This window comes from Dendrobates tinctorius, unplaced genomic scaffold (assembly GCF_039654945.1).
Source record: "Dendrobates tinctorius isolate UK_male_01 unplaced genomic scaffold, ASM3965494v1 ptg000120l, whole genome shotgun sequence".
In the NCBI taxonomy this organism is placed as follows: domain Eukaryota; kingdom Metazoa; phylum Chordata; class Amphibia; order Anura; family Dendrobatidae; genus Dendrobates; species Dendrobates tinctorius.
The window spans coordinates 33,039,001-33,183,179 of NW_027361788.1; the positions used below are offsets into that span (position 1 = coordinate 33,039,001).

A 144,179-nucleotide genomic window follows, 5' to 3' on the forward strand; every position below is an offset into this window, starting at 1 on the left:
GCATTGGCGTACTACGGCCGTAGTACGCTGACAATCGCAGCATGCTGCGATTGGCACGGACCGTAGACTACAGATGAGAAATATACAGCTGGTGCGAGGGACCCCATAGAGAATCATTGGTCCGTGTGTAATGCGTGCTTTTAGCGCCTCTCACTCGCCCGTATTCCTCGCCAGTGTGACTCCGGCCTAAGAACATGTATTGAGTCAGACAGATGACTGCCCACAGCTGGTGTGGCTGTCATTCTCTCTCCATGCCGGCATGATCAATAAAGAATCATCTTATTCAGGTCTGGATGATTTCTAATTGGAAGACTAACACTCCTCTGACAAAAACGGTCACACATGTGACACAAGTGAACAATACATAGGCTCATAATAAAGCCAGTACCCTCTAGACTCAAATGTGTGCAATCTGTATAATACCCATATAAACAGCATACCATCACAGAGAAAAAATAACATGTCCACTTTTTGTGAACATACCTAGGCAAAAACCGCATATATCCCTAATAAGTGAAAAAATACCTTATTATAATTGAAGGTTTTCAGGTAGCTTGCAAAAGGATAATCAAGATGTAAATAATAAACCTGTGAAAAAGCGCAGCTTACCCTACAATGGAAATCGCAACATCCCATATGAAGGAACAGCAATTGCACAAGGGATAAAAAAAAGTGCTATGCCACAAAAAACCCCATTAAATGATCAGAGATTTAAGGTGAAAAGATCAGGTGTGGACACAGCAAGGGTCACAGCAAATGCTGTGAAAACTGCCTATGAGTGGAATCAAGGCACAGCTGTGATGGTAGTGAATAAAGCACACATAGGGCCTCGTGGGGCAAAGAGCAAGAGATTTTTTCTCTGTGATGGTATGCTGTTTATATGGGTATTATACAGATTGCACACACATTTGAGTCTAGAGGGTACTGGCTTTATTATGAGCCTATATATTATTCACTTGTGTCACATGTGTGACCGTTTTTAATGTTTTTTGCATGTTTCTATATGTCTAATAAAATTCATTTGCTATTTCCATGCCTTGTGGTGATCCCCTCTTTATAGCCTATACTTTTCTTCTGGTTGTGTTTGAATCCCCGTACAGGATTATGGAGAGGTACCCACTACCCACTGTGCTGCTGAAATGGACGGCCACGGCAAGGAAAGAGCTTCTCCTCCATAAAGCATCAGGGTTGTCCAGGAATAAGATGGTGAAGACCTGCCATCAGGCGCCGGTCCGCAGTGTACGGTGCACAGCACTATGCGCTGTGTAGTGGCCCTTATTGGGTATTGCAGCTCACTTCCCATTGAAGTTAATGGGAATATTTGATTTTGAAAACCCCCAAGTGTAGTTTATTTTAATTAAAAAAAAAAAACAATTGAGCTTTACTCACCCTCCCTGGGTCCAGCACTGAGTCTCCACTGCAGCTCCCATCCACAGCGTGGAGCGCTCAGCGGCTCATGCCAGTGACTTGGGCAGAGTCTCAGAGCTCAGTTACTGGCTGCAGTGTTGGAGCGCTGTGGAGACTGAGTGCTGGACCAAGGAGGTGAGTAAAGCTGATTTAACAAAAAAAAGAAGCTGCCATCAGGGAACAGTGGGTTTCTGAAACTAGAAAGGCAAGGTACCTAAGGATAGCTCTTCAATTTCTAAGGGCCCCGTCACACATAGCGACACGCCAGCGATCCCAACAACGATACGATCTTGTCAGGATCGCTGGTGCATCGTTACATGATCGCTGGTGAGCTGTCAAACAGCAGCACCAGCGACACGCGGGTAACAAGCGACGCACGTCGCTTAGTTACCCACAGTGTATATTAGTTACCAGCGTGCTTATGTAGGGAGCTGGTAACTAAGGTACGCATCGGGTTTCTAAGGGGCACGCGGCATTTAGAAACCCGACGTGTACCTTGGTTACCAGATCCCTACATCAGCGCGCTGGTAACTAAGATACGGGTTTCTAGGCGCCGCGCACCCCTTAGAAACCCAACGTTTACCTTGGTTACCAGCTCCTGCTCGCTGGTCTCCCACCTGTCACGCAGCGATGCGTGCTGGCCAGCGGGACACCAGTGACCCCAAAAAAGTCCAGCCATTTCCCCAGCGATACCCGGCAGGGGGGCCGGTCGCTGATCGCTGTCACACACAGCGATCTCGCTGGTGAGATCGCTGTGGCGTCACAAAACTTGTGACTCAGCAGCGATCTCGCTAGCGAGAACGCTATGTGTGACGGGGGCTTAAGTCTTGTACAACCCTATTGGCATCTTTAGGGTAGTAGGTTCGCACAGCAGGGGAAGCTGCAGATTTCACCTGTAGATTTCCGCAGAGGATTATAGTATCGGGCATGAAGACGAGATTTTACTGATACGACGCAGAATTTTCCCACGTGAAAACTCACCTGCGGAGCTGATTTTAGCTCCTTCCCTACGTAGGACGGTACTGGTAAAGAGGGGAAAAAAATCACCACCAAAATTTCCATTTGTTTGGTTGTTGCCGCATCTCTCTCTATAAACATTGTACGGTGCCCAAAATGGTACCAAGAAAATTACCTCCGTCAATGGAAAAGTAAACGAAAATAATGGCAGTACAAAACTATTCTTTTTGAAAAGTTTTGTACCAGCCCTTATTCTGCCATCTTGATGGAAAAATAATAATAAAAAAAATTAAAAATCGCCTGATTGGGAAGAGGTTAAAATCCCATGCAGATTTTACCCTCCTTTTTCCAATGTATGAGGGGGGTGTGAAACTTGCAGTAGAGAAATCTGCACCGTGTAAACCTATCCTTAAAGGGTCACGGTTACATGACAATGGTGCTATAAGGGGACCCCCATCTCATTTACAGAGTGGGACATAAATGTGTAGTAGATATGGGTCCTGGGAATATCCTTTCAATCACACTTTTTTTATCATTTCCCTTTTTTTGGCCACAGGCCTCCTAGGAGGAGATGGAGTCAGAAGCACAGACTGAACTGTTTACAAGACTCGCTGTAGCATTACTGTACATAGACGGATTGTATGTGGGTGCGGGCTGGGGGACATCTTAGCATCTTACTTACAGAACTTTTTAGTTCTGCTTTCAACTCGGGGATCTGATGTGAACATTTTTTATGAATATATTTGGGCAATATTAATTAAAAGAGCTGTTTTTTTATAATTACAGTAGGTCTTATTTTTGGACGACTCCAATATAGACTAAAAGAGCTGCCATAGGGTGTCCTCTGTTCTTCTCCTGATTGGAGAGTGTCAAAGTAAATTTTAAAAAAATATATATATATACAGTGCCTACAAGTAGTATTCAACCCCCTGCAGATTTAGCAGGTTTACACATTGGGAATTAACTTGGCATTGTGACATTTGGACTGTAGATCAGCCTGGAAGTGTGAAATGCACTGCAGCAAAAAAGAATGTTATTTCTTTGTTTAATTTTTTTTTAAATTGTGAAAAGTTTAATCAGAGGGTCATTTATTATTCAACCCCTCAAACCACCAGATTTCTGTTTGGTTCCCCTAAAGTATTAAGAAGTATTTCAGGCACAAAGAACAATGAGCTTCACATGTTTGGATTAATTATCTCTTTTTCCAGCCTTTTCTGACTATTTAAGACCCTCCCCAAACTTGTTAACAGCACTCATACATGGTCAACATGGGAAAGACAAAGGAGCATTCCAAGGCCATCAGAGACAAGATCGTGGAGGGTCACAAGGCTGGCAAGGGGTACAAAACCCTTTCCAAGGAGTTGGGCCTACCTGTCTCAACTGTTGGGAGCATCATCCGGAAGTGGAAGGCTTATGGAACTACTGTTAGCCTTCCACAGCCTGGACAGCCTTTGAAAGTTTCCTCCCGTGCCGAGGCCAGGCTTGTCCGAAGAGTCAAGGCTAACCCAAGGACAACAAGGAAGGAGCTCCGGGAAGATCTCATGGCAGTGGGGACATTGGTTTCAGTCAATACCATAAGTAACGTACTCCACCGCAATGGTCTCCATTCCAGACGAGCCCGTAAGGTACCTTTACTTTCAAAGCGTCATGTCAAGGCTCGTCTACAGTTTGCTCATGATCACTTGGAGGACTCTGAGACAGACTGGTTCAAGGTTCTCTGGTCTGATGAGACCAAGATCGAGATCTTTGGTGCCAACCACACACGTGACGTTTGGAGACTGGATGGCACTGCATACGACCCCAAGAATACCATCCTTACAGTCAAGCATGGTGGTGGCAGCATCATGCTGTGGGGCTGTTTCTCAGCCAAGGGGCCTGGCCGTCTGGTCCGCATCCATGGGAAGATGGATAGCACGGCCTACCTGGAGATTTTGGCCAAGAACCTCCGCTCCTCCATCAAGGATCTTAAGATGGGTCGTCATTTCATCTTCCAACAAGACAACGACCCAAAGCACACAGACAAGAAAACCAAGGCCTGGTTCAAGAGGCAAAAAATCAAGGTGTTGGAGTGGCCTAGTCAGTCTCCTGACCTTAACCCAATTGAAAACTTGTGGAAGGAGCTCAAGATTAAAGTCCACATGAGACACCCAAAGAACCTAGATAACTTGGAGAAGATCTGCATGGAGGAGTGGGCCAAGATAACTCCAGAGACCTGTGCCGGCCTGATCAGGTCTTATAAAAGACGATTATTAGCTGTAATTGCAAACAAGGGTTATTCCACAAAAAATTAAACCTAGGGGTTGAATAATAATTGATCCACACTTTTATGTTTAAAATTTATTAAAATTTAACTGAGCAACATAACTTTTTGGTTTGTAAGATTTATGCATCTGTTAATAAATCCTGCTCTTGTGTGAAGTTTGAAGGCTCTAACTTATTTGCATCTTATCAAACCTGCTAAATCTGCAGGGGGTTGAATACTACTTGTAGGCACTGTATATATACATTTCCAGGAGGAATAACGGAGGAACGATCCAATGTTCTGTTCTAAGAGAAGATGAATCTGTTATTCAGAGGAGTGGGGTCCTGTCCACTTTAGGACACAAGTCAACCCCAGCTTTTCCACAAACAGATGGAAATGGTCTTCTACTCACTGATGTCTTTATTGGGGGTGTTCTATAACACGGAAGGGGGTTCCGAACCGAAAACATAGGATCTCTGAGCTGCTGGGAGTGATTGTTCTTTATCTAGGATTGCTACAATATTGCCCATATTAACCCCTTAAGCCCCGAGGGTGGTTTGCACGTTAATGACCGGGCCATTTTTTACAATTCTGACCACTGTCCCTTTATCAGGTAATAACTCTGAAACGCTTCCATGGATCCCGGTGATTCTGACATTGTTTTCTCGTGACATATTGTACTTCATGTTAGTGGTAAAATTTCATTCATATAGCGTGCGTTTATTTGTGAAAAAAACGGAAATTTGGCCAAAATGTTGAAAATTTCGCAATTTTCCAACTTTGAATTTTTATGCCCTTACATCACAGAGATACGGCACACAAAAAACTTGATAAGTAACATTTCCCACATGTTTACTTTACATCAGCACAATTTTGGAACCAACATTTTTTTTTGTTAGGAAGTTATAAGGGTTAAAAATTGACCAGCGATTTCTCATTTTTGCAACACCATTTTATTTTTACAGACCACATCAGATTTGAAGCCACTTTGAGGGGTCTATATGATAGATAATACCCAAAAGTGACACCATTCTAAAAACTACACCCCTTAAGGTCCTCAAAACCACATTCAAAAAGTTTATTAACCCTTTAGGTGCGTCACAGGAATTGTTTGAATATTTAAAAAAAAAATGAACATTTAACTTTTTTTCACAAAAAAAATACTTCAGGTTCAATTTTTTTTATTTTACCAAGGGTAACAGGAGAAATTGGACTGGAAAAGTTATTGTGCAATTTGTCCTGAGTACGCTGATACCTGATATGTGGGGGGAACCACTGTTTCGGCGCATGGCTGAGCTCAGAAGGGAAGGAGCGCCGTTTGACTTTTCCAATGCAAAATTGGCTGGAATTCTGATCGGACGCCATGTCACGTTTGGAGAGCCCCTGATCTACCTAAACAGTGGAAACCCCCCACAAGTGACCCCATTTTGGAAACTAGACCCCCCAAGGAACTTATCTAGATGTGTGGTGAGAACTTTGAACCCCCAAGGGCTTCACAGACGTTTATAACGTACAGCGGTACAATTAAAAAATCATTTTTTCCACAAAAATGATCTTTTCACCCCCAATTTTTATTTTCCCAAGGGTAACAGGACCCTAAAAGTTTTTGTGCAATATGTCCTGAGTACGCTGATACCCCATATGGGGGGGTAGACCACTATTTGGACGCATGGCAGAGCTCGGAAGGGAAGCAACGCCATTTGACGTTTTTGGCTGGAATTGAGATCGGACACCATGTCGCGTTTGGAAAGCCCCTGATGTACCTAAACAGTGGAAACCCCCCACAAATGACACCATTTTGGAAACTAGACCCCCCCAAGGAACTTATCTAGATGTGTGGTGAGCACTTTGAACCTCCCAAGGGCTTCACAGAAGTTTATAATGCCCGGGCATGAAAATAAAAAAATCGTATTTTTTCCACAAACATGATCAATTAGTCCCCAATTTTTTTATTTTCCCAAGGGTACCAGGAGAAATTGGACCCCAAAAGTTGTTGTCCAATTTGTCCTGATTGCACTGATACCCCATATGTGGGAGAAAACTACTGCATGGGCACACGTTGGGGCTCGGAAGGGAAGTAGTTACGTTTTGGAATGCAGACTTTGATGGAATGGTCTGCGGGTGTCATGTGCGTTTGGAGAGCCCCTGATGTACCTAAACTATTGAAACTCCCCACAAGTGACCCCATTTTGGAAACTAGACCCCCTAAGGAACTTATCTAGATGTGTGGTGAGCACTTTGAACCCCCAAGTGCTTCACAGAAGTTTATAACGCCCGGGCGTGAAAATAAAAAGATCATTTTCTTTTAGTTTTATTATTTTTCCCTAACTAAGGGGGTGATAACGGGGGGTTTGATTTACTATTTATGGCGGTTTTTATGTTTGGCAGCTGTCGCACGCTAAAAGACTCTTTTTATTGTAAAAATAGTTTTTGCATCACTACATATTGAGAGCTATAATTTTTCCGTATTTTGACCCACCGAGTCATGTGAGGTCTTATTTTTTGCGGGACGAGTTGACGTTTTTATTGGTACCATTTTCGGGCACGTCACATTTTTTGATCACTTTTTATTCCGATTTTTGGGACGCAGAATGAACAAAAACCAGCGTTTCATGAATTTCTTTTGGGGGGGTGCGTTTACACCGTTCCGCGTGCGGTAAAATTGATAAAGCGGTTTTATTCTTCGGGTCAGTACGGTTACAGCGATACCTCATTTAGGTCTTTTTTTTATATTTTGTCGGTTTTATGCAATGAAAACTATTTTATATAAAAAATAATTATTTTTGCATCGCTTTATTCTGCGAGCTATAACTTTTTTATTTTTTCACTGATGATGCTGTATGGCGGCTCGTTTTTGTGGGACAATAGGACATTTTCAGCGGTAAAATGGATATTTATATGCGTCTTTTTGATCGCGCGTTATGATAATAAATCATTATTTTTTGCTTCGTTTTTTATTTTTATTTTTCAAGGGGTTCGCTAAAGGAGTTAACTAATGGGACGGTTTTATAGGGCAGGTCGTTATGGACGCGGCGATACTAAATATGTGTACTTTTATTGTTTTGTTTTTTTTTATTTCCAAAAAATTAATTTATTGGGCGAATATTTTTTTTTTCTAATTTATTTGGCGATTTTTTAAAATTATTTTAACACTTTTTGTTTTTTTTAACTTTATTACATTGTCCCAGGTGGGATCACTGTGACAGATCAGCGATCTTTCACAGGCAGTGCAGCAGGCTTCCTCGTGCCTGTGCTTTGCAGGCACTGAGGAAGCCGGCTCCCTGCAGGCCCCCGAAGGTCCCCGTCGCCATCTTGGATTCTGGGGCCTGCAGGGAAGGAGCCCCCCGCAGCAGCGCTGCACATTTCGGTGTGCAAGGGGTTAACGTGTCGGGGGCGGTCCGTGACTGCCCCTGACACATTGTGCCTGGTGTCAGCTGTGATAATCAGCTGACACCCGGCCGCGATCAGCGGCGCTCACCACGACGTACTATCCCGTCCATGGGAATTAAGTCCCAGGGCACATGGACGGGATAGTACGTCACATGGCAGTAAGGGGTTAATATAAAGGAACAACCAATTATTACTTATATTAGTGATCTGCAACCTGGGGCCGACCAGCCATTTCAGAACTACCACTCCCAGCATGCCCTGGGACAGCTGGAGGGCCACAGGTGGCAGAACACGGACTTAAAAGGATCATTTCTCTGTAAATGCTGAACTGTAAGGTGATCATGTTACGGTCAGATTTATACCTTTCTGTAGGAAGTTGCTGGTTACCTGTAACGTCTCACGTGTGTGATATAAAGTTTATGGTGCAGAATCCCGGTTTCTGTCTTAGTTGGAACGTGTTGGCTTATTGGGGAGCTGGAGGGCTGTGATTGGAGGGCAAAGTCCAAAATCAAACATTAAAGAGGTTTCTGGGACGCTTGATCACTTCTCCTTAGGTAAGGCCATCAATTTCAGATCAATGAGGGTCCGACTCCCAGCACCCCCAACAATCACCTGATTTAAAGGAGTTTTTCCCGTCATCATAAATGGATTTTGCCGGACAAGCACATTTGCAATTTACTGCTTATTTACATTTTCAGCCGTTCTTCAGATATCAACACTTTTTTTATTTACAGATCGTTGCCTTGGAGACCGACCACTGCTGCTGGATAGCAGAACATGCACAATGCTTACAAGCATTGCTTTCCTGCTGGCTGGGATCACTGGAGTGGGTCGTTACCTCCTTATCCCGCCACAGCTTCAGGTCAGTGCTTACAAGCTACATAGCAGTGGTGTGGTGGTCGGAGGGAACCGTACGCTCCAGTGTTGCTGGCCAGCTTCAAAATAACTCAGTAGAAACAAGCTTACAAACACAGTGCATGTTTTGTTGTCCAGCAGCAGCGGTCGGTCTCCTAGGAAAACTAATCAATATTAGTCCCGGAAAGCCGAAAATCACAAATAGTGCAATGAGGGGTGTATGGAGCGGGCACAGGGGGGCTCAGGAAGTAGAATGGCTCCATACATGGTGGGTATCAGCTGTGTTATACAGCCAGCACCTGCTTCCAACAGCAGCGACCAGTGCTAGCTCCGATTGCAGCTGTTATTGACTAACAGTGGCACCTAAACTGGTACAGTGGTTTCAGCGCCCACCGCGCAATGCAGGACTACAGTTTTTTCCTTCAATGACCATCTCCCAAAAAATGTACTAAAACAGCTATCAAACCATCTAATGCTCCCCAAAATGTTACAATAAAAACTATAGCTCACTTCGCAATAAACTCTTGCACAGCTCCATCAATGTGAAAATTGAAAAAAAGTTGAGTCTGGCACCAAAAAAATAAAAAAAATATATATTTTTTTACAAAAGTCAGAATTTTTTTAAGCACTTCAATACAAAAAAATTAGAAAACCCTTAGGTTTGGTATTGCTATGATCTTACCGACCTGGAGAATCATAGTCCCAGATGTTTTTTAATGTACAATGAACAGTGTAAAAAAAAATGGCAGCACTTTTTTCCCACTTTTCATCCCGCATTGTATGGTAAGATGAATGGCGTCATTCATAACTACAACTCGACGCCCAATAAATAAGCCCTCATACAGCAATGTCAGGTATATGTGAAGGGGAGGAAGAAACAAAACAAAACTGGCTGCGTCTCCGAGGGGTTGTGGTTATAGCTGCAGTACCAGTCACAGCCTATAGACAAGGGTGGCGCTGATTCTGGGGAAAGAAAAACTATCTGCCTCTATTTTTATTTTCGTAAAAGTAAAAATGTTCTGAAGATAAAAAAAAATGCTGAAGCAGCGTGTTTCTGGCTGCAAATGGAGCCGCTGTGCCAACCGTTCATTATGGTTTACATTAATTATGTGCCAATTAAAGCAGATCATAAATCTGGCCCGATTCCATTCCTCCAGAGTCACACTTGGCTACAGACACAGTGTGCTGTTCCGTCTAAGTTATGATTATATCGTTTCATAGACTGTGTTATTTTCCATGCTGTGTAGTCCTGCATTTGCTCTGCTGCCACCTGCTGTCCTTTTTCTGCTGCTAATTAATTCTTGCCCATGCCTTTCACATCAGGGTCAGGTCATGCCTTCTTCTTCCTGCTAGCAGCCATTCTTAGTTTAACTCTCACCCGGGAGAGACACACTTGTACCGAGATGTGAAAGGCATCAGTTTTTCGACCACATTTGCTGCACGATTTGCTCCACCTTGCTTCACAATTTGCTGTATCACCATTGTTGTTAACATTCTGCACGTCTGGAGAACCTACTGCATTACCAATCATACTCTGTATGTCCAGATTTCCAAATAAACATGTCTGGACTTCACAGTCCCTGGTGTGTATCATCTCTCTGGACGCTGAACAGCAACAATGGTCCTGTCTGCTCTGCATTGAGGAAACGGAAGATAGGAATCTCTCCCAGCCCCACTCAAATACACCTCCATTCGCCTCATGTGGCGACAGAACAGTCGAAAAACTGCCTTGAGCCCGGCCAGAATTACCCTTACTTCCCTATCCACATGCCTGCGCTCTGCCTGCTCACATACTGCAGCCCTGCCCTGCTAAGAAATTGTCTGCATCGTCACCCCAGATCGCATTGTGCATAGAGACTCTCTGTATATAATTCCACATTGCTGCAGATTGTCGGACTGCAAAACCCCACAATTCTCCAAAATCAGCTTGGGAATCTCGTCAGGACGTCTTAACTAAGCTGCTCTGCGATTTCCAGCCCCCAATTCAAAAGTTCAGTTTCTTAAAGAGACAGTGCACCTTAAATCAAAATGGCCAAAAAAGACCCTGCAGTCTCCCACTGCTGAAACAGAGCAAATACAACCCGATACTGTCCATTATGAAGAGGGGGAAACAGAGCCAGCTTCAGAAACAGGCCAAGACTCACAACCAGTACGCTCCCTTAAGCCGTTAAAGGTCCTCGAGAACTACCATTCCACGAAGGATGAGTTCAATGACAACCTGGACAACCTATGGGAACGAGTCACCTTCTTCATGTCAGGCATTCAGCACCACAAAAATGATGCAGCGAGTCTACAGGACACTATAAAACGGCTAGACACGGCCCACGGAAGATACACGAGACTGTCCGCAAGGTACGTTGCCTACCTAAAAGACTCTAATATTGATGAAGCCTCATCAGAGTTAAGCAAAGCAGATTCCACCGACAGAGAAAAGGAATGCCGCTGTGCAAGACGTCATAGATAAAGCGGAGCTCCGTATTGCTCATCTTCAAGAATCAATATCTCACAGGTCAGGTTCATCCAAGCACTCTACTCGGTCATACAAGTCATCCTGCTCAAAAACTTCAACTCTCAGTGATAGAATCCTAGAGGCCCGTTTAAACGCAGAGCGATCCAAACTTAGACGTTCCTACACAGAAAAGAAAGCAGAGGCCGAAGCCAAGAAAGTAGAAGCGGAGGCCGAAGCCAAGAAAGTAGAAGCGGAGGCCGAAGCCAAGAAAGTAGAAGCGGAGGCCGAAGCCAAGAAAGCTGAAGCACAGGCAGAATCCAGGAAAGCTGAAGCACAGGCAGAATCCAGGAAAGCTGAAGCACAGGCAGAATCCAAGAAAGCTGAAGCACAGGCAGAATCCAAGAAAGCTGAAGCACAGGCAGAATCCAAGAAAGCTGAAGCACAGGCAGAAGCCAACAAAGCTGAAACACAGGCAGAATCCAAGAAAGCTGAAGCACAGGCAGAATCCAAGAAAGCAGAGGCTCAAGCAAGGATTCTTCCAACACAAATGGAGCAAGAAATCGCGCTAGCCGAAGTTAAAATACTCGAGCAGGCATTGAATCAAAACCTCGACCCGATTTGCCTACCACCACTGGAAGAAAAGGACCAAGCTGTCCGTACCAGTGATTACGTGCAGAAACAGATATCTGCAGCACACACCTTCTCCAGCAACGTTCAACTGAACAATGTGGAAATGTCCAAGTCAGCCCAACTTACGGTGCCAGTGTTACGCCATAATGCATCCCCTAAGGATCAACAATCATCACAAGACGCACTCCAGTCCATCTCCACAGTTCTGTTAGGAGTCAGATTTCTGCCCCTACTATGCAGGAATCTAGACCCTCACATTCTGCAGTCTCCTGCTCATTGTCTACTGCAGGAGATATTGCAGAGGAGATTGCCTTGCAGCAACTCTCTCCGGAGGCTAAGTCCTTCTTTCCATCTTCTGAGCATGCTCGTGGAACGAGTCCCCATTGGTGTTCGGGAGTCAGGTGCTCAGGTCCTGCTCTTATTCCCATTGGTTCAGCTCAGAGTTTTGGAGACTTCCAGAAGGTCCTGTTTGCTATAAGGGTATGTGCACACGTAGTGAAATCTGCTGCGTTTCCGGCTCTGCGGAAACGCAGCAGATTCTGCTGCGTTGTACAGTACCTTTATTTTCAATGGAAAAAAAACCGCAGTGCACATGCTGTGGATTTTTTCCGCGGTTTACAATCCACAGCATGTCAATTGTTTGGTGCAGAAACGCTGCAGTTTTACACCTCATCCATTATGAGGTGTAAAACCGCAGGGCAAAACCGCAGATAAACCGCAGGACTTTTGTCCTGCGGATGTACCTGCGGTTTTCTCTCCAAAATCCGCACACCCTAAAAAGTGCGCATGGCTGTTCCGCCATGCGCTAGTATAGTCATACTTGCTGCTGTGTGTATGTTGATGGATGTATGATCTGGTGAATGACTCATTTGAAACCCCATTCCTATGATATTACGTCTGTGTGAAGGAATGAGTTATAGCCAGTATTAGCGCCAGCACGCCATTGCTCCACAAGCACACCTGCTAGCGTCTACATCGCGCCTGCGTTACTGCGGTGTTACTCTGCGGCATTCTCCACGCCGCGCTGCTGTAGCAGCTTCAGTGTGCGTTCGCAGTTGCAACGCTGTTCACACAAGTAATTACGGTAGGTCTAGATGGATGTAGTGCCGTCATTTATAACTACTCCGGTGACCACTTACCGCTTGTGTGCCGCTGAGTCCCTGTGTCTCTAACAGGTTCAGCGTTGTTACATTTATCATTTGTAATAGCAGCTCTGTGAATTCAACAGAGATTGCTTAAGTGCACCTGGGTGATATCTAACCCTGTGCACACTACCGCCAGATTGCTCTTCCCTCACCTAGCAGCGGCTTTAACATCTACTGCACGGTGGACCCCGAGTGGCGAACGCACTTTATTTATATTTTTTATTTAGTGCCTTCCGCCACTCCTGACATTATACTAGCGCCAGGGTCTGGCTAGTGATGGCAGAACAGCAGCAACTCTTACAGTGCATTCGCCAGCTAGAGGGTCACTTGGCCACTCTTGAGAGGGCTCTCTCTGCTGCGCAGTCCACTGAAGCTGCTGTAAATGCACTCACAGATGCGGTTGGTCGCATGTCCATGTCCTCCCTCGCACCGACAGTTACCCGCCTCCCGTTGCCCGATAAATTTTCCGGTGATGATGCCTCCTGTAGAGGTTTCATCAGCCAGTGCTCAATCCAGCTGGAGCTGCTGGCTGAGCAGTTCCCTATGTAACGGGCCAAAGTGGCATTTATTCTTTCCCTACTGTCGGGCAAGGCGTTGGAATGGGCTACACCTTTATAGGAGCGTGGTGACCCCGAGATTCGGACCGCAGCTCACCTGCTAACAGCCATCAAGCAGGTCTTCCTCGGTCCACGGGTCACACACGACACCTCTCTGCAGCTGATTGCTCTAACCCAGGGATCCCTCTCGGTTAGCTAGTACGCCGTCCGTTTTCGGACACTGGTGTCCGAGCTGGAGTGGTCCGATAAGGACCTTATCCCTGTTTTTTGGAGCGGTTTAGCCGAGCACGTAAAGGATGCTCTCTCTACTAGAGAGATTCCTGCCAGTTTGGAGGAGTTAATTTCCATTTCTACCCGTATTGACCTCCGTTTTTCGGAGCGCGGTATGGAGAGTGCTCACTCCAAACGGAGAGTTACTCCGGCTCCCAATTTTTTTGAGCCTCTAGAGCTGCCCGAGCCAGAGGTTCTATCCCCAGAGCCCATGGAGGTGTCTCGCGCCATTTTTGAGACACGCCCGGCTCAAGATCCCATTTGCGGTTGTCACCGTCTACACGCTGCTTCTCAGGATGACAGCGTTCCGCAATGGTCAGAGTCTGTGTCGGTCGGCGAGACCTTTGTTCTTTCTCGCCTTAGGCCTAAGATTCTCGCCTGGGCGCACGCGTCCAGTGCGGATGGCCATAGTGGCTATATGCAGACCACGAAACTTCTGGCTGGGTCGTATTGGTGGCCGCACAGGGCTCAGGATGTAAAAAAATTTATTCGGGCATGCACCTCATGTGCTCGGGATAGCCTTCCCAGATGGAGTGTGGCGACGATCGCCGACACACGACAGTGTTCCACTGTAACTCCGGCTCCCATCGTCTCCCGGTTGTCCCTTTTGAAATCTGGTGATCTTGCTTCCCCTAACGCCTTCCGTGTGTCCCGGTTGTCTGTGTCACCTACCAGGACACCAGGCTCATCTTCGGACGAGTGTGAGACCTATGCCACAGTTGGGCACAGGTTGGTGGGTCGGAAGGCTCAGGGAGGAGGGGCCCTAGGAGGAGGGTAATGTTAGGAGTCAGATTTCTGCCCGTACTATGCAGGAATCTAGACCCTCACATTCTGCAGTCTCCTGCTCATTGTCTACTGCAGAAGATATTGCAGAGGAGATTGCCTTGCAGCAACTCTCTTTGGAGGCTAAGTCCTTCTTTCCATCTTCTGAGCATGCTCGTGGAACGGGTCCCCATTGGTGTTCGGGAGTCAGGTGCTCAGGTCCTGCTCCTATTCCCATTAGTTCAGCTCAGAGTTCTGGAGACTTCCGGAAGGTCCCATTTGCTATAAAAAGTGCGCATGGCTATTCCGCCATGCGCTAGTATAGTCATACTTGCTGCTGTGTGTATGTTGATGGAAGTATGATCTGGTGAATGACTCATTTGAAACCCCATTCCTATGATATTACGTCTGTGTGAGGGAATGAGTTATAGCCAGTATTAGCGCCAGCACGCCACTGCTCCACAAGCACACCTGCTAGCGTCTACATCGCGCCTGCGTTACTGCGGTGTTACCCTGCGGCATTCTCCACGCCGCGCTGCTGTAGCAGCTTCAGTGTGCGTTCGCGGTTGCAACGCTGTTCACACAAGTAATTACGGTAGGTCTAGACGGATGTAGTGCCGTCATTTATAACTACTCCGGTGACCACTTACCGCTTGTGTGCCGCTGAGTCCCTGTGTCTCTAACAGGCTCAGCGTTGTTACATTTATCATTTGTAATAGCAGCTCTGTGAATTCAACAGAGATTGCTTAAGTGCACCTGGGTGATATCTAACCCTGTGCACACTACCGCCAGATTGCTCTGCCTTCACCTAGCAGCGGTTTTAACATCTACTGCACGGTGGACCCCGAGTGGCGAACGCACTTTATTTATATTTAGTGCCTTCTGCCACTCCTAACAAGTTCAAGCCTAGTCATCGAAATCTCCAGAGGTTAAACCACAGCTCAACCCTGCAGCAACATCATTCTACCCGGGAACAATTCACCCGTCCACGCCACACAGCTTATACGCCCGAGGGGCACACAAGCTAACACGGTAACAAGGAGTGAAGGATCAGACATGTCCGAGTTTGCCTGGTGTATGGTGAGCAAAGATCTAATCAGCACCAGCCTCTCAAGGTTTGACGACTGTGCAGAGAACTACAGAGCCTGGAAAGCAACCTTCAAGGCCACCATTGCTGACCTCAACCTATCCGCAGAACAGGAGCTCGACCTCATGGTAAAATGGTTGGGTCCTAACTCCACAAACCGTATCAAGAGTCTTCAGACCATCTACGTGGGGCAAGCTGAAGCAGGTCTCGCTGCTGCCTGGCTGAGACTCGAAAGAACCTATGGCAGCGCTGATGCCATAGAAGAGTCCCTATTCAAGAGACTGCAGAACGTTCCAAGGATTAACCTTAAGGAAGCCCACAAGCTTCTGGACGTAAGCGATCTGCTTATGGAGCTGGAACTCGCAAAAAGAGACCCTCGTCTGTCTGGATTATGCTACCTAGACACCGCCCATGGGGTGAACCCAATCATCTCAAAGCTGCCACATAGTCTGCAAGAGAAGTGGGCAGTATGCGTTTCCAGGTACAAAAGGTCACATGATGTCACCTTTCCTCCGTTCAATCAGTTCTCCAAGTTTGTCAACGAACAGGCCCAAATAAGGAACGACCCTAGCCTAGACTTCCTGGAGTCTAACACTACAGCTCCAGCAACACCGTCATCAAGGTATGAAAGCGTCTCACATGGACGCAAGGACTTGAGAAATAGTGTAAGTGTCAGAAAGACTAACCTGCCACCACCTGCGGTACCCTCCGATAACCAGTACACTATTCCGTCGAGAGATACGTCTTTCAATCGTGAGTGTCCCATTCACAAGAAACCACACTCGTTGAACAAATGTAGAGGCTTCAGGTCCAAAACCATGCAGGAGCGCAAGAAAATCCTCAGCGAACTTGGGGTATGTTTCAAGTGCTGCACCTCATTAGAACACATGGCCAAGGACTGTAAATCTGCCATTAAGTGTGAAGAGTGTCATGGTGACAAACACCCATCAGCTTTGCATCCAACCTCAGCAACCAGCGATCCAGCAGTCGCAGTTACCTCTAGTCCGGCTACAAGCCATGACGGGGAGCCACAGAATAACGCCAATTCTACCACGGCTGTCTCCTGCTCATGCTCAGAGGTATGTGGGGAGAGCCAAAGTGATAAATGCTGTGCCAGGATATGCCTAATCAGAGTTTATCCAGAAGGGCAACCAGAGAAGGCAGTAAAAATGTATGCCATCATTGATGATCAGAGCAATCGATCCCTAGCTGGACCTAAGTTCTTTGAAGCCTTTAGAATCAAGGGACCAGCAACGCCATATACTCTGAACACTTGCTCAGGCCGCATAGAGACCAGTGGCAGGAGGGCACAAGGTTTCATTGCTTCTCCTGTCAAGTATGGACTTCACAATCCCTTGTGTGTATCATCTCTCCGGACACTGAACAGCATATGGTCCTGTCTGCTCTGCATTGAGGAAACGGAAGGGAGGAATCTCTCCCAGCCCCAATCAGCTACACCTCCATTCGCCTCATGTGGGGACAGAACACACGGCATGTGCAGAAGGGATAAGGCTTACTAATTGGGGACACCATGCAGGGCGGTCATGCTGCTCTGTATAACAAGAGGCCTGTCATTCACCGAGAATCCCAGAAACCAGAGCTGGAGGTAGTTCTGCTCAATATTGCAGTAATCAGACAGTATAAAAATGCATGCATGAAAAAAAAACCTCATAGTTGCTTTAGACCAGAAACAGCGCCATCTCTGACCACAGGTCATGTCCGGTATTGCAGCTCAGCACCATTGCCGTAAATAGAGATCAGCTGCAATACCAGACACGACCTGTGAACAGCAGGGGCATTGTTTTTGGAAGAATAAAAATAACCATCTGTTTTTCAAGTTGCATAATATCACGGTCCTGCTGCAATTTCACTTAAACGGATGCAGGTTTTCGTGGTCAATGGCTAAATAAATCCTTTTGGTACAAGATATTAAAAAGAATGACATTTTTCCATCTGTTCCTCTGCTTGTTGTCATTGAATAGGAACCATCATGGTTTATTGGTCACAGATATAATCGTGACAGATGAGTGACGTCACCACTGAGCAGGTATAACGTGACAGATGAGTGACGTCACCACTGAGCAGGTATAACGTGACAGATGGGGTGACGTCACCACTGAGCAGACATAACAGGTGACAGATGGGTGACGTGACCACTGAGTAGACATAACGGGTGACAGATGGGTGATGTCACCACCGAGCAAATAAAATGGTGACAGATGGGTGACGTCACCACTGAGCAGATATAGCGGGTGACATGACCACTGAGCAGACATAACAGGAAACAGATGGGGTGATGTCACCGCCGAGCAGATATAGCGGTGACGGATGGGTGATGTCACCACTGAGCAGATATAACGGTTGACAGATGGGTGACGTGACCACTGAGCAGACATAACGGGTGACAGATGGGTGATGTCACCACTGAGCAGATATAACGGTGACAGATGGGGTGAAGTCGCCACTGAGCAGATGTAACGGTGACAGATGGGTTGATGTCACCACTGAGCAGATGTAACGGTGACAGATGGGTGACGTGACCACTGAGCAGACATAACGGGTGACAGATGGGGTGACGTCACCACTAAGCAGATATAACGGGTGACATCTCCAGTGAGCAGATACAACGGGTGACAGATGGGTGACGTCACCACTGAACACATATAACGGGTGACAGATGGGGTGACATCAGCACTGAGCAGATATAATGGGTGTCAGATGGGTGATGTCACCACTGAACAGATATAACGGCGACAGATGAGTGACGTCACCACTGAGCAGGTATAACGTGACAGATGGGGTGACGTCACCACTGAGCAGACATAACAAGTGACAGATGGGTGACGTGACCACTGAGTAGACATAACGGGTGACAGATGGGTGATGTCACCACCGAGCAAATAAAATGGTGACAGATGGGTGACGTCACCACTGAGCTGATATAATGGGTGACATGACCACTGAGCAGACATAACAGGTAACAGATGGGGTGATGTCACCTCCGAGCATATGTAACGGTGACAGATGGGTGACGTCACCACTGAGCAGATATAACGGTGACAGATGGGGTGATGTCACCACTGAGCAGATATAACAGGTGACAGATCGGTGACTTCACCACTGAGCAGACATAATGGGTGACAGATGGGGTGACATCAGCACTGAGCAGATATAACGGGTGTCAGATGGGTGATGTCACCACTGAGCAGACATAACGGGTGACAGATGGGGTGACGTCACCACTGAGCAGACATAATGGGTGACAGATGGGGTGACGTCACCACTGAGCAGACATAATGGGTGACAGATGGGGTGACATCAGCACTGAGCAGATATAATGGTGACAGATGGGTGATGTCACCACTGAGCAGATATAACGGTGACAGATGGGAACATCACCACTGAGCAGATATAATGGGTGACAGATGGGAACGTCACCAATGAGCAGATATAACGGTGACTGATGGGGACGTCAACACTGAGCAGATATAACGGTGACAGATGGGGTCGTCACCACTGAGCAGATATAACAGACAGATGGGGTGATGTCACCACTGAGCATATATAACAGTAACAGATGGATGATGTCACCACCGAGCAGATATAACGGTGACAGATGGGGTGATGTCACCACTGAGTAGATAGAACGGGTGACAGATGGGTGACATCACCACTGAGCAGATATAACGGGTGACAGATGGGTGACATAACCACTGAGCAGATATAACGGGTGACAGATGGGGTGACGTCACCACTGAGCAGATATAAGGGTGACAGCTGGGGTGACGCTAGCACTGAGCAGATATAACGGGTGACAGATGGGGTGAAGTCACCAACGCAAAGATATAGCGGTGACAGATGGGGTGACGTCACCACTGAGCAGATATAACGGTGACAGATGGGGTGACGTCACCACCGCAAAGATATAGCGGTGACAGATAGGGTGACGTCACCACTGAGCAGATATAACGGTGACAGATGGGGTGACGTCACCACTGAGCAGATATAAGGGTGACAGATGGGGTGACGCTAGCACTGAGCAGATATAACGGGTGACAGATGGGGTGACGTCACCAACGCAAAGATATAGCGGTGACAGATGGGGTGACGTCACCACTGAGCAGATATAACGGTGACAGATGGGGTGACGTCACCACCGCAAAGATATAGCGGTGACAGGGTGACGTCACCACTGAGCAGATATAACGGTGACAGATGGGGTGACGCTAGCACTGAGCAGATATAACGGGGGTGACAGATGGGTGACGTCACCACTGAGCAGATATAACGGTGACAGATGGGGTGACGCTAGCACTGAGCAGATATAACGGGTGACAAATGGGGTGACGTCACCACTGAGCAGATATAACGGTGACAGATGGGTGACGTCACCACTGAGCAGATATAATGGGTGACGTCACCACTGAGCAGATATAACGGTGACAGATGGGGTGATGTCACCACTGAGCAGATATAACGGTGACAGATGGGTGACGTCACCACTGAGCAGATATAATGGGTGACGTCACCACTGAGCAGATATAACGGTGACAGATGGGGTGATGTCACCACTGAGCAGACATAACGGGTGACGTGACCAGTGAGCAGACATAACGGGTGACGTCACCACTGAGCAGATATAACGGTGACAGATGGGTGACGTCACCACTGAGCAGATATAACGGTGACAGATGGGGTGACGCTAGCACTGAGCAGATATAATGGTGACAAATGGGGTCACTGCTGGGGGTTTGTTACAACAGCACCTGGTCCCACACTGCAGGGGCCCCTCCAGCCCCAGACCCCGAGTTCTCCAACTTGAGGCTGAGGGTGTCCTCGATGATGCGGTTGTTCACCTCCAGCAGCATCATTGTGGCTCTGAAATGATTCACCTCACGGAAGGATGAAGCTGCTTCTCGACGTCCGTCAGTGACAGGCAGCCGCTCCCCGCCCAGACTCTCTGCTTTCCGTGCTACAAGACAGGCAATATGGCGCCTCCCGCTCACTCTTCCGCCGTACAACAATATGGCGTCAGTACGAAGAAAAAAAGCAAACCTGCATCCATCATGGCAGAAAAATACTGTATCATCAATACTTCCACCATGGTGGACACAAATGACAGTTTATAATTATATTGTTATTAAAAGATAAACTTTATTTCCGCCATAGAACAAAATGGCCCCCGGCGGAGAAGAAAGGCCCCACGGTCAGGCAGTAGGGCTGTCTGTGAGCTGCCTGTCCAGGGTGGTCTCGTCCCATTGATGGAAATATCAGGAATTCTGAGGCTGCAGTATGAGTGGTACACGTGAGAACATGGCCAGGATTCTGGACCAACACAGAGAACATATTTAGAACAATGAGATACTCTCTATATTCAGTCATCAGAACACCAGACAGAGCTTCTATCCCCATAAAATTATAGTACCAAGGTAAAAAATTCCCTAATCTCAATTATGCAAATAACTTCATTGTATAAACAGGGCAAGAAAAGTGCATCTAGTAATCACCATGGAAACATTAGTTAATAAAAACCAGTGGACAATGATGCAGCATGTGGGCAGCTTACACAACCATCACTAATATGTGTCACCTCAGGGAACCAGCACAAGTGTTACACAACATGCATGGGATTGCCTACAGTTCCACTGAGACACTGCATTTTGTGTAACACTTGTGCTGGTTCCCTGAGGTGACACATATTAGTGATGGTTGTGTAAGGCTACTTTCACACATCAGGTTTTCGGCGTCAGGCGCGATCCGGCGTCGTGCCGGAACGCCGGATCCGGCAAATGTTTAGTAAAACCGGATGTGACGGATCCGGTTTTCTGCCGGATCCGTCTTTTTCTTGACAGACAAAACCGGATCCGTCTCATCCGGTTCATCCGTTTTTCTATCCGTTTTTCGACGGATTACGCCGGATCCGGTTTTTAAAATTGACCCTTGTGGCCTTCCGAACGGGATTGGCTACTGGAAAACTAGATATAGCATGTTCCTACAGCCCTACTTTGACAGGTTGTAGTGGGCAGAGCTACTGAGCATGCTCAGACCAAAAAACCGGATCCGGCCGCCGGATCAGGCTTTCGCCGGATCCGGCGCATTGCGGCGCTCATAGGCTTTCATTGTGTGAAAAAGCCGGACGCGCCGGATCCGGCGTGTCCGGCTTTTTCGCCGGAGACAAAAAACGTTACAGTAGACGTTTTTTCCAGACGCCGGATCGCGACACATTGCCGGATCCGGCGAAAACCGGATGAAACGCATGGCCATCCGGCGCGATCCGGCGCAAATGCAAGTCAATGGGGGGGAAACCGGATCCGGCATTGCATTTCGCCGGATCCGGTTTCTGTCAAAAGCGCCGGATCGCGCCTGACGGCGAAAACCTGATGTGTGAAAGAGGCCTAAGCCACACACACGTTGCATCTTTTACCATGGTACTATATTGCATTTTATGGGGATAGAAGCTCTCTCTGGTGTGCTGATGACTGAGTGGTACACGTGGATTGGAGGCATCAGGAGGCACCGCTGCCCCTCTGCGGCGGCTCCTGCAGCAGGTCACAGCTCCTCATGGACCCATACTGCTGGTGTGAGGAGAGGGGACCCCCGATACATCATCCACTGACCCCCTGACTGATCACTGCAGCCATCAGCCCGCAGAACAACGCAGCATGCTACAAGGGAACAGGACCTTCCCTGCTGTCAGCGGCATGTGATCAGTCACATGACTGGGAGGAGCCAGGCAGTCGGTATAGGCGTTCTGCAGTACTAGGTAATTACGGAGCTCTGCACGGTGCACGTGTGAGATGCAGCGGAGCTGTGTGCCGGCTGCTGCAGTTGCCCCTGTGTGTGTCACGGCTGCTCAGTGGCGGATTATAATGGGGCAATGTACCCTGGGCTGGTGCCCCCCCCCACACCACTGGGCCCTGGGCTACCGCCCAGCTTGACCTCGTGATAATCCGCCACTGGGTAAGCACGCCTGTGTTCGCTGCCAGCCTGGCAATGCAGTGCCTGAAACCCCGCCCAGCTGAGTGGACACGCCCACTCGCGTGAGTCATAGTAGGCGTGGTTTTGCTGGCTCTCCGGCGGACAGGTCTTTGGTTGCTAGGTAACAGGACGCTACACTCTGTGACATCAGGAGAAGCAAGATGCCGCCCAAGAAGAAAAAGGGAACGGAAAGCTCCGCCGGTAAGAAGAAGACTCTGCCGGAGACGAGCAAACCGGAGCCGGTGTCTGAGGGGAGCAAGGAGTACTACCAGCTGCAGATCCAGGACCTGGAGGGCCGAGTGGACCGGTAACTGTGGCTTCTTGTAGTACTACAACTCCCAGCACTGCAGACTGTTAATGCAACTAGTCAAGAGGTTCTGCATCAGCAGTGACCCGATTCAATCTGTCAGTACCTAGGACTCTTTATAAATAAAGTTACTGCACTTCTCTCATATAACCTTATTTATAAAAGACCAAAGAAAGCATTAACCCCTTCCTTTTCTGGTCTTCCCAGAGCCATAGCGTTCTTTATTTTCCCATCCCCATAGCCGTCTAGGACGTGATTTTTGCAGGACACCATTTATTTCACCGCATGATGTATGGGACAAAAGAGAAAAAATCCCAAGTGCGGTAAATGGGTGAACAATCCCTCCTCGGTTCCCCATTGGTTTTTTCTTGGTAAGGTTCTTTTCGCCATTCATTGTACTGTAATAATTCCCCGGTAACGCGATTCTCTGGGACGGGGCGATTACGGCCACACTGAACTTGTACAGGGTTTCTTTTTCTATATCTTAGTGGTTAAAAAAATTCTAAACTTTGCAAAAAAAAAGATTTGTTATTTTCCCAGACCGGTAACTTTTTAGTAGTCAGTAAATGGGGTCCTGTGAGGGATTGTTTTTTGCGTGGCGATCTGCTGTCATTATTGATACCAATTTGAGGAACACAATAATCACTTTTTATTGGATCGATGGGTGACAGAAGCGGCACATCAATGACAATGAGACGTCTTTTTTATATATATATTGCTAGATGCGACCCTTATGAACGCGGCAGCACCACATTTTATTTTATTTATTTTTTTAAGGGAGAAAAAGTGGGATAATCCGAGCTTTTTATTGTTAATATTTTTTATATTTTGCAATCCTTTTTTACATTTTTCCTTTTTAATTTTTAGTCCATCTACGAACCTGTGATCATCTGATCGCTTCTGCTGTACACACCTCTGCAATACTGCAGTATACAGCACCAATCACAGTCTGGATTTCACAGGAGGACCAAGGTGGCACCCCATGATTGCATCGAGGGCTAGGGGGCAGATGGGGGGCCTGGATCGGCACGCACCACCAGGATCGCACCACTTAAATAAGGAAATTAACAGCAACAATTCAGTAGTTAAAAATCAGATCAGCGTTTGGAGCGTGCTCTGGTCGCTGCAGAGAGGCGGGTGCTGGCTGTAGAAGACAGCTGGCTCCCGCCATGTACGGAGCTCCTGATCCCGCTACATACATGTATGGAAAGAGTTAGGGGCCAGGGCTCATACTCACTTGCGAGAGACTCGCATTATTCTCGTGCGAGTCTCTCGCATGAAAACCTGGCACAGCCGCCGGCACTAGGACCGGAGCGTGCGGCTACATGTATTTCTATGCAACCGCACGCTCCGGGCCCAGTGCTGGCGGCTGTGCCAGGTTTTCATGCGAGAGACTCGCACGAGAATAATGCGAGTCTCTCGCAAGTGAGTATGAGCCCTTAAAGGGGCCTTCAAGCCAAAAATATCACCTAGCCACTAGATCGGTGATGTTGAATCGCTGGGGGACTCCAATAATTTCTAGACTGGGGACCCCCATCCTCTGAAGCCACATGGCTGTGATTGGAAACTCTGAGGCTGAGGGAAAACCCGAGCAACGAGTATACTCGCTCATCACTACTGGCCACACATCTACATCGCTGCGGTGACCACGTTACTTACTTTCTCCATGCTCCCCCCATTAGATATCAAAAGAAATGGGATGAAATTTCCGCCAAGGAGACCTTCTACCAGGCGCAGTTTGAGCAGCTAACGAGCGATAAGAAGGAGATTGTGTCATTTCTGAAACGCATGCTGAACCAGCGTGTGGATGAAGTTGCTGACCTCAACGACCAGTTGTCCGGGCTGCAGCAGGCCAAGGAATCCGAGAAGGCCGCCTACGAGACGCAGCTGGGGCAGATGAGGCACGAGTTCCAGGAGACCAAGGAAAAGCTCATGTCAGAGAACATGCTGCTAGGTAAATGCTCCAGGAATCTCTTACCAGGGTTTTACTGCCAAAAAATAACATTAGTACCAAACGGTTCTGATTTGTAGTCCAGGGAGACGCTGCATTGTGATTAAAAAAAACAAACTCTATTGCCCGTGCGTCCAGGAGGCTAATGAGGACTATGGAGGCAAGGAAATGGAGACCATTGCAAGGAGTCAAGATCGCTGCATCCTAATTTCTAATTCTGGCAGATTGACATTTTGAATAAAGGGAACACCAATGCGGTGAAGATGGCTGCATGCCGTGCGTGCGCTAGAGGCTGGGTGCAGAGCGCGCATGCGCTAGAAAACGGGGGCAGACCTTGCATGCGCTAGAATATCAGCTAGAAAACGGGCAGACCGCGCATGCACTAGAAAATGACACGGCCTGCATGACTATCATCCTGCAGTCTGTTTCACAACACAACCTCCCCATGGCTGGTTTTCCCTACATCTGCCATGGACACCAACCTGTCCAAGACTAGCACTCACTTTTATTATTTTAGTCTGCAGTGCACTCGCAGCTACACCTGTGACTGCCATGCACTCCTATGGCCTCCATACACCTCCTGGGGAGAACAAACAGCGACCCCTACTTGTGACATCGGTCACTGCTTTCCAATTGAAATCACAGCTACACCTGTGACTGCAATGGTCCCCCATGGCCTCAATACGCCTCCGTGTGCATCCTGGGGAGATCACACTGCAACCGCTACCTGTAACACAGGTCACTGCCTCACAATATACATTGTATTTGGGCTATAAAGGACACCTTTGGAAAAAAAAGAGGAGCAGACTAGTTAGTGGTGGCGGTTTGGAGGGGTGTCTTTTTTTTAGGGTTTTTTGTTTTTTTTTGAGATGTCAGGACTGCAGAACATGGCTCTGATAAATGTCTTCAAGTCTTCTTTTATACTTACCGGATTTTTTGCGGGCCGTATCGCCACAAAAAAGGCGGTCTGCCGCAATAACGGACCGTAAAAAACTTACGGATCGCCGTTTTTCAGTTTTCCAATACTAAGGAAGAAGTATTAGAAAAAAAAAAACTTCTGTTTGTTTTTGCGGCCCCATTGATTTTAAATGGGGGCTGTGTCCGTACGCCGTGAAAAAGATCGAGAAGGCTCTATTTTTTTTCACTGCTGCAAATACAGCCCTCATGGGCGTACGGCACACCGTGGAATTTTGGCGGGCCGATTTTGCGGCCCCATACAAATCTATTGAGGCCGCAAAAACACGATATATGTAAAAGAAGCCTAAAAGTGACCACACAGAGTGAGGGTTTGTTGGGCTAGTTATATTGTAACCCACAGGTTGGCACAGGGTGAGGGTGATTTTAGGACTCAATTACATCTCTATTACAGCTTTGATTTTAAAGGGATTGTCTTATGAAGACGACCACAGCCCATGTGCTAAGGTGGGATCCTCTCCTGGGACCTTCCTTGAGGCGCCTTGAAGATCTTAAAGGGAACCTGTCATGTAAAATAATGCCATTATCCTGCAGATATAGGGTGCATCTGCAAGTTAATACCATTGTGACACCGTTCGGCGCTGGCACCGGGATGAAATTAACTTTATATTCCATGGCAGAGTTTAGTTTTCAGTCATAGGGGCGGCGCTGGCACGGCTTCAGTCTCTGCTGTGTGTATAGAGAGCGGCGACTGTAACTGCACCCCTGACACTGACTGACAGCCGGCTCTAATGCTGATCGTGCTGTCAGTCAGTGCGGGGTCACGGTTACAGCCGCTGTTCTCTACACACAGCGGTGACTGAACTGCGCCAGCGCCGCCCCTATGACTGGAAGCTGAACGCTGCCGAGGGTAATAAAGTTTGTTTCCTCCCGGCCGCGGGGGTCTGCAGATTAATAGCGTTATTTTACATGACAAGCTCCCTATAAACTATCCTTGAACTCCACTGATGACTGCTGAGCTGTGCGGATGCCATGTTATAGAATCATAGATTCATAGAATGGTAGAGTTGGAAGGGACCTCCTGGGCCATCTAGTCCAACCCCCTGCTCAAAGCAGGATTCGCTAAATCATCCCAGACAGATGTCTGTCCAACCTCTGTTTGAAGACTTCCATTGGAGGAGAACTCACCACTTCTCGTGGCAGCCTGTTCCACTCTGTCAAAAAGTTTTTTCTAATATCTAATCTGTGTCTCCTCCCATTCAGTTTCATCCCATTGCTTCTAGTCTTTCCTTGTGCAAATGAGAATAAAGATGATCCTTCTACAATGTGACAGCCCTTGAGATATTTGTAGACAGCTATTAAGTCTCCTCTCCGCCTTCTCTTCTACAAGCTAAACATTCCCAGATCCTGCAACCTTTCCTCATAAGACAGGGATGGCAGACCGGTCACCATTCTGGTCGCTCTTTTCTGATCTTGCTCCAGTTTGTTGATGGCTTTTTTTTTTTTTTGAACAATAAATTTTTATTGAAAGTTTACATTTTACAAATAAGGTGATAGCAAATCTCAATACAGAGCTGTATTTGCAATATGCATAAGAGAGCATATAAACGGTTGACAAACAGACAAACTAACAACAGGGTAGGAGGCAAGGGAAGGGAGGAGGGGGGAAGCCCGAGGAGGGGGGTATGTTGTGTCCAATTATCGTTAATGATTCAATCAGAATCAGGGGGATCTGGGTTGGTTAGATGAAATACAGGTGTGGCGAAGGGGGTGTGATTGGCGTACTCCGCCCAGGGAAGCCATATTTTCTCAAACTTACCGACATTATCTGTAAGTATGGCAGATAACTTTTCGTTGATCATATACCAAGAAAGGCGTGTTTTAACCGCAGATAAATCTAAATTTGTTTTTTTCCATGCCAAAGCTATGGTTTGTTTGGCTGCCAGGAATATGAATGCAATGAGGGTTTTAGTGTGTTTAGGGATGTTGGGGATGCGTTTGTTGAGTAAGGCTTCCCAAGGTTTTTTTTTAAGGTTTATATTTGTTATAGAGGAAACCAAATGGTAGATTCTGATCCAAAATCTACGCACGGTCGGGCATAGCCACCGTGTTTGGAACATATCTCCTGTGGAGTTGCACCTTCTAAAGCAATTTGGAGAGTAGTTGATGACTGCCTTAGCCACTCTGGCTGGGGTCAGGTACCATCGGGTTAACACCTTATAGTTAGCTTCCAGCATAAGGGTATTTAATATTCCTCCAGTAGAAGAGGACCAAATTTGGGACCACTCCGAATCTGTCAAGGTGGAACCAATGTCGGACTCCCAGCGAGAAGTGTATTTTAAGCAGCGCCTATGAGAGGAGGAGTTGATATGTGAGTAGACGAGAGATATAGTACCTGGAGCATGTGGATTTTGATGGCATTTTTGTTCGAAGGGAGTAAAGGAGTAGGGAGGAGTAGAATTTTTTAGTAATGAGTTGACAAAGTTTTTAAGATGTAGATAGCGAAATACCTCTCCAGGGCGGAAATTATATTTTTCACTCAGGACCGAGAATGGAATAATCCCGTCAACGTTAAAAAGATGGTGGACTCTGGTTATCCCTGCAGCTACCCATAAACGAAAGTTCCTAAGGGATTCCATACCTGGGGGAAACTGGAGATTGCCCCAAAGGGGGGGCGAGGGGTAAAAATGGTGAGATTAGCTGAGAGGAATATTTCAACGAGTCCCAAATCCTGTTGATGTCTTTTTTAAAATGTGGCACCCAAAACTGGACACAGTATTCCAGGTGAGGTCTGACCAAAGAGGAGTAGAGGGCAATAATGACTTCACGTGATCTAGACTGTATGCTTCTGTTAATACATCCTAGAATTGCATTTGCCTTTTTTGCTGCTGCTGCATCACACTGTTGACTCATATTCAGGGTGTGATCTATTAGAATACCCAAGTCTTTTTCACATGTGCTGTTGCTTAGCCCTATTCCTCCCATTCTGTATATGCTTTTTTCATTTTTATTGCCCAGATCTAGTACTTTGCATTTTTCCCTGTTAAAATCCATTCTGTTAGTTGCTGCCCACTGCTCCAGTTTATTTATATCTTTTTGAATCCTCTCTCTCTCTTCTCTAGTATTAGCTATCCCTTCAAGCTTTGTGTCATCAGCAAATTTAATCAGTTTACCCTCAATTCCTTCATCTAAATCGTTGATAAAGATGTTGAACAATACAGGGCCCAGGACAGAGCCCTGTGGTACCCCACTTGAGACATTCTTCCAACTGGATGTGCAGCCATTTACGACAACTCTTTGGGTCCGATCACTAAGCCAGTTATGAATCCACCTAACAGTTGCCTTGTCCATTCCATACTTAGCCATTTTTTCAATAAGGATTGTGTGAGATACTTTGTCAAATGCTTTGCTGAAGTCAAGATATACTATATCTACAGCATTTCCCTGATCCACCCTTCAGTGATTCTGTCATAGAAGGAAATTAAGTTAGTCTGACATGACTTATTAGTTACAAACCCATGCTGACTCTGTTTAATCTCTTCATTCGTATCCAGGTACTTACATACATGTTGTTTAATAATTTGTTCAAAGATCTTTCCTGGTGTAGAAGTCAGACTCACCAGCCTATAGTTGCCTGGGTCCACCTTCTTCTCCTTTTTGAAGATAGGAACAACATTTGCTCTTCTCCAGTCTTCTGGGACTTCTCTTGTTCTCCAAGAATTTTCAAAGATTATGGAGAGGGGTTCAAAAATTTCTTCTGCTACCTCCTTCAGTACTCTGGGGTGTAATTCATCTGGACCTGGAGACTTGAATTCATTTAGGTTAGCTAAGTGATTCCTCACTATATTTCTGTTTATAGATATCCTGGATTCTTCTATTCCCTTAATAGGACAGTGAAGAACAGTTGATGTTACATTTCCCTTCTGAGAGAAAACAGATGCAAAATAGGAATTTAAAAGTTCGGCCTTCTCAACATCCTGTCTTACCATTTCATCATTTTCATCATGTAAAAATCCTATAGCATCTTTGACTTTTCTTTTACTTTTGACATATCCCCAAAATCCTTTATTAGTGCTTTTGACGTCTCTTGCAAGCCTCAATTCATTGTCAGCTTTACTTATATGATTTGTGCCCTGCAGGTTCTGCAGACAGCATTATATTCTTCTTTAGACATGCCTCCCTCTTTCCATTTTATAAACATTTCTTTTTCCCTTTTTAGCATGTGCTTAAGTTCTGTGTTCATCCATCCTTGTTTCCTTAAATGCTTCTTATTCTTCCCGGAATTTTTAACAATTGTGCTTTGAGAATTTCATTTTTCAAGATTTCCCATCCTTCCTGGACATTTTTGTCCTTAAGGATATCCAGCCATTGGATCCCTCCAATTCTCTTTCTGAATCTCTCAAAATCTGCCTTTCTTACTCTAACCTTGACGTCTGAGTCTTCACAGGTCCTCCTCCTCAAGTTATCCAAAATTCTAAAATAGTATGGTCGCTACCTCCTAGGGTCCCAGCCACTTTTACCTCCTCAACCATTTCATCCCTGTTTATAATCATTAGATCCAAGGTAGCGGATCCCCTTGTTTTCTCCCCTACCTTTTGGAAGATAAAGTTGTCAGCAGGAGAGGATAAGAATTTCCTTGACCTGTTAGTTTTGCCTGAGAGAGATTCCCAACAAATGTCAGGATAGTTGAAATCTACCATGACAACTATGTCATATTTTTTGGAGAACTTGGCCATTTGATTCACATGGCTCTGAGGCTCCTGCAGCAAAATAAAATGTTTGAGCAGGACCCCGGGACATAAGAGCATTACGTCCCTGTACTTCTGGGCATGTCCTCAATGACCAATTACTTTGCTTTGTTGCCAGCGGGCAAGTTGGCCTCCTTGGAAGAGTTCAGGGTGCAGAAAGAAAATCTGATGGCCAAGTTTGCCGCATTGGAGGAGAGGTTAAGAAACCAGGAGGAAGAACACAAGGAAACGATGTACAAGCTGGAGAAGAAGGCAGTGCTGGACAAGGACAGGTCAGTGCTCTGCCATAAGGGACAGGACCAGAGCGGTGCACAAATATTTGCAGGACTGTGATCCAGTGGCCACGTCAGTAGACTATGGCTGCCATACCACAGCCCTTCCATCCCCCCCCGTTCCTGATGGCATTTTCAGCTCCTTTTTTGATTATTAGGCCCCTCTCAAAGTCAGAACCTACCAGCCATCTAATGTGTTGTTGCCTGAATATGGACAATCCCTTTAAGACTCGACATTAGGCGCACTGGTAGTCAGTACTTTAACGTCTCCTCTTCCTCAGGTTGAAAAAGGAAATGGTGCAGAAGGTTAACACTGTGGCAGCCGAATTCCGCCGAGTATCCAACGATCAGATGGCAGAGACCACAAAGCGCGCAATCCGTGAGAACGTGGCCGTCAGCTCCCAGCTGGCCAAAATGTCCGAAAAGAGTTTAGTGTTGATCCAAGAGAACGACCTGCTGAAAGAACATGAGGCTGAGCTTAGAAAACACGTGGAGATGCTGGAGGAGAACGAGAAAGGGCTGGCGAAGAACAACGTCAGCAACCAAAAGGTGATATGCCCCTCAAGAGATGGAATGGGTCAGTGATCAGGTCATGGTGGACACTGGATTTATTGGAGTAAACAATGGGCTCTAGTAATGAGGGGAACCTGGGGCTTGTGTCTTGGCATATGAGTGTGTGATTACTTGCTATTAATGGGGTTTTGAAATGTTAAAAGGGTTGTCCCCTTTCAGAAAATAAAGGTCACCCAGACAGTTTATTTTCATGGGTCCAGTGCTGAGTCTCGCCCGCTGCTCCCTATATCTGGTATTGGCTGTGGTGTGGACATCATATAAACAGTGATAGAACGGCCCCCTCAGAGCTCACTGATTGGCTGCTGTGCTGATACATCCTAAAAATGGAGGGGCTGCGGGCTGACGTAGCATATTGGTCCCTGAGCTGCAGCGCCAGGCCACCTGACGAGGGGGTCACCAGTGAGTGAGCCTAATAATGTCCTTGTGATGGAGCCACATAAAGGGGTTGTCAATCACCCGCTCACTTCTGCGGCAGGAGGTGAACAGCGCTGATGACAGTGCACCGACCGTCTGGGACACATTCTCCACGCTCCACCTGCCGATGCAGAAGGAAGCAATGGCGGACAACCCCTATAAACAGATTTTCTGTTCTATCCCTGTGGCAGGTGATCTGTATGTTGACCGAGCAATGTCAGCAACAGCAAGAAATGCTGGACGAGGCTCTGCAGAAGGAGCAGGAGCTGAACCATCTGCACATGGAGCATCAGTCTCTGCTACAGGAGGCGCAGGCACTCAGGTGAGCACCGTGAACATGCAAAGAGAGGGGAGTGCTTTATATTTCTTGATCAAAACATTTTTGACCATTTTGTGCATGCAGCTCATATGTCAACCTATAACGTCGCCATTCCACACCACAAGTAAGGGGGCGGTCACATCCAAATGATGTGAAAACCGCTCATCCACACCTCACCGTGTGTGGAAAAAGTGACTGGGAAGTATGTGACAATCAACCATGACGTCATTAGTAGCCAAATTAGACATCCAAAGTGGATGAAAATACTCACCATTTTTCTCAATCTTAAGAGATACCTAATAAATCACATATAGAAATTTAATATACATTAATTGTTATTTATTTTTCATTGGGAGAAAAAGAGCATTGCTGCTAATTTATGCTATTTGAATATTTGTGATTGCTATATCATCTATACCTTGCATGTACATGTATGCTCATATCCACTTGCCCACATTGTTTTCATTGGTGTTTTTTTAACTGTTTTTATTATGCACTTGGTTTTCTTGGCATTGTATGAACAACTAGCTGAAGAGCCCGGCGTTGCCCGGGCATAGTAACCAACTGTGATTAGTTATAACAAATTATAATGATTATATTGCACATAAAAACATTTCACATCATATATTCAACACTACAGATTTGCAACACAAATTAACTAAACGATTACCCAAGTATCCTCTCCTGTGTGATACTGTCTGCTGAGCCGTGTATCTAATAGAGGATAACACCATAGAAATGATAAGAATAATAGGCCTCAGTTCCCACAACTGTCTACAAAGAAAACTGTTGCTGATAGCAACCAATCACAGCTCATTTTCCATCTTTTAAACAGCTCTGGGACAGCGTGGCGAGTTTTGAGTGGCGACTTTTGTGTTTGGACTTTTATGTGGCGAGGTTGGTGTATGTGTGGTGAAATGTGGGCTGAGGGTGGTATATGTGTTGAAGCACGTGGTAGTGTTTGGCGCATTTTGTGTGTGTGTTCATATCCCCGTGTGTGGTGAGTATCCCATGTCAGGGCCCCACCTTAGCAACTGTACGGTATATACTGTTTGGCACCATCGCTCTCATTCTTTCAGTCCCCCTTGTTCACATCTGGCAGCTGTCAATTTGCCTCCATCACTTTTCCTTTCACTTTTTCCCCATTATGTAGATAGGGGCAAAATTGTTTGGAGAATTGGAACGCGTGGGGTTAAAACTTCGCCTCACAACATAGCCTATGACGCTCTCAGGGTACAGACTGTAGCTGCGACGGTGCGGATGCCAATCCCGGACATATATACATACACCCACATTGAGCTTTATACAGTGGGGCAAAAAAGTATTTAGTCAGTCAGCAATAGTGCAAGTTCCACCACTTAAAAAGATGAGAGGCGTCTGTAATTTACATCATAGGTAGACCTCAACTATGGGAGACAAACTGAGAAAAAAAAATCCAGAAAATCACATTGTCTGTTTTTTTTTCATTTTATTTGCATATTATGGTGGAAAATAAGTATTTGGTCAGAAACAAAATTTCATCTCAATACTTTGTGATATATCCTTTGTTGGCAATGACAGAGGTCAAACGATTTCTGTAAGTCTTCACAAGGTTGCCACACACTGTTGTTGGTATGTTGGCCCATTCCTCCATGCAGATCTCCTCTAGAGCAGTGATGTTTTTGGCTTTTCGCTTGGCAACACAGACTTTCAACTCCCTCCAAAGGTTTTCTATAGGGTTGAGATCTGGAGACTGGCTAGGCCACTCCAGGACCTTGAAATGCTTCTTACGAAGCCACTCCTTCGTTGCCCTGGCGGTGTGCTTTGGATCATTGTCATGTTGAAAGACCCAGCCACGTTTCATCTTCAATGCCCTTGCTGATGGAAGGAGGTTTGCACTCAAAATCACACGAAACATGGCCCCATTCATTCTTTCATGTACCCGGATCAGTCGTCCTGGCCCCTTTGCAGAGAAACAGCCCCAAAGCATGATGTTTCCACCACCATGCTTTACAGTAGGTATGGTGTTTGATGGATGCAACTCAGTATTCTTTTTCCTCCAAACACGACAAGTTGTGTTTCTACCAAACAGTTCCAGTTAGGTTTCATCAGACCATAGGACATTCTCCCAAAACTCCTCTGGATCATCCAAATGCTCTCTAGCAAACTTCAGACGGGCCCGGACATGTACAGGCTTAAGCAGTGGGACACGTCTGGCACTGCAGGATCTGAGTCCATGGTGGCGTAGTGTGTTACTTATGGTAGGCCTTTTTACATTGGTCCCAGCTCTCTGCAGTTCATTCACTAGGTCCCCCCGCGTGGTTCTGGGATTTTTGCTCACCGTTCTTGTGATCATTCTGACCCCACGGGGTGGGATTTTGCGTGGAGCACCAGATCGAGGGAGATTATCAGTGGTCTTGTATGTCTTCCATTTTCTAATTATTGCTCCCACAGTTGATTTCTTCACTCCAAGCTGGTTGGCTATTGCAGATTCAGTCTTCCCAGCCTGGTGCAGGGCTACAATTTTGTTTCTGGTGTCCTTTGACAGCTCTTTGGTCTTCACCATAGTGGAGTTTGGAGTCAGACTGTTTGAGGGTGTGCACAGGTGTCTTTTTATACTGATAACAAGTTTAAACAGGTGCCATTACTACAGGTAATGAGTGGAGGAAAGAGGAGACTCTTAAAGAAGTTACAGGTCTGTGAGAGCCAGAAATCTTGATTGCTTGTTTCTGACCAAATACTTATTTTCCACCATAATATGCAAATAAAATGAAAAAAAAACAGACAATGTGATTTTCTGGATTTTTTTTTCTCAGTTTGTCTCCCATAGTTGAGGTCTACCAATGATGTAAATTACAGACGCCTCTCATCTTTTTAAGTGGTGGAACTTGCACTATTGCTGACTGACTAAATACTTTTTTTCCCCCACTGTATATTAGATAAGTCTTTTTGCATAGTGATATTCAGCTGTGCGTGCGCTCCATTCTGTGCTTCTTTTTCTCGGTACTTCCGGCACTGTGCTGCACCCAGCTCTCATTTATGTGTTACATGTCGTGGTGCCCACCCACACATACATACCTTGTTTGTTACACTACAAATAAACCCTATTTGTAGACTGATTGTGAGGTCAAGTGCTGCTACACAAAGCAGGGAATCATCATGGAGCCATATCATCCCCTACTTGTAGCCACAGGCTGTGCAGCACTGGTCACATAGACCTCAGTGAGGCATCCTATACCAAGTAGTAATTCTACATGACCAATGGTAACAGCGTCTGCTTCTCCCCCACAGGCAGAGGATGACGTCCCTGGAGGAAGAGGTGCAAAGACTTATGGAAGGGATGAACACAGCAAGCAGGCAGGCAGATGACGAGGTGAAGAAGAGGCAATCGGTGGAGAAAGTCCTAAGTCAGGCAGCGTCTTCTCTGAAGGACATGCTCGTGGTATGACACCACCACACATTATGCCTGAAATATCAGTATATGGACATGGTCACACAGTGCGATTGTGGCGACCCATCTGATGTTATGGAGGTCACACACCCATGCTTTGCCAGTGCTCACTCCGACCATTTAATGCACAGCATGAAGCCCCACACCGCTCCCGGAGAGGCCCATCTCTAGCCCATTCACAGCATTCTCGTGTCTTTACAGGAGAAGTCTGCGGACGAGGAAGGTGAAAGACACGATGAATCCCTGGAAAGACGGAGCAACGTGCTGCACAGTCTCCTGCTGCTGCTGACCAGTGCGGCCGCTCTGGGGCTGGGGCCAGGGCTACATGACTTCCAAAGAATAGACCCGGACCATTACGTGGCACCCAAGGGCAACAGGTACATGAAGGTCATCACCGAGTTCAGTATATGCTTTGTTACGGGTCCGTGCTTCCACTAGAGTCCATGCATTACACAGACAATGTATAACTACAGTATTAACCCCTTCACTCCCTGAGCTTTTTTTGATTTTTCGTTTTTCACTCCCCTTCGTTTCAGAACCATAACTTTTTTATTTTTCCGTCAATATGGCCATGTGAGGGCTTATTTTTTGCAGGACGAGTTGTACTTTTAAACGACACCATTGGTTATACCATGTTGTGTACTTTAAAACGGGAAAAAAATTCCAAGTGCGGTGAAATTTAAAAAAAAAGTGCAATTGCACACTTGTTTTTAGTTTGGCTTTTTTACTAGGTTCACTAGATGCTAAATCTAACCTGCCATTATGATTCTCCAGGTCATTACGAGTTCATAGACACAAAACATGTCTAGGTTCTCTTTTATCTAAGTGGTCAAAAAAAATTCCAAAGTTTGCTAAAAAAAAATTGCGCAATTTTCTGAGACCCGTAGCGCCTCCATTTTTCATGATCCAGGGTCGGGTGAGGGCTTATTTTTTTGCATGCCGGGCTGACGTTTTTAATGATACCACTTATGTGCAAATACGTTCTTTTGATCGCCCGTTATTGCATTTTAATGCATTATTGCGGCGACCGAAAAAAGTAATTCTGGCGTTTTGAATTTTTTTCCTCGCTACGCCGTTTAGCGATCGGGTTAATGCTTTTTTTTTTTTTTTGATAGATCGGGCGATTCTGAACCCGGCGATACCTAATATGTGTATGTGGGGCTTTTTTGTTTTAAACTTTTTAATTTTGATTGGGGCGAAAGGGGGGTAATTTGAACTTAGGTTTGTTTTTTTTTTACATATATATTTTTAAACTTTTTTTTTACTTTTGGCATGCTTCAATAGCCTGCATGCACAACCCGATCGGCTGTGCTACATATGGGCAATGAGCAGATCGCCCATATGTAGCAGATTTACTGCTGTGCTTTGAGCGCCATCCACCGGGCGGCGCTCAAAGCCATCTGCCTGGAACAACCAAAGAGGTCTCTGAGACCTGTGGTTATCCAGGCAACGCGTCGCCGACCACCGATCACGTGACAAGGGTCGGCGATGAGGTCACTTCCGGCCCGGCGGCCGGAAGTGCTATTTAAATGCCCGCTGTCAGATTTGACAGTGGGATTTAACTAGTTAATGGGTGCAGGCGGACGTCGATTCCGCTCGCGCCTATTGCAGGCACATGTCAGCTGTTCATAACAGCTGACATGTCGCAGCTTTGCGGTGGACTCGCCACCGGAGCCCACCGCAAAGCAGTGGATCCTTACCGATGACGTACTATTCCGTCATCGGTAAGGAAGGGGTTAATATTGCAATGCCTCATGTCTCCTGTGGAGGCGCTGCAGTGAAATCCAATAATTGCTTTCTGGTTACAGGCAATCACTGGTCTGCCAGAGAAACACCCTGTGATCAGCTAATCATTAGTGGATGGAGGTTATTCCCAGAATAAACATTATCTTCTTTCACTGATCTCTAATGTGTCCAACCCTTGGGACCCCCAGTGATCTTGTAAAGGGGGTTCCAGATCCATTATCACAGGCCCATCTTGAATGCAGTGAAGGTGCCCATGCTCCACCTTGGCTTCATTCGTTGTCTATGGGATTACCAGAGAAAGCGGAGAGCAGCGACCCCTATTTCTGGCAGTCCTATAGACCATGAATGGAGCAGAGGTGAAGCATGTTCTCTTTGTGCCTCTGCAGAGCCCCATTCTCAGGATCGTTGGGGGGCTTCAGCGATCAGCAAGTCTCTCCTATCAATTGGCGATTAAAAAGTTATTTCCCAAATAGCAAGTTAACAAAAAAAGGATTGTCCAAAGCAGGCAACCCATTTCCCTTCATGGCAGGCTGGATATGCCATCAACAGGGGTCTGACCTCGGGGGCTCTAATCAAAGGGAGGCAATATGGTGCAGGTTAAAGCAAAGTGGTCCGTCAGGACTTTGTCCCACATAGCGCAGGTCAGTAACTGGAACAGAGCTCCATTTTCTTAAAGGGAATCGGTCACCCTTTTTCTTGGCCTATGAGCTGCCGGCATCGACATCAGGGGCTTATCTACAGCATTCTGTAATGCTGTAGATAAGCCCCCGATGTAACCTGAAAGAGAAGAAAAAGGAGATTATACTCACCCGGGGGGGGGGGTCAGATGGGTGTCGCGGTCCGGCGCCTCCCATCTTCATACAGTGCCGTCCTCTTCTTCCCTTCCTGTCGTGTCTCTGGCGCACGCGTACTTTATCTGCCCTGAATTAAAGGGACTCTTACAATACCAGTCACCAAGCCTGGCCCAGAGTGGCCTGAGGAAGGGGCCCATGTCACGCTATGAGTGCATTCATTCAGCTTATTACTTTCTTACCTTCTATTCGGCGAATCTCCTCACCAGAACCTACAGCCTCTTATATGCCTAGGAGGCCATTAGTTCAGGTCAGGAGACCCTCAGGGGTGTGGGGGATTGCGGCCATGACACGGACGGTAAATATGAAGGCTGGGTGAATGCGGCCCATGTTAAGAACCCTGACATTTTATGTGATTTCCCCTGTAGGCAGACAGTCTCCCCCATCTTAAAGGGCCCTGGTGTAATCCCTCATTACTGCATTGGAGATCTGGGACTGGTGCCAAGACAAGACGTCTCCAATGCCATACTCAGCAATATCGGGATGCTGTCCAGAACCACAAAGCTTGGGCCAATTCAAGCCAACCCTGCCCTAGCAAAGGTAAAGCTCCACTAGTGAGTCAAGAATGTATTCGCCCCCGTACCTCAAGGATTGTATACATAAAGGGGTTGTCCACCTTTGGATGCTTGGAATTGGGGCTAAAAATCATTTTTAAAATTGGGCATTATTAACAGTATTGCACAATTTCTCTTCTATAGCCTCTGTGTTGCACTCTATTGTTATTGCAGAATGAGTTAACTGAGAATCAGTCAGTGAGCTCATAGTAAATGGCAGTAGAGTTTAACTCTGTCTTTTTTTTTGTTCCTCTCACCTGATTTTCGACCCATCAAAGTTGACTGTGAAGCGAAAGCCTGTAAAAGCCAAGTGGTGCAATGTTTTCAATAAAACCCAACTATAAAGATTATTTTTGCAACTACGGAAAAAAAAAAAAAGGTAATTGTCCCCAAAGATAGACTAGCTCTTTAATATACCCTGTTTACTTGCAGGACCTTACAGGAAGCCCAGATGGAAAACTCCCAAAACAGAAGCCATTACCAGGAATCTCCTCCACCCCGGCCGGCAATGCTCTTCTAATAGCGAAATGACAGTAACCTGCGCCTAGACACATAAGATGGACCGATTATAATAAACGCGGACGGTCAAGGCCAATCACGTACTTCAGTCACCGCCCACAGGAGCCGTCAGGGGTCATGTGATCAGTGTGCAAAAGTCATTGCTCCCTTCCCACCTTAGGAGGCGCATGTAATATTGAGCTCTATTCTCAATGTATCTGATGTGAAAAAGGAGAATATAAAGCCACTATAAACGCTTCATATTTATTCGGAGAGAATTGAGAATATTCTTCCCATTCATAAAACCGAGCAAATCTGTAATATTGTGTTATGCCTGGTACAGGGCTGAGGAGTGTGTCCTGCTCTCCCCTCCCCGGCCCTGCACCAGGCATAAGTGTTCCTTTATTCCGCTCCCACCCAAAAAAAGTATATTTATGTGTGTTTAAGGTAGAAATATGTACAATATATTACTATACTTCAATTAGGAAAGGGGTCCTGATCTGGAGCGGTCACTGCCAGTCCTGACACTCTGCTGTGTGGGTGAAGGGGGCTGGCTGCCTAATGATTTCAATAGGTAAGCCAGCCCCCTTCTTTCTCCATCATGGCTGATTCAGTCAGGAGGGGGCAGGCTTAGCTATTAGACAGCCAGCCCCCTTCACATACAGCAATGATGATGAGCTGATTCAAGACATTTTCTCCTGGCTCAGGCACAAGGTAAAAGTGGAGCTGCCAGGATGGGCGCTGGTACCTGGAGATGGGGGCACGTGTATTAACACAAGTGTATTGGTACGTTGTGCATATTTCTATTTTAACACCTGTAAGCATATTATGAACTATGTATGGCATCGGTGCATTGTATTATTAAAGTAATTTCCCAGTCCAGTAAAATCTTTAGTATAGCAGATCACTATTGGATATAAGGGGGGGTCCCTGACAATCAGCTGTTTGACGGCATGGACCATGTCCTCCATCTTTATTTCTTTTAAGTGAATGGTCCCGGATTGCAATACCAGTAATAAAAGTATAAAGGAGTGTGACAGCTGACAGGAAGGGGTGTCGGACCCCCCACCATTATTGTACTGATGAATGAATAGGTAAACAATTTTTTGGATAGAAAAGGAAATCCCCTTTAATACGTGAGGCATGGGAGTGCTTATGAGGTTAAAAAAGTTAAGGGGGCTGTCAACGGCTGACACTGAAGACCTAGCCTCTATCACATTAGTAAGGGTCCAACACTCGTTGCTGAGAACTGCAACCAGGGCTCTCATTGAGTTGAAGAGGAGCTGATCTGCAGTACCTATTATGGCCACTATACGGTGTGTGGCGCAGTGCTGTTCCAGCTCCTTACACTGTGTATATGGCCACTGCCAGAGCTGGTAACAGCTGATTGTGGGGTGCTGGGGGCCCAAGTAATCCTGTGATTACACCAGATGAGAGGTGGCGCCCTCCGCAGGTGGTTCTGTGCCGTGGTCGCCTTCTCTTCAGTTGAACGTTTATGAACTGAATATTCCAGCTACCTTCATATTCTGTTTTGCACCGGCCTAGTTATTGGCGTACTGGTTGCGGCCTGCGTCCTTTTTTGGATATGTCCAAGTAACAAGTCCAGACCTTTCTCCAAAACCAAGGTCAGCGTCTCCTGCTTATTCTTTGTAAAGCGTGCCAGTACATAGGGGGTCACCGAAGACTTGTCAGCCGGGCGTCCAATGCCAATCAGGAGTCTGATCATTGTCTGCCAAGGAAGAAAGAGAAAAACACAAAGTCTTCATTACCGAATCCCGGTAATGAAAGGTGGGCAAATATGGGCTCCAGAACTTACGTCTGATTTCAGGTGGTCAATGCAGGAACGGACACCATTGTGGCCCCTAGAAAATACAGGAAGCAGCCAAGGTCAGAATACACATCATGTGGGTATAGCTTACAAGCTACAAGCTATCACCCACCAAAACAGGGATCAGACACTTAAAATAATCATTAAACAGTTAAAGTTCAAAGATTTATAGATGTCAATAATTTGATTCAGTATTTATTGAGGAAGCCTGAGAGTCCTGCTCCTCCCACACGGTCTGAGCTGTCAATCACTGGCTGGGTGGGTGGAGCAAGGACTCCCACATTCTCTATAAATCCTAAAATAAATAGTATTAAGTCACAGAAAATAGATCTTCTCAAGCTCAGCTTGTCGTCTATGCAATGCTGCTGTGAATAGGGGGCAGGGCGAGTCCTCTAAAGTTGGCCAAGTGGTCTGCATTTCACTCAATAACGGACCAGATACCTCGCGCTCCCTCCGAGCTTCAGAGTCACCTTCCCCAGAGACTTGTCCAGTTCATCATGCAGTAGATAGATATTCTCAGGGGTCAGGCGGAACTTTCCAGCTGGGGAATAAAAATCCAAATAAGATTATCCAACAGTAATTATCCCAAATAATAATAATAAACTTTGCAACCAAAAAATGTCAGTGATTATTGAGACCATAAATCAGAAATCATAGAAACTGAAGATGGTAAACGGGATGCTGCAGAACATCAACACTTACACTGAGCCAGAACAGAGCCAGCCTATAACAGGAACCCCATAACAAGGCCAGCAAGTCCCTCTATGAAAACCAACAGTGATGGATTAAAGACAAAAAACAAAAACCACAGGATGCAGAGTTCCCTCATTACAAACCCAACGTGGAACAAGACCTCGCTATCCAAGGCAGCTGGTACAAGTGTCCCTATAACAGTAACTGTCTCCAAAGGATGCAGAACTAGGGGACTTATGTACATCCTAGATCTATGCCCAAAAGGGGTCTGCTGGCTCAGTTAGGGAGTTCATATGATGGCTTAAACTGCCATGAAGGGGGTGCCAGCTCGACCTGCCATGGGGGGGGTGAGACCAGAAAACAGCTCAATCTGCCATGGGGGGGTACCAGATGACAGTTCGATCTGCCATGGTGGCACCATATGCCAGCTTGATCTGCCATGAGGGGGTGCCAGATGCCAGCTCGATCTGCCATGGGATGGGGGGGGAGAACCAGATGCCGGCTTGATCTGCCATGGGGGGGGGGAAGGGAACCAGATGATGGCTCTATCTACCATGGGGGTGCCAGATGCCAGCTTGATATGCCATGGGGGCACTGTTGTCTCATGTAGGTGACAAGTACCCCTCTTACATGAAGTGATTATTGACCTCACCAGCATTGGCCACACTGGTCCCATTAACATTCATAAACTGTCGAGGTTTTATCAGGACTAGATGGAGGCCATCAAACTGGGCGGTGACAAGATCGGCTCCCGTCTGTCTGTCTGTCTGTCTGTCTTTCACTGATCGGCAACATTGAGCCTCCCCGCCAGCTGATTAATGGCGGTCATGCCCACACTGTGCCTGGTGCCAGACATGCCATTATTGCCCAGTCCGACCACCTACACATAGAAGACAGTATAAAACATGTTACATTACACCAGATCACAAACTCACATGAAATACAGAGACACTTAGGGGACATGTGCTCCCCGGTAACACATCACACGGGGGGCAGCTTCCCATACAAACATGGCAGACAAGTATGGTTACAGTATGTCAAATACACCACTGTGAATAGTAATAAGCTCACCATAAAGAGCCGCCCCCTGGTGGGACCCGCACTGGCTCCATGACTCATACACCGACCCAAGCGGAGACTGCACACGGCAGTCACTGACTGCAACATAGTCCTCTACCAACATGGTGGAAAGCAGCTGACAACTTCCGGGTCATGTGACTGACAGTCACTGATGAGGCTTCATGATGTGATCCCTGTGTGCAGTACTACAGAGAGAAATGTATCGTGCAGAGAGAACATCGTAGTGTTGTGTGTCAGAAGGGAGAGCGAACCCTGCTGGTGGAAAATAAAATTACACCTACAACGCCTAATGTGACAGATGAGTAGTGTTAAGCGATACTTTCCGATATTGAGAAATATCGGATTGGACCGATACCCAAAAAGTATCGGGTATCGCCGATTCCGATACCAGAAGCCCCATGCAAGTCTATGGGACAGAAATATCGGAATTAAAAAAAACCCTTCCTTACTTGCACATCCAGTTGGGGGGGGAGTGTGGGCGGACACTGTGCGTGTCTGTGTGTGCGGGCGGGATCTGTACGGGCCTCTCGGGGGTTGTGTGTGTGTGTGCAGGTATCATCCGGTGGGACTACAAGTCCCTTTGGGGGATGCCTGCTACAGTGACAGTGATTGACACATTAGCCAATGATGGGACAGTAGTAGTCCCATCATCCGGCTAATGTGTTGAATGTAAAAAAAAAAACCATACATACTACATACATAAAACATGCTAGACATACAACATACATGCTACATACATACTACATACAATACATTCATATAGACATACAGTACATATAACAGAGTACATACTTACCATCACTTGTCACTTTGTTCCCCGAAGCCAGTGTCATCTTTAAAAAATATTAAAATAACAAACAACCGATATACTCCCTGATCCGCAGAAATCCACTAGTGTCCCACGACGATCTCCCGTGGAGGACAGCAGCATCAGCTGATGCGACTGCTCTCTAGGGGCCCCAGGAATACAATGACGGGAGGTAGGTATCCTTCCGCACTGTATTCCTCCGCCACTGTAAGAAAATAGTCCCTAGTCTCACTTTTGGCATTGCTGTGTGAGAAAGTTCCCACGCAGCTCTTGCCATAAAGTGAGACCAGTGAACTATAGTAACCTCTCAGTGATGCACTGCAGGAGATCGTCGAGGGACACTCGTGGATTTCTGCGGATCAGGGAGTATATTGCTTGTTATTTTAATATTTTTTAAAGATGACACTGGCTTCGGGGATCAAAGTGACAAGTGATGATGAGTATGTACTCTATGTTATACAGTGGGGCAAAAAAGTATTTAGTCAGTCAGCAATAGTGCAAGTTCCACCACTTAAAAAGATGAGAGGCGTCTGTAATTTACATCATAGGTAGACCTCAACTATGGGAGACAAACTGAGAAAAAAAAATCCAGAAAATCACATTGTCTGGTTTTTTTTCATTTTATTTGCATATTATGGTGGAAAATAAGTATTTGGTCAGAAACAAGCAATCAAGATTTCTGGCTCTCACAGACCTGTAACTTCTTCTTTAAGAGTCTCCTCTTTCCTCCACTCATTACCTGTAGTAATGGCACCTGTTTAAACTTGTTATCAGTATAAAAAGACACCTGTGCACATCCTCAAACAGTCTGACTCCAAACTCCACTATGGTGAAGACCAAAGAGCTGTCAAAGGACACCAGAAACAAAATTGTAGCCCTGCACCAGGCTGTGAAGACTGAATCTGCAATAGCCAACCAGCTTGGAGTGAAGAAATCAACTGTGGGAGCAATAATTAGAAAATGGAAGACATACAAGACCACTGATAATCTCCCTCGATCTGGTGCTCCACGCAAAATCCCACCCCGTGGGGTCAGAATGATCACAAGAACGGTGAGCAAAAATCCCAGAACCACGCGGGGGGACCTAGTGAATGAACTGCAGAGAGCTGGGACCAATGTAACAAGGCCTACCATAAGTAACACACTACGCCACCATGGACTCAGATCCTGCAGTGCCAGACGTGTCCCACTGCTTAAGCCTGTACATGTCCGGGCCCGTCTGAAGTTTGCTAGAGAGCATTTGGATGATCCAGAGGAGTTTTGGGAGAATGTCCTATGGTCTGATGAAACCAAACTGGAACTGTTTGGTAGAAACACAACTTGTCGTGTTTGGAGGAAAAAGAATACTGAGTTGCATCCATCAAACACCATACCTACTGTAAAGCATGGTGGTGGAAACATCATGCTTTGGGGCTGTTTCACTGCAAAGGGGCCAGGACGACTGATCCGGGTACATGAAAGAATGAATGGGGCCATGTATCGTGAGATTTTGAGTGCAAACCTCCTATCAGCAAGGGCATTGATGATGAAACGTGGCTGGGTCTTTCAACATGACAATGATCCAAAGCACACCGCCAGGGCAACGAAGGAGTGGCTTCGTAAGAAGCATTTCAAGGTCCTGGAGTGGCCTAGCCAGTCTCCAGATCTCAACCCTATAGAAAACCTTTGGAGGGAGTTGAAAGTCCGTGTTGCCAAGCGAAAAGCCAAGAACATCACTGCTCTAGAGGAGATCTGCATGGAGGAATGGGCCAACATACCAACAACAGTGTGTGGCAACCTTGTGAAGACTTACAGAAAACGTTTGACCTCTGTCATTGCCAACAAAGGATATATCACAAAGTATTGAGATGAAATTTTGTTTCTGACCAAATACTTATTTTCCACCATAATATGCAAATAAAATGAAAAAAAACCAGACAATGTGATTTTCTGGATTTTTTTTTCTCAGTTTGTCTCCCATAGTTGAGGTCTACCTATGATGTAAATTACAGACGCCTCTCATCTTTTTAAGTGGTGGAACTTGCACTATTGCTGACTGACTAAATACTTTTTTGCCCCACTGTATGTACTGTATGTCTATATGAATGTATTGTATGTATGTTGTATGAATGTAGTATATATGTAGTATGTATGTAGTATGTATGTATGTTGTATGAATGTAGTATATATGAAGTATGTATGTAGTATGTATGTATGTTGTATGAATGTAGTATATATGTAGTATGTATGTATGTTGTATGAATGTAGTATATATGAAGTATGTATGTATGTTGTATGAATGTTGTATATATGTAGTTTGTATGTATGTTGTTTGTACTATGTATGTTTTTTTTATTTTTCTTTTATTTTTTACATTCAACACATTAGCCGGATGATGGGACTACTACTGTCCCATCATTGGCTAATGTGTCAATCACTGTCATTGTAGCAGGCATAGCCCGATGGGACTTGTAGTCCCATCGGACGATGCCAGCACACACACACAACCCCCGGCAGGCCCGTACAGACCCCCGGCAGCCCGCACAGACCCCCGGCAGGCCCGCACAGACCGCGCATCATGATGACATCATTTCAGCAGCCAATCACAGCCACAACACTGGCTCATTGCATTATGGGAACTTCCGATTCCGGTATCCGATATTGTAAAAATATCGGTACTCGGTATCGGAATTTCGATACAGCGAATATCGGCCGATACCCGATATTTGCAGTATCTGAATGCTCAACACTAGAGATGAGACATATACCGAGAGATAAGCTAGAGACAGATTAGATATGGGATGGGGACTGCAATACAGTGGGAGGAACCGCAGCAGCTCAGCCACGAAATGGAGACCCTGCAATGTTACAGAGCAGGGGGACAAGTGCTGAGGAGCAGAGGGCTGAAAAGTCACCAACTTTCTAGTGACTCCATAACTGCCCAGACGTCCTCTGGTATAATATCAGGACCAGGGCCAGTTTTAGGCAAAGTTTAAAATGGGGCCCCAAATGCTAACATATTGCACATCACACAGAAGCATTTCGGTTGTAGTTACATGCGCTGAGTTCAGGCCGCTAAACGAGTGTGATCGACAATATTGAAGTCGTTCAACACTTGTTTCCCGGCCTCTTTCCACCGTCTGAGAAAGAATGATGGGAACAGAACGATCACTAATGGATCACTAACAGATCAACATACAGTATCGTGTTATCAGCAGCACATCTACAGTTTACACTCCATAGTCCTCCATATAATATAATGTCCCCCATAGTCCTCCATATAGTATAATATACTCCTCAGTCCTCCATATAGTAAAATACACTCCTCATAGTTCTCCATATAGTATAGTCAAGGGTGGATTCAGGGTAGCCAGGGCCCCGGGCTGTTCAGATTCTGTGGGCCCCGGGGTCAAGTGACAAACTGCATACTACAGTCCAGTGCGTACTCACCAAACGACAGTATGTTCCCCTCTTTGTCCAATTTCATCTGTGAGCAGGAAAGTACAACATTCACCGACAAATCACTGACATTAGTATTAAAGACAATATTGTATAAAAGTAATAAACTAAAAGCCCTATGTTCAGACACAAATTAATTCCAGTGCAGATTTTCCTGTGGATTTTCCCTCTAGCAGACTGCACACGGTAAAGGGAAAACGTGTGCTGAATCCATACCAGAAAAGGTGGGCCATATTATATGCACAGGGGATTATCTGGGAAACTTACCACGGAGAACACTGGAGCCACACTGGCCAACGTGGTCTGAGACGTGTCGGAATGCGTGTGCCGGGATAACGGACCTGAAACACACAGGTTGAGAGTTACTGAACAAACACTGGCATCTGAACATCCATCATTAGGTGTGGGCTGAGATGTCGCTTGTTTCTAATGCTGGATCAATAAAGGATATTTGGATTTTAACACCAGAATAGATTTTTTTTCACCTATGATTTATGGATCGGGTCCAAAGGGCACTGCTGACTGCTGGGAATGTGAACTCCGATTTATGCTTTTTAATGGCAATTTCATTCATCCAACTTTCACAGTTCAAACAGGCGGCAGCGTCTGGACCAGGAGTGACCACCTCAGATTATGTGAGCGTACACCGCAGCCAGCGAGAACGAGCGCCTATTGTACAGACCCTACCGACAGTCAAGTGAGCACAATGCGTCATTAGAGCGCACACAGTCATTCCTTCAGTGCTATGCATCACCATTCCTTTACTCCGGCCAGGTATTGGAAAGTACGATACTAAAGTTGCTTGTTTATCCCCACCAGACTGGACAACCCCTTTAAACAGCCGGCCTACTTGTTGCCGGTGGTCTAACACTGCGTAGCGTAAGCGCTGTATAAGAACCAGTGCTGCTTCCTCCTGTGTACAGAGATTACTGGGTGCAGGAGTACGGCGAAATGTGTACAAAACAGAGAAGACACCCGTGCTGCAAGGGGTTAACCGTCACCCTGGACTCCTGCTACCTCTGTCACCCGTTATGTCTGTTCAGTGCTGGCGTCACCCCATCTGTCACAGTTATATCTGCTTAGTGGTGACGTCACCCATCTGTCACCGTTATATCTGCTCAGTGGTGACGTCACCCATCTGTCACCGTTATATCTGCTCAGTGGTGACGTCACCCATCTGTCACCGTTATATCTGCTTAGTGGTGACGTCACCCATCTGTCACCGTTATATCTGCTCAGTGGTGACGTCACCCATCTGTCACCGTTATATCTGCTCAGTGGTGACGTCACCCATCTGTCACCGTTATATCTGCTCAGTGCTGGCGTCACCCCATCTGTCACCGTTATATCTGCTTAGTGGTGACGTCACCCGTCTGTCACCGTTATATCTGCTCAGTGGTGATGTCACCCATCTGTCACCGTTATATCTGCTCAGTGGTGACGTCACCCATCTGTCACCGTTATATCTGCTCAGTGCTGGCGTCACCCCATCTGTCACCATTATATCTGCTCAGTGGTGACGTCACCCCATCTGTCACCTGTTATGTCTGCTCAGTGGTGACATCTCCCATCTGTCACCCGTTATATCTGCTCAGTGGTGACGTCACCCCACCTGTCACCCGTTATGTCTGCTCAGTGGTGACATCTCCCATCTGTCACCCGTTATATCTGCTCAGTGCTGATGTCACCCCATCTGTCACCCATTATGTCTGCTCAGTGGTGACGTCACACATCTGTCACCCGTTATATCTGCTCAATGGTGACATCACCCATCTGTCACCGTTATATCTGCTCATTGCTGACGTCACCCCATCTGTCACCGTTATATCTGCTCATTGCTGACGTCACCCGTTATGTCTGCTCAGTGGTGACATCACCCATCGGTCACCCTTTATATTTGCTCAGTGGTGACGTCACCCATCTGTCACCCATTATATCTGCTCAGTGGTGACGTCACCCCATCTGTCATCCGTTATGTCTGCTCAGTGGTCACCCATCTGTCACCCGTTATATCTGCTCAGTGGTGACATCACCCCATCTGTCACCGTAAGGGTGGTTTCACATTAGCGTTTCAGGCAGCAGCGTCGGCCTGCGCACGGCCGACACTAAGCCCCGCCCCCCTGCCACACCTCCTCCGGTAGCTCCGCCTGTGGGAGCATGACGCTGCATGCAACCCCTATCTTTAGCACTGGGGACGCAGGCCGTGCGCAGGTATGCTTTTGGCGGCGCATGCGTCCTTTTGACGGTGCACCGAGCGCACCAAATTGCAACAGGTTGCGTTTGGCGCTGGTCGGCGCACCGTCAAAAGGATGCATGCGCCGCCAAACGCATACCTGCGCACGGCCTGCGTCCCCAGTGCTAAAGATAGGGGCCGCAGGCCGCATAGAGCGTCATGTGCCCATCTGGAACCAATAAACCATGATGATTCCTATTCAATGACAACAAGCAGAGTGACAGTTTGAAAACTGTCATTCTTTTTAGTATCTTGCACCAACAGGATTTATTTAGCCATTGACCACGGAAACCTTCATCCGTTTAAGTGAAATTGCAGCAGGACCGTGATATTATGCAACTTGAAAAACAGATGATTATTTTTATTCTTCCAAAAACAATGCCCCTTCTGTTCACAGGTCGTGTCTGGTATTGCAGCTGATCTCTATTTACGGCAATGGTGCTGAGCTGCAATACCGGACATGACCTGTGGTCAGAGATGGCGCTGTTTCTGGACTAAAGCAACTATGAGGTTTTTTTTTTTTTCATGCATGCATTTTTATACTGTCTGATTACTGCAGTATTGAGCAGAACTACCTCCAGCTTTGGTTTCTGGGATTCTCGGTGAATGACAGTCCTCTTGTTATACAGAGCAGCATTGCCGCCCCACATGGTGTCCCCAATTAGTAAGCCTTTTCCCTTCTGCACATGCCGTGTCTGTAGCCAAGTGTGACTCTGGAGGAATGGAATCGGGCCAGATTTATGATCTGCTTTAATTAGCACATAATTAATGTAAACCATAATGAACGGTTGGCACAGCGGCTCCGTTTGCAGCCAGAAACACGCTGCTTCAGCATTTTTTTTTTATCTTCAGAACATTTTTACTTTTATGAAAATAAAAATAGAGGCAGATAGTTTTTCTTTCCCCAGAATCAGCGCCACCCTTGTCTATAGGCTGTGACTGGTACTGCAGCTATAACCACAACCCCTCGGAGACGCAGCCAGTTTTGTTTTGTTTCTTCCTCCCCTTCACATATACCTGACATTGCTGTATGAGGGCTTATTTATTGCGGGTCGAGTTGTAGTTATGAATGACGCCATTCATCTTACCATACAATGCGGGATGAAAAGTGGGAAAAAAGTGCTGCCATTTTTTTTTTTACACTGTTCATTGTACATTAAAAAACATCTGGGACTATGATTCTCCAGGTCGGTAAGATCATAGCAATACCAAACCTAAGGGTTTTCTAATTTTTTTGTGTTGAAGTGATTAAAAAAATTCTGACTTTTGTAAAAAAATATATATTTTTTTTATTTTTTTGGTGCCAGACTCTACTTTTTTTCAATTTTCACATCGATGGAGCTGTGCAAGAGTTTATTGCGAAGTGAGCTATAGTTTTTATTGTAACATTTTGGGGAGCATTAGATGGTTTGATAGCTGTTTTAGTACATTTTTTGGGAGATGGTCATTGAAGGAAAAAACTGTAGTCCTGCATTGCGCGGTGGGCGCTGAAACCACTGTACCAGTTTAGGTGCCACTGTTAGTCAATAACAGCTGCAATCGGAGCTAGCACTGGTCGCTGCTGTTGGAAGCAGGTGCTGGCTGTATAACACAGCTGATACCCACCATGTATGGAGCAATTCTACTTCCTGAGCCCCCCTGTGCCCGCTCCATACACCCTCATTTGTGATTTTCGGCTTTCCGGGACTAATATTGATTAGTTTTCCTAGGAGACCGACCGCTGCTGCTGGACAACAAAACATGCACTGTGTTTGTAAGCTTGTTTCTACTGAGTTGTTTTGAAGCTGGCCAGCAACACTGGAGCGTACGGTTCCCTCCGACCACCACACCACTGCTATGTAGCTTGTAAGCACTGACCTGAAGCTGTGGCGGGATAAGGAGGTAACGACCCACTCCAGTGATCCCAGCCAGCAGGAAAGCAATGCTTGTAAGCATTGTGCATGTTCTGCTATCCAGCAGCAGTGGTCGGTCTCCAAGGCAACGATCTGTAAATAAAAAAAGTGTTAATATCTGAAGAACGGCTGAAAATGTAAATAAGCAGTAAATTGCAAATGTGCTTGTCCGGCAAAATCCATTTATGACGACGGGAAAAACTCCTTTAAATCAGGTGATTGTTGGGGGGTGCTGGGAGTCGGACCCTCATTGATCTGAAATTGATGGCCTTACCTAAGGAGAAGTGATCAAGCGTCCCAGAAACCTCTTTAATGTTTGATTTTGGACTTTGCCCTCCAATCACAGCCCTCCAGCTCCCCAATAAGCCAACACGTTCCAACTAAGACAGAAACCGGGATTCTGCACCATAAACTTTATATCACACACGTGAGACGTTACAGGTAACCAGCAACTTCCTACAGAAAGGTATAAATCTGACCGTAACATGATCACCTTACAGTTCAGCATTTACAGAAAAATGATCCTTTTAAGTCCGTGTTCTGCCACCTGTGGCCCTCCAGCTGTCCCAGGGCATGCTGGGAGTGGTAGTTCTGAAATGGCTGGTCGGCCCCAGGTTGCAGATCACAAATATAAGACACAGGAGGGCACCACTAAGTGAAAATAGGGATACTCCTGCAATCAGTATAAACAAAGACTGAGTAAAAATATAAGAGAAAAGCTACTGACCAAAAGACCAGGGATCACCACAATAGTATAAATTTTATTAGGTACACATAGACAACACCATATAAAAGCAATTAAAAGTCATAGAAGATGACAGATACAGAAACACACAAAGGGCTCATGATAAAGCCAAAAAGACACACCCCATGAGAGCAGAGTAAGTGGCTAAAGGATGGAGCATTTGAATGACACTATGCAATTCATATACACAGTCAAATAAGACACTGTACATAGATGGATAAATCCAATACTATTTGATAGTATGTACAAAAGACACCCATCTGGGACATATAATTAGCTATCAATGCCCATGGAGATAGATGGGCCACAATAATTCAGGTGAATAAACACATGTACTGAAATTCAGGAACATTCAAAAAATACAGTGTATAGAAAAAAAACAAACACATAAGTGAATCACTTTGAATGTCCATAGACATCACCAGAGGGTTAAAGTGCCCAAGATGTAAACAATTGCCAACAATGCCCATATAAATGAGTGGACCTGTTACAATCATAAAGTAAAGCCACGTACAAAATCTGGGAAGATAATGCAGAAATACTGCAGGCAGGCTAGGAAACAAACAGGTTAGGTTAAAGATTATTATTATTAAAATAAAGATTATTATTAAAGCATAACAAAAGATAGCCTAGAAATAGAGTAAACAATCCTCTGAAGACTGCAAGAAATAAGTCCTGCCCGCATTGTCCCAGTATGATACCGCTCACTTGGGGGAGCTTGTGGAGTGTCCGACGCGTGTCGCCACCGCAAGGTGGCTTAGTCAGGGGCTGCTCTTTTAATTAATATTGTCCAAATATATTTATAAAAAAATGTTCACATCAGATCCCCCTGAGTTGAAAGCAGAGCTAAAAAGTTCTGTAAGTAAGATGCTAAGATGTCCCCCGGCCCGCACCCACATACAATCCGTCTATGTACAGTAATGCTACAGCGAGTCTTGTAAACAGTTCAGTCTGTGCTTCTGACTCCATCTCCTCCTAGGAGGCCTGTGCCCAAAAAAAGGGAAATGTTAAAAAAAAAAAAAAGTGTGATTGAAACGATATTCCCAGGACCCATATCTACTACACATTTATGTCCCACTCTGTAAATAAGATGGGAGTCCCTATATAGTACCATTGTCATGTAACCGTGACCCTTTAAGGATAGGTTTACGCGGTGCAGATTTTTCTACTGCAAGTTTCACCCCCGTCATACACTGGAAAAAGGAGGGTAAAATCTGCATGGGATTTTAACGTCTTCCCAATCAGGCGATTTTTAAAATTTTTTATTATTATTATTTTTCCATCAAGATGGCAGAATAAGGGCTGGTACAAAACTTTTCAAAAAGAATAGTTTTGTACTGCCATTTTTTTCTTTTACTTTTCCATCGACAGAGCTCATTTTCTTGGTACCATTTTGGGCACCGTACAATGTTTATAGAGGGAGATGCGGCAACAACCAAACAAATGGAAATTTTGGTGGTGATTTTTTTCCCCCCTTTACCAGTACCGTCCTACGTAGGGAAGGAGCTAAAATCAGCTCCGCAGGTGAGTTTTCACGTGGGAAAATTCTGCGTCGTATCAGTAAAATCTCGTCTTCATGCCCGATACTGTAATCCTCTGCGGAAATCTACACGTGAAATCTGCAGCTTCCCCTGCTGTGCGAACCTACTACCCTAAAGATGCCAATAGGGTTGTACAAGACTTAGAAATTGAAGAGCTATCCTTAGGTACCTTGGTTTTCTAGTTTCAGAAATTCACTTTTCCCTCATGGCAGCTTTTTTTTTGTAAAAAAAAAAAAAATCGTGCATTACTCACCTCCTTGGTCCAGCACTCAGTCTCCGCAGCGCACCAACACTGCAGCCAGTAACTGAGCTCTGAGACTCTGCCCAAGTCGCTGGCACGAGCCGCTGAGCGCTCCACGCTGTGGATAATGACTGACACTGGGAGCTGCAGTGGAGACTCGGTGCTGGACCCAGGGAGGGTGAGCAAAGCTCAATTGTGTTTTTTTAATTAAAATAAGCTATACTTGGAGGGGGGTTTCAAAACCGAATAATCCCATTAACTTCAATGGGAACTGAACGGCAATACCCAATAAGGGCCACTACACAGTGCATAGTGCTGTGCACCGTACAGTGCGGACCGGCGCCTGATGGCAGGTCTTCATCTTATTCCTGGACAACCCTGATGCTTTATAGAGGAGAAGCTCTTTCATTGCCGTGGCCGTCCTTTTCAGCAGCACAGTGGGTACCTCTACAAATTCTTGTACGGGGGTCTCGTTAATGACATTGGCACTTTAATTAGCAGTTTCTTGTACGGATACTACATTCACTTCTGGCAGCTGAGAATTAATATTGGATTCTGTTCCTATCTGCAGGACTGCATGGTGCTGACCCTCTGCCCGCACTAATGTGAAGTGTGCCTCTGCAGTTCGCCTGTGTCCATGCTCTATGGGTGATAGGTTGTGCCCAGCGTTGCAGTATAGCATCAGGATCACAGCTCATCCCGTGTCGCAGAGCGCAGCCCATGAGGCACGTTCCCCCGAGAATCCTTGAGGGTCTTCTGGGATCCGCTCCAGTCGGTCCGCACGTTGTCGTCATCCCAGAGTGTAGACGTCTCGGTGTCGCTTTCCCAGCTGGGATCCCCGGTGTAGTGAGTGGGGTAAACGAGAAGAGGATGCACGGAGAAAACCTTCAGGTCTCGGATGGGAAAATGACTTTTATATTCCTTGCTGCAAAATTAAGAGAAAAAAAGACGTCAGGTTGGTAGATGGACACGGGATACTGAGGGACCCAACATGGTGGCACCTACTTTGGGTGCGTGTCTGACATGATGGGTAGGAACTCATCTACTGGGAGCATCTTAGAAAGGGGCTCCGCGTTCAGCAGCTTCTGTGCCCCCTGCAGGGAGATCATATAACACAGGGTCCAATAGGAGTAATCGGCCTCCACTAGGTTCCTCACGTTCTCCACCGGCTTCTCGGGAGCTGTGGTCACTTGTTTCCTCCCTATATATCTGTAATGGGGAGAATCGTCAGTTATCACTCACAGACGCGGGCACAGATCACATTGAATACACCGCCAGCGCCTTACATCAGGTCCCATTCAAGCTCTGCGCTGCGGACGTCACCCAGGAGGCGAATCATCTTTCTCTTGAAATAGGATTCAAAGCGGACATCGTCCTCAAACACCAGAGTCACCTCCAGATGCCGATCTGCAATCTGAAATGTGGGGGCAAGATTTTACTGCAGGAGGTGAAACAAATGTGCATTGTCTTCTACTCGCTATCGCCCCCTGTGATTCTGCCAACAGGAGTAGCGGATGGGTGGTGACAACCTGGCTCAGAAATTTGATTGTCACTTGTCAAGACAAATTAGCAGCCGGACTCACAATACGGATTTCCAGGTTCGTTTGTATAAGAACTATCAGTACATGGCGACAACTCGCTCAGGGTCCATATTTAAAGGGGTGTTACCATGGAGTATCAGCGACCCTTTAATCCGGCCTCGTATCCTGAGCACGACCCCCTCCACAAGGGCCGTAAGGAATAGGACGGTCGTTTGTTAAACTACCCCTTTTATAGCAAGTTATCCCCCATCCTATACGCTACTGATCATACTTATGGACCCCCAGTGACTTTGATAACAAGGCTCTACCCTTCTGAATGGGGTGAAGGTTGATCATATGCTCAACTCCTTACAACAGCGCCATAGACCATGAATAACCATAAATTAACATTTTCGACCTCCACTACAGCCCTACAGACAGTTACTTATAGGATAGGGGGTAACTTACTATCTTGGCAATACCCCTTTGAAAATGAGGCCCTTTTCCGTACAGACTTCATAGAGCGCGTCGTGTTCAGGATAACCCCTACATGAGAGTAGAGAGCCGCCCGATACTCGTGGTACCCCACTCGGAAGGACCTGCCTGACCATGTATCCATTGTACCAACGCTGATTTGCATGGCCGCCATCTAACACTATTGCCCCCAACAGCGGCTGGTTTCAGAAGTCAGACACCCGGCTTCAACATTCAACCCCTTCTTGAAAAGAAGACGTAAGGCAACCCCTTTAAATATACACCCAAAATGGCAAATCAGTTGCTGGCTACAAAGCAAACACAGGTGTTGGTGCAGCATCAGAGGTATCTGCTTAGGCAGCCTCCCCCATTAGAGTGTTATTTCCAAGATTTCACGTTAGCGCCGATCCATGGAATACATGATAACTTGCAAATCAATGGGGGCCCCTGACTAAATTTAAAAAAAAAAAAAAAAAAAAAAAAAGAGGGGGGCTCTTTTGTCTCTCTGCATTTCAGGACTGCCAAAAATTGCTAATTCTCACCTTGCGTGGCCCCCTATAGATAATGAATAGAGCGGGGTCACGCATGTACAGCTAGCGATTCTGATGAGGGCATTCCTGAGGTTTGTTCTCAGGGCTGAGACCCCCACCGATCTGCACGTTATCATCTGTCCTATGGATCTGTGATAACTTCAAATGTTAACATTAACCCTTTATCCATAAGCCCCCCACCCCTATAGACATTGCGATATAAGAGAGCATTAGATGTTACCTCTTTCCAGATTTTAAAATGGCTGAGGAAACAGCCCACCTCTCCTTTTGTGAGGGTCCGACCTGAGAATGGATCATAGAATCCCGGCAGCAGGTTCACGCCCAAACGCTTGATGTCGCTGCTGTTCAGGGCCCTATAGGAGACAGCACATCCAGTGATGTATGTACAGACCAATATAAAAGCGTGGCATCTGCACGACTGCTGCGCTCTGATGTTAGACTGCGCCGGCTCTACAGGACCTCGCAGAGCGGCTGTCTGATCTGATGAGCAGCGCAGGTTGCAGTCTACGCCGCTGACAGGTCTCACAGCATCCAGCCCTGCTTCCCCCCAATCAGGCCCAACGCTTGCTTCCCCCAGAGATATTCCTCTACTGTACAGTGCACAGCCCAGCTGCTGCAGAACCTGATAGACTGACGTTAAGTTCCTCATTTTCCTGAATGGACAGGTTGCGCAGCAGCTGCCGAGCCTCTTTGGGGACCAAAGAGGAAAGCCATGGATATTAAAAAAAATCCTGAGTTATAATACTCATATGATGCATATCTATACAGGTATGTAAGAATTGTGTGCAAATATCACATTCTGTCCATTATACAGAGACAAGCGCCGGCTCTGTAAGGTGCAGCAGTGGCCTGAGATACATCACTTTTGTCGGAAGTTCCTTCTACTTGGTCAACCATCGATTGACATGTGGTTTTGTTTTCTGAAGTTCTTCAGCAGCTGCAGTCTGCATTACACAGAACATAACACACCTTAGTTGCTGCAGAACCTCATAATACACGCCTTTGCTGCAAAACCCCATAATACACACCTCTGCTGCTGCAAAAACTCTTAATATCTAAGCTGCTGCAGAACCTCATAATACACACCTTTGCTGCTGCAAAACCTCAAAATATCTCAGCTGCTGAGGTCTTTTTAAAAGGACAAGGGTGCTTAATATTAATGAATTATTTTAGGTTTACTCGCAGTCTAAGATCCAATATGAGGTTACCTTCCATCCACGGCATCCACCACCCGGCAGGATATTTCTTGTTCATACAGGGATCTCTGCATTCTCTCGCGACGTTCAGGGCGACGGAGAAGATTTATGAGAAATACCTAAAGCAGATAAACAGGTGCATTACAGGAGAAGGGCTGGATGGGGTATCATACAGAGGTTGTTGGACCCCAGATCCTTTCTGTTAGCGCGGGGGCCATCTTCTTCATCCATCTATCACATCAGATTAATGGAAATGGTGTCCAATACACTGAGCATCTCAGGAAGATCTCTCCTCCCGGACATGGACACCCAAAAACATACCATGTGCACAAACCTCATCAAATCCCATCTTGTCTGGTTGCTTTTCCGGCAGGGGCACGTGTGGGGACGCAGTGAATGGGAAGCCTTCCACTGAAAGACAGAAAGCCAAAGGTGAATGAGCAGCGGAGAGCAGTGACCGATATGAGTATCAGACCGTTCTTAGAGGATTCTCCTCCCCAGCTCCATCACAGAAGGCGATCACATTTAGAAAGATTCAAACTACCGCAAATTCCCATATTCTGAACGCTGAACAAGCAGGGGATGCTGGGAGATTTCAGCTCTGAAGCTGTGAATGCAGTTCCCTACTATAGCACAATTATTGTGGCTCATGTGTATGTATCTATGGCCACGACCTAAAGGCCAACATACACCATAACAATCCTCTTTAGATGGGTCGGTGCTCACCCATTGCTTCCAGTATGAGGTGTACAAAATTAAGCTGGTCATCTTCCAGGTCCTGGTGCGGCAGTGGGGGTACATTGATGTATCCGAAACGATGCTCATTGCAAACGTAACCTTGTACTCCTGAAACAAAGAATGGTTACCAACCACCGGGAAAAAGCCACGTTAGAAAGACAGATGTCTTCCTATACGTACCGGACGCCAAACACGAGTACGCAAAAACAATAACGTCATCAAAGGTCCAGGTGTAATTGGGGTGAGGGGGGTAAAACGCCAGCTTGCTACTCTCTTCCTTGCGCAGGTCCAGCAGGAAGGTGGAGTGCACCATAGGGACAGGGAAGCAACCGATGCGCTGGCGGTTCTTTGTGGGGTAATAATCTGGGGTCCGGCGATAAAAGCCCTGACAACAAGAATGCAGATAATTACTGACAACATTAGGGGTAACGTCTCGATTGCTGGGGAAGGGGGTTGACCACTGAGACCCCCATCGATCCTGAGAATCGGGGCTCTGAATCAGAGCGATGGTTGATCATGCGCACTACCGCTCCATTCATTCTAACAGGAGTGCCGAAAAACAGCCTACTGCTCTGCTGTTATCTCAGGGGGTCCCAATAAGAATGAATGGATCGGTAATGCATATGATCAACCTGCTCTGGTTCAGAGCCCCGATTTTCAGGATTGGTGGTCGGACCTCCATTGACCCAGAAATTACTCCCTATACTATAGATTCCGAATAACTTCCAAACTTTAGACAACTCCAGTCTACCAGGGTCAAGTGAAAATGTTTGCATTATTGGTCACGTACCTGCGGAGTTATCCCGCACCAAAAGTTGGAGAATCCAGTCTGGGCATCCAACATGGGCGCTACCAGGGTCTTATTCAAAGCCATGAGCAACTGCACCGTCTGAACATTGGTCAGGACGTTGTCTGCATCTATGAACTGGAAGATGCCGAGGTTAGACTGCTCCGCTGCGTACAGCTTAGTGTCCTTCTGATATGGCACAGAGGCTGGTGGACAAGTATCTGCAGTGTACAGACCCCCCTCAGATCAAAATAGGAGATGACGCCATTTTTCTTCAGTCCGCAGCGCACATGTGAACAGCCCCCCAGACTATAACAGGCACATATTCTATCTGATAAGAAATCATGTCTAGAAAACATATGGGATCAGCGATGTGTGAATGAGGCCTTACCAGAATATAGTCGGCCTGGATCTCTCGGGCGTAATCCAAGGCCTCCTGTCTGAGCTTCATCACGTGCTCATAGCGCTCCTCAGGCCACTGTTTAGGACCAGTTTCTTCAGGATACCATCTGAAAAGAATAGAGGCAAGAATTAACCTATAGTAGCCCCTCCATGCACTGCCCAATCAATGCCGCCAAATAGTGCTCAGAAGCAAAGGAAACATTTTGCAAGTGGTCACATAGGAGCCGCCACATTGGGTCGGTGAGGTTAGATTGACCACAGGGACCCCCAATTAAAAGGGTCTTACGGCTTACATAAGTGTAAGACCTTAGATTTACTAGCAGCCCCCCTAGCTGTAAGACCATGGCCAGGAGGGGTTTCTAGGTACCGCTAGTAGAGCGTGTGCCCTGCGGCTCCAGCCTAGGTTTATGGCTCCGCAGCGCTGCCTTCATAAGTGCCATAGACTAAACGGAGCAGCAGCGTCAGACCCGTCACCAATGGCGCCCAACGGACCCAATACATGTGCGTCTTTGCTGGAAAAAAAAAACTGCTGCATGTCGCGCTATTTTTTTTTTCCCTCTGCAACTTTGGAAAAAAATTACTCCAGGACAAGGAAGGAATTTGCCGGCCCGGCGCTTGGACCACTGAGCTTTATGGCGAGGTATGTGACTTATCTATGTAACATGCTCGGGCGTGCGGACGTCACCTGGGCGATTCCTGCGCTCTCCACACCACGGAGCGATACGACGGCCGCACCGACTCCAGCCACCGTTGCAGCACCTTCAGGGTCCCGTCCTCATTGTGGTCGGTCACGCTCCTGCGCAAATGACAAAAATAACAGTAAATTACAGCTCAAGGGCACCTACAGATGGCTGCCTAAAGACAGAGAACGGGGTCACACTGAGAAAAGTCAGACTTATGGCAACTTTCTGGTAGCAATGTGACCCCACTCGCTTGCACTGTGAAGGCTGGGAGTTGTAGTGCCTGCAGCAATGGCCTCTCACCAGATGGAGGTCCTCTCCTTTGGGTATTGCAACCTCTCTAGCGCCCCCAGGCTGTAGGGCAGCGCATGTGCGGCGTTACGGGCCAGTAGCGCAATGACCAAGGCGGGAGATGAGGGCTCCTCACCCGAGGACGGGAGCAGCAGCCCCGGGAGGAGAAGGAGCACGACCACGGCGGCGGGGGCCATGGAGGACGTGTCAGAGGCGGGGAGCAGAGAGGAGGGAGGTCTGTGCAGGGGGCGTCCATAGAGACCTCAGCCCCTGTGTGATAGCAGAGCCTGGAGACATTTCCTCCTGCAAGCCATCTCCCTATCTGATTCCGATCACCGCCATCCCCAGCTTTCCTACAGCTCTGCATGGCCAATGTGGGTGCAGACCGCATAGAATAGGGGAAGGCTGGACCCCAAGGTTAATAAACATTGCAATATTTCATCACCTAGGATCAATTTTTCGGTCATACAGTTGTATTGGGGCTTGTTTTTTTCTTGTGGTACGAGCTGTAGTTTTATCATGACCTTTTTGGGGTCAGTGTTACTTTCTGTTCATATATTTTTTAAAAACTAATAGTTAACATTTTTAGTTATTTATTTTTAGATTGTATTTACTTTTATGTTTGTGTTTCTATCTATATAATATATATATATTTTTTAAATATTTAATAGCGTTTTATATATTTCTTTTAACTTGCAGTGCAATGTATTTCTATAATTGCCCCAGGTTGCATAGGTGTCGAAGCATGGCCGACAGCGGCCTTCAGTGTCCCCCATGACAATGCCATCAGCCCCCACAATCATGTTGTTAAAGGTGTTACAAAAAAAACCTTCCCCCAATCCCAACCTCTCAGGCTAAATTCCTACGATGAGGATTTGGTAGCTGAGTGTTTTTGCTCTGCAAAAAAAAAATTGCAACATCTTACCGTTCCTACAAAGTAGATGGGATTTATAGAAATCTTTTTTTTCACCTGCGGTGCGTTTTTTTTTTATATCCGCAACATGTCAGTTTTTCTTGTGGTAAAGGTGTTTTTGTTTTTGTATTTTTGCGGATTTTTCCCTATAGACTTGAATGAGATCATGAAGTTCCGCAGGTAAAAAAACGCATGGTATTGTTAATTTACACATGACTGTCAATAAAGTTTTGTCAAATACCAGGAAGTTTTAAAAACAGTTCTATTTAAAACATGACATATCAAAAAGAGACAAAAAAAAAATGCAGCTTAAAAAAGTGATAAAAACGTATATATTTAAAAAAAAAAAAAAAAAAACGTAATTCATTCATTCAGGGCAGGTGCCAGCTGTGGTATATACAGTATATATCCAGCTGTAGTGCACAGACCTATCGGAGGCCAGGGGCTACATCCGGAGATGTAGTTTCCTTTCATTTCCCTCAAGTCAATGACTTAAAAAGCGCAACATTTCCTCAACAAATCAGCACTGGATCTAGGGCAGCCCCTTTCATACGCACCCGATCAGTTAATGTATGGCGTCTATGTGGCCCTAATAGGCCATAAGGGCTGGTGTTGTCTTTAGTAAATCCAGTAGCAAAATTCTGAAGTTTCGCCATATCCAGTTTAGGCAAATTTGCCGCTCAGATGCCAGGGGGAGTTTGGCGACCCATTTCCAGGGGTGTCTCTACTGGCACTATCTACTGAAACCAACTCCAGATGCCTGAAGCGCTCTCTGGGTGTGACCTGCTGTTGATTAATCCTGCGTGCCCCATTTACATTGCACCAGCAGTACCAGACACAGCCACAGCAGTAGGTATGGCGCTGTGCCTGGTAAACTAGAGGTAATAAAAGTCAAGGGTCAGTCACCCTCCACCATACAGGCCTCAAATAAGTAGCATTTATCAATCTGCATGTGGCAATGGATTCTTATTTTTTTTTGTTTGTTTCAGAATGAAGATAATGTCACGATCTTCAAGGTGCAAATAGATCACACATCATATCAGAAATGGCAGGAATGAAACCTGGTAAGATTACCCAAATTTGAGCAGTTTAGCATCTGCAATTTACACTTTTTTTTGAATGCTCTTCCAACCCCCAGATCTCATGGACCCAACTATATAGAGGTATATTGATCGCCAGTGTAGGGGTGCACCATGTGGCATCCAAATTCAATTAGGTCCAAAAATATTTGCAGTAACACACGTTTTGGCATTTTAGTGGTTTACCAAAACATTCAAGATGGTTATATAATCAATATTGACTTCAAGTGCAGACTCTCAGTTTTAATTTGAGGGTATTCACATCCTAATTGGAGTAAGGGTTTAGGAATTACAGGTCTTTAATATGTAGCTGCCTCTTTTTAAAGGGACCAAAAGTAATTGGACAATTATCTCAAAAGCTCTTTAATGGGCTTTTCCCTCATTAATCCATCATTAGTTAAGCAGGTAAAAGGTCTGGAGCTGATTCCAGGTGTGGCATTTGCATTTGGACACTGTTGCTGTGAATCCATAACATGCTGTCAAAGGAGCTCACATTGGCAAGAAAAATAGACCATCATTAGCCTGAAAAAAAGGAAAAATCCATCAGAGGGAGCAGAAATGTTAGGAGTGGCCAAATCAACATTTTGGTACATTGTGCAAAAAAGAGCGCCTTGGTGAGCTTGGAAACTCAAAAAAGCCTGGTTGTCCACGTAAAACAACAGTGGGGGATAATTGCAGTATCCTTTCCTTGTTGAAGAAAAGCCCCTTCATAACATCCACGCAATTGAAGAACACTCTCCATGAAGTTGATGTTTTAGAATCTAAGTCTACCATGTAGCACAGCCAGGTATACAGGCTCTGATTAGTTGGCTAGCAATCAGAATCTTTCTGAGAAGAGACTGCACAGGCTGTGTGCATTAAACTGCTAGTATCACTGATTGCTATGGACAACGGCCATTTTGTGTGACCGAACTGGGACTTTCTCAGCCGTGTGTGAGTAGCCAGGGTCTGTTTTGTGTAGATAGGCGCATGGACAGTGATCCTAGCTCCGTACACCTTAGTGGGGAACCGCAGAAATCATACTACGACCTTGCCCAGCAGGATACTAATCGAAAACCCAAACCATGGAAAGCCAAGAGATATCCAGACAAGGAATATATAATAAAAAGATACATTCAATACAATGAAAAAAAATTACAAACAAGTGGCACAATATAAAATGTGCACGTACCAAGATACATAAATGGTTTGGCCTAAAAGAGAAGATATAAAAGAGAATATTTTGTATATATAAAAACCAATATTACAAATGGCAGGTTAAAGGTATTAGTGACATAATTATATACAATATAATTAGAATCAAAATAAATAAATTACTCCAAAATTCATCAAAAGGTACCAATGAAGGAATTTAATTATTCCAATGTGTAATAAAATCAAATAGGAGGCTCACATGGAAGCAAAAAAATAAATAAATAAGGTGCACAAATTTCAAAATATTAGTGACCTAAAAAAATGTATAAATAATCAAATGCAAAATAAAATTCAGGGGCCACACTTAGGGGTAGAGACTAAAGTGCACGTGTCAGTGTAAACAAGGTACTTCAGTAGTATATTGGAAGTGCATAGTGCTAAAGTGCCATAGGATAAAAGTAAGGGGAGGATATACCTTTAAGAGTTGCCAGGTCTTGATACCACGCAACCCGACGCGCGTTTCGGAAGCAAGCTCCTTCATTAGGGGGGTGGTGTTTTTGTAAAATCATTGATGGAGATTATCATTATGGCACGTAACCCTGATCATCAGGGCACATTGGGTGCACCTCTAGTCTACCACAGGGAAAAGCCTCCCTGGTCTCAGATGTTTGACCTGTTACAGCTGTTGAAGAAATGGCTGCAGCCTGTAATCTGCTCTCCAGCCCAGATGGTGGAAAGAGTGGTAGTGAACTGTTTTTTCCACTCACTACCTATATCCGTGCAAAGCTGGGTTGCCCAAGAAAATCCCCAGAATGCAGATGGCCTTGTGAGCCTCTTGGAAAGATATTTGGCTAGAGAGAACTCATTGCGCAACCAAGGGAGCCTAAAGTCATCTTTCTGAGATAAAAACAATTTCCTGAATTGCTGGTTTTTATTCATTCTGCCTCCACAAAAATCGGAGTAGAAAGCAATCAAAATATGTCATGCTCGAAAATGGTACCAATAAAAACGTCAGCTTGTCCTGCAAAAAACAAGCCCTCACATGACTCTGTGGGCCGAAATAGGGAAAAATTTATACCTCTCAAAATATGGTGATGCAAAAACTTCTAGCAGAAAAAAGCGTCTTTTAGTGTGTGAGAGATGCTAAACATAAAAAAAGGATATAAATCTGGTATAACTCTAATCGCACTGACCCGAAGAATAAAGTCGTCTAATCAATTATACCACACGAGGAACGGCGTAAAAAATAAAACCAATTCTTCACCTGCTGTGGATTTTTTCACTCTGCCTACCAAAGATCGTAGTAAGGCTTGGCGCTCATTTATCCTGCACTCTATGCTGAGCACTTGCATCGGGGCTTCCATGTAAATCTCTGAAATACGAGGTTCAGACAGAACTGTCGGCGGAAGATTCCCTATAATGAGGCAGATGGAGGCACTGTGAAAGCCATAGGACCTGTGATCCGGTGGTGTCTGTCTTTTTCGACGTGCATAAAAATGCAGTCCACCATAGTTTTGTGCACCTCTGAAAGGAAGAACAATGCTGAACAGAGGCCTGACAGAGTCCAGAGTAACTCTGCTGCCTCATTATAGTGAATGCATCCCTCAGGGGTTTCAACTGTCACGTAGTTCGGAGATTTAGATGGAAACCCCAAAGTAAGTGCCCCGCATAGAGCACTGGATAAATGTGATCACAAACGTTATAAAAAATGTTCCCAATAAAAACTTCAACTCAATCCACAAAAAAGTCCCCACTCAGGTCTGTCATCTGTTAACAAAAATATAGGGGGCTTCCACGATATTGGTAACACAAAGGCTCTGGAAAAGCCAAAAGAGATTCAGCAAATTCTGCGCTCCCAAATCCAAATGTCCCCCTGGCTTCTGCGCTCCAGTGTGCATAAACCACCTTTAGCATTCACATTTGGCAGGGGTAGAATTTCCAAAATGGGGTTACTTGGGGGGAAGGGGGAGTCCGCAAACTATTCTAGGAAAATCTGCTCTCCAGGAGGCAAATAGCGATCCATCCCTACCGAGACTCTCCGTATGGCTAAGCAGTACTGTATAGCCACATATGGTGAATTTCTATATTCAGTAGAAATTGTGGGACACATTCTGCTGCCAATTTTATTCACTTCTTGTGTGAAAAATGTTAAATCTGGGGCTAAAACAAAATTTTAGTGGTAAAAATGTAATTATTTTTTCTTCACTGCCCAATGGTATAAAATTCTGTAACACACCCTTGGTATCAATATGATTATTACACCCCTAGATTAATTAATTGAGAGGTATAGTTTGTAAAATGGGGTCACGTATGGGGCATTCTACTGTTCTGGCACCTCAGGGGCTCTCCCAGTGGATCATGGCACCTTCAAACCACAATAGTATAATCTGCACTATTATGGCGCTACTTCCCTTTTGAGCTTTGCACTGTGCCTCAAAAGTAGTTTTCACCACACATGGGATATTGGCACACTCAAAAGAAATTGCACAACAAATTCTGGGGTCCATTTTCTCCAGTTACCATTGAGAAAATTAAAATTTTGAGGCTGAAACAAAACTTGTGGGAAATTTTTTTTTTTTACGTTTCTTAGCTCTGTTATAAACTTCTTTGAAGCACCTGGTGGTTCAAGATGCTCACCACACATCTAGATAAGTTCCTTCAGGGGTCTAGTTTCCAAAATGGTGTCACTTAAGGCTGTTTCCACTGTTTAAGCACATCAGGAACTCTCCAAATGCGACATAGAGTCCAATCTCAATTCAAGCCAATTTTGCGTTGAAAAAGTCAAACAGTGCTCCTTTCCTTCTGAGCTCTGCCATGAGTCCAAACATTGGTCTACCCCCATATATGGGGTATCAACTTTTGGGGTCCAATTTCCCGTTACCCTTGGGAAAAAAAAAATGGAGGCAAAAAGATCATTTTTGTGGAAAAAATATAATTTTTATATTTTCACAGCTCTACGTTATAAACTTCTGTGAAGCACATGGGGATTCAAAGTGCTCACCACACATCTAGATAAGTTCCTTGGGGGGTCTAGTTTCCAAAATGGGGACATTTATAGGTGGTTTCCACTGTTTAAAGTACATCAGGAAGTCTCCAAATGCGACATGGCGTCCAATTTCAATTCCAGCCAATTTTGTGTTGATAAGTCAAATGGCGCTCCTTCCTTTCCGAGCCCTGCCATGCGCTCAAACAGTTATTTACCCCCACATTTGGGGTATCAGCATACTCAGGACAAATTGCACAACAACTTTTGGGGTCCAATTTCTCCTGTTTCCCTTTGGAAAATAAAAAATTGAGGGCAAAAAGATTATTTTTGTGGAAAAAAATATGATTTTTGTTATTTTCACGGCTCTACGTTATTAACTTCTGTGAAGCATTTGGGGTTCAAAGTGCTAAACACACATCTAGATAAGTTCCTTGGGGGAATAGTTTCCAAAATGGGGTGACTTGTGGGGATCTTCCACTCTTTAGGTCAGTACATCAGGGGCTCTCCAAACGTGACATGGTGTCCGCTCTCGATTCCAGCCAATTTTACATTCAAAACCTCAAATAGTGGTCCTTCCCTTCTGAGCCCTGCTGTGCACCTAAAGAGTGGTCTTCCTCCACACATGGGGTATAGGTGTACTCATAAGAAATTGCACAACAAATATTGTGGTTCATTTTCTCCTGATACCCTTGACAAAATAAGAAAAATTGTGTACGAAGTAAAATTTTTGTGAAAAAAAGTTAAATGTTAATTTTTTTCCTTCCACATTGCTTCAATTCTTGTGAAGCGCCTAAAGGGTTATTAAACTTTTTGAATGTGGTTTTGAACAACTTGAGGGGTGCAGTTTTTAGCATAGTGTCAATTTTGGGTATGTTCTGTCATATAGGCTCCTACAGTGACTTCAAATGTGAGGTGATCCCTAAAAAATAGTTTTGTAAATTTTGTTGCAAAAATGAGAAATTGCTGGTCAATTTTTAACCCCTATAACTTCCTAACAAAAAAGTATGTTTCAAAAATTGTGCTGATGTAAAGCAGACGTGGGAAATATTATTTATTAACTATTTTGTGTGACATAATGCTCTGATTTAGGGGCATAAAAATTAAAAGTTTGAAAATTGTGAAATTTTCACATTTTTTTTTGCCAAATTTACATTTTTTTTCACAAATAAACACAAGAAATTTTGAAGAAATTTTACCACTATCATAAAGTACAATATGTAATGAAAAAGCTGTCTCAGAATCAGCGGGGATTCGTTGAAGCGTTTCAGAGTTATAACCTCATAAAGTGATAGTGGTCAGATTTCAAAATTAAGGCCTGGTCATTAACCTACAAAGTGGCTTGGTCCTTTAAGGGGTAAAAGCCATGTAGGCTCTGTGTGTGCTCAGATGGTGCCCAGTCCCTGGCTTTGGGCAGAATGGTGGAACTATAGCAATGCCAGGTAGGCTAGGGTTAAATCTATCCCTACAGGCTCTGATTAGTTGCACCTAGCTAGCCCTGCTTATACCCAGGCTAGGTGTTCACCTTAGTCAGTCAGCTGGGGAAGCTGAGCAGAGTGGATTGGGTTGGACTGGAGAGTGACAAGCCAGAATCTCTCTGAGAAGAGACTTCACAGGCCGTGTGCACCAAACTGCAAGAGTCACTGGTTGCTATGGACAAGAGCGGCTTAGTTTGACTGAACTGGGTTCTAGCTCAGCCTTGTGTGAGTAGCCAGGGTCTATATTGTTTAGTTAGCGCCTGGAAAAGGATAGGGATTTTGTGTTTATGGTTTTGTTTTTTGGAGCTAAGCGTCTCATTGTTTTGACAGAAGAATCTAGTGCCTGTGTGAATGCTACCTAATGCCTAAATGTAAGCATGAATGCCTACAGCCATAAAGAGAAGACTTCATGAGATCAAATACAGCCTTAAAAATGGAAAGGTCAGATTAGACTTTGTCAGAAAAAAATCTAAAGAACTTGCAATGTTCTGAAAAAGCAAAACTAAGATCAACCAGTACCAGAATGATGGGAAGAAGAAAGTATGGAGGAGGCTTGGAACTGCTCCTGATCCAAATCACAGCACATGCTCTAACACATGGTGGAGACGGTGTGATGGGGCGGGCATACATGGCTTCCAATGGCACCGGGTCAATGGTGTTTATTAATGATGTGACTGGAGACAGAAGCAGCAGGATTAATCCTGTGTATACAGGGCGATCAATCACCAGATCTCTCCCCTCAAGCTGCATTTCACATGCTTAAGACAAAACGTAAGGCAGAAAGACCCACAAACAGAAACAACTGCAGTCATTGCAGTAAAGGTGGCAAAGAAAGAAGGAGACCCAGTGTTTGGTGACGTCCACGGTCCCAGACTTAAGGCCGTCATTGCCTGCAAAGGATTCTCTACAAGGTATTAAAAATGAACAATTTCTTTATGGGAAAGTTAATTTGTCCAGTTACTTTTGAGCCCCTGAAATGAGGAGGCTTTGTATGAAAATGGCTGCAATTCATAAACGTGTCATGAGATATTTTTATTCAACCTGTTTAACCCCTTAACGACCGCCGATACGCCTTTTAACGGCGGTAATTAAGGGTACTTAAACCACAGCGCCGTTAATTCACGGCGCTGTGATTTAAGTGAATAGCTCCCCCAGTGTCGGATTTTCTCCGGGGTCTCGGCTGCCAGGGGTAGCCGAGACCCCAGAGAACATGAATCGGTCGGTTTTCACCGACCCCCGCTTTTGCGATCGCCGTTATTAACCCTATAACGGTGACCGCAAAAAAAAAAAAAAGCCGCGATTTTACATTTAATTTCTCTTTCCTCTGATGTGATCGCACATCAGAGGATAGAGAAATAGGGTCCCCGATCCCACCGGTCCCCTCCCGGTACCTCTCCCTTGTCCTCTGTCCCCTCCCGGTGGTCCCGCGCCCGCCGGCGTCATCCGATGGGCGCCGCCATCTTGAAAATGGCGGGCGCATGCGCAGTGCGCCCGCCGGGAATCTGCTGGCTCCGGCTGGCAGATTCCATTCATTATTTTGATCACTATGATAAACGATCATAGTGATCAAAATAATAAAAATAGTACATAACCCCCCCGTTTATCATCCCCTTATATAGGCACACATAATGAAATAAAAAAAATATTTTTTTTTTCAGTTTTCCATAAGGGTTAGGGTTAGGTTAGGGTTAGGCTAGGGTTAGGCTAGGGTTAGGGTTAGGCTAGGGTTAGGGTTAGGCTAGGGTTAGGGTTAGGCTAGGGTTAGGGTTAGGCTAGGGTTAGGCTAGGGCTAGGGTTAGGCTAGGGTTAGGGCTAGGCTAGGGTTAGGGCTAGGGTTAAGGGTTAGGGTAGGGTTAGGGTTGGGCTAGGGTTAAGGGTTAGGGTTGGGCTAGGGTTGGGCTAGGGTTAGGGCGAACTAGGATTAGGGTTAGGATTAGGATTAGGGTTGGGATTAGGGTTAGGGGTGTGTTGGGGTTAGGGTTGGAGCAAGAATTGAGGGGTTTCCACTATTTACCAACTTTGGGGGTCTAAAAATTGGGGTCTAAAAAATCACTTTTGTGGAAATAAAAAAGACTTTTTATTTTCACGGCTCTGCGTTTATAAACTTCTGTGACGCGCTTGGGGCTTAAAAATGCTCACCACACATCTAGATAAGTTCCTTAGGGGGTCTAATTTCCAAAATGGGGTCACTTGTGGGGGGTTTCCACTGTTTAGGCCCATCAGGGGCTCTGCAAACGCAACATGATGCCCGCAGACCATTCCATCAAAGTCTGCATTCCAAAATGGCACTCCTTCCCTTCCGAGCTCTCCCATGCGCCCAAACAGTGGTTCCCCCCCACATATGGGGTATCAGTGTACTCAGGACAAATCGCATAATAACTGTGGGGGTATGATTTCTCCTGTTACCCTTGTAAAAATAAAAATTTGGGCGCGAAAAGATCATTTTTGTGGAAAAAAAATGGATTTCTTATTTTCACGGCTCTACGTTATAAACTTCTGTGAAGCACTTGAAGGTTCAAAGTGCTCACCACACATCTAGATAAGTTCCTTCATGGGTCTAGTTTCCAAAATGGAGTCACTTGTTGGGGGTTTCCACTGTTTAGGCCCATCAGGGGCTCTGCAAACGCAACATGATGCCCGCAGACCATTCCATCAAAGTCTGCATTCCAAAATGGCACTCCTTCCCTTCTGAGCTCTCCCATGCGCCCAAACAGTGGTTCCTCCCCACATATGGGGTATCAGCGTACTCAGGACAAATCGCATAATAACTGTGGGGGTATGATTTCTCCTGTTACCCTTGTAAAAATAAAAATTTGGGGGTGAAAAGATCATTTTTGTGGAAAAAAAAATGGATTTCTTATTTTCACGGCTCTACGTTATAAACTTCTGTGAAGCACTTGAAGGTTCAAAGTGCTCACCACACATCTAGATAAGTTCCTTCATGGGTCTAGTTTCCAAAATGGGGTCACTTGTTGGAGTTTTCCACTGTTTAGGCACATTAAGGGCTCTCCGAACGCAACATGGCATCCGATCTTAATTCTAGCCAATTCTGCGTTGAAAAAGTCAAACGGTGCTCCATCCCTTGCGAGCTCTGCCGTGTGCTGAAAAAGGGGTTTACCCCCACATATGGGGTATCGGCGTATTCAGGAGAAATTGTACAACAAATTTTGTGGTTGATTTTCTCATTTAACACTTGTGAAAATAAAAAAAATTGGTTCTGAAGTAATTTTTTTCCAAAAAAAAGTTAAATGTTAATGTTTTCCATCCACATTGCTTTCGTTCCTGTGAAGCACTTAAAGGGTTAATAAACTTCTTGAATGTGGTTTTGAGCACCTTGAGGGGTCTAGTTTTTAGAATGGTGCCACTTTTGGGTATTTTCTGTCATGTACACCCCTCAAAATGACTTTAAATATGATGTGGTCCCTAAAAAAAATGGCTTTGTAAATTTTGTTGTAAAAATGAGAAATCGCTGGTCAACTTTTAACCCTTATAACTTCCTAACAAAAAAAATTTTGCTCCCAAAATTGTGCTGATGTAAAGTAGACATGTGGGAAATGTTATTTATTAAGAAATTAATGTGACACATCTCTCTGAATTAAGGGCATAAAAATTTAAAGTTTTAAAATTGCAAAATTTTAAATTTTTTTGCCATATTTCTGTTTTTTTCATAAATAAACACAAGACTTATCGAAGAAATTTTACCACTAACATGAAGTACAATATGTCACGAATAAACAATCTCAGAATCAGCAGGATCCATTAAAGCGTTCCAGAGTTATAACCTCATAAAGGGACAGTGGTCAGAATTGTAAAAATTGGCCTGGTCATTAAGCTGCAAACTGGCTCTGTCGCTAAGGGGTTAATTAAACCTGAAAGTTTCTACTCCAATTACATCTCAGTTGTTTCATTTAATATCCAAAATAGTGGCCTGCAGAGCTGAAATCACAAAGCTTTCATCACAGGCCAAATATTTCTGGGCCTGGCTATATGTGCCCAGACTGTCAGTATTGATTTTACAGCACCTCTGTACTGTGTCCATAATGGCCCTAAAATACTGTATAGTTACTAGGATGCAATACTCTTAAGTGCCACTAGATGGCACTCTTCACTGTCAAAGTGGCTTTATTACTTTTGCACTGTGCAGATCCCAGGATCCATGACAGACCGCGGAGGCTGCAATATGGTTTGCCACCTGTTTTCCAAAGTGGATCACTCCTGCCAAGGAGGATATCACCCTCTATAGGAAGCTTATAATGCATATGTGCCACTCATCCGCAATGCCCTCTTTTATGCGGGTAAATCGTGCTGCAGATCTGGCAATGGATGTCTGGCACACATGATGGTTACTGTGTGCCAAGCATATGCAGCTCTTGTATGTGAGTGTCTGTCCGTCTCACTCTAAACATCAGATAAAGCAAAGGAGGTTTTTCGTACTCCACACCACACACTAGGGAATTAGCATGATTGGGTTCACTCAATTCCCCAAAAATTATGTTGTGCATGAATAAAATAGGCAAAATTGCATGTGACTACCAAATCTTGTTGGGATGGACAGCACAGTGGGGTAAAAAAAAAAAAAAAAAAAAAAAGAAATTTGAGTTGATTGTCCACAAGGTGGCAGTCACATCCCAGGTCTCAGAATAATAAGAGCTCAATGATAAGTGATCGTCATGTCGCGCCAGCCACGTGTGCAGAATACCATCTGCATACCTATAGTTCGGAGGATGCATGGATATATGGAAGGCATGAACAGATAATATTCTAGTACTTGGTATCTAGCTTTCTAGACTTTTCATCTGAGTGATTAATCCAATTTACATCCCATTTCTGACATTAGCATCTCCATAAAGGGCATTATGCGTGAACTCCCTCTAGTGGTGGCTGCAGGTATTTACAACATTATCATTTATTTCCTTGATGTCTTAAGCGTTTTTGTTTTGTTTGTTTTTTTAATTTTCACTTTTGTTTTTTCATCTCCTTCCATGGTCCAAAACTTATTAACTTATTTTTATTTTTACCTGACATAGATATTTTTCTAAAATATTTCTTTCATCATCATTACTTTTTTACTCCCCCCTTGTAGCTTGAACCTGCCATTATTTGATCGCCAGTTCTATATACTGCAATACTACAGCTAGCCACTGGAACTGCTATACAATGTAATTGCACTCTTGAATGCCGACTTTAGAAGTTCCTGGGAAACCCCTTTAAATAATGCTGGATCCCTGCAGTCACCACTAGAGGGAGCATGCAGAATACCGAGTTTACTATGTAGAAAGTATGCAGCAAGTTCCCTCTAGTGGCGGCTACTGGCAGGAAGAATTATAATTGACCTACAGTATATACTGTATGTCTATGCTGAGGGTTTGGACCTTTGCATCAGAAATGCAGAGATCAGACTACTATAAAGGTAAATGATGACATTAACACATAATGTGGAAACTACTTCCTATGACCCCTGAACTTTTACATTCGCAAAGTCCTAATCAGCTTTTCTCCTAGTCTTGCTGATTGCACAATAGCAGAGATTTTCCGTAGCGGCTAGATGAAAAGTTTTATCACCTATATCAATTATTTTTCTTTTTTTTATTTACTTGCACAAGTTGTCTGCAGATTCTTCATTCTCCCCAAGGTTGGCAGATGTCAATGCAGAATTATGGTGAAGAATCAGCTACATCAATATCCAGACATCTGTGCTGTAAATGTACATACCGGTCAGATCTAATCTAATGTAGCCCACCCGCCAGAGATGCTACAAGAGCTATGCAATTAAAGGGGTTATTGGCTGTGAACCACCCTTAATCTATGCCCTAACTTAGCTAATAAATGGCGAGTCTAAATAGCTGCAGGTATCCATTGAATACTACGGATGCCCGCTGAGTCCTACGGGCACCCTGCAATGCTTTGTGGAAAGATGAACATTTAAGGTGCGGTTTTCCCGATCTCATTAGTTAATGAGACCCTCGATATTTCCAAACATGATAATCCCTTTAACTCTATCTCTGCCAGGTGGACCAGTACTGGCCTGTATATTACCATAGGAAACTGTGACTTACCCTATGTGACTTCAATCCCTCCGCTGCGATCCGTCTCCTGTCTGCCATTTGCTCGCTGCTCTGAGCTTTCGCTCCTAATTCCAGATGTATTTTCTATTACTGATTAGAAGCCAAACTGCCCACGTGTCGCCCCTCGGAGTCCGGTTTCTGCACTCATCCTCGAAGTCACCTCTGAATCCTTCTCATCTCCACCTCCGTATTATTTATTACTTATGTCCTATCGATCTGACGTTCACTGGGTGTTAAAAAAAAAAACAAAAAAAACCCCTTCCGTTGCCCGTCACCTCTCATCTCCATGTCTTATGCAATAGTTGTATCTCATCCCTGTAACACCTGTCCACATCTCTGCTCTTCTTCCAACCCAGTGCGAGCCGTCCGGTGGAATGTGCGGAGAATCTGCTACCATGAATTCCAGGGCATTTTTTAGGAGTCCGCCCTGTGACTACTGCTCAGTCGGCTGTCACTTCTGTCTTGTACTACTTTATATTGTGACTCAATGGTTTCTCCAATGCAAAGATTTTTCCATCAGAGGCGTTTTGCAGAACGCTCAAATAACAACTTCATATTTTTGCACCTTTTTAGCCACTTTGGGCCATTGACTTGTTGGTTGGGCCATCATTTAGTTTGCCCAAGCTCTCCGACTGTGCTGCAACGTATCAAAAAAGTCTGCAGTGAATGGACGTCTCCTTAAGGCGTCCATCAAGGGACTATAAAATAGTATAATAGTATGCCATATATGCTAGACGTTGTATATCTCCATTCTTCTTCCCTAGCAGGCATTAAAAAATATTCATATTTTGGGGGGTATTTTTTTCACCTAAATGCATGTATATTGGGCTAAAAATCTAAATTTTTGCAATTGGGTTTGATAAAAAAAAATTGCACTGTTTGCCTCTGCATTGCATCATCTGTTGCTGTATGAGTTCTCTGAGAATCCATCAGTGAGCTCATTCTCACTGGAGAGTTTGCAACTTCTTTATCTGTCTTTTTTTCTCAGCTGCTCCGTGCTGCTTTCGGACCACATCAAAGTTGAGCTGAACATTAGAGGAGCTTAGCAAAAGAAAGTTGAAAGAACTCACTGATGGATTCAAAGAGTCTGTAAAAGCCCAAATGGTGCAATGTTTTTAATGAGACCCAATTTCAAAAGTGATTTTTAGCCACAAATACATACGGTACATTTAATATTAAAAAAAAAAAGTCCCAAGAATTTCCATAGCCTTAAGGCATTGTTTAGGAGGGCTCAAGAAATTCATAGAAGCCATCACATAGGCTGGTGAGCGTACAGTCTATAATGGTACGATTGATGCAGAACAGCGGAGCGCCTCCTTTCATCGAGCCAATAAGTAGGTTTGTTATAATTTGGCAGCGACCCATTGTATCACTTTCAAGTAATTCCCCTTGAAAAACTGAGGCCGTATAATAAGTACAGAGGATCTGTCTCCATATTTTCTAATGCAAACTGCATAGATCTCTTGGGTCGGATGATGCTAGTGGTTCCGAGCTCATTTTTAATATCGGACAGAGAAACTTTCACAGACAGCCATTCTGACAAAATGTAAATTCCACAGCCCCACCAGGTCTGGATTAGTTTATCAATGTATGTAGTTTGCATTATGAAATCTGGTGACCATTTCGCTTTAAAATAGGAATGGGTCTGGACGACGTTAGTAGAAAATGGTTTGTGCGCAGACAGACAGGAAACAAGATGCCCGGAGCCAATTCTCTAAAGGACGTATCTTTTTTTCTACTCCATTATTTCACCTGAATTTAAAGGGGTTGTTCCCCTTCAGAAAATGTAATTCCCTAGGGCGCAGATTATTAAAAAAAATATAGCCACATTTTACGACATGTTGTTCCCAGGTCTTGCGCTGAGTCTCTGCCTGTGGTGTCCGGTATTGGCTGCAGTGCTGATGGCAGCGCTGCAGCCAATCAGTGATCTCAGGAAATCTGCTCTTGTTGCATAAGTAGCAGAGGATTCGGATGTGGAGTCACACTGAAGGGGTAAAATCCACTGTGGAAGCCCACAACAGGAGCATGATGTGGATTGCAAAATTTGCTTTTTTTTTTTTTCCCATGCAGAATTTTTTTCATATGGTTGTTTTTTTTTTTTTTGCAAAACCCCATATAAATTGCTACAGAATCACTGGGGAAATCGGCCACGTACCCAGGTGCATTACAGAGGCTTTCCACTGACGGCTGTGGTCACCGATTGTCTGCAGACGTTACAGCACTGGCTGATGATGTGGCGTAGGGAGGCGATACCGTACATAGTGTTAGTGATCGCACACCATTCCTGACAAGGGTAGGGTTAAACCAGAGGCCATTATTTCGTGAGGACTGCGAGTATTGAATTGCACACCCGTGCTCCTTTCCAAGTGCTGAGATCCTTCTTTGCTCGGCTGCCACTAACGCTGCTATAATAATGGATTTTCCAGTTAGCACGACATGTCAGGGCTGCCATAGAAAAAAGAAAAAAAGAGAGAGAACGCAGCAAATCAAATCCATCCTTAGCGTCGCCCAAAGGAGCCGGACGGCCCCGTGGGCGCTGCACCCATCACCCAGTCCCACCCACTCATTAGCACAGCGCTATACATCAGTGCTTCCACCTTGCAGCAAATAACGGTATAGTAATATTACGGTAGAGCGCGTTAAAGGCACGGTAACTGGCAGCCATGGTTTGCTTGACAATTCATTACCGTAAGTCTCAGGTCATTTGTGCTGAACTGATATGGGGAAGACGGGCGAGATATGGGAGGACACAACGTGCAGGGGAAAAAAAAAGCTATTGAAACGTTCATGAAGACTCAAGTGAGCCGTGGGCAGAGCCATTAATCACACGTCCGCAGGCAGCCATCTTTCCCTTATCCCCCTCTAACATCACCAGAGGAGCGTGGCATGACACCTCTCCTCCGTGTGACACCATGCAAACTCCCTCTGGTTTGATTTCTTCCATAAGGAAACGTCAGTGCACAATGGAAAAGCAAAAAAGACGCTCCTACCACATCTGGATGTAGATGGGGGTAAACGAAAAGCGATGACGTCTGGGTTGTCGCTGATACGTCCTGAGACTCGCCATGTCATCATGGGAGGACAGGAAAGAAAATATCCGTGTTTTAGGTCCATAATTCTGGTCTGATTTATTTTTTTAAAGTGGTGTTGTGATAGGAAGAGATTATCCACAGTATAGATGGTAACCTCTAGATTGGGGGGTGAATCCTGCTGATCGGCAGAAGGGGGTATGCTTATCCCTGGCAGTGTGCACATGTGACCGCCGCTCCATTCATTCAGCCACACTTGTTGTTTGCAGCTCTATACTAGCAGAGATAAAAGTGCCCCAATGGTGTCCCCCAAAAAACTATTCTATGGCTGGGTGATAACATCTCCCTATCAGAGTACCCCTATAATGTCTCTCTCTACCCATCTGTACTCCAAGGACGATTTCACTCATCCAAGATTCACCGTCCACGTTCATACCACGATTTCTGGACTTCCCGCCGACTTGTAGTCAGCAGCTTCAATATATATGTCTGTGAGGCTGTTGAGTTCAGGTCAGAAGACCACGGGTGGTCCGTACACGGACCTCCAAGACTGCGATGCGTGAAACCCACCTAAACTCTCTGCGTAACGTGAAAAGTATATTCCGGTCTGGTACGCCGCCTGCCCTGCACAATTTGCAACCAAAATATACAATACTGTATGAAGCATGGATCTCTCACCTCACGGGTATGCTGGGAGTAGTAGTGCTTGCAGCAAATCCTCGCTGCTAGATAACTGTTGTACTTTACCTAGATGAGTACTACAAGTTGCAGCTGTGTATATGTTCATGCAAAGAGAAAAATGGAGCAGACAGGTGAATAAAGTAAAAAAATAGTCATCTTTATTAAATAAGTACAGACAAATATCGAGACATGTAGTAATGAATAAAGTAATGAACATGACAATACCGCAGGATAAAAGAACAGAAGCACCCGGACACAAGAGCAACCATAATGCAAATCGTGGGGTACAAATATAAGTAACTAGATAGTAAATATCGCCACACAGGATCCACCTGGACAAGACAACACCGCAGAGTGTGTGTGTGGAGATATCCAGAAGGCGCTGAATGCGCCAAATATAGAGAGCGGTATCTTACCACAGGTGGAGGCAAAGGCTGTGGAGGTCCGGGGCCAGGTTGGGGGCAAGCCAATATTTGGCGCATTCAGCGCCTTCTGGATATCTCCACACACACACTCTGCGGTGTTGTCTTGTCCAGGTGGATCCTGTGTGGCGATATTTACTATCTAGTTACTTATATTTGTACCCCACGATTTGCATTATGGTTGCTCTTGTGTCCGGGTGCTTCTGTTCTTTTATCCTGCGGTATTGTCATGTTCATTACTTTATTCATTACTACATGTCTCAATATTTGTCTGTACTTATTTAATAAAGATGACTATTTTTTTACTTTATTCACCTGTCTGCTCCATTTTTCTCTTTGCATGAACATTTTGCTATTGGAGTGGGTGCTTTGTGGCCTCCTGCCTTGGGGGGGCTGTCTTGATACAGCCTCACCTTTTTTGACATTTGGATAATGTCACTGAGGTTTGTGTATTTATTAGCTGTGTATATGTGTAGTATGTCACCGCCGCATACAGCCATTTTCTACCTAAAACCTTAAATGCGTTTGTCTTGGAATAGAAAGCGAGCGTGCCGTAACCCACAGCAACCGATTAGGGCTCCGCTTGCACTGACTAATTTGCACTAAATCAATCTTATTTAATTGCTGATTGTTTTTCATTCTGGGTAAATTTAATAGGGCAGTAATAGCAATCTGTGCATACAGTGCTGAGGGGTCTTAAAGGGGAACTCCAGGGACACATCATAATATAGAAGGTGGCTGCACCTTCTAGTCCCCAATGGATGTTTCAGCCACTGGAAGTACACAGAGTCACATCATTAATCTACATCTTATAGACATTTAAAGGGGTTGCCTCCATCTTTGTAGATAGATATGATCAGATAGTGCTGGTAAAAACAAGCACTTTTGCCATTTGCTGCTTTTCAGCTGTTCTTGAGATATTAACACTTTTTTTGTGGTTTACAGCCCGTTGCCTAGGAGACCGACCACCGCTCCTGTCTATGCTTGTATGCAGTGTGCTGAAGTGTATGATGTAGCAGCGCATTCCAGCTTCAAAACAGTGCTTACAAGTTCAATAGAAAAGCGCTTGTAAGCACTGTACATTTTTGGCTGTCTGGCAGCAGGTGTCGGTCTCCAAGGCAACAAGCTGTAAACAAAAAAACTGTTAATATCTCAAGAACTGGCTGAAAATTTTAATAAGCTGTAAATTGCAAAACAGCTTGTAAATACAAGCAATCTGACAATATCAATGTATGAAGATGGGGAGTAACCCTTTATATGGGCAACATTGCTAAATCTTTATAAAATAAGCAACTTTTCAATGTACCTCTTATAAAAAGGTCTGTGTTTTAAAGAACAGAGGGATTGTTAACTTTAGTTTACTGTTCATTGCCTAGGGTTATGGCCACTTCTGTGGTCTATTAGGGGATGACTGGTTCTACATCCTCTATTTAAAGGTACGTGTGAATTCACAGGGACTGGAATTTTTCCATTTCATATTTCAATGTACAGCCAGTAAAATAAGTATTGAATACTTGACAAATTTTCTAAGTAAATCTATTTGTAAATTTGCTATTGGCATGAAATTCTCATTAGATGTTGGTAACAACCCATCCAATCCACACAGGCAAAGAAATTAAACCATAGATGTCCATAACTGAATTTATATGTAATAATGAGAAATGACACTAGGAAAAAGTATTGAACACATGAACAAAGAGGTGAAAAAAGCCATGGAAACTCATGATACCAGCTGAAATCTATCAGTAATTAGAAAGCAATCGTGCCACTTAGTGAAAGTGTCACTTAGGTCTCATTACCAAGGTGCCACACAAGAAACTTCTCATGTTGGGTAAAACCAGTGAGCCATGTCAAGACCTTGACAACCTTATTGTTGCAAATCATACTCATGGCATTGGTTTCAGAAGAAGTGGAAAGAACATAATTTCATCATAAACCGGCTGTGACCAGGAGCTCCCCGTAAGATTTCAGACAGAGGAGAGAGAAGAATTATCAGACGATAAGAGTACACTGTCCAAAAGCTGACGACCATCTGTGGAGAGCTATGGAAAGACCTGGAATTAGCAGGTACAATAGATTCAAAGAAAACTATAAGTAATACACTCAACCTTCATGCCCTGTATGCTCACAAGACTCGATTGCTAAACAAAAAGCATGTTCAAGCTCGTTTAAAGTTTCCTCAACAACATTTAGACAAGCCTGTGAAATACTGGGAGAATATAGTCTGGTCAGATGAGGCCAAAATTGATCTCTTTGGTTGCCAGAAATACCCACCATGTTTGGAGGCCAAAGACAATGCATATCACCCCAAAAACACCATACCAACAGTGAAGTTTAGAGGTGGGAACATCATGGTATGCGGCTGTTTTTTAGCATATGGTACTGGCAAATTTCACATCATTGAAGAAAGGATGAATAGACAAATGTACAGAGACATTCTTGATAAAAATCTGCTGCCATCTATCAGGATGATGAAGATGAAACGAGGTTGGACATTTCAGCAAGACAATGATCCCAAACACACAGCGAAGGAAAATTTCAGTTAGTTTCAGAAAGAAAATGAATCTGCTAGAATGACCCAGCTGATCACCGGACCTGAATCCAATAGAAAATCTATGGGCAGGAACTAAATCTCAGAGTTCATAGAAGGAGCCCACGGGACCTTCAGGAGGTGAAGTGTTTGTGTGGAAGAATGGGCCAAAACACCAGCTGAGCAATGGCTGCCACTAGTTTTTCCATACAGGAGGCGCCCTGAAGCTGTCATCACCAACAAAGACTTTTGTACAAATTATTAAATATATTTCAGTAACCTTGTTCAATACTTTTCCCCTGTGTCATTTCTCTTTATCACTTGTAACTTAATTTATGGACATCCATGGTTTGATTTATTTGTCTGTGTGGATTAGATGGGTTGTTACCAACATCTGGTGAGATTTTCATGTCAATAGCATCTTTAGGCCGGAGTCACACTTGCGTGTGTGATGCGAGAAACTCGCATCTTTATACCCGGCACTGTCGCCGGCACTCGGGACCGGAGCGTTCAGCTGCATAGAAATACATGCAGCCACACACTCTGGTCCTGAGTGCCGGCGGCAGTGCCGGGTATTGATGCGAGAGACTCGCGCGAGTTTCTTGCATCACACCCGCAAGTGTGACCCCGACTGTAGAGATAAATTTACTTAGAAAATTGGTGACGTATTTATACCCTCTGTATATTAATAAACAGAGATGAAGTTGCACTTTTGGATGTAGATTATCTACTAATTTAATTAGGATTTTGTGCAGAATCGTCATCAAATCCTGACCATGTGGACACCAGTAAAATACTTTGCATGATAAGTTTTTGGTATTTTTTTTGCTAGAGGGGAATGGTATTTTCAGACTGCATCTGCACGTATGGTTCCATAGTTTGACTTACAGGAACAGCATCACAAATCCCAAAGTGTACGCACAGCAAGCAAACCATTACATGGATAACCCATCGCTGCATCAAGGTTTTGGGTAATTTCTTCTTAGAAGTCGGGTTATGATAATGTTAGATATACACTCACTGGCCACTTTATTAGGTACACCTGTCCAACTGTGTGTTAAGACTTAATTTCTAATCAGCCAATCACATGGCGGCAACTCAGTGCATTTAGGCATGTAGACATGGTCAAGACAATCTCCTGCAGTTCAAACCGAGCATCAGTATGGGGAAGAAAGGTGATTTGAGTGCCTTTGAACGTGGCATGATTGTTGGTGCCAGAAGGGCTGGTCTGAGTATTTCAGAAACTACTGATCTACTGGGATTTTCACGCACAACCATCTCTAGGGTTTACAGAGAATGGTCCGAAAAAGAAAAAAAATCCAGTGAGCGGCAGTTCTGTGGCCGGAAATGCCTTGTTGATGCCAGAGGTCAGAGGAGAATGGGCATACTGGTTCGAGCTGATAGAAAGGCAACAGTGACTCAAATTGCCACCCGTTACAACCAAGGTAGGCAGAAGAGCATCTCTGAACGCACAGTGCGTCGAACTTTGAGGCAGATGGGCTACAGCAGCAGAAGACCACACTGGGTACCACTCCTCTCAGCTAAGAACAGGCATCTGATGGCTACTTTCAGCAGGATAATGCGCCATGTCATAAAGCTCGAATCATCTCAGATTGGTTTCTTGAACATGACAATGAGTTTACTGTACTCAAATGGCCTCCTCAGTCACCAGATCTCAATCCAATAGAGCATCTTTGGGATGTGGTGGAACGGGAGATTCGCATCAGGGATGTGCAGCCGACAAATCTGCGCCAACTGTGTGATGCCATCATGTCAATATGGTCCAAAATCTCTGAGGAATGCTTCCAGCACCTTGTTGAATCTCTGCCACGAAGAATTGAGGCAGTTCTGAAGGCAAAAGGGGGTCCAACCCGTTACTAGCATGGTGTACCTAATAAAGTGGCCAGTGAGTGTATATTGTGTGATAGTGTGAACGCATCCTATATTTCTAAGAAATAATCGAACTGATGTCAGCAGTTTATGACAGCAAGCTGACCACATCACGTGTAGAGGCAAAGTGAGAACGGCTTGTCCCAAAAAGAGAAAAGTTTGTGAATTTTCACCTATACTATTGATTAAAAAGCTCTTTAACTTTCCGTCAGGTACAGACTGGGGCTGAAATTCAGCCCTGGCATTTGAAATCACACAGGCCCATATTGTCCCCGTCCCGATGAACCAGATGGGATATATTACTAATATTAGGCTACTTGCGTGCGCAGTGCAAGCGCGCATAAAAAACGCATCATGCGTTTGCGGTTTCTTGTTTTTTGTGCATGGTTTTTACAAAAAACTGCATGCGTTTTTTTGCGCTGACATGCGCATGGTCATGGTCAGCGCTCCCATAGACTATAATGTGTTTTTGGGTGAATTTTGTGCGCATTACGTGCGCATGCGTTTTTTTGAGACAGGTCGGACACACAAAAATTGCAACAGGATGCATTTTGTGCGCCCGGGAGCACACTTTAAAAAAAAAAAAAACGCATGCGCATACAAACGCGTACAAACGTATGACTATGCACACCCATGTTAATTATAGGAAATAAACGCATGCGCATTTAAAAAATTTAAAAAACGGAAGTGTGAAACCAGGCTTACCCTGGATGGAGGAAAGGAAGATTTTCTACAAGACCAATATTTGTAATGATACCCGTGGCCTGCTGGTAAGTGATGGAGTCAGCGACTTTGTGCTCCGTCACAACTCTTCTACTTCATATCTCAGAACTCCTCAAAAAATAACTGTGATAAAACACTCCGGGATCGCCTTTGCTGGGGTCAAAGGTCACGTGCGTTCAGCATGAAACTCAGGCGCAGAGCTGGGATTCGGGTATAACTGACACTGGGTCAGGTTTATTAATGGTGAAAGCAATGCAAAAGGAAATAAAACATAAAACAAATCCTTGCCTGTCCGGCACTAACCAAACAAGGTACAACCTAACTACCAACTGGAGGGCTTCTCCCGTCCAGCCAAACCACAGTTGCAGTGGGCACTGCTTCCACTTACGTGTGTCTCTCACACAGACAGGCTCTCTGTGTTCCCAGGCTGAGACCCTCACACAACCACCTGGCATCCTTTTATATCCACCTCCCATTATTCATTAGCAAGCAGGTGCGATACTGACCAGACTAGGCCACATAGGAAAGGAATTTGGGCGAGATATACCCGCCCTCATCCACTATTCCCACATGATTCTCACATATCCCCCCCCCTCTGCTCAGACCACTCCGGTCGAGCAATGACACCCACCAAACAGTGCACTCGGGACAGGGCATCTGCATTTCCCATCTGTACCCCTGGGCGGTGCTCCACCGTAAAAGTGTAGGCCCGCAGGGCAAGGAACCACCGGGTCACCCGGCTATTCCGTTCCATGTTCAAGTGCATCCACTTGAGAGGGGCATGGTCAGTGATCAGCCTGAACTTTCGGCCCACCAGGTAACATTTGAGGGCCTCTAGAGCCCACTTAATGGCGAGGCACTCTTTTTCTACGACTGCATACCTTTGCTCGTGTTTATTCAGCTTCCTGCTGAGATAGAGGACTGGGTGTTCCACTCCGTCCCTCACTTGTGAGAGTACGGCCCCGATACCGGTATCAGAGGCATCTGTTTGTACCACAAACTCGCTGCAGAAGTCCGGAGTCACCAGTACGGGCTGAGAGCAAGTGCCCGTTTTAGGCTATGGAAGGCTTCTTCAGCCGCTAAACTCCATTTAATCATGACGGAGACTTTCCCTTTTGTAAGATCCGTCAGGGGGGTAGCGATGGCTGCAAAATTGGGTATGAACCGGCGATAATAGCCGGCGATCCCCAGGAAGGCTTGTACCTGCTTCTTGTTGACAGGTTGCGGCCAGTCCTGAACTGCCTGAATCTTATCAACCTGGAGTTTAACAACACCCCTCCCAATTACATACCCCAAATACCGGGCTTCTTCTAGCCCGATGTAACATTTCTTGGGGTTCGCGGTTAGACCTGCCTCCCACAGGTCGTCAATCACAGCTTGTACTTTCTGGAGATGAGTCTCCCAGTCCAAGCTGTAAATGACAATGTCGTCCAAATAGGCCAAAGCGTACCGCCTATGTGGCCTCAGGACTCGATCCATCAGTCTCTGGAAGGTCGCCGGTGCTCCGTGCAGTCCAAACGGCATATACACATACTGAAATAGACCTTCTGGGGTAGCAAATGCCGTCTTTTCTCTGGCAGCCTCCGCCAGAGGGATCTGCCAATACCCCTTTGTTAGGTCTAGGGTCGTAATATACCGGGCTTTTCCTAACCGATCTATTAACTCGTCGACCCGGGGCATAGGGTAGGCATCAAATTTTGAGACCGCATTCAGTTTCCTGAAGTCATTGCAGAACCGGATGGTGCCGTCCGGTTTAGGAATTAGCACAATCGGGCTGGACCAAGCACTGTGCGATTCCTCAATGACGCCTAACTCTAACATTGCCTTCACTTCTCGGGAAACGGCTTCACGGCGCGCTTCCGGGATTCGGTAGGGCTTTACGTGAACTGTGACACCAGGTTCCGTTACAATGTCATGTTTCATTAGCGTAGTCTGCCCGGGTTTTTCTGAGAAAAACTTTTGGTTGTGAAGTAGAAACTGCCTGACCTCAGTCTTTTGCCGCTCCGAGAGAGTCTCTGCAACCCGTACCTCCGGTACGGTATGTGAGCAGACGGGACGGGCCAGCTCCGCTGACAAGGCAGACCAATCTTTCCAGGGTTTTATCAGATTTACATGATAAATCTGTTCAGGTTTCCGTTTATCTGCCTGGTATACTTTGTCGTTTACTTCACCAACTCTTTCCTTAATCTCAAAGGGGCCCTGCCACTTTGCCAGGAACTTACTGTCCACCGTGGGGACCAGGATCAACACCCTATCTCCGGGTGCAAACGTACGGATCTTGGCGCCCCTATCATAGATTCTTTTTTGGGCTCCTTGAGCCTGTATCATGTGTTCTTTGACGATAGGCATAACAGCCGCAATACGGTCCTGCATTTGTGTGACGTGATCTATCACTGTTTTAAACGGTGTGACCTGACCCTCCCAGGTTTCTTTTGCAACGTCTAACAGTCCGCGAGGACGTCGGGCGTACAATAACTCGAAAGGCGAGAATCCCGTGGAAGACTGGGGTACTTCCCTGATGGCAAAAAGCAAATACGGAAGTAAATAGTCCCAGTTCTTCCCATCCTTGTCTATCATCTTTCTCAGCATCTGCTTCAGAGTTTTATTGAACCGTTCGACCAACCCGTCTGTTTGAGGGTGATACACGGATGTGCGTAACGGTTCGATTTGTAACAATCGGCAGAGCTCCTTCATTACCCTGGACATAAAGGGGGTCCCCTGGTCGGTGAGTATCTGTTTTGGTATACCGACCCGACTAAACACATGCACCAGTTCCTTGGCAATCGTCTTGGTGGCCGTGTTACGCAAAGGGATGGCCTCCGGGTAACGAGTGGCATAATCCAAGATGACCAGGATATGTTGGTGTCCACGTGCAGACCGTGGAAGGGGCCCAACTAAATCCATCCCAATCCTCTCAAACGGGACTTCAATAATAGGTAGGGGTACCAAAGGGCTACAGAACCGGGGCTTAGGTGCAGAGGCTTGGCAGTCAGGACAAGACTCACAATATACACGAATATCGTGATGCATGCCTGGCCAAACAAAACAGTGTAATATCCTTTCGGTGGTTTTCTGGACTCCCAGGTGACCTCCCATCACATGTCCGTGGGCCAGGTCCAGCACCTGCCGCCGGTAGGGTTTTGGCACGACTAATAGTTGCACCGTATCTTCCCCCTTTTTCTCTATCTGATAGAGTAAATCATTCTCCAGAACCATGTAAGTATATGCCAGCCTAGAGCCAGGTTCTACGGGTACCCCATTTATCACTTTTACATTTGTCCTAGCCTGAGAAAGTGTAGGATCCTTTATTTGCTCGCTTTGGAAGTCATCTTTCTGAACTTCTAAATCCGGCAGACGGGGAGGTGGACGGCTGTTGGCCTCCTCCTCTTCCCCGGTCTCCTCCGTATCACCCGCCATGACTGAAAACGGGAACTGCAGGTCATTTCCCGCAGACTCTTCCCCCGAGTCTTCCGGGGAGACATCTTCCAGGGGTTCGAGACCCCCATGCGCCCTGGGAGAAGAATCATGTACACTATTACCCGAGGGCATCAACTGATTCTCCCACAATTGCCAGAAGTGGGGAAAATCCCGGCCCAGGATAACATCATGCAATAACGCCGGGACGAGTCCCACTTTATGTTGCACAGACCCATAGGAAGTAGTAATGCATATGACCGTGGTGAGGTACGAACAGGTGTCTCCATGCACACACGTTACAGAAAATTTGTCTGATGGTCCAGTCGGGGCTGACACCAGACTGGCCTTCACCAGAGTCACCACACTTCCCGAGTCTAACAATGCCACCACATTTTTGCCATCAACAGTTAAATCACACAAGTGTTTTTCACATCCTTTTGACCGGCATTCACACTCACTACCCGTGCAACCATAGACATGCGGTTTTTAGAGTCTGTGATGTCGCACTGCATGGGTTCAGTAGTGACCGGACAGTTCGCAGCAATATGTCCCATCTCTTGGCAGCGGAAACACCTAACGGGCCCCTTGCTTAGACCATAGTTCGTTACTCTCGGCCTCGCAGTGCGGGCAGTCCCATTTTCCTCCCCCACTGTCTTAGGGATTTTTCCATCTCCCCTACTCCCTGGAACAGTCTTACCGGTTCCACGTGGAGATGATGAAGAACGAGGTGGGGTAACGTCGCCTCGGAGTCCTTCCGCCACGGAGTAACGTTCAACCAGATCCACCAGTTGATCTGCCGTCGTAGGATTTCCATGGCTTACCCACTTCCTCAGGGCTGGCGGTAGAGCTCTCAGGTACTTGTCCATGACAACTCTCTGGATTATCTCTGGCGCTGTCAGCACCTCGGGTTGTAGCCACTTCTTCGTCACGTGGATCAGGTCGAACATCTGTGACCGCGGTGGTTTATCCGGCTGATAAGTCCATTGATGCACTCTCTGTGCACGGACAGCGGTCGTCACTCCCAGCCGGGCCAAGATCTCGGCTTTCAGTTTGTCAAAGTCCTGCGCAGCTTCAGGCTCTAAGTCATAATAAGCCTTTTGGGCCTCACCGGAAAGAAACGGGGCAATCAGGCCGGCCCATCGTGCCTTCGGCCATTTTTCTCGCACCGCCGTCCGTTCAAACATGGTCAGGTATGCCTCGACGTTATCTTCGGTCGTCATCTTCTGCCAGTACCGACTCACGTGAATCACTCTCGACTCGGCTTCCAGGTTAACCTCATGTAGGCTTGCCAGGCGCTGCGCCACCTGCTGGAGAAGCGAACGATCGGTAGCTGTCATGTCCACCAACTCCTTCAGCTGGGCCATCATCACCCGATTAGCTTCTTGCTGGACGGCGGTGGACTGTACCAGCGCTTTCACCATGTCCTCCATGCTCATGCTTGCAACGTGTTGCCCGCGTTCTCCACCACAATGTGATAAAACACTCCGGGATCGCCTTTGCTGGGGTCAAAGGTCACGTGCGTTCAGCATGAAACTCAGGCGCAGAGCTGGGATTCGGGTATAACTGACACTGGGTCAGGTTTATTAATGGTGAAAGCAATGCAAAAGGAAATAAAACATAAAACAAATCCTTGCCTGTCCGGCACTAACTAAACAAAGTACAACCTAACTACCAACTGGCGGGCTTCTCCCGTCCAGCCAAACCACAGTTGCAGTGGACACTGCTTCCACTCACGTGTGTCTCTCACACAGACAGGCTCTCTGTGTTCCCAGGCTGAGACCCTCACACAACCACCTGGCATTCTTTTATATCCACCTCCCATTATTCATTAGCAAGCAGGTGCGATACTGACCAGACTAGGCCACATAGGAAAGGAATCTGGGCGAGATATACCTGCCCTCATCCACTATTCCCACATGATTCTCACATAACTTTCTGATCAGTTTCCTGAAATCTTAATGTTTGTTACACAGCTATTGTCACTTTGACAAGAAATTTTGTTTTACCATTCAATATAATTTTTAAGGCCTGTTTCACACTTCCGTTTTTGACCATCAGTTAAAATCCGCCGTTTTGCAAAAAAAACGGATCCGCCTTTTCTTTGGCGGATCCGTTTTTTTCCCCATTGATTTGCATTACCGGCGGATCTTGACGGATGGCCATACGTTGGATCCGTTTTTTTTGCGGATCCGTCAATTTTTTTTGCGTCCGCCGACATGCCTGGACGAACCATGTAACTTTTTTTTTGCTGCAGGATCCGCATTTTATAGTGCGCATGCCCGGAGTCAGCCGGAAATTTAACCCTGAAATCATTTCTGGCGGACACAAAATTCTCTCCCTCTCCCTCTCCCTCTCCCTCTCTCTCTCCCTCTCTCTCTCTCTTTCCGGTGGCATCCGTTCACATCAGTTAGCAACGGATCCGCTTTCCGCCATTTTGCCGGATTTTAACTGACTCAAAAAAAATGAAGTGTGAAACAGGCCTTAGCAGTATGAGTGTCTTAAGAACACCGACTCTGTTAACAACATAGCAGACAATGCAGCCCACGACCAGACAGGCCCATCTGGCATTTGCCAAATGGCTAGTCCGGCCCAGCCTACAGTGAAATGTTCACTACAAACAGCAAAAATAAAATTAGAACAAAAATGCAAAATATCTAAAAGAAAGAGAAATGATAATAAAATATAACATACAATTGCTCCAAAATTGAAATACCTACTGTTGGCAGATTTCTTTAGACTTTCCCATGATGCTACACAAAGATGCAGTGTGTTTCAGGTGTGCATTAAAATACATCCACAGAAGCTTCCAAACACATGACATCATCATATGGGCGGTCCAGAATTGTTTAAAGGCATAGTAATCTTAAGGTACTGTCACACTAAGCGATATCGCTAGCAATATCGCAATAACTTGTGACGTTATAGCGGTATTGCTAGCGATATCGCTGTGTCTGATACTTACCTCCGACCGCCTCCCCCGCTGGTTATCGCTGATCGCGCGAGAACGTCCAGGACTGTTTCTCGTCGTCAGCTTCCTGCGGCGCTTCCTGTGGAGAGACGAGCGTGGAGCCGGGCGGGAGGACGCAGGATCGCCTGGTGTGACAGGTAAGTAGCGACCCCCGTCCCCAGCGATGTCACTGGTGAGATCTGCCTGTGTGGCAGCTCACTAGCGACCACGATGTACCAGCGATCCTGACCGCGTCATATCGCTGGTCGGGATCGCTGGTACATCGCTAAGTGTGACAGTACCTTTAGTGTATGTAAACTTTCGACAGTAAGTAATAAAATGCCTTAAACATTCTCTCATTATTCTGGCATTTGGCAAATATTAATAATTATGGTAATCCTAATTGACCTAAAACAGGAAAGGTGTATTCTGATATCATGTCATATAGTGAGAAAAACATGCAGATGTGTCTTTTTATATAGTGTATGGAAACTTCTGGTTTCATCTGTACATATAATTGATCTATGAAAGCATCTATATTATTAGTAGTATTTTTATTTTGTCATATATATTGCTATATATATGTATTTTATATATGTGTAACTTTGTTTTGTTTTCAATTTTGGACCAATTGTATGTTTTCTATTTTGTTTTTTATTATTTCTGTTTTTAATATATTTTCTTTTTATTCTAATTTTTATTTTTGCCAATTGTAATTTATTTTCGATATGGTTGTGCTGTTCGTAAATAATATTTTTGACTGAACATATGGCACAGTACAGTATAGTATATGTGAAGCTGCATTATGTGCAGGATGCTACGTCGTTTGTAAATCACTTGGTTATATGTTCTATATGGAGCTATCATACACAAAGGTGAACAAAACCCAGAAGAAGCTGCTCTGTACATTTGTTTTTCAGACTTTTGTGAATATAATAAATACCTTATCACTGCTTATGCTGTCTGCACTATACTCCATTTTGTCGGTTTAGGTATATTGTCACCAGGATTTCTCCTCTTTATAGGTATACCGGCTGTGTCACTATGGATTTTCTACTGGACTGATGATTTTGAAACCGGGACTCTGTATTAGGTGGTGAGTGCTCCCCCATTTCTACCCCATTTCTACCCAATGTTGTAGCATACTTGTTTTTTTTTTGTTTTTGTTTTTGTTTTTTTTTTGCAGTTTTACTTATTTTGTACCAGTTTTAGTGACTTTTTTCACCATAGTAAATCTGGTAATACCAACGTGGCATTTTCATAACCAGACAGGGCAGGGCTGGCAGTAATTGCACAAGTCTCCAGGACACTTCTGGATCTCAGGTCTGAGTTGTCAGTGCCTGGACCTCATTTCGTTGCTGGTTTTGGCCGATCTATCACAGATTTGTTGACCCCCGAAGCCTTTTTTTTTTTTGTCCTCCACCCTTCTCTATTCTGTGCGTCCTGCACAGCTGTGCTGAGCACAAAGAGCTGTCCCCGAGCACACAATAGCCCTCTGTCCCTGCCTTCCAGATGCTGGACAGTACCCGGACTCTGAAGGGACTGAAGGGTCGTGCCAGTCTCCTGCTGGTAGCGCGCTTTGTGGCCAGTGATGAAGAGGGGGCACTTTCTATAGATTATCTTTCCAGATGACCTGTGAAGCCACCATGACCTCTGACCCCTTCACCTCCCACATACACCCAAAAACTCTGTCCGGGCCTATAGAAAGACGATGAGATTCATGACCCGGGAGGGATTGTTCTCCTAATACTGGGAAGACGAAGTGTCAAGAAGTCCCTGGGAACCCGACCACAAAATCCATTGTTGCATTAACACCTTGAGTGCTTGGGAATTTGGATTCCTGATATCGTGACATCGATATGTCCATAACCCCCTACTCTGCACAGCTTTTGTTTAACTACTATTCATGTTGACCTTTGGAGAATAGGCTGCTATAGAAAATGTGGGCTTTGGAGCAATAGAAAAACTGATGCACTTTGCAGAAATCTCGCTTCCGTTTTTTTACGCAGTACAAACAGCAGTAATGCAACTGTTTGGTTACTGAACGGTTAATATTTGGACCTTCAGGCAGAGGCGAGCATTGAGTGCATTACCACGCAGACCGATTCTCGGGCTGGTGATTGTTACCGGCCGACGTGGCGTCAATGACAAGTCGCGAATGTCCTCGCAAAGCCCATCCCTCCACTGCAGCAGCACCCTCTGATGCCACTATGCACACTGCAGCAAATAGAGCTATATATATATATATATATATATATATATATATATATATAAACCTCTATGGGCAACATACTGTATGCATTTTTATACAGGTTCACGCTGGGACATAATACTCCACAGTCCCCTACACAAATGGTATGCTCCTTGGAAAACTAAATTATCTGGGGGTTTTCTGGCTAATTCTAATTTAATATCACCTTGTCATCCATATGCGTCCTCAGCCCTGCCTGCACCTCTTAATGCAGCATTGGCTACACTCATTTTTTTTTTCTATTTTCTAGATCTAAAGCAGGAAACAGGGAGATGGTGAGTTTTGGAGCTCCTGACAGGATGCAGCACATACATCGGTGACCCCTTCTTCTTGGGACCCTCACTTCACCTCTTACTTGTAATGAAGCGTCACCAGTGTACACACAGTATGCAGTGGACTTATTCTCCTGTGGGACATTTCTTAGATAATGCTATAGGATTTACTGACTTTACCATAAGGAGCCGATTATCATCTCATGTAGAGGGTTATCACTTGACAGACTCGGCTCTGCTGCATCAGGCAAGCTCACCTCCACTACATCTGGGACATTAGCACTCCTATGGCTGACATACTCAGCTCTGCACATCTGCTCAGCAGAGCGTCCTGCATCTGGCATACTCGGCTCGTGTATGTCCGACAAACACAATACTGCTACATATGTCAATATCATCCTTGCTACATCTGTCAAGTTTAGCATTGCTACATTAGGTAAACTGAGTACCTCTGCCCTTGACACACTGCCCTTGTATGACAAGATGAGCTCTACTACTTATTGCAGTCAGGTGCTGCCATGTATGCCAGTCTTAGCTTTGCTATGCTTTACAATCTGAGCACTGCTACATCTGTCATCCTCACTTTTGCCACATCTGTAAAATTTAGCTACATTTGGTAAGCTAAATGTTTCTACGTTTGATGTATTCAACTTTCCCCTTTGTTTGTAAAATATAGCAGAGCTCAGATTAACAATCTGAGCTTTGCTTCATATGTCAAGTGTAACTGCTATATTAGTCAAGTTTAGTTCTGCTACATTAGTCAAGTTTAGCTCTGCTACATCAGTCAAATTTAGCTCTGCTACGCCTATTAAATTTAGCTCTTAGTTCTGCTACATCAGTCAAGTTTAGCTCTGCTGCGTCTATCAAATGTAGCTCTGCTACATCAGTCAAGTTTAGCTCTGCTATACTTATCAAGTTTAGCTCTGCTACATCTGTCAAATTTAGCTCTGCTACGCCTATTAAATTTAGCTCTTACCTGTGCTACATCAGTCAAGTTTAGCTCTGCTACATTTTGTAAACTAAATTCTTATTCATTTGATATGTTCACCGCTTTGTCTGTTAATCTGAGCTCTGCTACATCTGTCGGCCTCCGCCAGACCCCTAACTTTATGACTAAGCTCCAGTCCCGCAGCTGTATTATTATATAACCTGTCTGGGGTTGCAGGTGTCGCCATCACCGCACACCCCCCATGCACACTCACACTCCTTACCCCGGCTGCTCTGCGGGTCCCTCTCCTGAGTGTGGTCCTCCAGTGTCCTGCTCATATCCCGGGATGTAGACATGAAATATTTCAGGCTTTGGGAGGGACGGGATGCCTCTTCCTCTCTGAGTTTATAGACTTTGGTTTTAGTGCCAGGAAAATAAAATGAGCTTTGCACGTTGAACTCCTGTGTCTGAAAAATTCATGTAACAGCGTGGGATACAAGTGAGGACAAAAGTGATGAAGGCGGTGACAGCAGGTGAATATTACTTATTCTATTAGGGAATTGCAATGGGAGCAGTTGTCTGATGTAATGTTATTAGCAGAAACACTACACTTACCATACTACCAGGGATCTAATAGCAATTATCTTTCAAGGGCTTTCAAATACCCCACGATGGCCCTGCGAGCAGATGCCGAGACAGCCCACGTGGCTCCTGGGCCACCAATACAAAACCTGTGTTGGGCCTCCATCCGCCATTCTGTTTCTAACTCTTGTTTTATTAGGACCCCATATGCAGCAGTGGGTGGCAAACTGGACAGCTGCTGAAGGCCACCGAGGACAAAAATGGAATGGAAATGCATTCAGCCCAAATGTTAGTTCCAGTAGTCTGCAAAGCCCTGATTTTACACCGAGCCCAACATAGAGAAGACTGCAGCTCTTAAAGGGGTTTTTCCAGTATTTAAAGGAAAATACCCACTATGAAGAAAGTGGTAATGTATAGTCACTTGTTTGATATGCACTCCAGTGGTTTCGTTATGATGTACCATCCATGCGCACGTGACTTCTTCAGCAAATCACTTTCATAGTTGTGATGCTTGCATGTATGGCATGTGACCAATTAGAACACTGATTGGCTGCAGCGCTCTCTGGCTCATGGATGGAAAGTCACGGCTGTAGAAAGTAGGCAGAGACCGCTAGGGATTACCAGAGTTGCTGTACTGGGGTCACAGATGGATTAAATGTGGAAGTATAGGTGATTGCTTTATTTTAAGTTGCTGATAAAACCCTGTATGAAAGTATTATTAAAGCATTATGTGGCGGCTTTACATTTATACCTTCACAGATTACCGGTGGATGAAAATCACTTGGGGTTCGTTCACACAAATATATTTTCAGTCCGTGTGCACAAAGTCCTAACCAATTATAGCCTATGTATTTGCACATGTGGGCGATTTGTCCTCTTGGAATAAGTTTCAGCATTTGCTAATCTGGTCCGTATGTATTTATTATTTACTAGCTGAAGAGCCCGGCGCTGGCCGGGCATAGTAACTAACTGTGGTTAGTTATAACAAATTATCCTCCATCCCATAGTCCCGTGCCCATATACCCATCATACATATCCACCATCCCATAGTCCCGTGCCCTTATTTATTATTTATTTATTATATATATTTAGTGCATGTGCATCTCTTGTACCCGTCTGCTATGTGCACAAACACACAGAGCCCGTCACATCCACAATTTGCAGACCTGAACCACAAAGTTTAGCGCTCGTCTGAACTTACCCTTAGTCATATATGGATCCCATTACCTAATAGCAACTTGTGATCAATTTATGCAGAACGTATATTGTTTCCGAAGAGAATCTTCTGTCCCTGGTTTTCTAATGTTCCAGCAGGACCCGAGGGAATTGGGCTGATTTCAGAGACCATAAACCACGTCACAGGTATGACAGAACCTGAGCCAGTCGCACTGCATCTAGCTGCAGAAAGTCTCAACGGTTGGCTTTTCAAACACCTCTTAACCCTTCTGACTCTTTGACCCAGTGGCAACCTTTCTTCGACTCTAATTGACACACAGGGACCTGGGTGTTTTAAACTCCAAGCTTGCTGCTGGCATTTGCTGTTGATATTTCCATTTTCCCCTGTTGAGGCTTGGAGCTATAGCTGTCCGCTATCTTCCTCTTTGGTGTTGCTGGAGGACATCTGTGTTACATCTCTGAGTCTTCTCAAGATAAGTGTTCCCCTTGTTTGTCTACCCCAGCTGTCTTTAGTGGTAGTGGGGATTAACTATTGCCTATCCCGTTCTTCCCTAAGCAGGGTTTATTGGCAGGGTCAGGCAGGGATTAGGTTCTTGCTTGGTGATAGGTTCAGAACCTATATAGGGACATTTAGGGCTGACAGGGTGACTTTGTATCTGCTTAGATGTCTCCACTCCCCCATTCCCTAGTGTTGGGCTCCCTTCCCCTCCTCCCTTCATGTTGTTCTTGGTCTTTCCTACATTGTGCGTGACATTATCAAAGGCCATGCATATTTAAGAATGGAAAAAAAACTGACACGTGTTTTGTTTTGTTTTTTTGTCTGTTTTTTTTCCTTTTCTCCCTTGGTATGTATCCGGTTGCAGGGCTGACAGAGCAACTATGCTGTCTGTCTCTGGGGGTGAATGATTTCCGATATGAGGTTCAGCAGCCGCGACAGCGGCTGCAGGTCGCTGATGTTGGGGTCTCTGCAGGTAGGCTGGTCCAAACTGAGCCCAAGGTTGCCCTCCCAGACAGGTTTTCCGGAGGAAGGGACAAGTCTTTTGTGTTTAAGAAAGCTTGCAAACTTTATTTTAAACTTTGTCCTCACTCCTCCAGAAATGAAGAGCAACGAGTCGGTATTGTGATCTTTCTACTACAGGGAGATCCGCAGTCCTGGCGCTCTGGCAGTGTATGAAAACCCTGAGTCCTTGTAGGTTGCTATGTTGTTGACTATACGTTTTGATAGACGTCTTCGGGATAGGTGGGTAAGACCATCTTCTCTGGAGCCTCTTTTTCAGGGTATTGCCCCTTTGCCAGGGGAGCAGTCTAGTGGTGAATCCATACGGGAGAGGGTGGAGGAACCCATGCAGTTAGGGGGTGCCTCTGCATCGTACATTTCTCCTTCGTCTCATTGGGGGACCCAGAGACTGTGGGTGTGTGCTACTGCCATCTGGAGGCTGACACTAGGCATACAAAAAACAAGTTAGCTCCTCCTCCGCCGCATACACCCTCGCCCCGATAGCGGGCGGAAACCAGTTTTTTGCTTCGTGTCTTATGGAGGCACACGCAGTCTGGATCTCTCCAGACTATTTTTCTCTAGTTTACCATGAAGATGAGACAGGGGCGACGGATCCTATAGAAAGGGTCCGATCTCCCCAAACCAACAACGGGCGAGCACGCGTTGAGTATCGCCTCCGCGTATCCTTTCCCGCACCGAGGGACATATCTGGGACTTTTCCCCAGACATCTATTTTTTTTCTTTGTTTTTTTGTTTTATGAAGATAAGACAGGGGCAACGCATCCTATTGAAAGGATCCGATTTCCCCAAACCAGCAACGGGCGACCACGTGCGAGTGTCCCTCCACGTTTCCTCTCCCGCAACGTGGGACATTAGGCCAGACTTAGCCCTGTCCACCCCTAGGTATTGAAACCATGGGCTTGCACAGAGGCACAACTAGTCTGTGCGGCCCCCATGACTCCACCAACGCATGACGGCGGTGCTGCAGGGCGGCAGACGGTCCCTCTCCTCACGCCTGCAAGGCGGTCGGAGCTAGGGTGCCTGCACCGTCTTAAACAGAGTACCTCAGGTATGTGCTGGAGCGAGTGGAGGGCCCTGGGCAGCGTTTTCGGAAAGGCATGCTTTCCCCTTCCCCTCCCACCCACCTTTCCCTCCGCTCCTCTAACCTGGTTCGCCTCCCTCCGGGTATTGGCGCGGTCCGAGAGACTGTTGGGAGCTGCAGCCGGATGGCGGTCTGCCGGTGTGCCAGGCGGGCGGATCGGCTCTAATTTAGCCCGTGGCTTCGGCCTTGGCCGCGTGCGGAAGCGCCGCACTGGGCGCATGTCATCTCGGGCGCCGCCCCCCGTCGTCAGCCGGGCATGGGAAGGCGGGCGGCCGGGGTAGCGGTCGGGCGGACCGCTTCTAAATTTAGCCCGCGGCTTTGGCCTGGGCCGTGGGCGGAAGCGCCGCCCTGGGCGCACATCATTTCCGGCGCCGCCCCCCGTCGTCAGCCGGGCATGGGGAGACGGGCGGCCGGGGTAGCGGTCGGGCGGACCACTTCTTACTTTAGCCCGTGGCTTTGGCCTGGGCCGCGGGCGGAAGCGCCGCCTTCGCGTGACGTCATTTCCGGCGCCGCCCCCCATCTCCAGGGCGGGCGCCGGATTAAATTGAGGCCCCGGCGGTAAGGCAGGGTAGGCCGCGATCACAGAGGAATCGCAGCCTACCAGGAGTGAGGCGCGAACTGAAGCACTGGGAGAGACGCGCAGGAGCGGGTAAGTGCGACCCCGTCCCGGAGCCACACTAGGGCACTACACAGTACCCTCCTCCCCCCTCCGCCTACCCCCCCCCCCAAACCTTTAAGGGATTTTTTGTGTGTGGGCCGACGCCAGCAGTATGTCTGGGAAAGGAAAACGCACACGTTCCTTTATCCTGCATGCGTTTCCTGTGGGGTGATGTTCCCACGAGCGCAAACTATTAAGTTATGTGGAGCCTGCGACTCCGAACGCCCCCAGGAGCCCTCCCCTGCGACAGAGCCCAGGGGTCTGGACCCCCCAGAATGGGCGTTATCATTCTCTCGGTCCATGGTTTCGCTCACGAAGGCGATTGAGACCCTTCAGGCCCCGGAAAGGGGTAGAGATGACGGCTCGCCTGTTTGGGAGGGGTCATCCACCTCACAAGAGCCTCCGGCCTGCAGGGGCCGCACACTCTCTAGGCAGACGCACAGGAAAAGAGCCCGTACTGCGTCTCCTGGCCCCTCCGGTGCCTCAGCATCCGTGAGTGCGGCATCTCGCTCACCGTCACCATTTTCTGAGAGCGAGCAGAGTTCAGGTGATGACTGGGAAGAGTCCTTGGACCTGGATACCCCGGGGTACCGGGAGACGGTAGACAGTCTTATTGAAGCAGTCAATCAGACTCTGGGTATTGACGATGATGTCTCCCTAACCGCAGGTCATAAGGTATCCTTTAAGAAGACCAGGAGACCACATAGAGTTTTTAGCACTCATCCTGAGTTCGAGGATGTAGTGCAGCGGCATAGGGAACGTCCAGACAAACGTTTTTCAGGACAAAAAACGCTGGAAACGAGATATCCGTTCGCATCGGAACTTTGTAAAAGATGGGCGGAATCTCCGGTAGTGGATCCCCCAGTGTCACGCCTAGCTTCAAGGTCCTTGTTGTCAGTACCTAGCGGTTCTTCCATTAAGGACCCCACGGATCGACTCATAGAAGGTTTAGCTCGCTCGGTGTATGAAGCATCGGGATCAGCGCTCTTTCCTTCTTTTGCGGCAACATGGGTAGCCAAAGCCATGATGTCATGGTCAGATTCTTTAAACAAGGTCCTACAGGATAGAGATTTGCCGACGGAAGTGGCGGAGATAGCAAGTCAGATCGCGATGGCGGGTGACTATTTAATTAAGGCATCCTTGGATGCGGCTAATGGCGCGGCCCCCGGGTGGATGGCAGCGGCCAGTACCTCCACCCCAGCTCGCTATAACCAAGACAAGGAGCGTCAGGTCACGTATAGAACCAACCCGCTTTGTAGGATGCGGGGCCGCCCGCCCAGATTAAGGGGGGCCAGGTCCCAGAAGCCCTCAGCGAAATGACTCGAGGCATCCAGTACCCGAGGACAGCACAGTAGGTGGACGTCTGCGCAGGTTCTGCCGCGTCTGGGTCGCGGTGGCGCGTGACGCATGGGTGGCAGAATTAGTGTGTTCCGGGTACAAAATAGAGTTTGTCAAAGATCCGCCAAGACGATTTTTTTCTTTCCCGGCTTCCCAAAACGGAATCCCGGGCAGGGGCATTGCTAGGGGCCATCGAGGTGTTGCGGCGCAACGGGGTCATTGTCCCTGTACCAGAGTGCGAGAAGACCCAAGGATTTTATTCCAATCTGTTCACAGTCTCCAAGAAGGACGGAACAGTAAGGCCGGTTCTGGGCTTAAAGCTCCTGAACAGGTTCATCAGGGTCAGGCGTTTTCGCATGGAATCTCTCCGGTCGGTCATATCGTCCATGGAGCACAGAGAATATTTGGCCTCGATCGATGTCCAGGATGCCTACCTGCACATCCCTATTTTTCCCCCGCATCAAAGGTTCCTTCGGTTTGCAATCGAGGGCCGGCATTTTCAGTTTGTGGCCCTACCTTTCGGGTTGGCCACGGCCCCCGGGATATTCACGAAAGTGATGGCGGTCGTCATGGCCCTTCTACTTAAACTGACCTTGTGGTGCAATGGTAGCGCATCTGACTCCAGATCAGAAGGTTGCGTGTTCAAATCACGTCGAGGTCAATCAGCTCCTTATGTCTTTGGGATGATTTAGAGAATCCTGCTTTGAGCAGGGGGTTGGACCAGATGGCCCAGGAGGTCCCTTCCAACTCTACGATTCTATGATTCTATGATTCTACATTCTCGGGGCATAGTGGTTTTGCCGTACTTAGACGACCTCTTAGTAAAGGGGCCGTCCTTTCGGGCATGCGAGGAGAATGTGAGCATCACACTGGATACCCTATCACACTGGATACCCTATCTCGCCTAGGATGGTTGATCAACGGGAAGAAATCTTCCCTTACCCCAGCTCAGAGGATTTTATTTCTGGGGATGATTTTCGACACTTCCCGAGGGTTGGTAATTCTCCCTCAGGACAAGGCTCGGGCAGTGAGTCCGAAGTCTTCAACAACCGGGCCCTCACACTATCCGGTTCGGGATGAGGGTTCTAGGAAGGATGGTGGCGGCGAAGGAAGCAATTCCGTTTGCTCAATTTCATCTCCGTCCCCTGCAGCATGCTCTCTTAGCGGCTTGGGACGGAAGTCCGTTCTCCCTCGATCATCAGTGCAGGTTGCCCTCTCAGGTTCGACGGGCGCTTCAATGGTGGACACATGACTCCTCTCTTCGTCAGGGGAAGCCTTTTCCCCCAGATCATTGGTTGGTGATCACGAACGATGCAAGTCTTTTCGGCTGGGGGGCAATCTTCCGGCATCACACGGCCCAGGGGCAATGGTCGCCTCAGGAGGCTCGTCTTCCGATCAACCTGTTGGAGGTTCGAGCGGTGCGGTTGGCGCTGCAGCGTTTTCAGCACTTGCTAGCAGGACGCCCAGTCCGAGTTCAGTTAGACAACGCCACGGCAGTGGCGTACGTGAATCACCAGGGAGGCACGCGCAGCAAGGCAACCATGCGCGAGATAGAGCATGTGCTCCGTTGGGCCGAGAGGCACCACTCGGTAATCTCAGCAGTTCACATACCAGGTGTGGAAAATTGGGCAGCAGATTTCCTAAGCCGACAGGGCGTCGTGGCCGGGGAATGGTCCCTTCACCCCGAGGTCTTCCAGCAGATTTGCCAACGGTGGGGGACTCCAGACGTGGATCTGATGGCGTCCAGGGAGAACGCCAAGGTGAGCACGTTTGTCGCTCGGTCTCAGGACCCGCGAGCGATCGCGGTGGATGCGTTGGTCCTACCGTGGAGCCATTTTCGGCTCCCATACCTGTTTCCCCCACTGCCGCTTCTCCCAAGGGTCATCAGAAAGATCAAGACAGAGGGGGTCCCGGCAATTCTGCTGGCCCCGGACTGGCCCCGTCGAGTATGGTACGCGGATCTAGTGCAGCTCCTCGCAGACGTGCCTTGGCGTCTACCGGAACGGCCAGACTTACTGTCTCAGGGACCGATCTGCCACCCGAACTTAGGAGCCCTGTGTTTGATGGCATGGCCGTTGAATCTTGTATTCTGACCCAGGCGGGATTTGGGCGTGAAGTGGTTGCGACAATGGTTAGCGCCCGGAAGCCGGCCTCGGCGAAAATTTATCATATCACTTGGAAGGTTTTCTTTCATTGGTGTCGAGAACACGGGGTCGCGCCATTATCCTTTTCAGTCCCCAACATCCTGGCTTTTCTGCAGTCCGGCCTGGACGCAGGGTTGGCGCCAAGTTCTCTTAGGAGGCAGATTTCGGCCTTGTCGGTCCTTTTTCAGCGAAAGATCGCTACCAATATGCAGGTCAGGACGTTCATTCAGGGGGTCTCTCATTTGGTGCCCCCCTATAGAGCACCCATAGACGCCTGGGACCTTAACCTGGTCCTGGGTGTCCCTAAAGGAAGCCCCGTTTGAACCATTACAGGAAATTTCATTGTCGTATCTCTCCAGGAAGGTTGTATTCTTGGTAGCCATAACTTCCATTAGGCGGGTCTCGGAGTTAGGAGCATTATCTTGCAGAGCTCCTTTTCTGACTTTTTTTAAGGATAAAGTAGTCCTTAGACCACCGCCGCCTTTTCTGCCGAAGGTCGTGTCCTCTTTCCATATTAATGAGGACATTGTTCTGCCTTCGTTTTGTCCAGCGCCAGTACACAGAGTGGAAAGGGCGCTCCACTCTTTAGATCTGGTAAGAGCTCTCAGGAGGTACGTGTCAAGGACAGCACCTTTTCGCCAGACGGACTCGTTGTTTGTGATTCCGGAAGGGCGCAGGAAGGGTCTCGCAGCCTCACGATCAACCATAGCCAGATGGATTCGCCTAACTATTCAGGAGGCTTACCGTATTAGAGGCGCACCGATTCCAACAGGGATAGGGGCGCACTCTACTCGGGCAGTGGGCGCCTCGGCACCAGGCTTCGGCAGAGCAGGTATGCAAAGCATCAACCTGGTCCAGCCTGCACACTTTTTGTAAGCATTACAATGTGCATACTCAGGCCTCGTCGGATGCGAGCCTGGGTAGGAAGATTCTTCAAGCAGCAGTGGTACACCTTTAGACAGGAGGGCATGCGGCTTGGATCGGTGAGTTGTCCTCCCACCCAGGGACTGCTTTAGGACGTCCCACAGTCTCTGTGTCCCCCAATGAGACGAAGGAGAAACATGGATTTTTGTGAGTACTCACCGTAAAATCCTTTTCTCCGAGACGCTCATTGGGGGACACAGCACCCACCCTGATAGCCAGTTGGCTCTTGTTTATTTAATTAATATAAATCCTTATTTAATGTAGGGTGGTCCTTTTTCAGACATATGATTTTCTGCATTAAGGCTAATTTTTGGATGTTCTCCTACTGCTTTTGCACTAAACTGGTTTCCGCCCGCTATCGGGGCGAGGGTGTATGCGGCGGAGGAGGAGCTAACTTGTTTTTTGTATGCCTAGTGTCAGCCTCCAGACGGCAGTAACACACACCCACAGTCTCTGTGTCCCCCAATGAGCGTCTCGGAGAAAAGGATTTTACGGTGAGTACTCACAAAAATCCATGTTTCCCGGGATGTTAGCAAAAATAACGGTTTGTTTTTTTGTGGAAAAAAGGAACGTTTTATTGGGACCTGTCCTTTGATGCCTAAGCAAAAGGAGACTCGTTTAACCCTTGGTAGTCTGGAGTGGAATAAGTAAGGGGTGCATCTATTGTCATCCTGCTGTTCCTGGTTTGTCCTCACAGCAGAGGTGGTTCTGGAGAGCAGAACCAAGGAGATTTCTATGTTTGTTGACAGTGGAGCTGGGGTCAGCATTGTTGATGCAGAGCTTGCCAGAAGGTCTGGAGGGCGTTCTGTTTTCGACTGGGGGTGCAGCTGTCCTTTTCCTCTGCCTTCCATCCTCAGTCAAATAGACATACTGAGCGCGATAACCAGAATTTGGAGACTTACCTCAGGTGTTTTATCTCCAAAAATCAGGAGGATTGGTCATCCTAACTTACCACTGGCAGAATTTGCTATCAATAATCACAATCTGGAATCTACCGGTAGGTCACCGTTCTTTGGTGCATATGGTTACCATCCACAGTTTGGTATTTTTAGCAGGGGGGGGGGGCATCAGGAGTTCCTAAAGAGGAACGTTTTGCTTCATAGCTCTCCTCAGTGTGGCGGGGGGCTCTGAGTATTTTGAAGATTATGGCGGACAGGCAGAAATGGGGGGGGGGTTTCTGAGTATTTTGAAGATTATGGGGGATAGGTGCAAACATACTGTATGTCAGGAAAATGTTTGTCAGATTCGGACCTGGATGTGAATGACTTTTTCTGGTTGTCTACCAGGAATATTAGATTGAGGGTTCCTTCCTGGAATTTGGACCTAGATTTATTGTTCCCTATAAAATAACCACTGTCATTAATCCAGCAGCGTTTGTCTTGAGCTACCTTAGGTTCTTAAGATCCACAATGTCTTCTTTACTCAATAAGTAAGTGAAACCTCTTGAGCCCTACCGCCGCCCCCCATAATGGTTCGTGGAAATCTCGAGTTTCAGATTTTGAGGATTGTAGGTTCTCGCCTCCAATGTCGTTCCCTACAATACTTGGTGCACTGAGGAAAAGATGTGGGCTGGTTCGTTCATTTCACATGGATCGCCCTCCCAGGGCTGTTGGGTACTCGGTACCGGGCCGGTATCAGTGGAATGTGTCACAGCAGCGGTGACCCGGACCGTGGCCCTGGGCGCCCAAGTAATAGGAAGATGTGAATGGTGGAATGTAGTTAAATGAATAGTTCGTGACGCCACCTGTGGTGCTCGGCAAGGGAGGTGTTAAGCCGACGCTGCATGCAGATCCGCTGGGACTGATGGTAGGGTGCAGCAAAGATGTAAAAGCTCCCCACAGGTGAAGCTATAGTCCCAGGGCAGTGTAGATGTGGTCGGCACGGGGATGTAGCGGTGCCAGAAAGGTGGGAAGCAGGCAAGACACAGCGGGGTGCAATTTCTGTACCTTTACTAGGTAACTGCAGTCCAGGGTCCTGATTACAGATGGTATTGGAGCAGGCTAGCCTGGAAGCAATTCAGGGATTCTCTCTCAGCAGATGGGTTGTGCAGTCTCCTTACTAGTGCTCATTCGAATGAAGTACTCCTAGTACTGAGTTACACTGGCGTTCCTATTGACAGATGTTCTCAAGAACCTCACTTGCATGGCAGACAGCTGTAGCCTCTCTCGGGGACTCCTCTCTCTTGAGTCCCGGCTCACTATCCAAGCTGCTGTTGTGCCCTCAAATCTTAGATGGGAGCAGGGCATTTACAGCCTCCTACTCCTCTGGTGTCTGTTGCAGGACCGTTAGTATCCGTACAACCGTGGAGACCAGGCTCCAGTTCATGCGCTCTCTCCAGAGATGAGCTCTTCCTCTCAGCTCTATCTCAGCGCTCCTTCCACACGTCTGCACACTTCACCCTCCGCAGACTAACTCACTAACCACCCCCTCCTCTTGGCCCTCAGAGAGCACTCCTCCCCTTAATCCCGGTTCAGAGTTCCCCCTGCTGGCCTGGAGTGGAACTGTGTTGCAGGCATAGATTGACTGCGAGAGAGACCCATCGTTGCCTCCAAGCCTGGCATTACCCTCCCTTGGAGGAAGGCAAAGCCACTGTGGCGACCATACTTCTGGGTGCGCCACACACACCTCTTGAGAAGTATGGTCCCGAGTGTCCCACTCGTAGAAGTGGGGGTACTGGCACGGGTATGTGTGTCTAATTGACACACCTCGACTGGCCTGCTGCTGTAGGAGTTGCTGGTGATATTTCCATTTCCCCCGTTGAGGCTTGAAGCTATAGCCGTCGGCTATCTTTCTCTTTGGTGCTGCTGGAGGACGTCTGTGTTACATCTCTGAGTCTTCTCAAGAAAAGTGTTCCCCTTATTTGTCTACCCCAGCTGTCTTTAGTGGTAGTGGCGATTGACTAAGCAGGGCTTATCGCAAGGGTAAGGCAAGGATTAGGTTCCTGTTCAGCAATATGTGCAGAACCTATATAGAGACGTTTGGGGCAGAGAGGGTGACTATATTTTATTTATTTTACTCAACTATATAGCGCCTTTAATTCCACAGCGCTTTACAGACATTATTGGCACTGTCCTCGGTGGGGCTCACAATCTAAATTCCCTATCAGTATGACCCCCTCATACTGATAGGGAAATTAGTACCCGGAGGAAACCCCCTCAAGCATGGGGAGAACATATAAACTCCTTGCAGATGTTGTCCTTGGTTGGATTTGAACCCAGGACCCCAGCTGAGGGTAAGGGACTGAGCCACCGTAGCGCCCACTTTAGATCTGCCTAGGGGTCTCCACTCACCCTTTTCCCTAGTGTTGGGCTCCCTTACCCTCATCCCTTCGTGTTGCACTTAGTCTTTCCTACACTGTGTGTGACACCACATGGGGAAAAGGAATGGGGATGGCTAGAAGCATGCTGAACCCTCTTCCTCGAGCCCCATATATGCATCAGCCACATTGATGCTATGTGTACCCACGTGTCTCCTGAAATCACTGGATTGATCAGGTTCCTAATCTGCTGTCCCTGGCATTACATGAAGATGTGAGATGGATACATTCTCTTTTCCATTTTTTTCTGGATACATTTGCAAATCTAATGATATTTTGATGACAATAATTATATCACAATTATTGGTTAGAACAGTTGCTGCGCATCCGGGGACTTCTCTGTTACATGCTGTGAAAGCTTTACGATTTATTACTTGCACGTTACTGTATCGTTACATGTGATTATATCTCTTCTCTCTTAGGACAGAATTATGACTTGTGACTTCAGCTTAGCGACATTGTCTAATGGAAGTCTTAAGAAATTTTCATCACCGGGTCCTTCAGGCTTTATGCTCCCTACATATAGGTTGTGAATTCAGGTGATTGAGGTAGGAGGTATAGCAGTCCTTGCTCTTGGAGTCCAGCTGATGGGAGTCTTGAGAGTCTTTTGCATTGGCCCTACAAAGATGAAGGTCGGACTTCACAGACGAGTCTCCTTTGAGATATCTTGTGTATAAGTAGATATTGGCAGCAAACTTCTCGTGGCATATTCTCATCCCAATCACTCTTTTCTGCAGGGCAGCCTGATGATGCAGCACAAAACTGCAGAAGTCTGGTATGTTGTGTAATGAAGCACTTGGCTTGGATTTATATCAGTGATGTCATTATGATGTAATAGGGCATAAAGAGATTTATGACCTCGTAGAGAACGATCTGGTATATTTGGATCCATTGGGTGGACATTATGGCTGCTATTATAGCTGGAGCCCAAGGTAGATAATGCAGTTCTTTTTTTGCAGCCCTATGTAACATAAACACTTTTTGCTATCACTTTGAATTGCACCACATAAAATTTTACTAGGTCTTACAATCTGTTACTTTTGTCAGTCCCCTCTATCATATGTTTGCCAAGGTCTTAATTAATCTAGCAAAGATCCCCTAAATATTTTAAGTTTTGCTCTGCTACATCTATTCAGCCCTACTACCACTGTCCAGAATGACTCTGCTATATACAGTTGTGCTCAAATGTTTACGTACACCCCCAGAATTTTTGCTGTCTTGGCCTTTTTTCAGAGAGTATGAATGATAACACCAAAACTTTTTCTCCACTCATGGTTAGTGGTTGGGTGAATCCATTTATTGTCAAACTACTGTGTTTTCTCTTTTGAAATCATAATGACAACCCAAAACAACCAAATAACCCTGATCAAAAGTTCACATACCCTGGTGATTTTGACCTGATAACACGCACAGAAGTTGACACAAAAATGGGTATGAATGGCTACTAAAGGTGTCATCCTCACCTGTGACCTCTTTGCTTGTAGTCAGTGTGTGCATCAAAGCTGAGTGAGTTTCTGGGATCCAGACAGACTCTTGGATCTATTCATCCAGGCACTGATGTTTCTGGATTGTGAGTCATGGGGAAAGCAAAAGAATTGTCAACGGATCTACAGGAAAAGGTAGTTGAACTGTATAAAACAGGAAAGGGATACAGAAAGATATCCAAAGAATTGATAATGCCAGTCAGCAGCAATCAAACTGTGATTAACCAATGGAAAATCAGGGGCTCTGTAAAAAACAAAACCACGGTCAGGTAGACCAATACAAATTTTGTCCACAACTGCCAGGAAAATTGTTCGGAATGAAAAGAAAAAAACACAAATAACATCAGCTGAAATACTGGACTCTCTGAAAACTAGCGGTGTGGCTGTTTCAAGATGCACAATAAGGAGGCACTTGAAGAAAAATGGGCTGCATGGTCGAGTCGTCAGAAGAAAGCCATTACTGCGCAAATGCTACAAAGTATCTTGCCTACAATACACAAAACAGCACAGAGACCAGCCTCATGAAGGCTTACATTTGGAGAGAGATCAACAAGGCCTATGATGAAAGGAACACCATTCCTACTGTAAAGCACAGAGGTGGATCGCTGATGTTTTGCAGATGTGTGAGCTACATGGGAACAAGAAATTTGGTCAGAGTTGAAGGAAGGCGGAATGAAGCACATTATCAGCAAATACTGGAGGCAAATTTGCAGTCATCAGCCCAGAAGCTGCACATGGGACGTACTTGGACGTTCCAACATGACAACGATCTGAAACACAAGGCCAAGTCGATCTGTCATCGGCTACAGCAGATCAAAGTGAAGGTTCTGGAGTGGCCATCTCAGTCTCCTGACCTCTCGGAAGATCTCAAGCGCACAGTTGATGCTAGATAGCCCAGGAATTTACAGGCACTGGAGGTTTTTTGCCAAGAAGAGTGGGCAGCTTTACCATCTGAGAAAATAAAGAACCACATCCACAAACACCACAAAAGACTTCAAGCTGTCATTGATGTTAGAGGGGGCAATACACGGTATTAAGAAATGGGGTATGTAAACTTTGGTCAGGGTCATTTGGATGTTTTGGGTTGTCATTATGATTTAAAAAAGAGAAAACACAGTAGATTGACAATTAATGGATTCACCCAACCACTAACCATGAGTGGAGAAAAAGTTTTTGTGTCATTCATATTCTCTGAAAAAAGGCCAAGAAAGCAAAAAATTCTGCCGGGGTATGCACAACTGTATGTTATGAAAACAGCTTTACTCCTTCTGTCCAGCGGGGCTCTGCTACATCTGGCCAGCTGGGCTCTGCTACATTTGACTACAACATTTTAACAACAAGTCTGGCTGGTCTCTGATACATCTATCCGCAGCATAGATTAACCAATCTAGCCAGCTGGGTTCTACTACATTTTCCAGTTGGGCTCTGCTACATCTGCTTACAATATTTTAACCACAAGTCCAGCTGGGTTCTGCTATAATTTATCAGTTTGGCTCTGCTACAACTGACCAGCTGGGCTGGACATTGCTCATCTGTTAAATTGGGCTTTGCTGCATTATCCACAATTGGTGCATCCACATGTATTTTCAACTGGTCTCATCTACACTGTATGGAGAAAAGTATTGGGCCACACATCTTAATCACTGAATTTCATTTTTTATTCTCAGTCCCATTGCCCACTGGTGTATAATATCTGGCCCCTCTACCCCCCAGTATATGACATCCAGACCCTCGCCCGCACTGTATAACATGCGGCTCCCTAGCCTTCGATAGATAACATCCATCCCCAGGCCATGCTGTCTGCCTTTACTAACATGACAGATCGGCTGGTGGTGCAGAGCCCACTAATACCAGCACAATCCTGTAATAGGAGCCTCTGGGGTAACAAGTCTGTTCATGACATTTCTTCTTCCTCCTAAATCTTCCCCATCACCTGTGAGTGATATTACTGAGAAGCAGAAGGAACTGCAGCAACTCAGCCACAAAGTGGAGACCCTGTAATGTTACAGAGCGGAGTCACCGAGTGCTGAGGAGCAGAGGACAGAAAAGTCACCAACTCTCTTCTGAATCCATAACTGCAGAGTGTAGACCTCCTCTGGTAAAACATCAGCACAAACACCGCAAACCCGCCGGGAGCTTCATGGCTGAGCAGCTGCATGCAGCCGTACATCACAAAGCGCAATGCTAAGCGTCGGATAGAGTGGTATAAAGCCACCACCACTGGACTCTGGAGGAGACGTAATCTGTGCAGTGACAGATCACACTTTTCTGTCTGGCATCTGATGGACAAGTCTGGATTTGGTGAATGCCAGGAGAACGTTACCCCCTGACTGCATTGTGCTCGCTGTACAGATGGTGGAGGAGGATAATGCTATGAGCTTGTTATAAGGGTTCAACCTCGGCCCCTTAGTCCCAGTGAAGGGAAATTTTAACTCTTCAGCACAAGACATTGTGAACAATTTAGCTTCCAGATTTGTAGGAACAGTTTGGAGAAGATCCTTTTCTGTCCCCCATGACTGTGCCCAGTGAACAAGCTCCATACAGACATGGAAGAGGAGTGTTATGATTAGGTAACCGAGGAGGATAGCGGGGGAATAGGCTAGGCAACCAGATAACCAGAGAGGTTGGTAACTTAGCAGATTGCAGACCCCTAAACTGACAACACAACTAGAATTAGCCATGGGACGTACAGTATCTACGATGCCCTAGACGCCTCGGCACAGCCAAAGAATTAACTAAGCCTAAAGAGAGAAAGGGGTAAGCTAAACTGCCCCGGAGTAGAACCCCAATGGAATAGATAGTCCCTGAACATATATTGCCAGTGAGACAAGATGAGGCACAAAACACAGGCAGAAAATAGAGTAAGCAAATGATGGGGCCCAAACTGTCTAGAGAGAACAGGACAGGAAAGGATACTGTCTGCAATCACGCAAAAAACCCTAAGAAAAAATCTAACACGTCTGATATGCAAAAATACTGAGGCCACACGACCTCTTCCCCACTAAATCAGAACTCTGGTGTGAACTGGATGCAAAACAAAAGATACTGATATAACAGGGGATTAGAAATACTGAAAAGACTGACATGAGCTGTGGCATATGGAACAGAGTCCAGCACAGGTCCCAGCAGGGAACAAGGCTGAACTCACACCAGCAAAGCAGAAATCAGAGAAAAGCAAAAAATGGATCAAATGCAAAAAGATTCAAGCAGACAAATAACTTATCTGAAAGATGCAGGATGAAGCAGGAGGCAAGCAGACTTCCAAAATGCTCAGGAAGAAAACCAAATCACCGGCAACAACTGAGGGAAGGTTGCTCACTTAAATCTCTCCAGTCTGTAACACCTGACCTCCAATCAGCCTCATCAGGTGATTGACTTCTGTCTGTCAGACCAGCTCCATTACCAGCAGCAACCCCCAGAGGGAGCCCAAACTCAGAAGCCAGGTCAAAAGTGTTCACAACAGGGGAGTTTGGTGGAAGAACATGAGCGACTGCACAGAGCCCGGACCTCGGCCCCATCCAAGAGCAGGGATTGTGATCCCGGCCTCCCCCCGACATCAGGGTCTGATCTCACAAATGCTCTTCTGGATGTAGGGGTTAAAATTCCCACAGACACCTCCATAATCTTGTAGACATCCTTCTCAGAAGAGCGGGAGCCATTATATCTGCAGAGGGGGGACTCCATATTATGTCTATGGATGTAGGAGGGGAGGTGAAAAAAGCTGTAGGTGGGATGTGGGGGCACATACTTTTCTCAGTAAGCTCAATCCTGTTACATTAGACAAATTCAGCTTGACTACATTTAACAAACTCGACTGCTACGTGAATTGGAATCCGGCACAAAACCTCTTGTCTTTACTAATGTATTCATTGGGTAAGAGAAAAGATGGCGTTTCTCACACGCTCAGCCCTCGCAGCGGCCACCTCTTTACCCCTCTGTGATGTGACACTAATTTCTTTGCTCCAACAAACTTTTGGTATTTGTCGTGTGAGCAGATGGAGGCTTTAGTTAGGACTCAAGACCCCCTTCACTGTCACCAATTACGGGGGTGAGTGGACCTTAAACCCAGTGCCCCCCTCCTACATAAGGACTGAGCAGGTCAGTGTAGGGCATTCGGCTGCTCTTTATCACACTGGGAGGTCACATCAGCAGACTCTCCGTCTTTATCAGCCGATTGCTAGCAGTTTTGTTCCTTTTTTTCCCTTTTTCTCATGCGGTGTTGCCAGGAAACCATCTAAAGCGGGCCAGATATTCCAGCTTCCAGGCCGGAGAAAGGAGCTGAAACAAACACAATTTATGGAAGCATATAACTTCATTACTGATCCTCTGTGGGGAAGGAGGGAGGGGGAGCCAACAACGTCTCAATGCTGCCTAAAATCTGGAGATTTCCGATCCACCATCACATGGGCATGCTCAGTTATATAGATACTTTGCTTAGCAGAAACACAAATCATGGAGATCTGGTGTTGTCAACCACCAGCACTAGGCTCTGTTACTAAGCAGGACCCTAATAAAGAAAAACCTTGCCCCTCCAAAGCCATGCCTCCATTTTAGGTCACACCCCATGCCCTGAATGTACATGTGGATGCCAGTCCTCCATCATTAGGCCTGATATCCCAGCACAAGAAAGCTTGTTGAAACGCAGCCTTCCAGTAAATTTGGCAGCATCGGGAGGTTTTGCCAACTCTTTCCGGAGACCTCACCTTTACATATAGCTCACGGGCCCCAAAAATGGAGAGAGGCAACGGGCCCCATGCTCTACCACTGCACGTCTTAAAGGGCGCTTTAGGCCTGAGTCGTATAGGACCGGGGAATGAGGATGTACTCATATAAATTTAGTGTCGCATAAGAGAGACTGGGCATCATTACATGTTAAGGGGGCATTATTTCTTTTTAAGGGGCAATATTTGTCTGTAAAAGGGCACACATGGACATTTATTACTTTATAACAGGGCACTTTCTGCATTATTACTTTAGAAGGTGGCGCTCTGAGAATTACTAGTTTAAATGGGGGCTCTTGGGCCATTATTACTTTATATAGGGACACAAAGCACATTATAACTGTATAAGGGAGCACTCTGGACAAATTATTTTTTTGGTGGGCACAGTATGGGCATTATTACTTGAAATACTTACTTTGTAAGGTGGCTCTCGCCTCTCGGACACTGAAAAGGCATTATTTATCGGGGCATTTCAGCATTATTACTTTATAAGGGGGCATTACTAATTTAAAAGGGGGCTTTGAGGACGTTAGTGCTTCATAGGGGGAACACGTGGCATTACTATTTCATAAGGGGGCTCTTGGGACATTATTACTTCATAATGGGACACTCGTGGAACATTTGTTTTATAAGATGGCTTTTAGGCCATTATTGCTTCATAGGGGGCACATAGGGTATTACTAAATTATGCGGGGGTAATCGGGGCATGTTTTCAGAGTGGGTGTTGTATGGGTAATATTACTTGATAAGGTAGCACTCTTTGATTAAATACAAGGGGGCACTTGGGTCATTATTACTTTATAAGAAGGAATTATCACTTTCAAGAGGGCACACAAGGAGGTTTCAGGATTTTTTGCAAGCATCTCTCAAATTAATTGTGGCTCTTAAGGTAAGAAAACTTGGGGGCCCCTGATTTGGACTCCATAACAGTTGGATAGACCTTTTTACTGGGGCTTTTTCATTAAAGAGGGTTGTGCAGAATTTAAAAAACATGACCAAGTGCATTTATGTTAAAACAGCTGAGCTGCAATACCAGAGACAACCCATGGATGAGTGTGGCGCTGTTTTTGGTACAAAGCAGCCACATTTTTCTAATTCGTTACAAAATCAGCATATAACGTGGAACCACTTTGATCTTGACATTAGAAAATATCGTGGCAAATTTTAGAGACGGGCAACATGAATATTTGAATCTGTGTCAATCAAAAATGATTTCTTGGGCTTCCACTAGCTTTCAGCAATGATTTTTATTGTAGTGAGGTGCATCACACCTCGTGCCTCAAATCAACATTAGTTACCAGTGAGCACTCTCCAGAATATTGATTGTAAGCGGTGGGTGCACTTTAAAACATAAAACCCAAATTAATTTACTAGTGCTGCACGGATTTTCAGCTCTGGAGGACGCTTTCAGGCTTTCTGGAGTGTCAGCATTATTTACTATGATACATAGGATGGGGTGAGTCACTCGAGTTGCACGTTAATGCAGATGAATATCCACGCCGTGTGCAAGGAGAAAACAGTCTGGCCCTTGTAGGAGATGCCGCTGAGGCCATTATATAGCGTGGCAGAACTGGTTAACGTGAAGGACTGCGGACTATATTAAATTTCCTACAAGGCATCTCCATTTTTGGCACTGTAGTCATGGCTATCTGTCTTCCAGTGTCATCTCAGACTGGGCATAATGAAGACTTGGCATGGCCGCACCATTAAGGTAATTTATAGAGGCATGTGGCACTATACAATATATTGAATAAAGAAACTATCTGGGAAATTGCCTAACATGCAGTTCCCTAAGATACTATCATGGTTATTGTTCTCCTACTGAGCGGGATTTTTACTTCTGCACAGCTTCAAATGACCCATCATTGCCCATAGACGTCAGCCATGGGACACAGACATCAGATATGTCTGACAAAGGCTATCGTGATGAATTATAATAAAGAAGACATAGGCACTCATTAAAGGGATTGTACAGTATTTGCAAAACCTATATACTTCTAAAAGCTGTGCCACACATGCCCCCTGTTTGTGTGCTTTATTGCACCTCAGCCCTGTGGGTTGTCCAGTTTAGAAAACCCATTTTCATACGACATATTAGGAAATTTAGAGGGGTCCTGTATTCAGGATCTCATCTCTTGGCCAGAGTGGAGAGTGTTTATAGAGTCAGTCTAGTTCTAGACAACCCACTCATATAATTTGGTACTGTGTAATGCCTTATTTTTCCTGTAGTGGCGCTGCACGCACTTGCCAGGTTTCTTCTTAGTTTTCAGCAGATCTATGGTGGTGCCTAATGTCAAGAGAGACTGCTAATAAGTAGGGATTGTCCAAAGCAGAGGACTCGTTTAAGAAAAGTGTATTGCACACAGTGATTTTTGCACGATCCATTAAGCGAAGATGGTCCCAATCCTCGTTTCTTTTTCTTTCAAGCTGACATGATCAATAAACTCAGTGAAGCACAGTAAGCACTACAGCAGCGCCCAACAACCATAAATTCTCAAAAAAAAGAGGGTGCTACTTCTGGGGGTGGAGACAGAGAAAAGTTAGTGCAAAGCAAAAGCAACATCTATATTCTACTTGGCATCCCATAATACGGCCGCCATACGTATTAGAGTAATGGTGGCCAATCCGCCAATAATCTATTTTATGGTGGGGCTTTCTGACTGCAATCCTTTTACTCTTCCTATAGATACACCACTTCCAGAGGAGTCTGACGGAGACCAGAGGAGATTGGAGGAAAGAGGACAGATAATAATAAATTTTATTTTTATAGCGCCGACATATTCCGCAGCACTTTACATTTCAGAGGGGATTTGTACAGACAATAGACATTACAGCATAACAATAATCACATACAGTAGATTATAACACATACCAAGAGGAAAGAGGGCCCTGCTCGCAAGCTTACAGTCTATGAGGAAAGAGGGAGACACGAAAGGTGGGTGGTAACAGTTACCCTGAATTGTATGGACCAGTCATAATGTTAAGTGTGTAACAGTACAGACACAGAGGGCTAATGGAGGCATAAAGCATGTGGGAACATGATGCGGGGAACCTGGTTATGGTAAAACTTTTGGCTCTGCCACACAGGGATAGATTAGGTTAATGTGTTGGGGTGGTAGGCCAGTCTGAATAAATGCGTTTTCAGGACACGCTTAAAATTGTGGGGATTGGGGACTAATCGTATTGACCTGGGAAGTGCATTCCAAAGAATTGGTGCGGCACGTGTAAAGTCTTGGAGACGGGAGTGGGAGGTTCTGACTATTGAGGATGCTAATCTCAGGTCATCAGCAGAACGGAGGGCGCGGGTAGGGTGGTATACTGAAACAAGGGAGGAGATGTAGGGTGGTGCTGAGCCATGGAGGGCTTTGTGAGTGAGGGTAATAAGTTTATACTGAATTCTGGAGTGGATGGGTAGCCAGTGTAATGACTGGCACAAGGTAGAGGCATCAGTGTAACGATTGGTGAGGAATATGATCCTGGCTGCAGCATTCAAGACAGATTGGAGGAGGGAGAGTTTGGTAAGAGGGAGACCAATTAGAAGAGAGTTACAATAGTCAAGACGAGAATGAATAAGAGAAACAGTAAGAGTTTTTGCAGAGTCAAAGGTAAGAAAAGGTCGAATTCGAGAAATGTTTTTGAGGTGCAGATGACAAGAGCGAGCCAGTGATCGAATGTGGGGGGCAAAGGAAAGCTCGGAATCAAGTATGACCCCAAGACAGCGGGCCTGTTGCTGGGGAGTAATAGTGGAACCACACACAGAAATGGCAATGTCGGGTATAGGTACATTAGTAGCGGGAGGAAACACAAGGAGTTCAGTCTTTGACAGGTTCAGTTTCAGATATAGTGAGGACATGATATTAGACACAGCGTTTAGACAATCGCCGGTGTTTTCTAGAAAGGCTGGCGTGATGTCAGGAGAAGAAGCGTATAATTGGGTGTCATCAGCATAGAGATGGTACTGGAAACCAAATCTACTGATTGTTTGACCAATAGGGGCAGTGTACAAGGAGAAGAGGAGGGGACCTAGAACCGATCCTTGGGGGACCCCAACAGTAAGGGGAAAATGAGAGGAGGAGGAACCGGCAAAAGATACAGTAAAGGAGCGGTCAGAGAGATAGGAGGAGAACCAGGAGAGAATGGTATCCTTGAGGCCAATGGAACGGAGCATAGTGAGGAGGAGCTGATGATCCACAGTGTCGAATGCTGCAGAGAGATCCAAGAGAATTAGCATGGAGTAATGACCATTTGATTTAGCTGTTAGCAGATCATTAGAGACTTTAGTGAGGGCAGTTTTCAGTGGAGTGTAAAGAGCGGAAACCCGATTGGAGAGGGTCGAGAAGAGAGTTTTCTGAGAGATAGCGGATAAGACGGGAGTGGACCAGGCGTTCCAGGAGTTTAGAGATGAAGGGAAGATTAGAGACAGGTCTATAGTTAGCGGCACAGTTTTGGTCGAGGGATGGTTTTTTAAGTAGTGGATGTATGATGGCATGCTTAAATGAGAAGGGAAAAATACCAGAAGAGAGAGAGAGGTTAAATATTTTAGTTAGGTGAGGGGTGACAGCAGGGGAAAGGGACTGAAGGAGCTGTGACGGAAATGGGTCACTGGTGCAAGTAGTTGGGCGAGAAGATGCAAGGAGCCTGCTTACTTCTTCTTCTGTGACTGGTTCAAAATCAGAGAGTGAGTTAGATGCAGTGGGGGAGGGAGGACGGTGCATTGTATGAGGTGATTGGAAGATAATTTCCTGTCGGATCTGGTCGATTTTTTCTTTGAAGTAATTGGCCAGATCGTCAGCTCGGAGCTCCGTGGTTAGGGCCTGTACTCTTGGATTGAGTAGAGAATGAAAAGTGTCAAAGAGACGTTTCGGGTTATTGGACAGTGAGGTGATGAGGGTGTTGAAATAGGATTGTTTGGAGAGGTGAAGGGCAGTGTTGTATGTTCTAAGCATAAACTTAAAATGGATGAAATCTTCGTGTAGATTGGATTTTCTCCACAGACGTTCGGCGCACCTGGAGCACCGCTGCAGGAAACGTGTTTGCACCGTGTGCCAGGGTTGTCGCCGTCTGCGTTGTGGTGTTCTATTTATAGGGGGTGCAAATTCATCCAGGGCACTTTGAAGTGTTTCATTGTAATGCTTCAATGCAGAATCAGGACAGGAGAGGGAGGAGATAGGGGCCAATGAAGACTGCAAGTTCTTCATAAGTTTCTGGGTGTTAATGGCCTGTATGTTTCTATAAGTCTGGACAGTGGGGGTGACCTGAGCAGCCTGGCAGTTCTTTATAGAGAATGAAAGAAGATTGTGGTCAGAGAGCGGGAGAGGGGAGTTTGCAAAATCATCCACTGCACAAAGCCGAGAGAAGACCAAATCGAGGGAGTTTCCGTCTTCATGCGTTGGAGAATTAGTAAGCAGCGAAAGGCCAAATGAGGAGGTTAGAGATAAAAGGTGAGTAGCAGATGGGGAGAGGGGAAGAGCAATGGGGATGTTGAAATCACCCATGATGAGGGTAGGGATGTCACAGGAGAGAAAATGTGGAAGCCAAGTGGCAAAATGATCCAGGAACTGATGGGAGGGGCCGGGAGGACGATACACCACCGCCACTCGCATGGAGAAGGGGGTGTAGAGTCTGACGGCATGGACCTCAAAAGAAGGGAAGACAAGTGAGGGTACTTGAGGGATAACCTGAAAGGTACATTTTGGTGATAGGAGCAGACCAACGCCTCCACCAGCTCTATTGTCTGATCTTGGGGTATGAGAGAAGTGAAGCCCCCCGTATGAAAGAGCAGCAGCAGCGGTAGTGTCTGACTGCTGGATCCAGGTTTCAGTAAGAGCCAGGAGGTTAAGAGAATTAGAAAGGAAGAAGTCATGAATGAAGGAGAGTTTGTTACACACTGAGCGAGAATTCCAAAGTGCACAATTAAGAGAGACAGATGGCATGCAGGGAATATTAATAAGATTAGAGGGGTTTCTGAGTGTAGCAGTCGGGAGGTTTGACTTTCTATAACATGGGGGACCATGGGGGACAGATGAGCCTGAAGGAAGACCGAGGAGTCTGGTGGAGGACTGAAGAGTCAGGTCGAGGACATAAAAGTTTGGTGGAGGACAGAGCTGCCTGGTGGAGAATAGCGGAGTCTAGTGAAGAATAGCGGAGACTGGTGGAGAATAGAGGTGTCTGGTGGAGAACAAATTGATGGAGGACCGAGGAGTCTGGAGGAGAGAGGACAGAGAATAGAAGAGTCTGGTGAAGGACAGAATAGTTTGATAGAGGACAGAGGAATCTGATGAAAGATCGAGGAGCCTGGTGGAGGACAGAGGTGTCTGGTGGAGAAAACAAGATTCTGCCGAAGGGCAGGGTACTCTGATGGAGGAGTCTGGTGGATGACAGACAAGTTCATTGAAGAACAGAGGAGTCTGGTAGGTGACAAAGGAGTTCAGTGAAGGACAGAAGACTAATAGCAGTTTTATCATAGAGAACACAGAACTTTAATCAATTTGCATTAAAACAACTTTTTCATGTGGGTGGATAACCATTTTAAACACATGGAGGGAAATTTCCTTAGTTTGGTATTTCATATGCCAGTCAAATACGCCACCAAATTTATTGAGGCTGATCTTCATGCTGAGCAAACGTGTCCATCTGAACCAAAAGCCCAATCCTTCTTCTCACATTCCTTGCATCCCACAGTCATAGGTTCCTTTAAATGCGAGCTGCCTATCAGTTTATTCATGTAGCCCGAACTATGGGCAGCAAAAGTCAGAGACCAGCACCATTACTGCACATGCGGCATTTCAGAGAAAACAAACTTAGAAACTGCAGCTGGGGACTATGTGACTGTGATGACTATCACCATGCTCCTTTTGTCTGGCAGATCTGTTCTTATATGTCTACTAGGACTCTTAGTCTGTTTGCAAAAAAAAATGTAGTTGGAATGGTGAACATAGCCCTTAACGCTCAATATTTGAGACTTCTTAATGAAATCTTTCCCAGTCTTTGGATAGTTAACCTGTATGTGCTAATGATAGGGAATTTAGATTGTGAGCCCCATAAGGACAGTGCCGTTAATATCTGTAAAGCGCTATGGAATTAATGGCTCTATATAAATGTGTAAAATAAATAAGTAAATAAAAATATGCTGGAGCTAGAAATATGCTGCAGTTTTACAAGTTGGTTTTTATGAGGCATGAGCGGGCTCCAAGCTACAGATGGAAAGGGTTTTCTCTAAAATAAGGACCTTCCGGTTGGAGGCTTTGTAAGGAGGTAGCGGGGAACCTCACGTGCCTCTTCTCCCCTGGAAGCTGTTCACACGATTACATGCGGCACCTCATTGTTTATTATTGTGGTATTTAACATTTATGCACTGTAATGTCATGCACTGTTTAGGATTGGGGATAGAGGTTAGTTTAGAATAACAGTGGGGTTAGAATAGAGGGGGAACATAAGAGAATAGATAGGAGTGTTAGATGCAGGCAGCATAGAGGGTTAAACAAATAGGAGGGGCCACAAAGCAGAGCGGCGCAGAGTGGGGAGATATAGTCAGGACACTTCCTGATTAGGCAGCAGAACCCAGGCAGCCTTGCCCAGGGCAGGTTGTATGAGAAGCAATGGAGCAGACAGTTACTGGCTGTGGGGATAAATCTGCGATGACAGTAAGGGGCCCCAAGCGGAGACTAGTGCAGTCGGGCACCAGCTCAACAGGACCATCACCATGAGGGATCCGGGGTCTATGATCGGGGCGGGAACAGTGAAGATGGCATTCCCGGCACCTTTCCCAATTGGAACCGGACGATGTACTGACAGTGAGCTGAGACACTGCGGTCATAGAGAAGCTGGAGGCCGTACAGAGAGGAATCGTCGTGGCCATGGTTCCCAGCTAGTGCGACCGCTATGGAGGACCATCACAGCTGGTTGCAGCTTCAGTGAGTGGAGGACCTTCGCTCGCCTTAGTTCCTACACCGACTACTGCCCCGTCACCTTCCCCGGCCCCTGTGTCCTCTCGTAACGCTTACCCGGATGAACATTGGGTTTCCATGGCAGAGGAGGCCCAATGTATGAGAAGCGTTATCAATGGAAAGAAATGGCGGGAGCGTCGGATTTTGGAGGACCTGCGGCGCCCCGGTGGGGGTGCCATGTCTGGCCGGATGACACGCGGTCTCATCAAATACTTTAATCCCACCCAGGGGGTATGGATTGATCCACGAGGCCGAGACCGGGGACAAGGTATATGTGAATGTTGTGGCCACTGATGGTAACGGTCCATTGCCGGAGTGGGACCAAGTGACATTTATAAAGGAGCAAGGGCCCGAGGACCATATACAGTGGAAGTGAAGATGGTCTCCAGCATTGAGGAGAGACGAGCGCGGGAAGCACAGTATTGTGTGCGACCACTTACAATGGTTGCAGCCCCTGCAGTCGGCCAGGGGGCATAGGCAGCTTTAATGGACATGGTGGCCTCAGTCGAGTCACGGGAGCCGGAGGCTCCAGGTGTGCTGAATTTGCCGCTGGAGGAGGGGAGGAGCAGAAGAAACAGTGGAGTCCTCCTCCGGTGGGTCGTCAGGCCAAACTTTCATCATTATCCAGGGCCAGAATACAGCCCACTACGCTGGTCAGCGGCCCTGTATAGACTGAAGTGACTTTTAAATATGTTGTGCTAGTTGCGCGGCAAGAGAAAGAGAAACTGTTCCACATCTCCGGAAGGGCAAGGAGCCCTGGACGGCACAAGGACTGTGTGCCAGTTGTGGCCAGTACGGTCACAGTTGAGTGTCATTTGCTTCCCCCCCCCCCAATCCAAGTTTTATATTTGCACACCCTGTGCTGGATTACGGAACCGAGACCCTGAAGAGTTAATCACCCTTAAAAGGAAAATGGACTGTGTGTGCGGCTGCTTTAAGAATTGTACTGTTTTAACCTTGAACTGTCCCCTGATAAAGCAGCCCACTTGTGTTTGAGGGTCCGTATTCCACTCAAGGAGGGAGTGGGAAGAACCTGTGCAGGAGGACCCGAGGAGCGAGCCGGGTCAGGACAACATGGACTACTGCCGAATTGTCCACCAGGCCAGTGTGTTTGTTTTTATCGGTTTCCTATGTTCGGATCCACGGAGTAGGGAAGGACTGGCCCACGGGCCTGAACTGTTGTTGCTGAGCGCCTCAGGGTCCCAGGAGCCATGGGACCGGGGTCAGTCGGACCCACACCAAAAGAACTTGAACTCTTCTGTTACAGGGCTCCAACCGAGTGGAGCCGGGGTCACGGATGACCCACAAGAAATGTTTGAATAAGACTGTATTAACCCCTTCACGACATGCGCCGTACTAGTACTGCTCTGAGGGAGGTGCAGTTGTGCCCAAAGCAGTACTAGTACGGCGCTGTGATTGCCGCGGCCTCACACTGAGCACTGTGGTGATCGCGTGCCGGTGTAAGCTGTATGTGACAGCTGACACCCCACAGCAATGCTCATGATCGGTGGTATCACTGATCGCGGGCATTTAACCCTTCTGATGTCGCTGTCATTAGTGACATCGGCATAGAGGGGGCTTCTTGCCCGCTCCCACCAGAACAACGCAATGCGATCGTATTGTTCTGGTGGTCTCCTTGGAGACCTCTGGCACCAAGGTGGCCGCGGGGTCCTTCTCGGGTCCTGCAGGGAGGTGGCTTGTCAGTGCCTGCTAAGAGCAGGATCTGAGAAGCCTCCTTCACTGCCTGACAGATCACTGATCTGATACTAAGCAGTGTAAAGTGTCAGATCAGCGATCTGATGTAATATAGTGATGTCCCATACTGGGACAATGTAATAAAGTAAAAAAATATATATTATAATTTGTTGAAATATTTAAAAAAAAAATCCCCAAGTAAAGAAAAAATTTTTTTTTTTACCATTGAATACTTCTTTTATGTACCGTATTTTTCAGATTATAAAATGCACTTTATTTCCCCAAAATTTTTGCGGAAAATGGGGTTGTGTCTTATAATGCATATATACCTTACTGGTACCGTTGCTGCAGGCCGCAGACTGGGATGAGGGGGTGTCCGGCGGTACTGCGGGTGCCCAGTGGTACTACGGGGGTGTCCGGCGGTGCTGCTGCGGGTGTCAACGGCACTGACAGGGCTGTGCTGACATTTTGTGAAAGGCTAGAGCCCCGGAAGCTCCTTGGTTTCCTGTGCAGTGGACTCCGGGAAAATGGCCGCCTGGGGCGGATCATGCGCAGATGGAGATCTCGGCATCAAGATCTCGAGAGATGAGATTTCAGCGTGAGTAATAGGGAGCTTTTGGCAATTAAATTGGCATTTGAAGAATGGCGACCATAAGAACTTTTCTGATCTCCAATTGGTTAAACGTTTCAACCCTAGGCAATCTAAATGGTCCCTGTTTTTACTAGGTTCAATTTTGTGGTCACTTTCTACCCAGGGGTCAAAAATGTCAAGGCTGGTGCTTTGTCCCAGAGCGCCCCTGTTAGTGGTGATCAAGAGAACCCTGCCCTGATTTTGCAGAAGGGGTAGTTATTTTGGCGTTGTACCCTGAGCTGGAGGGTCAGGTGTTGGAGGCCCAGGAGGATGTCCCGACCTCCTGCCCTCTAGGAAGGTTATTTGTGCCATCAAATCTGCGCCGCAGGGTACCGTATTTTTCAGATTATAAGACGCACCCCAAATTTTGAGGAGAAAAATATGAAAAAAAAACTTTATTTAATAAAATGGTAGTGCTACTTATAATCCATGCATCTTATTATTTACCGGGGGTGGTGGCTGTGGTGAAGCGGGGTCCCAGGGTCGCTTCTGGAGGAGGCAAGCGTGGAGCGTTGCTGCAGGCCGCAGGCTGGGATGAGGGGGTGTTAAGCACTGAAATCTCATCTCACGAGATCTTGGTGCTGAGATCTCCATCTGCGCATGCGCCACCCCCGGCGGCCAGGGATGGGCAATCTGGCTCTTTTTGGATCCTAAATGGATCCCTATTAAATATGTGTTCACCATAGGTGAACACATATGTAAGGTGATGTCACTATGGCTTAAACTCCTCCCACTCACGACCAAAATCCTGCCTACTTGCAGTCAGCCAGTTACCTTGGTGAATGGGCGGGGTTTGATTCAGGTGGGCGGAGTTACGTCCTCTGAAACTCAAAATTTTACACCCAGTGAAAGCCAGTCAGAGAATTTAGTGGCTCTCACTGGCGTGCCGGCTCCCATCGTTCACAGCAGGGAGCCGGCTCTTTGTCTCGGATCGTTCACGAACGACCCATCACTACCGGCGGCCATTTTCCCGGAGTCCACCGCACTGGAAACCATGAAACTGCCAGGGCTCTGGCCTTTCACAAAATGTCGGCAGAGCCCCGGTAGCGTCGGACACCCGTGTAGCACCGCTGGGTGCCCGCAGCACCGCTGGACACCCCCGAAGTGCCGGACACCCCAGTAGCACCGGGCAGCATCGGACACCGTAGCAGCACCAGACACCTGCAGCGCCGCACATCAGAACACCCCCTGATCCCAACCTGCGGCCTGCAGCATCACCCACTCTTGCCTCCTCCAGCAGCGACCCTGGGACCCCACTTCACCGCAGCCACCACCCCCGGTAAGCAATAAGATGCATGGATTATAAGACGCACCACCATTTTATTAAAAAAAAATCCTATTTTTCTCCTCAAAATTTGGGGTGCATCTTATAATCCAGAGCGTTTTATAATCCCAAAAATACGGTAAATAATAAAAAAAAATACAATAAAAGAACACACATTTGGTATCGCTGCCTCCGTAACAACCCGCTCTATAAAACTGTCCAACTAGTTAACCCCTTCAGTGAAAACCGTAAAAAAATAATGAGGCACAAAGCAATGCTTTATCATCATACCGCCGAACAAAAGGTGCAATAAAACGCAATCAAAAAGATGGATGTAAATAAAAATGGTACCACTGAAAACGTCATCTTGTCCCACAAAAAAAAAGCCACCATACAGCTCCATCAGTTATAGCTCTCAGAATAAAGTGATGCAAAAATATTTTTATTTCTATAAAATAGTTTTTATTGTGTAAAAGCAACAAAACATAAAAAGATATAACTGAGGTATTGCTGTAATCATACTGATCCGAATAAAGCTGCCTTACCAATTTTACCACGCACGGAATGGTATAAAAAAAATCCTGAATTGCTGGTTTTTGTTAATACTGTCTGCCAAAAATCGGAATAGAAACCGATCAAAAAATGTCATGTGCCCGAAAATGGTACCAATAAATACGTCATCTTATCCCGCAAAAATCAAGCCCTTACATGACACTGTCGGCCAACATATGGAAAAATTACAGCTCTCAAAAGATGGTGATGCAAAAACTAGTTTTTGCAATAAAAAGCGTCTTTTAGGCCGGGTTCACACTTGCCTTTGGGTGCTCTGCGTAGGGCTGCGTACCTCTTCCCTTCAGATCCCCATAGATGCGCATGCTTTCTGCGTACCTATCTTTTTAACATTGGGTACGCAGGGACATGCGTTGTATGTGGATGCGTCCATGTGAGTCGTTTTGACGTGCCCGCCGACCCCACGAGAACGCAGCCCTACACAGAGCATCCAAACGCAAGTGTGAACCCGGTCTTAGTGTGATAGCAGCCAAACATAAAAACCCAATATAAATGTGGTATCGCTGTAATCGCACTGACCCAAACAATAAAGTCACCTGATCACTTATACCGCATGAGGAACGGTGTAAAAAATAAATGAAAACAATTCTTCACATGCTGTGGATTTTTTTTTATTCTGCCACCCAAAGATCACAGTAAGGTTCAGCGCACATTTGTCCTGCGCTCTACGCTGAGCGCTTACACCGGGGTTTCCTTGTAAATCTCTGAACTACTTGATTCAGACAGAACCCCTGGTGGAAAATTCCCTATGATGAGGCAGATGTAGGCAATGTGGATGCCATAGGACCTGTGATCCGGGGAGTGCATCTTTTTAGGATTGCATAAAAGTGCCGTCGGCCACAGTTTTGTGCACTTCTGAAAAGGACACCGCTGAACAGAGGCCAGGCGGAGTCCAGAGTAAGGCCGGAGTCACACTGGCGAGGAATACGGGAGAGTGAGAGGCGCTAAAAGCACGCATTAGACACGGACAAATGATTCTCTATGGGGTCACTCGCACCAGGCGTATATTTCTCCTCCGTATCCTACGCTGCGTGCCACTCGCAGCATGCTGCGATTGTCAGCGTACTACACCTGTAGTACGCCAATGCAAGTCTATGGGTGCGCAAAAAATACGGATTACACACGGAACACACGTGTGACCTGCGAGCAATACGCAGGTCTTTTGGCTGGTGAACAGGAAATGGGCCAATCCATCATCAGGAAGCCTAGACATGCAAATGAGCTAAAAAACCGCTCCAGACATCCAGGAAGTCAGCCTCCACGGAGTACAGCAGCATGGCGTCCACATACATTAATGTAGAGCTCCTCATTGTGCTGGTGCAGGAGCGTCCAGAAATATGGGACCCACGCGACGCAAACTATGCAAACCGCACAAGAAAGGAGGCGTCATGGAGGCGCATCTGTCGCCAGATGTACCATGACTTTGGTGACAGACCACGTGATGAGCAGCATAAAATTCGTAAGTGCAACCATAAAAATATAATTAACCTTAGCGCGCGCTATAAAATGAATGTACAATCAGCACCCCCCCTTCCTGTGCATGTACTTTTCTTAGCCTCATGTGGCCGTTACATTAGGATGTGACACGTGGCTTCACACAGACATAATTAGGGGTTAGGACACAAGCTCCTCATCCTCCTAGCCAATAAAATTAGTTTCAGTGGAGCTAATGAGACCCTGGGTATCGGCCCAATTACATATGCCACCATGGGTAGAACGCACACCCCAGAAGGCCCCATGCCTAGACTACTGTTTGAAAATGTGACCTCTCAAATATGTGATTTTGACAATCTTTCCTGTCACATTGCAGTGGAAGATGTGATGAAACCGTGGAGAAGCATCCGGGACCAGTACCGCCGGGAACGCCAGCAGCGGTCCAGGAGTGGGGATGCTGGCCATGTAAAGCGCAAATATATATACTATGACCGGCTGAACTTCCTCGCCCCAATTCTGGCTCTGAGACCGTAAGTACATACCTCACACCACATGACACAAAAACATTACACAAATACTTTACAGGGACAAAAATATTGATGTATTTTTGCCTCTGTTCTATTTCATAACAGAACTCAATCCAACCTTACGGATCGAGGAACGGCCTCAGAGGCAGAGCCAATTATTGACCCTGTAGGGGATGAGGTGGCTGGCCCATCTTCTCCCCCTACAAGAAGGATGGCTGAAGATGAGGCATCACCAGAAAACACAATGGCTGCCCTACACAACACACCACCAGGACGGTCTGCTGCTGCAACCTCACCCATCCTGGAAGAGCTGGGCAACTTGAGCAGCAGCCCAACTGCCCAGATCAGGCCCTCCCAACAGGCTGCTCTAGCATCACGGCGAATAAGAAGAAGGCGCCAGGTCACCATTCAAGAGAGCAGGACCAATGTGGACACGGGTGCTGACTTACTTGTCCAGAGTCACTACAGATGATGGTGAGGAGGCCTATGCACGTAGCCTCACCCTTTATCTCCGTGCCTTTACCCGTGAGGTCAGGGTCCGTATTAGGGGATGTATTCAGATCCTGCTTGATGCAAGCACCCCCCCCCAATACCCCATATGAGGTGTTTGAATTTCTGGAGAGGTGGCAGCTCTCACCAAGAAATTTAATGCGCATGAGACCATCCACACAGATGCATGCTTAAGCAGGGTCTGAACAGCCCCTAATACGTGGGCCAACACCTCAAGCCCTTCCTCCCCCTACCCATCCTTCTATTCCGCAGCCCCAAATGTCTTCCTCAAGCCAACCCCACCAATATGGCCCACCCAGTGTTGGAGGCTGGTCCCAACCTGGTTGGGGATGATCTGGCTATGTTGGTGGGTATGAGCCATGGGCCTACCATAGCCAACAAGAAGCCCCTCACCATCATCAGTACTCTGGCCAGTATCACCAACAGGCCCAGGAGGCTGGACAACTACAGCATCATGGGCAACAGTATGGCCCCACACAGGGCGATGTTGCCCACAATGTCCAGCAGCACCCACAGGCTGTTCCTCCACGTTCCCCTTCCCCTACATATGAGGATTTATCATTCAAAAGTTTGGAGATGTCCAGTGACATGTAACTGGTGCTTCTAATCTAGACAAAAAAACAGGTGTTCGCCTTCACCAACATTTAGAACATAATTTAACACTCACATTTTTAAACAATGTTTTCCAAACATATGAAACAATCCATCATGACAGGCAACGCTACCTCACGCCTTTCACACAGATATTAAATGTGTGTATAAAAGAGAATATTTAAATGCGCTATACTGTTACATGAAAGGATGAAAATACACTATTCACTTGCTAACGCATAGGAAAGGCAGGCTTGCCTTTAGTTAAGTAGTCAACTTTGTTGTTTTTTTTTTTAAACCAGTTATTTTTATTTAGGTTTCAAAAGATTTTAAACAATAAACAGTGGATATCAATATACATGTAACAATTCACATATCTTGTAGTAATACAATCAAAGCCATCCCCCCCTCCCCCAATACTCCTTATGCCGGGTATACTTGAGAGTCTTAGCAATCATATCACCGCCATCCAGGCGGACCATATTTTTTCGAAAGTTCTTTCACCATGCCTTCGCCTGTAAATGCTTTCCTCTAAATGCATTACCGTACGTGTCTGAGCAATAAATTCCCTCCTAGTGGGGGGTTCCGAATCCTTCCATTTTCGTGCTATTAGTTTGCGTGCCACATACAGCAACCTCGCTATTGCCACTTTGTAATGTTCTGAGACAGGTATCCCATCCACCTCCCCCAAAACACACAGCACTGGATCCCTGTCGAGCGTACATGCATAAGCTCTCTCAATTTTGCTGATAACGACCAGCCAGTATGCCACCAGCCACGGACACGACCATAGCATGTGTAACAGTCCGGCCTGGTCTGTGCCACATCTAGGGCAGCTAGAGTCTCCCCTCAAGCCCGCCTTGAATAGGACCAGCAGTGTTTTGTATGTTCTATGTATTACATATAATTGGGAGAGCCGTGCCTGCTCGCTTAGAGAGATCTTCGGGACATATTCAAGAATAGTCTCCCATTGTTCAGTCAACTTTGTTGTTAGCAATCTCTAGTAAAACAATTTGAGGCAACCAGCATTCAGATTATCACGCTCTCTCTATGTCTTAACAAGTGAGTTTTGTATTTTCATCCTTTCCAGTATAGCATGCTTAAATATTGTCTGTTCTACAGACAGGTAATATCTGTGTGAAAGCTGTGAGGTAGCCTTGCCTGTCATGGTGGAATCTTTCTATGATTGGAAAACATTATGAGGAAATGTGAGTGTTATCTTATTGACTTTATTTAGGTGATGGAGCTCACCCTTTGTTGCCTAATCAAGGTTAATGTAGGCATGCAGCAATGTTGTTATTGCATAATGTTTGTTGCAGTTTTTTTCTGTAATGTTAATGTTACACCAAGTTAAAGAAGGCACAAAGGGTCATTTTGGCCATTGCCAAATTTGTGTTATGGCAACATTATGTTTGCCTTTAAGCAAAACCCAAAAAAAAAAGGCAAAACTAAAAATTTGTCTACTCTAGTTAACGTCTCTGTGTGATTTTTCACAATCCCTCACAACATACTAACAGACACCAACCAATGCAATGAAACAGTCATAGAATCATAATGGCTTGAGTAATATATATTTAGACACACTTTTAAAGAAACAAATTATAACATAGACACAGCATTCTCTTGCCAAGAAGTTGCCCCCTCAGGTGAGATAAAGTAATTCGTGAATATATCACGCACTTTGAGGCCAGAGAGCGGTCTACGTTGAGGGATGATAGGTGGTCTCACCCTGCGCACATTGTCCGGCTGTAACGGTCAGGGGATGGACAAAGTCCGAGAGTGGACCCTCTGGGTCGCGGATCTGGAGCCCCTGGGTCGAGCGCGCCAGGTGATGACCGACCCCTATACAGGGATCGTTAGGGGCAACACCGCAGAGGACAGAACCGCGACAGCCGGTACCAGGAGGGGCGGCTCGGGGACACGGAGTACTGCGGGGCAAGGGCACCGGACGGGGATCCAGAGAACCAGAGCCAGGATATAGGAGGAAGCAGCCAGGTAGCAGCTACTAGAGGGTAGCACAGGAGTGGACGCAGGAGCGAAAGGGTTACAGACTAGGAGGACCCAGAAGGGAGACACCAGGGCGGAATACAGAAGGGCCGTGACCCAAGGGACCAGGAGGAAGGGGCGAGAAGAAGGAAGGACAGGGCAGAGACAGCCAGGGAGAAGGAGAGGGAGCTAACAGGAAGCTTTAGCCAAACGGTGGGGCCAGAACAAAGCGTGGAGTATCACACAATCCTCAGGCGTCCTCTCTACAGTGAGGACGCCTGAAATACCTTAGGGTCCGGAAGTGGGAGGTACGCCCAGCCCTCAGCGCCGCCCACCGCCGGCAGAAGAAGGAGCGCTGGCGCGCGCCCGCGGCCTAAGGAGAGGGCGCAGAGAAGTAGCAAAGCAGGAGGCAGGGTAAGAGCGCGCGCTGTGGCGAGGACGCTGATGGGGGGCGGTGGCAGCTGGTGCTGCCGACGAGGCCACGCGACCGGGCCCTGCCGCGGATGCTACAGTACCCCCCCCTTTACATCCCCCCTTTTTGAGATTGGCTAGAAATCTTTTTAGTATTAGGGGAGCGTTGATATTTTCTCGAGGCTCCCAAGACCTCTCCTCGGGGCCAAACCCCTTCCAATCAATAAGAAAAAGGGACCTCCCCCTGACCCTTTTCATGGCTAAAATGTCCCTTATTTCAAAGATGTCATCAGATCCAATAGGTGAAGGAGGAGTAATGGAGGCTGGTTGGAACCGATTCAGAACTACAGGCTTCAGGAGCGAGACATGAAAGGCGTTGGGGACTCGGAGTGAAGCCGGCAATCTCAATTTATAAGCCACGTCATTGATGCGTTTCAGTACCTCGAAGGGACCTATGTAACGAGGACTCAACTTATAGGAAGGAACTTTCAGGCGGATTGTGCTTGGTCGAGAGCCATACCTTGTCGCCAGGATGGTATGGAGGAAGGTCCCTCCGTCTCTTGTCTGCGTGTTTCTTGATTCGGGCATTGGCATTCACGAGGGCGTCTTTGGTCTCCTTCCAAATCTCAGAAAATTCCATGGCGAGAGCATCCGCTGCGGGAACTCCAGATGACGCGGCAAAGGGCAGCGGAACACCCGGATTGCGACCAGAGACCACAAAGAACGGAGATTTGGTGGTCGACTCACTGGGATGGTTGTTGTGGGCAAATTCTGCCCAAGGTAGAAGTGAGACCCAGTTGTCCTGATGAGCGTTGGCAAAGTGACGCAGGTAGGTGGTCAGGCCCTGATTTATCCGTTCCACTTGCCCGTTGGTCTGTGGATGATAAGCAGAGGAGAAGTCGAGGGATGTTCCCATATGCCGACAGAGGGCCCTCCAAAAGCGAGACGTAAATTGGACCCCACGGTCCGACACAATCCGTAGAGGGAGGCCATGTAACCTGAAGATCTGGTGGATGAAGATCTCGGCCAACTTTGGAGCTGACGGCAAACCGGCCAGGGGGACAAAATGAGCCATCTTGGAGAAGCGGTCCGCTACGACTAAGATGGTGGTGCAACCAGCTGAGCGAGGCAAGTCAGTTACGAAATCCATAGCAATTTGCTGCCACGGGGCCTCCGGAACAGGCAATGGGTGGAGAAGACCGGAGGGAAGGGTCCTTGGGACCTTGTTCTGAGCACAGGTTGTGCAAGAGGCAACATAATCCACTACGTCTTGGTGGAGGGTGGCCCACCAGTAATAACGGGCGAGAAGTAAGAGGGTCTTCTTGGTCCCCACGTGCCCAGCGACCTTGGAAGAATGCCCCCAGCGCAACACCTCCAGACGCTTATTCCGAGGAACGAAGGTCTTGCCTGGTGGAGGAGTAGAAAAGTTCACAGGAGCCACAGTGATCACTTTGGCAGGCTCGATAATATAAGATGGGCCCTCGTCCTCCTCTGGCGACTGTAAGGACCTGGAGAGTGCATCCGCCTTGATGTTCTTATCGCCGGGCCGGAAGTGAAGCTTGAAATCAAACCGCGAAAAATACAAGGCCCATCTGGCCTGTCTGGAATTGAGCCTCTGAGCGGACTGCAAATAGGCCAAATTTTTGTGGTCCATGAAGATAGAAAAGGGATGCACCGCCCCCTCGAGCAAGTACCGCCATTTTTCTAGAGCCATCTTAATGGCCAGCAATTCCCTGTCTCCAATGGAGTAATTGCACTCCGCAGGCGAGAAGGACCTGGAGAAGAACCCGCAGGGAACCAGTTGACCCGAGGAGCCCGGCTGGGAGAGAACTGCCCCAGCTCCGGTGGAAGAAGCGTCCACTTCTACAACAAAAGGCCTACTGGCTACCGGCCGATGCAAGACTGGTGCTGAGGCAAAGGCGCGTTTCAGCGCCAGAAAGGCGTCCTCAGCCTCGGGGGGCCAGCTGTTTGGTTTAGTTCCTTTACGGGTCAGGGCCGCGATGGGCTTGGTCACCGTGGAAAAATGTGGCACGAACTGTCGGTAGTAATTTGCGAACCCGAGGAAACGCTGGATGGCCTTTATACCGACAGGGCGGGGCCACTTGAGTACCGCAGAGAGTTTCTCGGGATCCATCCTTAGGCCGGAGTCAGTGATTATATACCCCAAGAAGGGTAGCGAGGTTTGTTCGAAGAGACACTTTTCAATTTTGGCGTAGAGGTGATTCTCTCGGAGACGGTGCAGGACCATGCGTACACTTCTCCGATGAGAGGAAAGGTCGGGTGAAAAGATAAGAATATCATCTAAGTACACCACTACGCACGAGTATAGTAGATCCCGAAACACCTCGTTAACGAACTCCTGGAACACGGCTGGAGCATTGCAGAGGCCGAACGGCATGACTAAATACTCATAATGACCGTCACGGGTATTGAAGGCCGTCTTCCACTCGTCCCCTGCGCGGATCCGGATCAAATTATAGGCTCCCTGCAGATCCAGTTTCGTGAAGATCCGAGCCCCTCTCAGCCGGTCGAATAGTTCCGGGATCAGCGGGAGCGGGTATCGATTCTTAACCGTGATATTGTTCAAGCCCCAGTAGTCGATACATGGTCTGAGTGATCCGTCTTTCTTTCGGACAAAGAAAAAGCCTGCGCCTGCTGGGGACGCGGATTTTCGAATAAACCCCTTGGCCAAGTTCTCCTGTATGTATTCAGACATAGCCTGGGTCTCTGCTGGGGATAAGGGATACGTTCTCCCTCTGGGCGGAGTGGCTCCGGGAATCAGGTTGATAGGACAGTCGTAGGACCGATGCGGAGGCAGGGAATCAGCTTCTTTTTTACTAAAAACATCAGCGTACGCGTAGTACGGTGCGGGAAGGCCCGGAAGATTGGCAGGCACAGGCAGGGGACGGAGGATGGACTGCAAACTGCGTGGCAGGAATGACCCCAGCGTAGGATCTCCACAGAGCGCCAGTCGACGACTGGTTCGTGCAGCCGAAGCCAAGGTAATCCTAGGAGGACGGCGTGGGACAATCTAGGCAGGACGTAGAAGGCAATTCTTTCACGATGAAGCGCTCTAATTTGCAGATCTATTTCGGTCGTAACCATGGTGACGAGCTCGGGCAGAGGTTTTCCATCGACGGAGGAGATAGCACGCGGATCTTTTAAGATGACCACCGGAATTTGGAGTTTATCCACCTCTTCTTGCCGGATGAAATTGCCCGCCGCACCCGAGTCCACATACGCCCGCACAGATCTGCGCTCCCGACCTGAAATAATTAGAGCTGAAAGAGTAAGGGGCAGAGAGGAATTATGATCACCTAGGGAGACCTCTCTTACCTGACCTAGGTGGAGGCGTTTCCCGGTCTCTCCGGACAGGTGCGCACAAAGTGGTTGGCTCCACCGCAGTACAGGCAGAGCCCGTTCGTCATTCTCTCCCTGCGTCGCTGCTCCGTTAACCTGACCCGATCTACCTGCATGGGCTCGGGGGCGACGCTAGTAGAGGGAGCTGAGGAGCGCAGAATGAGCGCTTGATACAGCCTGAAGGGTCTGCGCTTCCTAACCGATTCTCGAGCGCGCTCCAAAAAACGCAGGTCTATGCGCGTAGCCAGGGATATGAGATCCTCCAGAGTGGTTGGGGTATCCCGTCCGGCAAGCTCGTCCTTATTTTTACTTGAGAGGCCTCTCCAGAAGGCACCCACAAGTGCTTCGTTATTCCATCCAAGTTCCGATGATAATGTCCGAAAGCGGATGGCGTACTGTCCTACCGTGAGAGACCCCTGGCGGAGGTTAAAGAGGGCCTCTGTGGTAGACGCTAAGCGTCCGGGTTCGTCAAACACTCGGCGGAAGGTCTCCAGGAAGTTTTGGATACTAGACACGACGAGGTCATCCCTCTCCCATAGAGGATTCACCCAGGACAAGGCCTCTCCCTCAAGATGGGATACAATGAACGCCACCTTGGCGCGATCAGTGGGGTATTGTTGGGGCAAGAGCTCAAAGTGCAGTCTGCACTGATTTAAAAATCCCCGACATAGCTTAGGGTCTCCGCTATACCGGGGAGGCTTCCCCAGTCGAGGGGGCGGAGACGAAACTGCGTCCCTGGGTGGGGTAGCGGCGGCTGCGGCGGACTGCAGGGCCAGCAGTCGGTCGTCGACAGACGCCATATAACCCAAAATGTGGGACTGGGCATCGCGCTGCTGCGCGAGCTCTTGCTGAAGGCTGACTAGGAGGGAAGCATGCCCTGGGTCTGAAGTTTGCAGAGCGGACAACCGAGTGTCCATGGACTTCATAAAGGACATTATCCGGGTCTGATTTTTGCGCAGGAACAGTAGTTCCTTCTGCGTGGAGGCCGCGGCACCGGCGGGGTCCATGGCCTGAGGATACTGTAACGGTCAGGGGATGGACAAAGTCCGAGAGTGGACCCTCTGGGTCGCGGATCTGGAGCCCCTGGGTCGAGCGCGCCAGGTGATGACCGACCCCTATACAGGGATCGTTAGGGGCAACACCGCAGAGGACAGAACCGCGACAGCCGGTACCAGGAGGGGCGACTCGGGGACACGGAGTACTGCGGGGCAAGGGCACCGGACGGGGATCCAGAGAACCAGAGCCAGGATATAGGAGGAAGCAGCCAGGTAGCAGCTACTAGAGGGTAGCACAGGAGTGGACGCAGGAGCGAAAGGGTTACAGACTAGGAGGACCCAGAAGGGAGACACCAGGGCGGAATACAGAAGGGCCGTGACCCAAGGGACCAGGAGGAAGGGGCAAGGAGAAGGAAGGACAGGGCAGAGACAGCCAGGGAGAAGGAGAGGGAGCTAACAGGAAGCTTTAGCCAAACGGTGGGGCCAGAACAGAGCGTGGAGTATCACACAATCCTCAGGCGTCCTCTCTACAGTGAGGACGCCTGAAATACCTTAGGGTCCGGAAGTGGGAGGTACGCCCAGCCCTCAGCGCCGCCCACCGCCGGCAGAAGAAGGAGTGCTGGCGCGCGCCCGCGGCCTAAGGAGAGGGCGCAGAGAAGTAGCAGAGCAGGAGGCAGGGTAAGAGCGCGCGCTGTGGCGAGGACGCTGATGGGGGGCGGTGGCAGCTGGTGCTGCCGACGAGACCACGCGACCGGGCCCTGCCGCGGATGCTACACCGGCCTACGCACAACACCATCAGAGGAGGAACAATCATGTATCCTGGTGAAGTTATGCAGAACAACACAGGCTTTGACAACTTCATTCACATTTTGCTCACTCAACTGAATGGCAGACTGGAGTACCCGCCATTTGGCACAAAGAATCCCAAAGGAACACTCCACCAGTCGCCTAGCACGTGATAGGCGCAAGTTAAAAATTCTGCGCCTGTGGTCAAGGTTGCGCCGGGGATATGGCCTCATGACATTGTGTGATAACTGAAAGGCCTCATCTGCCACAAGGACATAAGGGACTGATTGTTCGGGGGAGCCTGGTAGCTGGCGTGGTGGTGGTAGATCCAACTAGTTGGTGCGTAGCCGCCGACCCATTATGGAAGAATTGAAGACTCTAGAGTCTCCCGTCCTTCCATAGGCCCCAATGTCAACAATTATAAACTTGTATTGAGGGTCTACCAGAGCCAACAATACAACAGAAAAGTATTGTTTATAATTGAAGAATTGGGAGCCTGAGTTCGGCGACTTACGCACCCTGATATGTTTGCCATCCAGGGCCCCAATACAATTTGGAAACTGGCAGTCCTCCTCAAAGTCCCTTGAAATCCTTAACCAGTCTTCCATCCTAGGCTCGGGTAGGACCACCTGATGGAGTCTTATCCAGATTTGTGCACATGTAGACCTCACTATGCCTGAAATGGTTGACTTTCCAATGAGAAACTCATGGTGGAGGGCGGCATAAGACAGGCCAGTGGACAGGAAGCTGTAGAACAACAGAAAGAGTACAGTTTAGAATGGCTAAAGTAAAAAAAAATCAGTTACATGCCGACCAAACTTGGTAGGAAATGAGAGAGAACAACACATATTTGGTGGCACAATGACTAAGTGATATGCAGGACATATTAGATGTAACATTCTGCTGTGTCAGGTGAAACATATTTTGAGTAAGATGAGGGTATTAAACTTTGTCCAAGAAGGCCAAAAAACATAAATTAACACACACATTATGAACATAGAGAATGTGGTTGTGTAGTACATACCGTATTGTGAGTAGAAGTCGCTCCTCTGCAGATATGGCTTTGCGCATCCTAGTGTCCTGAAAGGTGATCCCAGGGCGCACTGTCTCCGAGAGGCGATCAAATGTGGAAATGCTCATTCGACAGTACTTGTAAAATTTCTCCGGATGCTCCCGCAGAGACGAATAGAGGCGGTGAAAATGCCCTCTTGTGAGTCGTTGCCTCAAAAGTGGATGTACCCACATGCGTCTCCTCCTCCGCAGATCCACTATCACAGGATATGGTTGCCCAAAACGCAGTGACAAAAGACAGGTAAAGAGAACCTGCTCAGTTGTATTGAATGTCAGACCCTCTGCCATGCTGCACAAAGAACACCAACACACCTCGTGAAAGCAAGGTGACAAATGTACAGAATGTAGGCAGCCACCTGTTTCTGAGTGTCTAAATAGGGTGCAGGCTAATGATTTAAATTGTTTGCAGGCCTCAAAACCGTTAAATGTCCATTTTGCAAGGCTGCGAGAAAATCTCGCCATACGGATTACATACGGATATACACATGCGCAAAATACGCGACCTCACCTTGCTTACGGATGACCTACGGACCACTATTTAGTGGTGATTCATCCGTATTACGCATGTAAAATACGGAGCGTATTTTGTGCAGCTTAGTGTGACTCCAGCCTTACTCTGCTGCCTCACTATAGTAAATGGATCCCTCGGGGGGTTTCATCTGAATCACGTAACTCAGAGATTTAGATGGAAATACCAAAGTAAGTGATCAGCGTAGAGCGCTGGATAACTGTGATCCCAAACGTTATGTAAAATGTTCCCAATAAAAGCTTCCACTCAATCCACAAAAAATTAAGTCCCCACTCTTGTCTGTTATCTGTTAACGGAAAAATAGGGGCCTCCACATTACTGGTCTCACAAAGGCTCTGGAAAAGTAAAATGGCTCCTCACCTGCCAAAACAAATTCAGCAAATTCTCCGCTCCCAAATCCAAACGACCCTATCCCTTCTGAGCCCCAGTGTGCCTAAAGAACATTTAGTGCACACGTCTGGCATTTCTGTAGTGATGAGAGACCGCCTAATTTACAGGTGTGTGTCTCCAGAAGCATGGGCTGGGCGTAATTTACTGGTCACTACAACGGCAGTTTGCAATTTTCACTCAGCAACATCCACTGGAGCCTGTTTCGGGAAAACACTAGTTGAGTCAAACTCGTGACTACATCTGAAGATAAATTCCCAAATGGTTTCCAAAATGGGGTCACTTGCGGGGGAATCTGCTTTTCTAGCACTTATGGGCTCTTTATATGGAATCCACAAACTAGTCTAGGAAAATCTGTGCTCCAGGAGGCAAATAGCGCTCTGTCCCTCCTGAGTCACTCAGTATGGCAAAGTAGTAAAGTAACGGAACAGCCACATATGGGGTATTTCTACATTCAGAAGAAATTGTGGGAGAAATTCTGGTGCCATTTTTACCCATTTCCCAGTGTGAAAATGTAAAACTTAGGGCTAAGGCTAGTTTCACACTAGCGTTTTTTTGCGCTGCGTTTTTGCGAAGTGCAAGCGCATATAAAAAACGTCACATGCGTTTTGTATGCGTTTGCTGCTTTTTTGCGCATGTGTTTTAACCATTTTTTAGCCATTTTTACTCTTAAAATGCATGCTTTTTTAAACGCTGACGTGCGCATGTTCATGCGCACATCTGCGTTCCCATAGACTGTAATGTGTTTTTTTGCGCATTCCGTGTGCATGCGTTTTTTTGAGACAGGTCGGACGGACCAAAAATGCAACAGGTAGCGTCCGGCGCACTTGGGTGCACACTACAAAAAACGCATGCGCACGTAAAATGCGTGCGAACGTGTGCAAACGCTAGACCATACGCACCCATGTTAAAGATAGGGGAAAAGGACGCATGCGCAAAAACGCAGCGCAAAAAAACGCTAGTGTGAAACCAGCCTAATACACAATCTTGGTGGCAAAATTATTAATTACTAATTATTTTTACCCACTGCCAAATGGTATAAAAGTTTGTGACACACCTGTGGTGTCAATATAATCACTGCACCCCTAGATGAATTCATTGAGAGGTTTGATTGGTAAAATGGGGTCTCTTATGGGAGGTTCTGCTGCTCTGGCACCTCAGGAGCTCTGTCAATGTAACATGGCACCCTCAAACAAGTGCAGTAAAATCTGCACTGTAATATGGCGCTACTTCCCTTCTGAGCTTTGCACTGTGCCTCAAAAGTGTTTTTTGACAACATATTGGGTATCGGTGAACTCAGGAGAAATTGCACAACAAACTTTTTGGTGCATTTTCTAATTTTCCTCTTTTGCCCTTGTGAAAATACAAAATTTGTAGCTAAAAGGATTTTTGTGTAAATGTGATTTTTTTTTTTTATTTTCATGGCTTAACGTTATAAACTTCTGTGAATCACCTGGGGGTTCAAGGTGCTCAATATACATCTAGATAAATTCTCTAAGGGGTCTAGTTTCCAAAATGGTGTCACTTGTGGGGGTTTCCACTATTTAGGCACATCAGGGGCTCTTCAAATGCGACATGGCATCCGCTAATTATTCCGTCAAATTTTGCATTCCAAAAGTCAAATGGCGCTCCTTCTCTTCCAACCCCTGCCGTGTGCCCAAACAGTTGTTTTCCTCCACATATTTGGTATCAGTGTACTTAGGAGAAATTTGATCAACAAATTGTATGACACAATTTCTCGTTTTACCCTTATGTAAATGCAAAATTTGGAGCCAAAAAGATTTATTTGGGATAAATGTGATTTTTTTTTTTTTTTTTTTATTTCCACGGCTCTACGTTATAAACTTCTGTGAAGCACTTGTGGGTTAAAGGTGCTCAATACACATCTAGAAAAGTTCCCTGGGTCTAGTTTCCAAAATGGTGTCACTTGTGGAGGGTTTTCACTGTTTAGGTACATCAGGGGCTCTCCAAACACGACATGGCAACCGCTAATTTTTCCAGCATATTTTACATTCAAAAAGTCAAATGGCGCTCCTTCGTTTCTGAGCCCTGCCGTGTGCCCAAACAGTAGATTTCCCCCAATTATGGGGTATCGGCATGCTCAGGAGAAATTGCACAACAAAATATTTGGTCCATTTTCTACTGTTATCCTTGCAAAAGTAAAAAAAAAATAGGTCTAAAAGAAGTTTTTTGTGAAAGAAAAGTAAATGTTTATTTTTTCCTTTCACATTCCAAGAATTCCTGTGAAGCACCTGAAGGGTTAATTATCTTCTTGAATGTGGTTTTGAGTACCTTGAGGGGTGCAGTTTTAAGAATGGTGTCACTTTCGCATATTTTCTTTCATATAGACCCCTCAAAGTGACTTCAAATATGAGGTGATCCCTAAAAAAATGGTTTTGTAAAATTTGCTGAAAAAATGAGAAATCGCTGGTCAAATTTTAACCCTTATAACTTCCTAACCAAAAAAAAATTTGATTCCAAAATTGTGCTGATGTAAAGTAAACATGTGGGAAATGTTATTTATTATCTATTTTGTACGATATGACTCTCTGACTTATGGGCATAAAAATTCAAAGTTTAAAAATTGCAAAATTTTTGCTAAATTACCATTTTTTTTCACAAATAAACGCAAGTCATACCGAAGAAATGTTACCGCTATCATAAAGTATAATATATCATGAGAAAACAGTCTCAGAATCACTGGGATCCGTTGAAGCGTTCCAGAGTTATTACCTTATAAAATGACAGTGGTCAGAAATGTAAAAATTGGCCTGGTTGTAAGGCTTTGTCTCAAGGGGATTCATTTTATTGGTGTTTTTATATATACTGTCTTACAGTTTACAGGTGCCATCATGGTCGTGGATGACCATATTCTAGAAGGAAGGAGTGTAAGGAGGTGGCGGGGAACCTCACTTGCCTCTTCTCCCCTGGAAGCTGTTCACATGATTATATGCGGCACCTCATTGTTTATTATTGTGGAATGGAACATTTATGCACTGTAATGTCATGTACTATGTTTAGGATTGGGGATAGAAGTTAGCATAGAGTAACAGAGGAGTTAGAATAGAGGGGGGGCATATTAGAGAATAGATAGTGCTAGATGCAGGCAGCATAGGGGTTAAGAAAATGGGAGGGGCAACAGAGCAGAGCAGAGTGGGGAGATATAGTCAGGGCACTTCCTGATTAGGCAGCAGAACTCAGGCAGCCTTGCCCAGGGCAGGTTGTGTGAGAATCAGTGGAGCAGACATTTACTGGCTATGGGGATAAAGCTGCGATGGCAGTAAGGGGCCCCAAGCGGAGACTAGTGCAGTCGGGCACCAGCTCAACAGGACCATCCCCAGGAGGGATCCGGGGTCTATGACTGGGGCAGGAACAGCAGAGATGGCATTCCCGGCACCTTTCCAAATTGGATCCGGACAAGGGCTGACAGGGAGCTGGTGACGACGGCTTCTATCGAACGTGAATTGTCCAGTGAAATGGCAAGGATTGCCAGGAGGAAAGAGAGAAAGATTACAGAAAGAGTAGAGTGCCCGGAAGGCAGGGAAAGTGCAGGATACGTGGCTCTGTGAATTGTGCTGCCAAGGTGATGAGTGCCCTTTTGATAAGTAAAGTTGAACTGTTTGAAAAAGACCGTGACTCCGAGGTGTTATGTGAAACTTGGAATCATGGAGCCGGAGTGCCAGAACTGGAAGGAACTCCGACAGTAACCGTAAGTGTTCTGCTGCGCACGCTGTATGAGCAGCAGAAGGCACATTGTGTTTTGTGGGGCGCCAGGGTATGGGAACTGTAAAGCCCGTTGCCACGACTGCCACCCTGGCCACCTTACAGTTTCTATAACGGCAGGACACAGTCTAGCACCAGACAGTGGGCCATTGTCAGCTGATATCATCAGCGCTAGTTGTACTATCGGGTGGAAGACTTGGTATTGGTGCCATCAGACTGGGCATTTCTTATTGCACTAGTAATATTCTATAAAATAAAGTAGGGGGAAATGTAACATTTTATGTGAGACTGTGGTTTGTAAACATTTTAACAATCACATTAGGAATTGACAAAATTAGCAGTTTCCTAATATATCGTTATTTCCACTCTTTTTATTAAACCCTTCAGCGCTAGAGAAAATTCAGAATGCTCACATGCAGATCTATGTGTCTATACAAACAAACCATAAGTTCTGTTACGCGTCAGGTTCCTGCAGCTGCACTGCGGGAATCCAGAGCCTTGCATCCAGTGGTCTCCCATTCTCCACCGACAGCTCAGGAGCCTGCACAGCAATCTCGGCGTCCCAGACGCTCTGCTCAGACCAGCTCTGTAGGACTGGTTGTTGCTGCCACCTCTGGGTCAGCAATGGCAGTGCAGGCTCTCCTGCAGCAAGCCACTCCAGAAGCTAAGTCCTTTCGTCCCGCTACTGGGCATGCTCACGAGACTATCTCCCATTGGAGATAGGGAGTCACGTGCTCAGGTCCTTCTCCTGATCTGATTGGTCCATCTCAGATCTGGAAGGTCCCGGCAGCGCACGGCTATAGAAGGCCCGCATGGCTGCTCGGCCATGCGCTAGTATAGTCTCTTCTTGCTAGATGCGTGAATGGTGATGGATGTATGATTCTGGTGACTGACTTAATAAGATTCCCCTCCCTCTGATATTACGCATGTGGATAGGGAACTATAGAAAGAGTCAGCGCCAGTCAGTGGCAAACCTTAGACCACTGTGCACACCGCACCTCTGCACTAGCGTCCGGTGGTGTCACGTCTCTCACGGCACAATCGCTTAGCGGCTGTGTCTGCCGCCGCGCTGCATTTAGCAGCACTTACCGGCATCCGCAGTTGCGACGCCGCACGCATGGTAGGTCTAGGCAGACACTGTCCCCTGTCTTGGACCCTGTTCTGTGACCTGATACCGTGCGTTCAATTTTGCTGAGACCTATGAGTCTACCAGGCTCAGTGTTTGTTACAGCGCCACTATGAGTTAACAGAGTCCACTCTGCGCACATCGGGTGACGTTGAACCCGTGCGCATTATACCGCCATATAGCGCGTCTGCCATTGTCTAGCAGCGGTTTAACACGTACTGCATGGTGGACCCTGGGCGGGGAACGCATTTTCTATTATTTAATATTTAGTGCGTTCCGCCGTCCCTAACAAGTTCAGTCTGATCATACAGTCACGTATTTGCTAATCAATAGTCTACAACCAAGACTAAAATCTTTTGATGGGGGATCCAACTTCAGTAGCCCTCGTCAGTGGCATAGCGTGGGTTGCAAGCACCTGGTGCATGACGAGTATTTAGCACCATCTTGGACCGTTAGCACTCCCTGAGTCCCTTCCACCAGACCGGTATTGACCCCCTTATCCCCCCAAGTACATTTATTGAGATTTGAAGAACATACAAATGTAACTATAGTTAGAGATTTAGCTTTTTTTTATGCTTTTTAAAAATATAAAGTTATATTTTCTTGCTTTTTATTATTAGTAATGTATTGATTTTAATCCCTTAGCCCTATTCCTAATTCTAACCTTAAAGGGAATCTGTCACCCTATTTTTGGACTATCAGCTGCCGACACTGCCATCAGGTGCTTATCTACAGCATTCTGTAATGCTGTAGATAAGCCCCCGATATAACCTGAAAGATAAGAAAAACGAGTTATATTATACTCACCGGGGGGCGGTCCGGTCGCTGTCCGGCGCCTCCCATCTTGTAGCGGTGACATCCTCTTCTTTGCTTCCCGTCGCGGCTCCGGCACAGGCGTACTTTACCTGCCCTGTTGAGGGCAGAGTAAAGTACTGCAGTGCGCAGGCGCCGAACCTCTCTGACCTGGTCCGGCGCCTGCGCACTGCAGTACTCTGCTCTGCAAAGAAGAGGAAGTCACCGTTAAGATGGGAGGCGCCGGACCGCTACACCCATCGGACCAAAACCAGACCCGGACCGCCCCTATCATAGAATCATAGAATCGTAGAGTTGGAAGGGACCTCCTGGGCCATCTGGTCCAACCCCCTGCTCAAAGCAGGATTCGCTAAATCATCCCAGTCAGATGTCTGTCCAGCCTCTGTTTGAAGACTTCCATTGAAGGAGAACTCACCACTTCTCTTGGCAGCCTGTTCCACTCATTGATCACTCTAACTGTCAAAAAGTTTTTTCTAATATCTAATCTGTGTCTCTTCCCATTCAGTTTCATCCCATTGCTTCTAGTCTTTCCTTGTGCAAATGAGAATAAAGTTGATCCTTCTACAATGTGACAGCCCTTTAGATATTTGTAGACAGCTATTAAGTCTCCTCTCAGTCTTCTCTTTTGCAAACTAAACATTCCCAAATCCTGCAACCTTTCCTCATAAGACAGGGTTTGCAGACCGGTCACCATTCTGGTCGCTCTTTTCTGAACTTGCTCCAGTTTGTTGATGTCTTTTTTAAAATGTGGTGCCCAAAACTGGACACAATATTCCAGATGAGGTCTGACCAAAGAGGAGTAGAGGGAAATAATGACTTCACGTGATCTAGACTGTATGCTTCTGTTAATACATCCTAGAATTGCATTTGCCTTTTTTGCTGCTGCATCACACTGTTGACTCATATTCAGTCTGTGATCTATTAGTATACCCAAGTCTTTTTCACATGTGCTGTCACTTAGCCCTATTCCTCCCATTCTATATATGCTTTTTTCATTTTTATTGCCCAGATGTAGTACTTTGCATTTCTCCCTGTTAAAAACCATTCTGTTAGTTGCTGCCCACTTCTCCAGTTTATTTAAATCTTTTTGAATCCTCTCTCTCTCTTCTCTAGTATTAGCTATCCCTCCTAGCTTTGTGTCATCAGCAAATTTAATCAGTTTACCCTCAATTCCTTCATCTAAATCATTGATAAAGATGTTGAACAATACAGGGCCCAGGACAGAGCCCTGTGGTACCCCACTTGAGACATTCTTCCAACTGGATGTGCAGCCATTTACGACCACTCTTTGGGTCCGATCACTAAGCCAGTTATGAATCCACCTAACAGTTGCCTTGTCCATTCCATACTTAGTCATTTTTTCAATAAGGATTGTATGAGAGACTTTGTCAAATGCTTTGCTGAAGTCAAGATATACTATATCTACAGCATTTCCTTGATCCACCCAATCAGTGATACCGTCATAGAAGGAAATTAAGTTAGTCTGACATGACTTATTAGTTAGAAACCCATGCTGACTCTGTTTAATCACTTCATTCTTATCCAGGTATTGACATACATGTTGTTTAATAATTTGTTCAAAGATCTTTCCTGGTATAGAAGTCAGACTCACCGGCCTATAGTTGCCTGGGTCCACCTTCTTCCCCTTTTTGAAGATAGGAACAACATTTGCTCTTCTCCAGTCTTCTGGCACTTCTCCTGTTCTCCAAGAATTTTCAAAGATTATGGAGAGGGGTTCAAAAATTTCTTCTGCTATCTCCTTCAGTACTCTGGGGTGTAATTAATCTGGACCTGGAGACTTGAATTCATTTAGGTTAGCTAAGTGTTTCCTCACTATCTTTCTGTTTATAGATATCCTGGATTCTTCTATTCCCTTAATAGGACAGTGAATAACAGTTGATGTTGCATTTCCTTTCTGAGAGAAAACAGATGCAAAATAGGAATTTAAAAGTTCAGCCTTCTCAACATCCTGTCTTACCATTTCATCATTTTCATCCTGTAAAAATCCTATAGCATCTTTGACTTTTCTTTTACTTTTGACATATCCCCAAAATCCTTTATTATTGCTTTTGACATCTCTTGCAAGCCTCAGTTCATTTTCAGCTTTAGATAATCTGATTTGTGCCCTGCAGGTTCTGCAGACAGCATTATATTCTTCTTTAGATATGCCTCCCTCTTTCCATTTTATAAACATT

General features: G+C 46.4%; 3 protein-coding genes, 1 long non-coding RNA gene and 1 other non-coding gene across 10 annotated transcripts; 3 read left to right on the top strand and 2 right to left on the bottom strand.

Annotated features, from left to right (window-relative positions):
* Positions 1–8,316: 8,316 nt before the first annotated feature.
* CFAP157 (cilia and flagella associated protein 157) lies at positions 8,317–39,566 on the top strand. 4 transcript variants are annotated; one of them, XM_073541077.1, is made up of 9 exons: positions 8,317–8,331; positions 24,719–24,990; positions 30,769–30,922; positions 31,204–31,471; positions 32,101–32,231; positions 35,499–35,649; positions 35,860–36,035; positions 38,624–38,795; positions 39,242–39,566. In XM_073541077.1, the coding sequence occupies exons 2-9, from the start codon at positions 24,825–24,827 to the stop codon at positions 39,338–39,340; spliced, it is 1,317 nt and encodes a 438-aa protein (XP_073397178.1). In that variant the 5' UTR covers positions 8,317–8,331; positions 24,719–24,824; the 3' UTR covers positions 39,341–39,566. The 4 variants fall into 4 exon arrangements, with proteins under 4 accessions (XP_073397178.1, XP_073397177.1, XP_073397175.1 ...); XM_073541076.1 differs by lacking the exon at positions 8,317–8,331 and adding an exon at positions 22,392–22,514; XM_073541074.1 differs by lacking the exon at positions 8,317–8,331 and adding an exon at positions 22,599–23,036.
* Positions 39,558–51,877, bottom strand: LOC141046597 (peptidyl-tRNA hydrolase-like). 3 transcript variants are annotated; one of them, XM_073541078.1, is made up of 6 exons: positions 51,245–51,877; positions 47,422–47,495; positions 47,146–47,182; positions 41,577–41,676; positions 41,124–41,169; positions 39,558–41,036 (listed from the first exon to the last, which is right to left on the bottom strand). In XM_073541078.1, the coding sequence occupies exons 1-6, from the start codon at positions 51,327–51,329 to the stop codon at positions 40,827–40,829; spliced, it is 552 nt and encodes a 183-aa protein (XP_073397179.1). In that variant the 5' UTR covers positions 51,330–51,877; the 3' UTR covers positions 39,558–40,826. The 3 variants fall into 3 exon arrangements, with proteins under 3 accessions (XP_073397179.1, XP_073397180.1, XP_073397181.1); XM_073541079.1 differs by lacking the exon at positions 51,245–51,877 and adding an exon at positions 42,900–43,093 and having other exon boundaries at positions 47,422–49,255; XM_073541080.1 differs by lacking the exons at positions 47,146–47,182; positions 47,422–47,495; positions 51,245–51,877 and adding an exon at positions 42,900–43,382.
* A 143-nt stretch (positions 51,878–52,020) lies between these two features.
* On the bottom strand, positions 52,021–60,716 carry CERCAM (cerebral endothelial cell adhesion molecule). The gene is given in 13 exon segments (XM_073541073.1): positions 52,021–54,731; positions 54,812–55,015; positions 55,093–55,220; positions 56,572–56,704; positions 57,560–57,666; positions 57,882–57,958; positions 58,274–58,393; positions 58,466–58,670; positions 59,076–59,210; positions 59,464–59,581; positions 60,160–60,270; positions 60,458–60,669; positions 60,672–60,716. Coding segments are annotated over 13 exon segments (1,818 nt in total). The 5' UTR covers positions 60,702–60,716; the 3' UTR covers positions 52,021–54,493.
* Positions 60,489–93,645, top strand: LOC141046598 (uncharacterized). Its single transcript, XR_012219618.1, has 4 exons — positions 60,489–60,862; positions 62,348–62,422; positions 90,762–90,832; positions 92,238–93,645. It is a non-coding gene; the product is annotated as an uncharacterized lncRNA (long non-coding RNA).
* A 5,984-nt stretch (positions 93,646–99,629) lies between these two features.
* TRNAW-CCA (transfer RNA tryptophan (anticodon CCA)) lies at positions 99,630–99,701 on the top strand. The gene has a single exon. It is a non-coding gene; the product is annotated as a tRNA-Trp (tRNA).
* The last annotated feature ends 44,478 nt before the right edge of the window (positions 99,702–144,179 follow it).

Excerpts from the sequence above, each read along its gene's own strand:
- CFAP157 (XM_073541074.1), top strand. The coding sequence starts at position 22,891 with ATGCCGCCCAAGAAGAAAAAGGGAACGGAAAGCTCCGCCGGTAAGAAG. Across the intron at positions 31,472-32,100 it reads ACAACGTCAGCAACCAAAAG|GTGATCTGTATGTTGACCGA; the intron begins GTGATATGCCCC and ends TCCCTGTGGCAG. Across the intron at positions 36,036-38,623 it reads GTGGCACCCAAGGGCAACAG|GCAGACAGTCTCCCCCATCT; the intron begins GTACATGAAGGT and ends TTTCCCCTGTAG.
- LOC141046597 (XM_073541078.1), bottom strand. The coding sequence starts at position 51,329 with ATGCACAATGCTTACAAGCATTGCTTTCCTGCTGGCTGGGATCACTGG. Across the intron at positions 41,677-47,145 it reads GGGGAACATACTGTCGTTTG|CTGGAAAGTTCCGCCTGACC; the intron begins GTGAGTACGCAC and ends TTTATTCCCCAG. Across the intron at positions 41,037-41,123 it reads TTGACCACCTGAAATCAGAC|ACAATGATCAGACTCCTGAT; the intron begins GTAAGTTCTGGA and ends CTTCCTTGGCAG.